Source organism: Argopecten irradians, chromosome 9 (genome assembly GCF_041381155.1).
Source record: "Argopecten irradians isolate NY chromosome 9, Ai_NY, whole genome shotgun sequence".
Classification (NCBI taxonomy): Eukaryota; Metazoa; Mollusca; class Bivalvia; order Pectinida; family Pectinidae; genus Argopecten; species Argopecten irradians.
The window spans coordinates 20,594,747-20,732,351 of NC_091142.1; the positions used below are offsets into that span (position 1 = coordinate 20,594,747).

Consider the following 137,605-nt stretch of genomic DNA (forward strand, 5'->3'; position numbering starts at 1 on the left):
TACAATGTACATGTATGTTTACTTCTAAGACTTTGGTTTATACTAGTCCTAAGACAATATTAATGTCACAGCCAGCTGAAAGCAATAAAATCTTCAAACCAAGGGCTTGAACACTTATAAACTAACCTGAAAAATAATTAACCATTTCTGGAAGAAATGGTTGGAAAATGTCACTGATTAGAAAAAGATCATAGGTTATGTCTGAAAGTGTACCTAAAAGAATCATTTTCTCATAAGTTTCTAATGTATTTTCCATCTGTATTCCAAATCAAATAACAAACAATTATGTCTTCAAATTCTCATACAATCATCATTATTTATGATGTTCGTTACATAATACACATAGTGTAATTTTTTTTGGCAGTTTTCCTATGTGTCGCTGTCATGGCCATATCCCTTACTAAAGAGACAATGCAGTGAGGCTAGATACACAAGATTTCTGTCAGCTTGAAAAAATAATTGCAAATATCAAGATTTGAAGACAGTTTTCTTTTGGTTTGGGCAGTTTGCTAGCATCAGTAATTTCACAAGAAATTTACAATAGAAAATCTCCTAAGATGCATATCAATCACTAAAGAAGTTTGATTAACCTGAACCTGAGTGTATTGTACATGTATTTATATCCAACAAATAAAAAATATATACAATACATGTAACATGTGTATATAAGCCAGGTTTTCTTTCCAGTTTTTTATATATAGGATCTCCGATTCTGTGTTTTCTGAAGTTTGAAGGTACCATTCTGGCTAAAATGTGATTAATGTATAGGTGGATTTCTAGCATAGTTACAATGTACCATGTTCTAAAAAGTAAAAAAAAAAACTTTATTATATGCATTTTTACATCAATAGCTGCAGTATCATGCATCATATCAAAGTGTATTTGTAACACAGTATGGTTTGATGTATATGCATTTATATTTTGTGTATAGTTATCATCAAATTATAAATAAATAATTATTTGCTTAATTGCTGACTATCTACTCTAATATATAACCACATAAAATGAAAGAGATAACGGTTTAACTTCTTCATGAAAGCGGTGGAATACTATTCACATAAGCAAACACACATAAGTACAAACATGTACATTCTTTCAGCTTCCTCTTCATTTAGATAGCAACACCTACCACTGATTACCTTTTGTTGTCATCAGCTTATCATCTTTTTAAGATTTACATGTAGGTCAATTCAAATTGGTTTTATTTGAAACTATGTGCACATAAGGATTCATACATGTATATCTAAATAAAGTGCTATGAAGTATGTGTAAAGAGTGCATGTGTATTTCATTTTGAATATAAATAATAATAATACATTTATCTACCTAAAGGGATCATGATATGGCATTAAATATTTCTGATTTGAATGAAAAGACTATCATTATTTACCAAGCTCTCAGAAGAAAGCAAACATTTCAAAGTACAAGTCAAATAATCCATTTAAGATTTGTTTTCACATAAACAATTGTTTCAAACTATTCCAAGTAGCAGAAACATTGACAAAACAGTGATGGTAAGTTTTAACAGTTTTATTTCCAGATCCTAGGGTGCAGAAAAGAAATCTATGTATACACAAGTGTCATCCTATTTAGACTTTTGGATTGAAGGGTGCTGTTTATAATGAGAAAAAAATCCTTAATCGACAGTATATTCTCTCTGTGTCCACTTCAAATACAGCAACTACACAGTATTCATTTGTTTGAATGATGACACTTACAAGATATGGACAAGTTGTATTAGGTTTTGAGTAAATATAATTCCAAGTGATATGAAAGAATCCTATATTATGATAGCCATTAATTGCCTATAATCAATGAAAGGTACATGTCCATTTCCACAGTGCGTTCTAATTATATAAGTTGTCAGTTACTAATTTGGATCGAATTATGGTAATCCCTTGCCCATTCAATTTCGTACCCAAACAAACTCGTACCCACATTTGGCGAACTCGCAACCAATCATGGCTAACCCGTAATCATGGAATTTGGCGAACTCGTACCCATCATAAAATATATAGTTCATGTATTTGTGATTGATATATATAAGACTTAATATATTCGTGTTCGATCAGATACTACAAATAAGTGATAACAGCTCGTATATGTACATGTTCAAAAATATATGTTTACTCCTTGGTTTATTTGACTTCCTCCTTTGATAAAAATGATGACCTATTTGCTTCATTGGATTTTTTGTTTATAAGAGTGTCAAACAAAATGGAAATCAGCTTTTATAATTATTGCATGTGGAGCATTTGTCGTGTTAAGTTACAACCGGCTCGGAATATATGTTTTAGAATTATATTTAACTTTTACAAAATTATTACAGATGTTAAACCTTGTAAAATATACCAACTTTAAGTCCATGTGTATGTAAATGTAACAAGCTGATTAATTGTTTTGTAGTGTATTTGTGATCATGCACTTATGAATTACTTTTAAATGTAACCATCAACTTGCACTACATGTATAACAAAAACCAGTGACCATTGCACTGATCAATAGGCCAAAACAGTTTGCAGAGGGACATCATAATTTTCAAGTTGCTAGTGAAACCACAGAGTTTTTTTTTTTTTTTTTAACGTTGATTTTTACAGTGATCAGTGGATATTATCACATGCTAATTTCACCATGCTTTAATACAGTCTCGAGAAAGATGGAAGACGTAGGATAGGACTCATGAAGTTGAATAGACCCTCCACTAAAACTTTTAATATCGGCCACGCCCACTTAAAAAATGAACGAAAAAGTGGGGAAACTATCCAATATTTACGAGAAAAAACACATACATATAAGAAAATATGCAGTCCAAACAGTATTACCAACAACACGTGTCACAAATCGGGGAAAATCGTTACAAAGTTACTCAAAATTGCAGGTAGTTGTAAGCTGTTTCTATATTGCGCAATGACGTTAATTAATCAAACATAACAAATAACACAACCAAACTTGGGACTCATGCCTTCGTGAATATATATTATATATATGGAGGGGGGGGGGGAAAAAAAGGTTGGGGGTAAAGGGAGTACAAACTCCCATGTTCAAAAAGGTTATCTGGAAGCACTTGTCTGTGACTTCGATCAGCAGGGTGCTGGTCACTCGTTCCGCCTTTCTTGCCAGTGGTTGAGTTTCCTGCAAGTTGTTGGGTTACACAACAGGTATAAGGTTTGATTATTATATTCGAAGTTGTTTGAGGTAGTTTTTGTGCTTTGGTCAACTTATTCCAATAATGCATATTGGTAGTATTCCATATTTAGATATTTTTTTGTTTTGTAAATGGCAGACGGAACAAAAGTTGTGTGGATAAGATTCCTCACCTAAACTATGGTTCCCCTAGACTGTGTGCCATAAATTGTCGGACGTGGAGTGGATAAATAGATGGCTCCTGGGTTTGGTGCGTTTTCTATTGAATAATATGGTGTTAAATAAGACCCCAATATATTTACAGCCAAATGGGCCCTTAGATGTAACTATTCGGTCGCGTTGATATTTCTTGCTTATAAATTTTATAGTTTTAGCTGTTTTAACAGAAAAAAAATTCTAATGTCCTTGTGAACACTTTAGTGTACACAGTGTTGTATTACTTCCCGTCGCATTCTTCTTCGATGTGATTGTTGAAAGGTAGGATGCGGCCATTGAAAACAAAACAGTTTTGCTTCTAAAGACACCCAATTATCAAAAAAAACCTTGGACGATATAATGTCAACATTACGCAATGCATTGTATTTCAAAACGTGCCTAAAGGGGGTATTTTTTCCTTAATTTGTGTTTGTTTTGCATTTATGCGTCAGTGTTATTGCCACTAAAACAAAGAGCAACAGTTACTATACAAGAAGGACACAACCACGAACATACCAGTTCTCACCAAAACATGCAACCTCGGCACTTCTCACTACGCTACACATTTGGAGTCCGGTCCTTACATGACCATGGCTGTTAAATAGGACATTAAATTAATCAAACAAAGACAAAACAATAGTGTATTCAAGACCATGGCCTTTTAACTTGAATACTAACTACTGTCAAAGTATCAATTATAGGGGTTGCACATATGAGCACGGTAATCACGTTGTGTGTTGCCGTGTATGTAGTGTAGTGGGCGGCAGACCACCACAACAACGCTATTTAAATGACCCTTCTCCTTGTTGAATGCCCGGCGCATCAAGGCGTATTGTGGGTCCTATCGACCCACATAGATTTCCCGGCAGTTTTTGGTGATTGTGGATTGCGTACCCCTTCTTCCGGATCCCCATGCTCCACACGTTGCCAGTGTAGCCATCCTTCATCAATCGAAAGGAAAGGTTGCCTCTGCAATCAACGTTGCAGGGTCTAGGTCTGCGACGACAGAATGGGAGGTGTTATGGTTCCGTTTTGTGCTTTGCCATAATCTAGGTCCGGTTGCATTTCACGTTGTTTGTTGTACAGTGGCTGGGGTTCGAAGAGGGGGTTCCTGCGGGGTGACGGCTGGGTGTTTGACATGTGGGGTTTGTGTTGTATTGGATGTGTTGTGGGGAGGGTGGGGGGTGTGTGTGGTAGTTCGAGTGTAGTTTTTGCTGGTCTGGTTATCGATTTTTGACAGGTAGTAATAGATATGTGTTATTGTATTGCTAAATTATGTAGGGAAGTGCATTTAGTATCATATCTGATTATTGTAATAAATATTTTAAAATTGCTCAAGTGGTCAACAGTAGGTTACATGTGTATAAATATCATTTTAATTTTTTGAAGTGTAAGTTTCAGTTAAGTGAGAATGTCTGTTTCGGACGGCGAGCTGATGCTCAGACGAATCGCACGTTCTTTCCTGTCATGACTTCTGTAAGTATGTTGTTTTTTAAAATCAACCATTGGAATAAGGTTTTACTGTGATGATTAAATATTATATTGGAAACTTTATGCTAAATTATTATGGTACCAAATGAAATAAATATTGACTGACAAAGCAAGTGTCCCAGAACTAGGAAAGAGGGGAATTCACTCCTGGGAGACTCCGTGTGAGTATCCTTGCCGTTCCAGTTTGCTAACACCCAACCTTCATCAGTTGGGTCCCCTGCAGAACACGAGGTATTAATGATTCGCACTGCATGAATAGGTACCCGGCATTGAAAAGTTGGTTGTGGGACAATGGAAGGCTGTCGCGGTAGGGAATTGTGTTGTTGGAACATGGTCAATTTTGGGAAGGTGTCTGCGGGTTTTGAATGGGAGTGGTACTGTTTGACTGTTTTTATATTTAAATTTGTGGTGTATATAACTTAAGTGACCCCCATTGTTACGTATATAGTAGTGTTATACCGTTGGTCCATAATGTTTGGTATTAGAGTTTGGTGGTTCTTCGGCGGCATGCTTTCATTGCTATAGCACGTGTTGTAGGGGCAACAGTTTTCCACTATACAAGTAGAAAACAACTCGACTATACCGCAGTCTCCCAGTTACACTTCAACCTTGCGCACTTCATACACACAACTCACCGCATACATGGGAGGCCGTCCTTACTTGACCATAAGATGATAATAGGCACGTAAATATAAATCAAACGAAACAAAAGTAATTAGAGTTAATGTTTTGTTAGATTTGTTTGATTAATTAATCGTCCTATTAAACAGCTCTTGGTCATGTCCCCAAAGTACGGCCCTCCCATCGCATGCGGCCTAACAGTGTTGCTGCGTTGTATGTTGTGCGGCGGTGTGTGTCTAGGGGAGACTGCGGTATATTCTTGTTGTTTCTTCTATGTTTTTAGTGGAACTTTTGCCCTCTTTTTTAGTGCTATATCTTCTGAATCATGCCGCCCCGAGGGACACCAAGCAACACACCCCATCCCGGTCACATTAATACTGAAACAGGCAGAAACCATTCGTCCCACTCCCTGTAATGATGGAGCCGCTAAGCAGGAAGCAGAAACTTCCACTTAAATAGAAACTTTGGTGGTGTCTCGGCCCAGGGGACAGAACCCAAGAGCCTAGAAAGAGAATAAGATAAGATCCTAAAATTTAGTCGCCTTTTACGATCAAGCAATGGGGGCAGCAGGTACAATTCTAACGCCCTTCCTGCAGGTGGCCAATTAGAGTCATGTCCCTTGCCCCTTCCTCCTCTTGTACGAGGACCCCGGAATAATGGAGATCGGACGCTCCTAAGGTGGCTTAGAAACCCATCTCATCCCTTTTGAAGAAATCGTTTAAATAAAACACTTTAGCAGATCAATGGTTTCATTTGTAACATTACAAAAATAATAAAAAAAAATATTCTAAACTTGTTTAAATATGATGCATTTTTGAAAAAAAAAAAATAAAAATCTTTGATCACAAGTTCTTGTTATGTTTTTCTTGGTACATTTGTACAACTTTAAAAGTTAATTGTTACAATGTCTTTTTCAGATTCCCATGAAGCCTGAGAGGGTAGTAAGGATAGTCCTGGCGTGTGTCGTTCTACATAGTGTTAGACTTGTGCCCGCTGCCCCTATTGCATGATCGTAAAAGGCGACTAAATTTAGGATCTTATCTTTTCTTATAACTTTATCTTTCCTAATGCCGCACTTGGCACCGCCTCACTTTCGGCCTTGAGTTGAGCGTTCGCCCCTGTGAGGAAAGCTCTGGGTTCTGTCCCCTGGCCGAGACACACCAAAGTCTATAAAAGTGGTAGTTTCTGCTCCTGCTTAGCGCTCAGCAAACAGGGAGTGGGGCGACTGGTTCGCCCGTTGTCAGTATAATGTGACCGGGTGGGGTGTGTTGCTTGGTGTCTTCGGCGGCATGCTTCAGTGATATTAGCACTATAAAAAGGACAACAGTTCCACTATACAAGAAGACACAACTTGAATATACCTCAGTTTCCCAAAACATGCACCACGCACAACATACACGCAACACACCGCATACATGGGAGACCGTCCTTATATGACCATAGACAAACTATTGCATGATCGTTAAAGGCGACTAAATTTAGGATCTTATATTTTTCTCTTCTCTCTAGCTGATTTTATAAATTTTTCTTTGGCACCACCTCACTTTTGGCCCTTAGTTTCGCCTCTGTGATGAAGGCTCTTTGGTTCTGTCTCCTGGCCGAAACACCAAAGTCTTTAAAAGTGGTAGTTAATGTTCAAACTCAACGCTCAGCATACAGAGTCGAACGACTGGTTTGCCTGTTGTCAGTATAATGAGACCAGGTTAGAAGTGGTAGTTTCTGCTCCAGTTTAATGTTCAGCGTACATGGAGTGGAACGACTGGTTGGCCCGTTGTCGGTGTAATGATACCGGTTGGGGTGTGTTGCTTTGTGTCTTCGGCTGCATGCTTCCGTGATATACTACAGTAAAAAGGACAAGGGTTGCACTATACCAGAGTACACAACATGAACATATATATCTACAGCAATCTCCTAAAACACTGACATCGTACTACACCGCATACATGGGAGGCCGTCCTTACGTGTCTGGCGGTTAATAGTGTTGATTAATAAAACACACAAACCCTATCGTAAAAGGCGTCTATTTAGTATTTAAGATTTTATCTTTTCTTTCTTCCTAACATCTCCCTTGATACCACTTCACTTTTGGCCTTCTGTTGAGCACTTGCCTCTGTGAGGAAGGCTTTACTCGCTGAAGATACCAAGGAACACACCCCACCCGGTCGCTCTGCAGAAAGGATGTTTGTGCCTGCTGCATGCCCCTATTAGATGAGCGCTAAGTAGAAGCAGAAAACTACTACTTTTTAGTTTTATAGACTTTGGTGTTTCGGCCAGGGTACACAACTCAGAGCCTACTTTTCAAAGGCGAGCGCTCAGCAGAAGGTCAAAAGTGAGGCAGTGTCAAGCGAGACGTTTAAGTTTTTTAAGATTAGTCTGCACTGCAGGTAGGGCGTTAGAATTGTAAGATTGCATAATCTGAAAAAGCGATTAAATTTAGGATATTATCTTATTTCTCCCAAACTTACTTTCTTTTCCTTTCCGTTTGATTGATTATTGTCGTAGCTAGCCAGGATCATGCAAAGTCAGCCTACCATGTATGCAGTGACGACGCGCATATGTTCGGTCACTTTTATGTTACATCATTGAATGTAAAAGACGTCATTATTTTAAAACATGACGAGCGCAATTGACGTCATTTCCGACATTCGGCAAACCTGCAAGACAAAAAAAAACGCAATTTTTCGAATATTTTTTAATTTTCAATTCAGATTTAGCACACGTATAATTGAGCAAAAACGTATTTTTTTTTATTTTGAATAGAAAACAATTCCTAATATAAAGTCATTTTTGAACGTCGTTGAACTTGCGTGACAGTCAATCTAAAAATTTCATTTTGTGTCATTTCTGCAAGACAAAGGTTTTGTTCGATAAAAAAGTAGAATGACGTCGCAGTCTATATTTTCTGACATATTATTACAATAAAAGAAAAATGTCATGAATTAGTACCGCTTTTTACTATGTGTGTTTGTGGTTTTTCACTTTTTTATCTTTTCTCTTCGGATCTGTTGATTGGCAAGTCTACAAACAAAGTCCATCATTTTGAAGTATGACGTCATGATAGTGCGTTTTCGGGGAATATCTGTGTCAAATTTTATCGCCATGTGGTGTTCAGTATGACCACAGTGACACTTTAACTGGAACCTCATACATAGACGTGTTAAATATGTCGCGCCAATAAACGTCATTTTCTCAACAAAAACGCATCAATAGAAAAAAAATATTGCAGACATTTTGATTAAAGTCCTCCCGTAATTGAATAAATATATCCTTTCTACTTTTCAATTTAAAAAAAAAATAGTATTGCGCTTATATTATTTTACTGTTCAACGCTTTTTCCAATGAAATCCGGCGTGACGTAAAAGTGACCGAACATTGTGCGTTACGTATGCGTGTAATGCATGTTTTGGGAGATTACGGAATATTCGTGCTGTCTTCTTGTATAGTAGAACTCTTGTCCTTTTTATGGTGCTACACCAAGAATGGTACCTGCTGCCACTATATCGCATGTGAATGTAAAAGGCGACTAATTATAGGATCTTATGTTTTCTTTCTTCATAGATTTACTTTCTTCCTACCGTCTCCATTGACACTAACGTTTTAACGGGTGTTACATTTCCCCAGAAATATATTCGGAAGAATTATTCCTATTTGCATTCTAGCTTACTACTGCTCATGTCAGTACATTGTACGAGCGTATAATGTAATTTCAGAAAATGAGTATAAAATGTACGAATGCTGCTAATTTCTGTAGTGGTTACTTCCCTTTAATTGTAATTTAGCTTAATGTGAACAGTCGGGCAAGGATGGCTAAAGTCGGTAAAAATGGTGTGAATGTATCCAGTATAAAAATAAAATCTTTCGTCAAAATCTGTCTCCGTACGAAGAAATTAATTTAAAGTATGGGAATTATAAAACGTCCTCCCGGCTCACTATGTCCGTGGTTACATTTTCACACAGCCTCGCTTTCAATGCTTTCACCTTTTCTTTACTATAATGGTCAGAACTGGGAAACTAAGCAGAACTTGACCGTCGTATTAATATGTGAGAACTTTTGGAAGGCAAATGAACGCATTTAGACTGGTTTTCTTTGCCCGACTATTCACTTTAATAATATAATATTTGCCCTGCAGGTAGGGCGTTAGAATTGTGCCTGCTGCCCCTATTGCATGATCGTAAAAGGCGACTAAATTTAGGATCTTATCTTTTCTCTTCTTCCTAATTGACTTTATCTTTCCCAATGCCTACCTTGGCACCGCCTCACTTTTGGCCTTGAGTTGAGCGTTCGCCCCTGTGAGGAAGGCTCTGGGTTCTGTCCCCTGGCCGAGACACACCAAAGTCTATAAAAGTGGTAGTTTCTGCTCCTGCTTAGCGCTCACCATTACAGGGAGTGGGACGACTGGTTCGCCCGTTGTCAGTATAATGTGACCGGGTGGGGTGTGTTGCTTGGTGTCTTCGGCAGCATGCTTCAGTGATATAGCACTATAAAAAGGGCAACAGTTCCACTATACAAGAAGACACAACACGAACATACCGCAGTCTCCCATTACACTCACCTCGCACAACATACACACAACATACCGCATACATGGGAGGCCGTCCTTACATGACCATAGCTGTTAATAGGACGTTAATAAATCAAACAAACAAACACACTTTAATAATATATGAAAATTAGGTGTGTAACGTGAAAAATCATATTGCTTCCTTTAATTGTAATTGTTTGAATAAGTAACTTGTATGAATAAAATATTTACATACAGGTGATAATGGTAATTATTCACTCTGAAATGTAATAATTTTAAAGAACTGCCTGTAGTTAAATTTTATTTCCTTCTCTTGCATTCATGATGCAGGTAGGGCGCTAGAATTGTACCTGCTGCCCCTATTGCATGATCGTAAAAGGCGACTAAATTTAGGATCTTATCTTTTCTCATCTTCCTAACTGACTTTATCTTTCCTAATGCCTCCCTTGGCACCGCCTCACTTTTGGCCTTGAGTTGAGCGTTCGCCCCTGTGAGGAAGGCTCTGGGTTCTGTCCCCTGGCCGAGACACACCAAAGTCTATAAAAGTGGTAGTTTCTGCTCCTGCTTAGCGCTCAGCATACAGGGAGTGGGACGACTGGTTCGCCCGTTGTCAGTATAATGTGACCGGGTGGGGTGTGTTGCTTGGTGTCTTCGGCGGCATGCTTCAGTGATATAGCACTATAAAAAGGGCAACAGTTCCACTATACAAGAAGACACAACATGAATATACCGCAGTCTCCCAAAACACTCACCTCGCACAACATACACGCAACACACAGCATACATGGGAGGCCGTCCTTACATGACCCTGGCTGTTAATAGGACGTTAAATAGTCAAACAAACAAACAAACAAAAAGATGATTAGTTGTACTATACATAATGATATGACAAGCAATGATTAATATATATATTTACAAATGAATGGTTTCAAATTCTATGATCTGATAATACTTTAATTTTTAGCTCACCTGGCCCGAAGGGCCGGAGAGCTTATGTCATGGCGCGTCGTCCGTTCGTCCGTCAACATTTCCTTTAAATCGCTACTAGTCATAGAGTTCTACATGGATAGTAATCAAATTTGCCCACAAACATCCTTGGGGGAAGGGGAACAGAACTTGTATAAATTTTGGCTCTGGCCCCCCGATGGCAGGAGGGGCGGGGCCCATTAGGGGAAATAGATGTAAATCCTATAAATCACTACTAGTCATAGAGTTCTACATGGAATGTAACCAAATTTGACCACAAACATCCTTGCGGGAAATGGAACAGAACTTGTGTAAATTTTGGCTCTGACCCCCCGGGGGCAAGAGGGGTGGGGCCCAATAGGGGAAATAGAGGTAAATCCTATAAATCGCTACTTGTCCTAGAGTTCTGCATGGATTGTAACCAAATTAGGCCACAAACATCCTTGGGGGAAGGGGGACAGAATTTGTATAAATTTTGGCTCTGATCCCCCGGGGGCAGGAGGTGCGGGGCCCAATAGGGGAAATAGAGGTAAATCCTATAAATTGCTACTAGTCATAGAGTTCTACACGGATTGTAACCAAATTTGGCCACAAACATCCTTTTGGGAAGGGGAACAGATTTTGTATAAATTTTGGCTCTGGCCCCTCAGGGGCTGAAGGGGTGGGGCCCAATAGGGGAAATAGAGGTAAATCCTTTAAAACGCTACTAGTCATAGAGTTCTGCATGGAATGCAACCAAATTTGGCCAGAAATATCCTTGGGAGAATAAGAACTGAGTTTGTTTAAATTTTGGCTCTGGTCTACGGGGCAGGAGGGGCGGGGCCCAATAGGGGAATTATAGGTAAATCCTATAAATCGCTACTTGTCCTAGAGTTCTGCATGGATTGTAACCAAATTTGGCCAAACATCCTTGGGGGAAAGGGAACAGAACTTGTATAAATTTTGGCTCTGGCCCCTTGGGGGCAGGAGGGGCGGGGCCCAATAGGGGAAATAAAGGTAAATCCTATAAATCGCAGCTTGTCCTAGAGTTCTGCATGTAATTGTAACGAAATTTGGCCACAGCGTCCTTGGGAGAAAGGGAATAGAACTTGTATAAATTTTGGCTCTGACCCCCGGGGGCAGGAGGGGCAGGGCCCAATAGGGGAAATAGAGGGAAATCCTTTAAATCGCTACTTGTCAAAGAGTTCTGCATGGATTGTAACCAAATTTGGCCACAAACATCCTTGGGAAAAGGGGAACAGAACTTGTATAAATTTTGGCGCTGACCCCCCCGGGGGCAGGAGGGGCGGGGCCCAATAGGGAAAATAAAGGTAAATCCTACAAAACGCTACTTGTCCTAGAGTTATGCATGGTTTGTAACCAAATTTTGCCACAAACATCCTTGGGGGAAGGGGAACAGAACTTGTTATATAAATTTTGGCTCTGGTCCCCTGGAGGCAGGAGGGGCGGGGCCCAATAAGGGAAATAGAGGTAAATCCTATAAATCGCTGCTTGTCCTAGAGTTCTCCATGTATTGTAACCAAATTTGGCCACAAACATCCTTCGGAAAAGGGGAACAGAACTTGTGTAAATTTTGGCTCTGACCCCCCCGGGGGCAGGAGGGTGGGGCCCAATAGGGGAATTAGAGGTATATATTCAAATTCCTTCAGAAAAGAAACAATTAACCAGTATACAACAGTACTTGGCATTACAAACCAGGTGAGCGATACAGGCCCTCTGGGCCTCTTGTTTAACAATTTTTATGTACAGTTTGTTTGATTCAATTAACGTCCTGTTAACAGCTAGGGTCATGTAAGGATGGCCTCCCATGTATGCATTGTGTAGCGTGTGTGAAGTGCGAGGTGCGTGTTTTTGGGAAACTGCGGTATATTCATGTTGTGCCTTCTTGTAAAGTGAAACTGTTGCCCTTTTTATAGTGCTATATCGAGAAACACACCACACCCCGGTCACATACTGACAACGGGCAAACCAATCGTCCCACTCCTTGTATGCTGAGCGCTAAGCAGGAGCAGAAACTACCACTTTTAATTTTTACTTAGAATTTGGTGTGTCTCGGCTAAAAAAATTGGAGACCCATTGCGCTTTTAAATGTTGATTTTAGAATGTCTTCTGTAATATCAAATAGATTAAACAGGGTGCTTATTAGTGAAACTCAAAATGGTTTCATTAAAGGACGGTATATTCAAGAATGCACCAGACTAATCGGTGATTTATTAGAATACACTGGGAAAGAATCATTCCTGGTTTGCTTCTTTTAATAGATTTTAAGAAAGCGTTCGATTCTTGAGAATAGAACTTTGTTTGTATAACTTGGGCCCATCCATCATTAGATAGATAGAAACTTTATAACAATGCCTGTTGTACGGCTAATAATGTTCATTGTTCTGAATTTTTGAAAGACAACGAGGTGTCAGACAAGGTGGCTCTATAAGTCCTTATATTTTCATTTTGTGTGCTGAGTTATTGAGTGCCATGTCCATAGATCTTTTGTTGGTATCCAAACAAACAAATATACCCAGAAAACAATAACACCCTAAGTGGGGGCTATGGTGCAGAATATTAACAAATTAGCCTCACTTTGGCCTTGAGTTTGAACGTTCGTCCCTGTGAGGTTTCCGAGTTTCTGTCCTCTGGCCGAGACACACCATAGTAAACAAGAGGCCCAAGAGGCCTTGACGGTCACCTGTGTGCTGCTACAGAAAAGCATTGCAAAGTTGATTCAAATCTGTAAAAAGTATTTACGAATTAGAATAAATTTTACAGTTGAACCTTTTAGAATTTTTATTTTTTGTTTTTCATTTTGATAGTGTATTATGTTACCAAACCTTATGCTTAAATTTCAACAAAACAAAACAAGAAGTCAGTCAAGCAGTTTCAGTGATTTTATAAATTTCACTTTTTAATCTAAGAAGATTATTTGGTTCCATCAAATCTGTGAATTCAGAATAAGATTTTTGAAGTTATAGCCTATTTGACCCCTTTTGGCCCCGCCCCTCTGGCCCATGGGGTCGGCCAGGCCAGGACAAATATGGATATGGTGTTAAAATGCTATTTCAGGCTAATAATTCTAACCCAGTTTGACTCATTTCCTATTAAAACTAAGCAAATAATGTTCATAAATGTGTTTTTTTCTATATAAACTCTAGTAAATTTGACGCCCTACCCAGGGGAAAATCTGAGATCCCAGGGCGATGAAATTCACAATTTTTGTAAAGGGCCTTAAGACCTTCCAATCTATGAAGAGTATCAGGTTTTATCAAATCTGTGAATTCAGAAGAAGATTTTTGAAGTTTTAGCCTATTTGACCCTTTTTTGGCCCCGCCCCTAAGGCCCCTGGGGGTCGGCCAGGACCAATATGGATATGACGATAAAATTCTATCCCAGGCTAAACATTCTAACCCAGTTTGACTAATTTCCTACGAAAAATAAGCAAAAAACATTCATATATGTGTTTTTCCCTATAGAAACTATAGTTAACTTGACCCCCTCCCCAGGGGGAAACATGAGACCCCAGGGTCATATAATTCACAATTTTTGTAAAGGACCTAAAGACCTTTCCATATCCGATTAAAAGTCAAGTATTGTCCAAATAATAAATATATTGCTTATGCTGTTAAAATAAGTACATGTAATACTTATGAAAAATAACATTTAATCTATCTTAATCAAATAGTTCAGAAGGTGATGATAAGTGTAATATTGCATTATGCTAATAAAATATGCGCCTCTACAAAATGATCAATATCTCGTTTTACATTCCCATCGGGTTTTGAAAGTTAGTGAGCATTGGCATGAACTGAATAACTTAATAATTTCATAATACGGAAAGGTACAAAATGTACGTGTATACCCACACATTATGAGACATAATGATATTGGTAGATGGCATGGGTTAGATGATGATGATATGTAACGTTTATTGAATGCATTCTCCATATAATGTATACTGTTTTCAATACTTCATCTTTGATTCTGAAATAAAAATAAAACATATCGAAAAAGAGTACATGGAATTCTTATTTAGTTTGTGGCCTTTGGGTTTTTTTTCGCAGCTATTTTTTTCAAAATATTACACGACATGCTATTTATAAAGGTATCAAGCTAATTAAGATGCTTCAGTTATTATGATATGATATGTAATTAAATGCAATTGACAATAGTCCCAACAGTACTTTCAATGTTGAAAAAAATGTCGCAGCCTTTAAATGATATGTGCGTCGTCTGTAGTCCTGGATAACAAGGCCAAGAATAATATTGTATTTCAATAATCTGCTTTGGTCAGGTTGGGTGTAAACAATTGTTGTTTCTTTTCAATGTATTTATTAGTTTATCCTGTTAATATAATGCATGCATTGAGATCACAAACGCATTAGGTCACTTGTACATATTTTTAAAAGACGTAAACAATAAGTATTCTTAATCATTTGACACCAAATAAAGAATCATGTAGACGCTTTTATTCTGATGTATACATTATGGATTCCATATCATTAGTATTGATGTATCGTGCTTTTAATATGAAAATTATTTTTTACGGATTTGTTACCTGAACTAGGTAAAATGGATTGTACTATTTTGATGGATATCGACAAATTTTTGTTATTCTGAATTTTGCTTCATTTTTACATTATCTCAAATCATACCCTACGCATGTTGTAAGCAGTCAAAATTACGCATCAGCATTTTTTTTAAAATTAATTTAAGTTGGTTAGAATTACAATTTGATAACTAAAAACTCATATCTTCTCGCTATTTTTTTTTTTTTTTTTTTTTTTTATTGTTTTTTTTTATTTATTCATTTTTTTGCTTTTTGTGTTTATTTCATACTTTGACGTCAATGTTTCCCTTGGCCTATCCCTTCTAACTGTAGTACATATATATCCTATTAGTGCAGTTTTTAACCCTCACGCGGAATTCTACCTGTTTGTGGCTTTTTGCAATAAAATCTGCATATGCATGATTTTTATCGTAAAGCAAACAAATGGAACGAGTGTGAAAAGGAAAAACACATGTTACCTTTGAATGGGCAACGGACATTATGTAGGTGAACATGTCATTTATATATGTCACATGTCAATCATACATGCAGTGAACCTTGACCGGATGCTGTCGGAGATCAGATACTGCCGGAAGGGATACCGACACGATAGTTCCGGAAATATAGCGCATAAACCATTTATTTTAGTTTGTGGGTCTGTTGATATGTAAATTGTATCAACCTTTTCGTACAGTTTGTTGAGGGGAAAATCTATGTTGTATGAAAGCGGATATACACTGTATGTTGGTATGTGTTCTAAATGTTTCTGTATTTATGTCTTATTATGTAATGTGTTGTAGATATCAATAAGTATTTCCAAGACATTTGGACAACACCTTATATTATTTACTATCATTACGTGACAGAATACTTGATTCTGATTGGCTACACACATGGGTACTATTTGCAATAGGGCCCGGGCAAACGTCATTATATCGGTGTGCTTTTCTACAGAAGACAATTCGCACATGTTCTAATATTTATATACTTTTAATCTTCATGAAGCTGAATCCCGTTTTATAGAAACACAGTTTTCTATGACAATTCATATGTTGTACTTTTAACATGTAACAACATGGTATGGAAATGTAGATAGATTCTAGCCGAGGTTTTGATAATATTTAAACTGCACACTATGTTTATATTCCTTTCTTTAGGTATACTGCATAAGCCTTCGGCGATCGCTTTTAATCATAGCGATTGACCGAAGGGATCATCTACACAACACATCGCCATTGTCGCTGGATAGTTTATCTTTATGCTCTATATGTGTTCATTGTTTACGTTTTTGTGAACATTCGTTACCTTCTTAACATTTCTTAACATGTAATTCTATTTATTCATTTTATGTCTTAACAAAGGGACAGATCGCCTCGAAAAAGCGACAATATTTTGGTTACATTGCTAGATTTACTTCATTACACTAGAGTTTTAATATTATAATATAAATAAGAAGAGATGTAACGCAAAAATAAAGAGTCGAATCGAAGTTTGAAGAGTAGTAATATTATAATATAAAATAAAGAGTCGTAATGAAGTATGAATCGAATATAAATATGAAGAGTTGGAATGGAAGTATGATGAGTTGTAATATTATAATATAAATATGAATACTTTCAATGGAAATGTAAAGCGTGTAAAGCGTTTAAATGGAAGTATGAATACTCGTAATATTATAATATACATGTAATTATGAAGAAATGGAGTGGAAATATGAAGAGTTGGAATGGAAGTATGATGAGTTGTAATATTATAATATAAGTAAGAAGAGTAAATCAAAATTTAATATATAAATATAAAGAGTTGCAATATCATTATAATGATTTAAATATGAAGAGTTGTTACGTTATGATATAAATATAAAGAGTTGAAATGGAAATATGAAGATTTCTAATCAAAATATAATGAATAAGTGATATTATAGTAATATAATTCTAACCAAATAGGTTTGTATATAGGCTAGCTAGGTTAAGTAAAAAATATTCATTCATTTTCTCTTACTGAATGTTACTGTTTTGAGACCTACAACTTTGAACGATAGTTTAAAGATATAATATCGTCAGTTATTGCTATGTACATTCTGTTACGTGTTTGCAAAATTAAAAGTAACAAAATCGGGCAAATTCGTAAATAAAAACTACTTTTACTGTTATCCCCTTACTATATTTATAATTTGCATAGAACAATGTATTTTGGCCCTCCAAATATTCGACAAAGTGCTTTTATTAATGAAGTGTATTTACTGTTTGCTTACAACCACAGGCGAGGTCCTGTGACCAAGAAACAAAAAAAGAACTGAAAAATAACGATTTGACAGTACGCTCAAGACACATCATGTAACATGTCTTTATCATGCGTGGTAGGCAATGTCATAAGACCAATAAATAAAGAAATAACTTGAAAATAAAGACAATGTTGGTTGATTCATCTTATTTAAATTGTCTTGACGATTTAATATCTGTTTTCGTTTCATAAAATCTCATATAAAAAGAAAACTCATTTAAGATCCAATATGTGTCGGTTTATCATCTTTGTTTCTGAGGCCCTAACCATGACAAGTAAGGCGAATGACATAGCTTACCTAGAAGTTATATTCTGAAAGATTTGGTTGTATTGGTTAAACGTCCTATGAAAAGTCAGGGTCATGTAGGACGTGCTAGGTTTGTTGGTGGAGGAATGCCGGAGTACCCGGAGAAAAACCACCGGCCAGCGGTAGAACCTGGCAACTGCCCCACATGGGATTCTAACTCGCAACCCAGAGGTGAAGGGTTTTTGGTAAAATGTAATGTCGATATATTTTAACCACTCGGCCACCGCGGCCCCATTCGGAAAGACGAACAATATTATTAGATACTAGTAGTTTTCCAAGCCTGTGTTGAGACAGGAGGAGGGCTATTGTCTCATATAGATCTTGACACAAAAATCTTTTTATAAATTTTCTGATAGTTTGACCCCCATCATTGTTGTCTGACATACATTTCACAGCACTCCGCAAAGCTGTTTATCTACTTTAAGGGCAGTAAGGGTAAATTGCTGCGGCTGAGAAAACTTTAATGACCTAGCCGGTCACGTGGTACCAACGCGTCATCCGTTTCACCATGCTCTGATATCTGCTGTAGATATAATACTGTATATTTATAAAGAAAAACTACAGAGTCTTCTACAGTGAAAAACAATGACAGTGATATCCCTACTTTTGGTTTTGTTCCTGACATTATCCCATACCAGTTTGAACCTTTGATGAACACTGATAATTCTCTTTCTACGGATAAGGGGGATAACATCGCCAGATGTTTCAGATGCTGATCAAGAAAACCAAGAAGGTAATCAAGAGGATCGGTTGATAAACACAGCATGGTTTGTAATACACCTATTATTATTTTAATTTATTGGCATTAAATATAGATGTGGATACCTCCATGGGTATTCATCAGATAATTTCTTTTTAAAAGGTGAATTTAATCTGTAATATATCTTACATATTTTTTTTTTTTTTTTTTTACATTAAAATCATCCATGGAGAACAAACAATTTCTCCATTTATTACATTTTAAATGCATTAACCTTAATGCATTTGTATGATTGATATCAGTGACTTACGGCTTATATAATTACTACACTAATTTTACATACCTACATATTACAAATATACATGTATCTCAATAAAATCTCTTTTTTTTAATAAACATCAATGACAACAATGTGTAATACACTTTATTACTATGTCAATAAACAATTGAAGAATTCAATGAATGCGGATTATATTCTTAACAACAGAGGAATGTATAATAATGACATTGGTTACTATACTATGAGACAAAGCTAATTACATGGTTCAATTACCAAAAGTCATTTTTCCACTTTATGTTGTGAATATTTAGTAATATTTTTTTTATTTTCAACAGGTGTCCATGTGGTTTCTGTGATCTAATGGTTGCGTAATAGGAATCTACGGTCTGCTGTCATGAGATAAATGATATCAATTCCATAGTTTTCAATAAAAAATATCTCTGTAAATTGCTTATATTCTTATCAATTATACCTATTGCTATATTTATTATTAACGGTGTGTTGTTTGGTGTCTTCGGCGTCATGCTTCAGTGATATAGCACTATAAAAAGGGCAACAGTTCCATTATACAAGAAGACACAACCTCAATATACCGTAGTCTCCCATAAAACGCACCTCGCACAACATACAACGCATACATGAGAGGCCGTCCTTACATGACTATAGCTATTAATAGGACGTTAATTAATCAAACTAACAAACAATTATTATTAACAAAATGTTACTTTTGTTGCAATATTTATATACATTACATCAATCATCTTCTCGATATAATGTATTTATATGACGATATAGCCGCCACTATTACTGATATTATGCAATTATTTATTTAATAATGAGTACTGTAGCAATCGTATGAGTAATTAAGTAGCTGGCAATGGTGATGATGAATTGTCTTTAAGTTGTTTCCAGCAAACACACATTTGAAACAAGCACATTCCATGTATAGTAATGCTATTTATATACTATGAAAATTAGAAAAATACATTCAATCCCGGAGTGAACACCGTATAGTCGCCAGCTTTCACGGAATCATATTTTTGAGGTTTCGAGGTACATTGGGATAATCGCGAGAATTTCATCCGCGAAATTATGATGATTATGTGTAATATATTCAAAAAAAAAATTCTAGTCACATGGCCAAAATGGGATTCGCGCAAATTTAACTTTAAATCAAAATCTCGAAATGTATGAACATCGACAATAACCTTTCTTATATAAATACATATTATTGTAAGACTCAATTTTACTCATCACTTGATCTAAATAGGTGGGCATCTGCAAGTCACAAACATAAAGTATCATTGCAAATAGGTTACTATTTACAGTATGAAATGCCAAAACAACAAGTAACGGCCATAACAACCAAATTGATCTCATCGTATCAGCATATTTATGGATTGTTTCTGCACAAATCAGATGTCTGAGTTAATTGAAACAAGGAAATATTGACTTATTTCAGGTTGTCAATATTCAAAAACAATTAAGATGTATCCCAAATATAGTACATGTATTGTTTCATATAATTAATTTTAATTTGATATATATTTAGCAGACAAATATTTATACTGTGTAAGTAAGGATTCTGCCATTCCTGTAACGCTTTTGTAACCACTTACTGCTGTTTATTTCTTTTGATGAGTGACAGTAAATTATTACTAAATGTAAAACGTATCTAATGTAAATTAAAACAATAATATCAATAATTTTATTAATTACGGATATAGTGGGTTATCATAGCCAACAAGTGTTTTTAATGAGAATCAAATGTCTAAAATACAAGGTGTATTTAGATATAGCTTGCAACGTGATCATGATGAAAAGTACCATATTTAAAATGTATCATTCCACTTATGTTCGTCAAAACATTTTCACTATAAGTACTCAAATTTCCTAAGCTAATACGATTACTCCTCTGGTTTACTGTCTGTGTCCGAAGCATCAACAACGATATGCATGTAAGATGCGTCTTCCAAAGAGGTCGCTAATTTTCTTACACCATGAACCTCGTTTGCATGCCGGCCACAACCTAAATACCACAGTATTGAGGACATGTGTGCACATTTCGGGCTCTTTCCAGAGGATGATATTGGTAAAGTTATATTCTTCGGACTGCATACATTTAATAAAACCTTCTGCTTTTTTCTGAAAAGGTACGAAGTCTTGGTCAGCAAATTCTGAAGGGTTTTCATACTGTTTACATCTACCGGTATGATGTAAAAAAAAAGTGTCATCTGATCGATTTGAACTTTAAATAACATTTATGGTAGGTTACATCTTCTGGTTTGATATTTATAAAATAAATTTTCCGAAGAAACACCTTATATCCATAACATCTTTCACTTGCCAGGGAACGTCTCCCTTTGGTTTTGTCCGTTTTCCACACAATACTCAAGGAAAATTTGTCGGGCCAGAGCCCGGCATCCTGAAAAAAATGTTTATGTAGTTCAGTTTATCACAAAAATAAACATTGTACAAACCAATACAAAAAGCAACTATGAATTTTAAAATGTCGCTTTGAAATGGTCAAGGAAAATAAAAAAGAAATAATAAAAAAAATGTTCGAGAACCACTCGCCCAACACGTCCTATTTGGAAGATTTTAAAAGTGAATGAAGACAACATATTTCATCAGACGATCAGACGACACCTTTTGATTTCCAGGAAAAATGATTTTCATTAAATACTCTGTATATTTAAGTTAATTGGATCATTTTTAATTCAATACTCTATTATCATATGATTTTCTTCGGAAAAACAATCAGAACACATGCATTGACACAATAGTAGGAATGTATTGCTGTTGCGTCAAGCTAACAATATACGCGATTGACTTTATAATTCATTCAAATCATATGGAACTCCACCTTTAAATATCATTTATTAGTTTTTTTCTGACTACTGTTAATAAAAAAAACCCGTAGGGCGGATAATAGTCCTTACCGGATTTAGTCCTTTGCAGAAATTAAAAAGTAGCATTTATTTTCAAAACGTCAAGTATAATTATCAACATGCACCGTTACGCTTGCTCTGTACTACGTAACGGCTAGTAACATTTTAAAGCTACAAAAACCCATTAAACTCTAGCCTTCGCATCTGAACGAGTTTTACAATATTGTGCAGAGTCGGTAGGCGGATGAATACAGGCGTACTTAACTTATTCTCCCACTCTCTCTACGTCCTTGACTTAACCAAGAAGCATGTGTGAATGGGTCGAGGAGACAGACTCGGAAGGAAACGCCCTAAAAACAAAGAAATATGAAGGCAAATATTATGTCAGCCTTTTCCCTGGGAATATCAAGGATCATTTTGAGAAGTTAGAAGAGTTCGAGGTTCGCGATGACGACACTTTTATACTCTCCTATCCAAAATCAGGTACAGTTCTAGTTGTCGTGCATTGTTAACTTATCCATTGTGTATATACATATATAGATATATAATTATATACCTCTGTAATATGCAGTTAATAAAGAAACATGCCACAGAAACAATAACTTTAATATAGTATCGGTGTGAGTTGTCACAGTAGAACGGGTCTATTTGGGATCATATGGAATGCATGGAGAGCCAGTGATGTTAAGTTGCTATATTGTATACGGGATTCTTACTTACAACACTCGTATTTTTAATGGTCTTATTACTAGTGGATTATGAATCATAGCCCTAATATTGCTGACAGAGTAGCTGAAAGACATGAAATAGTGTTCATGTCCACGTCGATAGTTGATCAGATTTTTAAGTGAATGCGTCTCGTACGGTGCATGATGTTATATGGGACACACCGATTTGGAAAAGCAAGAGAGAGGCGATTTAAGGGGGAAATACGTTTGTGGTTTAAATTTTGACATGTAGAGATCTATTCCATTTACTGTACAGATCAACTGTAGCGTCTTTCCCTTACTCATAACTTAAATGTAATGTACAGTTCATTATATATTTATAAGTTTTCTTTTCATTGGTCACCTAGCTCATATCTATTATGTTATCAATTAATCGACTATCGAATATCCTTTCAGAAATTAAACAAAAATATCAAAGAAACAATGAATCGTCGAATGCAATGATAGATATGCGCCAGTGTACATTACCTACAATACATAATGTTAAAGCTTTCGACATTTAATGCTACTTTAATATCTAGCCGTTACGCCTGAACAAGTTTTTGTGTGAAGTGCCAGTAGAAAAATGCAAATTGTAACTGAATCTAGGATAATATGAATGAGTGTGGAAGGCAATGTCAGTTGTCACAGCAGCAAGGTTTTTTTATTCATGATTAGTTGTTGCAAAGTTACTGACAAATAAATTGATGAATTAGTATACATGTCGATGTGTTGACATAAGTGGCAATGTCTTAAGTACATGCGACATCGATGGTTGATATAAATCAAAAGATTAAACATTTCACACGATGTAGGGCACATAAAGTGAAAAACGGTGAAAAAAAACTCATAAAAGGCCACTTACGGGGAAACTCTATTTTATGAATTAAATGAAGACGTGTACAATGGACCGATATATGAAGTTATATAAGAATATCATTGCTTTTCCGGGTTTTTTTCTGTTTGTTATTCAATGGCTTCAATTAGAATTAAGGAATAATCAGTAATCAGTATAAAGATAATTAACATTTAAGCAGTATTCTTAGTCTCTTTTGAGTTGATAAGTCCATAGAAAAAACACAGTATTCACGTCAATGGAAAATAATGTCTTTTCATTTGTCTATGATATTGTGATATTATGTTCATAACTATTATGTTCTGAGTTAGGAGACTTCGAAATAGGATATAGCCAAGATTTGTGTTGTGCTTTCTTATCAGTTATTTTGTTTCGATTTGTAATAGGAAAAACAAGCAATGACATTAAAGCATTGATTTTATTGCAAACCAAAAATCGTTTAAAATAAAGTTTGATATTGAAATGTGTGATTGGTTATGCTTGTTTAAAAATGATTATAAAAAATCATAAAAATACAATTGTCCTTGTCCTATCTATACTGTAAGCTCTAGACAGAAACTAGTTGAAGGGTGAAATGGCATGCTTTTGATGAAGTGATCTGTACTTCGAACGCATTGAGGTCATAATATGACCTGTTACAGTTGATGTTGTTAAGGTAGCTCCATACTTTTGGAAAAACCCATGTCATTTTTTTCTAACAGGTCTTATTTTCTTGCATTTTTCATGTAGATTTCAAATCTGTAAAGATAAATGGGTGTTCTCGAACTACTTTTTGAGATATTTCAGCTTGAAATATACCATCCATGCAAATTTGCTGACCGAAAATAGAAAAATTCATAAAATTATGTTTTCTGTAATATTAGGGTGAATGTAGTCTCGATCCTGTTGATTTTTTGTCCTAAATTTCTGACGATAGAACAATATACAAAACTATTTTATTTTTACAAATGCCAACTAATTTTTGTTATTTCCCAGGACCGTTTCTATATACGTAATTACCATGTTTTGCCATATTTTCGCCCGTAAAAAATCAATGAATAGGCCAAAAAGGAAATGAAAACCCATGTCAATTTCACAATATTTGTATATGATATGCCCAAGGTAATATGTTTTTCAAATATCATATAAAAACACGGGGTCCTCGATCAAAATTTCACAATTTTGTAAGCTTGATGTTTGTAACTCGCAACCCTACCCCCATTTCATCCAGTGCTAGGATGGGTTATATTTGACTATTTTTTGAAAATCATGCCGCAAAAAAAACATTCCACATCAGTTCATATGTTTTTGTGATATAATATCTGGTTTATGTCTGTTTGTTTTTATGATTTTCTCCAAACTGTGTGTTTAAAGGAAATCCGTATGCGATTTTTTTTAGAATTCCGGAATTTCGGTCCGGCCGGGTCCCGTCTTATGATTTATAGCGACGAACGGCACTTCCGGTGTTTAAAAATCCATTCCCATTTACTACAGGGACCGCAAAAACCTCAGAGATAGCATATAATTTTCACTTCACTGCTTTTATTTGATTTATTTAATGATTTTAAACATTCAATATCATATGTAGACAATTTTCACCTATTGAAAAAATAGCCAAGTGTGATGTCGTGGTGTATCGGAAACCATTCTGGAATTCAAAACAACCTCCGCAACTTCCGGTATAGCGTCATATGAGTTGGCGCGATTTTCAAAAGTATGGACCTACCTTAACATGTCGGGTTATTTAAAGTTCAGCTGGGATATTGAATATCAGCTACCGGCGTGAAGAGAATTGTTAAACATGTGTTTGTCAAATTTCCGTTGGCGTTATATAATTAGGTCTCGTTATGATAGTCACTAAAACTTTCACTAGGTTTGAAAATTATTTTGACTTGAACACAACCTGAATGCTAAATGTAATGTAAATGATAATGTTGTGCAGTACAATACATGTAGCTGCGCGAAGATTTTATGTAAATTTACATAATTAATCACGACCAGAGATTTAGTCCGCTTGATTACTAGTAGGGAGTTCAACCGATCGAAAATCCTCCATACCCAATGCATTCACTTTAATAAGATCCATTCATCAACTATTACTTATCAAAACTGAAGGCACGGCATGCGACAACAAATAAATATGTAATTTCATCCTTTGATGTACATCAAAAGAATCATTTAACAGTTACGGTATATTGTATGGCTTTGAAGTTGAGCATCGCTCTCTGTTAATCGTCAAAGAAGTCTCTGCAGACCTGTGATTGGTCAGATTGTTTTTTCTCTCAAACTGCCTTCAGTTTTACTATGACAGGGGTGGGTATAACGACAGTGATAGAAACCCTGGAAAATCTAGGATGGCTTAACTATATATCCTTTTGACGTCTTATGAAGGGTGTTATGGTATTGTTAATGGTTGTTATGTTGATTTTACGCAAACATGATACATGATACATGGTGAATACTAGCCGCAATATACCGCTCGGCTAGAGAGAACTTCTCTTTAGCTCGATCGGTTGAGCTTCAGACTAGTATCCCAAAGTCCCGAGTTCGAATCCTGGCAGAGGCAGTGATTATGTTTGTATCAAATCATGTGCTCTGTTACATTATATTCATGCATCTACAAAACACATTGAAAATTTTGTTCTGGCACACACAAGGATATCCGTTCTAGGGGAGACATAACACCTCAACGCAACTGCAAATGAATAAGTGACACATATGCTATGTTGAAGATAAAAATATGTGTGTATGGGATCTTTGAAAATAGGATGTAGTCAAGCAAATTTTGAAAGAATTTCCATTATTTACGTGTTTAATTGAATTAATGCATCAAAAGAACAAAGAAAATATCATTAAAAACCACATTGCAATCTAAAATGCCATAATAATATAGAAATCTGAAATGCAAGGCTGCTTTTTGTTTGCTAGTTTTGGTTTTCAAGTAAAACATTTACATGCATTCGGGCTTAGTTATATGTTAGCTTAGACGAGACAGACGGTATAATGGGATCTACTTATGTTGAATTTACATTGTAATGGATTTTGGGTCAGTGTATGGCATGTTACAGTTCATGTTATAAACATACCGGGGTGTTTTATGTTCAACTAGGATTTCACAAACCTTAGCTGCTGGCGTGTTGAGAAACGTCAAACGTTAAGTCAATAAGTCTCGTTATGATAAATACAAGTACATGTATGTAGTAAGTTTTAACGGCCCTTGACTATGTTTGCAACCCAATTAGTCCTCAGTAAACACGACTATAATCATTAACATGATTAAAAGGAGAGGATATTTGGTTGAGTATCCTTAATGTCCTATTTACGGCAGATACCATTAAAGAACAACATCACACACTGTCCACTGTCACATGCGGGAGGGGCGATGGTCGAGTGGTGAAGATTTTTCGACATATTACCACAAGTCCTCCACCTCTGGGCCGCGAGTTCGAATCCCATGTGGGGCAGTTGCCAGGTACTGACCCTTGTTCGGTGGCTTTTCTCCGGGTACTCTGGTTTTTCCCCATCAACAAATCTGTCACGTCCTTACATGACCCTGGATGTAAATATGAAGTTGAATTGATTAAACCAAACCAAACTGTCACATGTATGTGTAGAATGTCTATTTTTTAGTTGTCTGCAGTATGTAATTATGTACTATAAATAACATTATTTTCGGGTGTAAATACATTTGACGGGGAAAGGATATCGCGAAAATAGATTTCTTGCTGTATTGATAAGAGTACCAATACCAGTACTGATACGAATCTTCTGTATCTCAAATGGAACGCGCCGTACCAGTACAACTGAACCGGTTTTCAGAGGCATACCATCTGGATCCAAGATAGTTTTTCCTTTGTCATCGAAATGTTTTCTTTGTTGAAAACAAGACAGAGATTATATATATGCAATGAAATTACATGAATTATTTGTTTCAATGTATTCACTTGTATTACATTTATATTCATTTTGTTATAAACAAAGAAAATAATTTGCTTTTATATAAGAAACATATTTGCATATGGGTTCCGCCATCATGGAAAATATTCAAATGCGTTCCATTAGTGAGTGCCATATCAATTATGTACAGCTCTTACGAATCTTCAAATGGAACGCACTATATGATAATACTTATCTATTATGGCCTTGTTGAGAGAACACTATTGCCTCATAGTATTGTCGAGATATGGAATAGTGCCCGAGAATACTATCAATAGTGCCCTCTCAACCAGGCCGTAATGGGTTTAGTATATCACCTTCACATCGGACTCGTTCTAATGTCATCGTATCAGAAGCACGTCAAGCGACACTTCGCATCGCTATCTCCATTTCCACGCCACATATGTTACATTAAAAGTACAACTTATGAATTAACGCAGAAGTCCGTTATCAGCTTCATGAAGATTAAAAGTAGATCAATGAGTGAACTGTCTTCTGTAGAAAACCAACACTTTTTTGTTTTCATCCCCGCACACAACAGCCTGTCCGCCCTCTTGACGTCTTGGTCGAAGTGCAACGTTATAATTCACGTTCAATTTCGCACAACTTCGATAGTGCACGCTTGACCGGGCACTATTGCAAGTAGTAGTCATGTGTGTATCCAATCAGAATCAAGTATTCTGTCAAGTGATGTACTAATAATATTTAAGAATAGATCGTGAAATGAGTTCGCCAAGAAAAAATAATCTGATGCATGCAAACGTAAACTTATTTGCCGTGATAAATTGGCTGTGTTTAGTTCTTATAGTACATGTAATAGTATAAACTTTTACCCTTTTTATAGCCCTATCACACTGAAGCGAACAACTTGAAATATTCAGATCATATTATACTGACAATGGAAATAACAGTCATACGTTCTTTATACTGAATTTACATTAACATAACATATCTTATGTATATATATTTCTGAAACATTATGAATTTTGTAAATTACTGAATGCTTCGAATAGGGGACTGAAAGAGTAAAACAAACCAAATAAAAAATGATTATGCTAGGGAAATAATTATTATCATGAGCTAATATTTAACAACCTTTCCAAATTTGTATTGCCTAAACAATTCCATGTAGGCAAAAGTAAGTACTAAATTTTAAAGAATAGATAAATAATGTTTACTGCATTATTGAAATGATGGACATTGTTGTTGGAAATTGTTTTTTCTTAATTTTGCTTTCCTTTTTAACAAATTTGATAAAAAAATATCAAAACAATAAAAATAATAACACAAAAACATGCACTGATAGACAAATTTATATTTTGTTTCAGGGACACACTGGGCCTTTGCGATCGCCAGCATGCTACGTAATGGATCGACTTCTTACATCGGGTCACCGAATTTCTTGGACTACAACGAGGTTGACGTTCTGGACAAGTTACCGTCACCCAGGCTTTTGGCGTCTCACATGACCTTTGACCGACTTCCTCGACAAGTCAGAGAAGGGAAGGGAAAAGTACTTGTTATTTCTAGAAATCCGAAAGATGTTGCCGTATCCCTGTATGCATTTCTCTTGAAATTAACTTATTCAGATTTCACGGGATCCTGGGAAGGATTTCTCAAGTTCTACCGGGAAGGAACCAGTAAGATAATATTATCATTGTTTGACCTGATTATCAAAATATCGGTTAAATTACAATCATTTAAAAGGCGAGTTTTACCAATAATACTGGTATATAATCAATACCCCACTCTCTGTATAAATGTAAATAAAATATTTCGTTTTTTTGCTTTATTTAACACTGATTTAATATGTTTTGGACTATTCGGGTAACAAAACAGCCTCTAAAAACAGTTCCAATGGTTGGTCCCAAAACCTGTGGAAAAGAGTTAGGACCGATGATAAGGCATGAAACAACTTGTGTAGTACACTCAATCGATCTCCAAACAATAGGGCCGTTCCTGGCTACCATTTCCTGTTATTAAGTATCCGTATCCTACCCTAGCCTGTTTCCCATTGATTAGATATATTATATTCATTGTTTATAGCTATAGATTCATCATGTTTATTTATAGCTTTTTGCCGTTTTGCCGTGAAACTGTATAACGTTTTGTTTGCTTGTAATTTCATTTTTTACGAAATGATTTTTTGGTGCAGACTGCGCAACACCATTTTATCTATCCTGTCAGAAGCTCTATATTTTGCGTTTACTATTAAGGTAAAAGGTTGTGACAACATTTTACAACCCTTCGAGTATCATCATCATCGTCATCATTTATCATCATTCATCATCATCATCATCATTATCTTTCTTTATGCTCCAAACTGAGAGAGCATAGAACAGAAATTAAAAAAAATATACAACATAGATTAAAAATGTCTCATTTCTTAAGCAACGCATCAAAGTACTTTGCTTAGGATGTATCAACCATTATTATATACATCTTTACGTTGGATTACTGTGAAGAACAGGCTTATGACATTTTACGACCCGTCGAGTATGGTCACGCCCTTTTAAAAACCAAGGTCATATAGGAATCTTTTTTTGTGTTTGAAGTATTAGTCACGTTCAAGTCTCGTAACAGTTTTTGTGATTTCCAAAACAGATTTGTCTCCTTTGTAGCCAGTTGGCCTATGCCAAATGTGGCAATGATAGACTTCTGTTGTCTGAAAAAGTTTGTATACATAGGATTTTGGGAATGATTAATTTGGCAGCCATTTTGAAAAAACAATTTGCTTCTTGTATGCTTTGTAGAGAGTCACGCTATTTAATTATTAGTGTCTCCTTGTGATGTTGGAACCCTTACCCATTTTACAGTGCTATCACATTGAAACATGCCGTCAGAGACACAAAGCAGGACACCTCGCCCGGTCACATTGTAATGATAACAGGTACACCAGTCGTCTCACTCCCTTTCTGATAATCAGGACCAAACACAACCATCGTTATAGGCTGTTGTGTCTCGACCAGGAGACAGGACCTTGAGCATAACACATAGGGGCAAACACTCAACGCAAGGCCAAATGTGGCCAAGGCGGTGTCAAGGGAGACATCCGGAAAACGAAAAAGCTCTCCCTTTCGCTGAACGCTAAACAGGATCAGAGACGACCAGTTTTATTATTGATTATTGACTGTGGTGTTTCTCGACCACTCTTGGTGTCTGAACTCAGATACAATGGAGACAACAGGTAAACTCTAACACCTTAACTACAGGACAGCTGTTCGGGTATGGCGAGGGAGGTATTCATGAAAGAATAAATGCCTTAAACATTGAATTTATTATAAGTATATTATATTTTGACACTTACACGATACACTATCTTACTCAATGGCTTTGTAATTGATAAAGCATAAATAAAGACCCTTCAGTGTTACATGTATATTTTTATTTCTCATTGATTTAATGGTATGAATAATTGGTTTTGAGTTTTGCTGACAAAGAATGATGATGCGTTGTTGCTCGACTATGTTAAAATTTTATTCGGTAATCTATTGAAAATTACAAAGTTTGATGAATTCAGGTCTGAAGGTCATTGAAATTGACAAACATGCATGCATGATGCCTTGTAAACATTACAGATAGTTACAACACTGAATTAGTGTACTGTACAAATCTTACTTTTTTCCCTTTAGCCTATATATATTTAGATGGAAATATGCCTGCAGAAATCACTTTATACATACTTAATGACACTGCAAAATTGTGAAATGATATTGTAGACCACATCTCGGTTTCATTGTCTGACTATGTACTTATTTTACTGCACTGTGAATGCAAATCTAGTTATGTTTATTAGCATTGATAACTATGATTAATAAGGGTGTTACTTTTTACAAATCAGCAGTAATATAAAACTATACTACAGATTTCCATAATCTTAAATAACAAATGTATACGTTCATTTTTGAGTGGTTAGTATAATGTGTGTATTGTGTTATCTCAAGAAGATACTTATGGGTGAACTTAAATACCTTCTTTCAAATTAAAAAAAAATGTATTTAATATAACATTTTTGTATTTACATGTATCTCCCATGACCTTCTGTTCATGTTGTGTTATTGACATTAACTAAAAATGAATAACAAAAAAATAATAATAAAAAACATATATATTTACTACCTGTTCCTGCCGTCTATTGCAGTGATGTATGGTTCCTGGTTTGACACCCTATTTGACTGGGAGAAGATCGAGGCCACGTATAAAGGGGACAACATCATGTATTTGATATACGAGGACATGAAACAGGCTAGTATTTGTTATAGAATAATATACAGTTGTTTCATGCCTTTTCAGTCAATGCTTAAAACTTTTTACCGAGGTGTTGGGACCAACCCGATGAACTGTTTCCAAAGGCCAAATGCCGAGTAAAACAGTTTATAGGGTTGGTCCAAACACCGAGGGGAAATAGTCTTGACTGATGACTGGAAAGGCATGCAACAACTGTTTTGTTACCTGAACCTCAATCTTAAACTTATCACAGCTTCTGGCGAGAAAGACTTTCGCCGAAAGAATACCGGTATTTGGGTCCGGCGCGTCGATGTTTATGACGTCAACAATAAAGCGCATGCAAACATTTCGCGTGGTCAATTGTCAAACCATTGACCGGTCAATTGTCAAAATTACTTCATTTCCATTTATATAGAGAGTCAGGTAACAATTCATAATATATCTTGATTTGCACGCCATGCTTTTATATTTCCAATTACTAGCCGCTTAAGCTGGCGCCGCCTCACTTTTGGCCTTGAGATGAGCGTTCGCCTCTGTGAGGAAGGCTCTGGGTTCTATCCCCTGGCCGAGACACACCAAAGTCTATAAAAGTGGTAGTTTCTGCTCCTGCTTAGCGCTCAGCATACAGGACGACTGGTTCGCCGTTTGTCAGTATAATGTGACCGGGTGGGGTGTGTTGCTTGGTGTCTTCGGCGGCATGCTTCAGTGATATAGCACTATAAAAAGGACAACAGTTCCACTACACAAGAAGACACAACATGAATATTCCGTAGTCTCCCACAACATCATCTCGCACAACATACACGCAACACACCGCATACATGGGAGGCCGTCCTTACATGACCATAGCTGTTAATAGGACGTTAAAACAAGCAAACAAACAAAGTTAAGGAACCTTCCGTTAAATCTACATGTATAATGCTTTCCTATGGATATTTTTAAGTCAATTAATTCCTTAAATTTAAGGAATGTTCGTGAAAAACTGGGTCCCAGATATCGTAATTTAGCAATTAGTTCTTATTTCTAAATAATTAGAACACTGTATCCACATGTCTGATATGCTAGGATTTATAGCTTTAAGATACTTTCAACAACTGGGTTGATTTAAGGAGCTAGAGCGAAAAATACTTATTTTATCAAGACCGATTTACTGCAGCTTTTAAAAAGAAAATTTCACAAAAAAACCTGAATCAAATGTTAAACAGGTTTCGCATCATGTTATTTTTATAACAGTTGAATGCAGATGGATAAATGGTATCCCACAGCTACATCTTTGTTTTTAGTCGTATATGGACATTATCTTTCCTTCCGAGTTGTTGACATATTAATTGATATTCATGCAGTGTCCGTTTGTCCGGGAACAAACAATGTATGCACATTCACGATGCATCAACACAATTACGGTCCTTAATTACAAAACAAACCAAATGTTTGCGGAAGTGCGTGTACGGCATGGTATCGTGAAGTAGATGACATTCGAATAATGATAAACTCAACACATTCAGACACGTTAACCTACTGACCGACGAAATAAACCAGACATACTTAAGTAAAAGTTGTTGTTCGATATGTACCTTGTCTATTTTATCCATCGTAGAATTACTACATACACAATGCACCGGAACTATAGACATGAGACTAATATTTCACCTGACCCGCTTTGTCCATATTCTGGAACACCCTCTATGACATGGAAATACCTTGTTAACATGTTTGTGTTTTTCGTGTATGTCGAGTTAATGACCATGAATATGGTATTAGTATCAATTAATCGTCCGATCCGAAATCTGGAAAGGTATAAATATAGACGAAAATCCAGATAAGGCCGTACTCTTGAGCTGTCGTAGCTGGCAGAACTATCTAAAACATTGAAATTCTAGAGAGTTTGGATAGCAGAAAAAAGGTAAGGGAAAGAAATACATTTATACAGATATGGAATGATAGCAAAATTAATCCGACATATATTATTGTTCATATTACTGTGATATTTACAAAGCAGTTGCATTGCTTTCTTCGCACCGATTTTGTTTTTCCCATAGGTGTTTAGCACGCTGGTAAGTCAAATACCCACTATAGACTTATCTTTATATATTAGTCTATAGTGGGTCTTTGACTTACCAGCGTGCTAAACACCTATGGTATTTCCATGATGTATCTTTATTATGTTTTAAGCTAAATCAGAAATTAATTATAAGCTAATAAGACACTTTAATGTATTTTACTCTTGTTAGTGTATTGTTGATATGATTTTACACTGATAAGAATCCACATTTTTATCGTGTTCCTCAATATCCTACAAAATATTGTGATTTTATTAATTTGAAAATCCATGATATTATTACAGAGTATCACCTTCCAGAACAGATATGAAGACCTTGATAATAGTCACGGCGTTGCTGGCGGTGTCATTAGGAAATGATAACGGTTTCGGTAAGAAAATCATTATTATTCGAAATATGCTGCATTTCTACTTAGAATCAAGTTATATTAACATAAATATTACAAAAAATATACTTCTGTGAAAAAACAAATACCTTACATCACCAATTTAGTGTGTAGCATATCTGTAACTATTCATTATTACCATACATAAATTGGTTATCTTTCAGATTCGATTATTAACTGATAAATGGATATGTGTTTTTCTATAACATGGAAATGTTTTTTTTTCAGACGATAACAACGGTTTCATTGGCGGCCCATTCATTGGAGGTGGTATCAGTGATGGTATTGATCACTTTGGCTCTAACAGCCTTGATGACGGCGGCTTCATAGGAATAGGCGGTATTGGTGGTGGAATAGGTCATGGCGGCATCGGTGGCGGAATAGGACATGGTGGCATCGGCGGTGGAATAGGACATGGTGGTATCGGTGGTGGAATAGGACATGGTGGCATCGGCGGTGGAATAGGTCATGGTGGCATCGGTGCTGGCAGGGTACTAGGAAGCGGTGTGGCTGGAGTAGGCCGATTTAGGGACATCGGAGGCTTTGATGATTTTAACGGTATTGGCGGAATCGAAGGCGGATTTGATGATAATGGATTCATTGGAGGAAGAATAGGCGGAGGGATAGGCGGTGGAATAGGCGGAGGAATAGGCGGTGGGATAGGCGGAGGGATAGGTGGTGGAATAGGCGGAGGGATAGGCGGTGGTCATGGCATTGGTATGATTGGAGGTGGAATCGGAGGAGGACATGGAGCTGGTATAATTGGTGGAGGTATCGGAGGAGGCCAAATTGGGCCGTACTATGACAGTTATGGCAGTCGCGATGGCTTCATCGGGGGTCGTAAGTATCATGGTTAATATATAACTTTACGATCTAAGGCAACACGTACAGCTCTTTATCGTTAGTTATATTTGCTTGCTTTTGTTTAAATATATCATCAAGGTTTAAATTAAATATTGAAATATACCAAAATAAAAGTAATTTCATTATAAGTAATCAGATAAATACCCGTTTATCTTTTATATTAACTATTAAATGATTCAACATGAAAATACTACGAGCAGTGCTTTAAAGTTTACATTTTTCTCACTAGTTGGATCAGGTGGAGCTTTGACTGGAGGTGTACGTGGATTCGGTGTTGGGGGTATCAACAGAGGATTTGATGATATAGGTAGGGGATACAGCAAGGGATATAGCAAGGGTTACAGCAAGGGTTACAGCAAGGGTTACCGACCTGTAATTAGGCAACGAGTCCTCCCCAGAGTTCAGCCAAGGATCCAATACCAGCCAAGAATCCGTATGCCATCGTTCAACAGAGGTAAGATTTTCATGTAATAAGTGTGTAAAGATATATTTTATACACCTTCTCAACTGTTGATTAGCCCTTCCCCATAACCATCGTCCAAGTCAATGTATTTGCCGCTATTTAATATTGAACTATTGTGTTATTGAAATCAGTGTGGAAGGATATAGCGTTCATGAAACATGTTTATTATTACAATATACTTAATCTGGCGTTTATAACTGTTTTATGATACATCTCATACATCTATAAAGGTATAAAGTTATCCAAAGGAAACCCTATATCTCTAAGGGACTATTTCTTTAAAGATATGTAGGATTGGCATACAAGACTTTATCGATTTTAGCAACTTTAATATTTAAAACCAAGAAAAACATTTAAATAGTATACTTTTAACGTATATATAAAGTATTTATTAAACCAAAGTCGTTCAATAACAGGATCCGCAGGGTTCGCCAGGATGCCCTACACCAAAGGATACCCTTACATGTCCCGATCCCTCGGGGTCAGCGGTCTGCGTCGCCCAATGAAGGGAGGAATTGGAATGGGAAGTTTGGGAATCCCTAGGTTCCCTCAAAGGACTATCAGACCAAGCTACAAAGGCTACACAAAGGGTCACTACTCCAAGGGGTACTCTAAGGGTGAGTTCGATACCGTTGTTAAATATATTGATAAACATTTCGATAAAATATTTACTCAATTTAAGAAAAAATGTATATATGTTTTATATGTAAATGAGCATTTAGTAGACTATAATATATATATATATATATCAATACACGTTTTGCTCGATCAAAGGTTAAATCCACATATTAAAATGCCTTCAACACATAACTAAGAAATTTTAAAATATTAGCTTAATACGAAGTATTCCATATTAAGTTTTGTATCATTGTCTCTTTTGTTTTCAGCTAAATTTGATATGTTTGCAGTCGTGCATTAAATACCATATAAGCTTAGAATAATGTTGTATTACATACTAGTATGGTATAAACTATACAGTGCAACCTGTTTCTTTCTTTTAAAAATCGCTCATGTGGTATTTACGATCTTTACGTTATTACCAAATAAAATTATATGTGGAATGAACAGTAACAGTTTCAATAATGTTTTTTTACTAAAATGTTCATGTAACGCATCGTCATCTCAAGATTAGTTCATATAACCCAGTAAAACATTGTGTATTTTCGCATGAAGAACGATGACATTGCAATTAATGTGGCTACATCACAATTCTATGTGTATACACTAATGGAATATGTGTATACGTAGTTTACTTATGATTACTGCAGATTAATCTTCTTGGTTTTTCTCCACTACAGGTAGAAGCTATTAAGCATGATTTTCGGTGTCCAGCCCTAGGCATAGCAGACGACACGATCAGACGACATTCGAGGTCACCGCGACAATAGTGGACCACCATATACTCACTTAAACTGGTTACATCCAGGGTTCAAAGGACAACACATCGGTGTTTGAACAATGCCTCATTGATTTATGGATTATCGACACAAACGGATCTCTATCACTTTTGCGAAAGGTGTGCTGGAAACTACGGCTATCCAAGAATACTGCTGTATTTTTTTAAGATTTAGAGTTTAGAGATATGCATTGAAAAAAAATACTGTTTGTTGACAGTACAAAAAAGACATTTATCATTATTCAAAATATATTTATTGTATTACAATCCATATACTTTAAAGTATTCACCTTTTCTACGTATTTATTCATTTTCAACATTAAATATGTTCATAATCAAATTAAGTATTCCCAATAAAGCTTTGTTTCTAAAATGCTGTTTTGTTACTCCTTGAACAAACAAAGGCATTTCCAAACATCTTACGCCGCACGGAAACCTGCGAAGATTATCAGTGTTTGTAGTTTACCACGCATGTGGTATAAGTTTCGTTAGGTTGGGGACTCATTGTTATTATTTGATTTGCCTGAATACGAACAAAACTGATGAATGCATTTGAGTTTGTTTACTGCGCACTAGAATAATATTTTATTTCCAATTTAGATAACGTTGTAGGATCCAGATTATTTGTACCTAATAATAACAGATATGTATACGGGAGACTGAACTGCAAAAAAAAATTATATATTTTTTTTAAAATTTACATCATATGGTATATTGTGAATTCGCCAAATACTTTTATTGCAAATGACGCTAATATACATGTCCATATTTATGAAAACAAATGTATGTGTTTTATCGGATTAAGCATTCTCGCCTGGATCGAAATGAGAAGTCAACTAGAATTGACGATACTATATATTCGGTCCGTATTTTCTCAAGAGTTAATCGTAAGATTATATAGGTTTGTATATTCGTGATGTGACTTATTATATTCTGTCGTGCTTCGTTCTTTTATGCCCACCAGCATAATTAATTTAGATGTGAAATTGGGGGGTTTGTACTGTAGATGATCAAGGGATCATTTTTATTAATTCCCTGCTTTCCGTATCGTAAAGATCATAATGCATAAAAATGAGAATGATGTATTTTGTCAAATGAAAATACTTATTATTGCCTTAACATGGTGGGCCGGATTTACTTGAAATATCATTCATATATGTATTAAGATAAAATTATTTGAAGAATCCACAAGAGTTAGAATAGACAGACAGATGCTATTTGTAACTTTTATGGGACGTTACTCTCTGTTATTTTGCAGTTTTAAGTGTGTCCAGTATTTTGCTTATCACTTCCAACGGTGATCGATCGAAGTTGTAATAAAATTCTTCCCCAAAGAAAATGCATTGATATGTTATAATAAACCACGAATATATATTTATAAATTTGCATAACTGTTTACATTAACTCGATTTCTCCAGACATTTAAAAAAAAAAAATTCGTATTTAGATTTAAAGACACGTATTTCGAAAATGAGGAGAAACTCATTTATAAACTCATCAAATACTGGGAAACTTAATCCATTTGCACAAAAACTACTATGTGTAATTGTTTATTTGTATGATAGTCATACATGCAAGGTTTTGTTGAGTTCTTCATGTGACTATATGAGAGATAGCAGTAAAGTTAATATCAGCTGCAATGTAACCTCATGCAGAACTGTATAGTATGTTTCTCGGAGGGATATTCATTCATTAACCTAAATATACTTCTTAACTACACAAACTAGAACAGCTTAGTATTTATATCCATAAATTAGTTACAGTATTTCTGTGATGATCCGGTATTTATGTTCGTTAGTTAATTAATTAATTTTGAAAAAAGCAGTGCAGCGTAAATAGTGCAGTCATGCATGAACATCATGCCACTCTCCACTGTAAAATGGTAATATGACAGGTAGCGATTAACATCCTTTCTTTGTAATTTCGTAAGGTTTTCTTTTGAAATCAAAACGAATTATTTACCATTTTAAGTGGAGAGATCGGTCTTAAAATTGGAGCTTTAGAAACGTCTTTATTATAGTTATTACCGTAAATAGTTTGTCACGTTGTCTTTCAAATCGCCGACAATAAGTTATGCCAGAAATGTAAAGTAACAAATAATATTTCAAGTACAAAAGTGCATTTTTAATATTGGAATATGATCAATTAAACATTACAAATATTTAGCAAACATCTTGAACAAAAGTCAATGGAAAAATAAACCTGTTTTTATCAAATGATTTTTTTTTTGTTTTCGAATCACTTACAAATATAATCTAGTGATCAAAATGTGCATACCATGCATGTGGACACCTTTGTCGATTTTAACCAAGTAGTAACACATATACATAGAATGTAAATAGTCCGAATTTCCATACGAGCACCTGTTAAAAGAATATCTGTCCACAGTATACCTGGTTTGTGTAAGGGAGTGTGTGAATATTACCTCATCGCTTCTGTTCCACGCCTCACTTCTCGCAGTCCTGTCACACACCTGTCATTACTACAACACTAACACCTCTGTGATGTAACACGTCAAGCGTGTACATGACTTAATAGCTCATCAAACTCGTAACAAGGGTGAAGTGCTAATCGTCATGAACCTCCAGCGTTCAGATAGAATTTACGAAAAATTAATTTTACTACCAGATCTGTTCTCCTTGTAAACTCTTTTAAAATCAAATTTTTCCCAGTGATTAGTTTTTGTTTTTAAAAGAAATTCAACATCTGTCCAGGAGGATGGGTTTAAAATAAAGACACATATCTATACCATTTGTAATAAGCATTGGTTTGTCTAAATCGTTCAAAACGATTGTTATTTTTGACAGAATATACATACAAAAGGTATTATTATATTACCATCATATACAAAAGCTGTATTAAAAACAATGTACAAAATGTTAACAAAAACGTTTTAAAACAGTGAAATTTATAGTATTCTTAAACTGTTTCTTGTTGGGTTTTTTTAAAGTAATCTTATACATATATTGTTTTGTAATAACAAATATTTCTTTCGTATTTCAATTTCCTTTGAAGATAATATAACAATTATGTTATTTTTATTTCTATTTAACGCCTATATTGAGTGGCATTACTACTTTTTATCTGATATAATACGGTTTCGGTTTGGATATTTTTGAACCGGAAAAATATATTCGATCATTTTCATTCTTTCGCCGAAGACTCTTTATTTAAGCATATATACACTTATATACTTAAATATGTACTTAAATCAACTCAATCGTCTTTGAAATATCATATTTGACTTTTTTAGTCTTTGTACCTACATATGTCGTTATTTTAATAGATATTTAGATAATTGTAGAATAGCTATTTTTATTCGGACATTATATTTTTTGGTATTTTGGTGATTCTGTAAAATATATGTACAACTACGAACATTTGATACATAAATAATGAAAATGGTTATATTCAGTAAAATAAAATGAAAATAAAACCAAAGAAAGTGACCGGCTATACTGAAATATAAAGTCGGTAATTGAAAACAGTTAATTATGCCCTTACTGGTCTGTCGTCACAGAATATATCAGGGATATATATTTATATTTATGGCGCGGATGTTTACTGAATTTCTTAGGATTACTTGTATGAATTGTATGGGTTAAAATTCTTTGTTAACATTCTTGATTATTCGCTTAAAAATTATATTTTTATGTTTCCTACTTATTTGTTTTGGTTACACTAGAATTAGTATTTTTGAAACAAATTTGTAGACATTTTAGTATATTTAAATGTAATGCAATAACTGTTTTAAAAATCATCATATATTGTAACACTATCGCCATTATGACTCTTGCCTAAAACAATGATGCATTTACTTGTTAATACGCTGACGAATGGATATCTGAGGAGATCAGTGTAAGATATATCATATTACACGCCATTGTATTATGTAAACATGTCAGGAGATTGTCTCGGTCCTGTCCGGAGGGGTTAACGCTGACGGATCCGTCAATTTTGTCGCCTATATAAGACGCTCGTCTCTAGTGTAAAATCATCATTCCCTGTTTGGACGCCCTAGAGGAGGTAAGTGCTCTCTAGTAACACTTTGCTATATTTGCGGTTAACTTCATGTTCTTTTATTGTGCAGAAAATTCTACATCAGCATACATTGTGCTAGATTAAGTATCAACTTTCAAAATTAGCGTTTTTTCCTTTAGGCGCATAACTTATTGTTCATTACATTATTTGCATAGAGAGAAAAAATATTTTTATCTTACATGTTTTGTACAATTGATGGATTTTCTTTTATTTTTTTGTATCAAATATTTTTGTTCAATATTCAAATGTTCTCAGAGGGACCATATATTAAAATATGGTTATAGCATAGTTTTAATTTTATTTATCAAATTATCCATTTCTCCCTCCCTTTAAAAAAACAAGATTAACATGCATAATATACATATGTCTTAACCAGAGTAGATATGATCAATTTTCTAAGATTTTTGTTATTGTTTTCGTTTCCTGCTAAATTGGGTAATGTCCTGTATATTACGCTATATTCTATATTTTTCTTTTAAGTGAGGAAACATAGTTTTTAATTTGTTCTAGATTCCAATCTGTTGTTTTGACGTTGTGATTACTTAGATATAATTAATGATACATACGATAGTTAACATGTAAACTAAATGTGTAATGATGATACATATTTGTTCCCACAGATAGATCAGCATGTTTGCCTTTGCTATCCTTGCCTCCGTGTTGAGCTTGTCTCTCGCCCAACGAATTGGTAAGCCACCTTCTACATTAAAGCATTTCAATTGATGACGATCGCCATGTTTTATGGATTATAATGGAACATAACTATGATTAGTGAAGTTAGATTTGGTACATTTCTTGCTTTAGTAATTTGATACCGTGTATCTGATTTGTATTGCCATTATAATTGTTATTGGTCTGTATAAGTAACGGATTAATGCATTTGGGACTACTTGTTAGATGGTATATGCTTCTTATTTTTTTTAAACTCAGCTTGTAGTTTATAGTACCGTTTTAGAACGTATTACTGTTCGATAAAACAGCAACGACTGTTACAAAGTTTGGCAAGTGCAACATAACGATCAACCAGCATAAACTTACTTCTGATTGTATTTCAGGTTTCTATCAGATGGGTGGCCCCAAAATACCTTTTGGACACCGAAATGGTGGCTTCGTGATTGGAGGCGGCTACCCGATGGGTGGATACCGTAAGGTCATCCACCGCCCAATCATTGGTGGTTATCACAAGAAAGCCCATGTCTTACCCATTTACAAGGGAGCATTCATGGGCGGAAAAGGTGGCATGTATGGTGGATATCCCAAGGGAGGGTTCATTGGGGCATCACATGGAATGGTAGGAGGACACGGTGGTGTTATCAACACAGGATTTGTTGGGCAGCAGCAGAGCATTGGGCCAATCGGAGGTTCTTCATTCCGGTCTTTTGGAAACGGATTCGATGATGATTTCGGAGGCTCTTTCTCTTCCAACAACGGCGGAATCTTTGGTAATGATGATGGTATTGGATTTTCTGGGGGTCCATTCAACGCTGTTGCTGGAGACGACTTAACAGCTATCCGTGGAACAAGTGGAGGAGCCCTTATTGGTGAGGAATCTGTTGCCACTTTTGGAGGTAATGGTGGAGCTATCCTTGCTGACGACACTGCCTTTTCTTTCGGAAACAACGGTGGATCTGTCATCGGTGAAGATAATATTGGAGCTTCATTCAGTGGTAACGGAGCTGCCATCGCCACCGACGACTTTGCGACAAGCTTTGGCAATGGAATCGGACATGGAATCGGACACGGAATTGGACATGGAAACGGACACGGATTCGGCCAAGGATTCGGCCAAGGATTCATCGGGGGTCATGGTGCTGGATTCGTACAGCCAAGCGGCATTATCGGAGGACACGGAGGAATCAGTGAGTGTAATATTCTAACTTAATAATTATAACACCTGAATGAACAGACATTTCTTAGCGGTTACTTAATATTGCGATTAAGCCACATATGGTTTTTATTTTTGCTTGACATCATTTTGTGTACCTTGATTTTCAAGGTTCTTTCTACGTCGCGAAATAGGTTGCAGTCGTAAGTAAATTCTACGTCTGGGTTAACCACCCACTAATGTAAACTTACAATCTATTTTACAGTGCATAAAGGGTTCGGTATGAAGAAGGGTGGATTCATTGGAAGTAAGTATTAAGTGGGTTGTTTATTCCTACCAAAATCTGAAATAATTATTCAAATCTGAAATCAATATATATAAAGACATAAATGTAATGTTTAAATTATAATTTATGTTAGATATGTAATTGTCTCGTTGATATCAGTAACGTTACAATATATTTTATCAGAATATTCTATGTGAAAGCTATTTAAAATCAGTTCTTTATGTTGTGAAATATACTCTTTATAGTTGTTTTATTAGTATTTTAATGTAATTTTTATGTAAATATCAGACCTTCAGGGCCCAGTTGTTTAAAAGATGATTAGGCTAATCACACTTAAGGACAATTTTAAAATCAAGATAAATGATTTCTGGTACTACAAATTTTACAAAATTTTATAAAATTTGTAGGAACTTTATTCTGTACCTACTTGTTGATTTTGGTGAAGATATAATCACAAAGTTTGCAGCAAATGAGAAATAAAACTTTCACTTATCATATGATTAAGGTAATCATCTTTTGAACAACCGGGAGCTAGTGATTATCACTCAACTTGCAATATAAATATATCATAAAACTTTGGTGTTCACATAACTTGTGTAACATATCTAACTATGTTTCAATCGTTTTACAGTGAAAAAAGGATTCGGAGGTTTTAAGAAAGGTGGTCTCATCGGAGGTAATTACTTGACAATTACATATCTAAACTGATTATAATGAAAAACGGTGATGTCTATGTCAAATATTTTAATATTGATAATTATATTTTTTAACACCAAATATATTAGATTTTAGTTGATATTTAATTGCTTATATTCCAGTGCAATTGATTATTTTTACAAAATAATTCCTATTTAAAACGCATAACTTACATTAAACGAATACTCCAAATAGAGCATTTGGGAATATGCAGTTGGTATATTATAGAATAAAATATTGATATCGATATTACTTCAGCAATTTCAAATATGATTTTGTTTTTTAACAAAAGACATAAAAATCAATTTCCAAATATTTTATTGACAAAAATATATTAAAATGTCAATAATATCATGCATAGCCTATCTTTGTCTGAAAAGACGTAAATACCTGCCTTACTCATTGCAATACTAATCCCTCCTCCTTTGGTGTTCCAGGTGGTTATTAAGCAAGGTGGATATAATTAAAGGAGTCTTGTTTAGCGACTGTTTGGGATAGTCCAGACATTATTGATCACGTGACTGAAGCGGATCTCATCACGAATTTAGTGAATCGCCGACGCCCTTTTGGATAGGCATCCGCTGACCTGTTCATTTCAAGCTTTGTGACCGTGCCTTTATTTAAGGAAAACAATAATTTTCCATAGTATAAACAGAAACTTTGCATGAAAATCCTGATTATTTCCTAAAATAATTGCACGTTTATGGAGCTTTGTTATAAGATAGTTAACTTATTTGAATAAAATGTTGTTGATAAATAATAGTATATGTTTCTTATTTCAATGTTCTTATGAGACTCATCTACAAATGCATGTATATGATTGGGTTCAGGGCGACTCGTTGCCTCTATGGGATGGAAAGGAATATCAATGTACAAATATGAAGTACTTGTCAATTCAACTGTATGCCATTTTGCTCAGGTCTGAAAGCTTAAAAAAACACACAATAATTATGATACGACTTATCAAGTTGAGAAAATTACCATTTTACGTCATTTGAAGAATCTTGTGAATATGTTACTCACTATAAGTACAGTTACTTTAAAATTTGAAAATTTGAAATAAAACAACATGGCATCGATATTTTCTTACAAAATATACATGTAATATTAAAGATGCTCCACCGCCGACGAATGGTATTTTGCGATGGTATGAAAAAAGGAGAAACAAATTAGTATTTTTCTTCAGTTTTAAAAGTCACTTATTACTTTGCACCATTACCATCATTGAAAATGGGCATCTAATTTTGTATTCAAGAGAAAAATATTTTTAAAAAATCCATGTCACTAATCCCTATATGGAATTAAGTACTGATTGCGCATGCACCACAAGGAAAAGGAATTACATATTTTAATAAGATTTTTGTATCATTTAGACATATATAAACACGATTTTATCAGTTGTTTAAATATTGGGTATCGTTTATGCTCTGCCGGCGGTAAAACATTTTAAATAAAGGAAAGCAATTTTCAAATTACTTTCAAATTTGGATTTTATACCAATAGTCTTTTAAAATAAAACAAAATCTAAATTCTCCACTTCTTTTTTATTGTAGCCTAGCTATTGCAACCGAGAAACGAAAACTATATTTTGAAAATTAAATCTATGTAACAATCATTCATGTATAAAAATAGTGTATATATGTATATATATAGAATGTATAAAAAATAACATACAACTTGAATCGCAAATCTGTGCATAGATTTTCTGTTTCAACACATATATATTTCGGTTAAGTGGACTACCGGGTTGTACCAGAAAAAAAATCGATATGTTTAACTTTTCTTACACACTTATCTTTAGAAAATTTTCGCTTATTTGATCATATCAGACCTAGCACAAATAAAATGTATTTAAAATATAAAAGATGGACGGTATTTAAGTTACATACGCTGATACCAAACTCTGTTAGACGAATGGAACAAACGATTAATATTCACAGCAAATTTGTTAATCTGAAGGTTACAATGTAATGTACACACTATCAAATAAGGTGGGATGTTAACAACATCATATAATAAAATATTATAGTGCTGCTTAAATTACCATGCTTTGTCTCCATGCTTTACAACTATTCGGTACTGAAATGACACACTCAAAATTGTTTTAAAAGAATAATTAAGAATCAAAAAGGAAAAAAAGCTAGATAAATAAAACTAATATAATAACCATTACAACGATTATATTGTCATATCGATACTTCAATGCAAGTCGTCTGAACTATTGTTTTTGTTAGTATCGTTCTTTACAATAAGGTAGGCCCAACTATTATTTTAGAATTTTTTCTTGAATGAGTATATATTGTTTTCTTCATCAAATGTCATGATGTTACCATTTTGTAGGCATAACAACTCGAGCGGGGAGTCGTGGGTACAAAATAAACTGCTTCAAAGTAAAATTGAAGCCGGACAACACGTATATTCCTGGATTAGTCCCTAAAATGATGTCACCATTGTGATCAAAACATCCGCTTGAAATATTGATATGGCCCAGTTGGGGTAGTAATTGTCTTTCGTTCTGTCGATGAATCAATCAATATTGCACTTTTACATTTGCCGTCATTTCTAGTGGCCAAATACCTTCCATATACTGCATCCTTCGTCAATGAGCTTGGGACAAAATCATCAAATTGAGAAAGCATATGGGTATGTCCATCGGATCTTTTCTCCATTCTCGTCAAGTATTTCAAGTCTGTCATTTTGGACTAGGTAAAGGATTTCTTTTCCATTTGATGATTCTATCAAAAGCAGTTTTGGAGGCAAATTTGTTGAAAACATTTCTTATCAGTTTCGCCATGTAATAGTTTTGATACAGAGTTATCCAGTCGTGTGTACCAAATTGTACCACTATCTGGCGAAATAGCCATACTTGTGTAACGAGATTGGGAGTGTCACTCCACTCGTAAAATGAATGAGCTTTACATATTTTGTTCTCATACCCTTTGTAAAGTTTGGCATAAACCCAACCAAGATGTATATTTCTTCTTTGAACGTTTGAATATCTATGATATTAGACTGAACTTCAATGAAGTCCTTGTTTAACTCAGGACGTGAAAAGAGGCAGCGTATGTGTGGACATATCGTAGTTCTTCACTCTCAGACTGGGATATTCTATCGAAAAAAAGAAACCAAAATTTTGTCATTCTGTAGACGATCCGTTACTTGTGCATGATTAAATAAGAAATTGTTCAATTATATCGAAACATCTTCCGAAAACAATAACGAATTTATGCATTATATACTTATTTCCTTCAAGTATAGGGTTTTCGTATTTCTACACTGAAAATCAGTTGTATTTGTCAAGAATTTATAGCATTATATGGACCTGACTTTATTAATTTGTAGAAAAAACAACAACACTTGTCTGTCTTGTTTCTATCCGTCAAAATGGTACATATGCAATTCTTTCTTAACTTATTTCAAAATACAATACATTAATCGCATATAGGCGGTTATATTCGAGGGGCTGGTATGTTTCACAATTTCTTTCGGCATTGTTAAACAGTACATTTAACAGTATAATAACGAATATGTGATGCAAAAATATATTGAGAAACTGTTAAATCATTTATACTCACTCTGAAAGCCAAAAGGCAAGAAAAAAAAAACCCGGTAAATTTCAAATTAAGTGCTTCAATATACAAATAATATACGGAATATATATACACCGTTTACCTGTTTTGTAGGATATCCACAATGGAGTGATTATTTTCATTCACCCTATCGCTTTGAAAAGGTCTGAAAAGTATAATTTACAAATTACTCATACATGATAATAATATGTGATTAAATCCATTTCAGACATAATAATTTAGCGCCTGAATTGATAGAAACACATATAGTCAAAAAGTAAAAACCAAAAGGTATATAATTTCATGAACGTGTTTGTAACTTGTAGTTTGGAGCTACAATGGTTGATAAGCTTGTCAAGAGATTGATATCTATAAGATTAATTAGTCGAATCCAGATTTCGGTGTATCCCGGCGTACTTGTAATGTAACTATGAAACCTCACTTTCATAAATAATCAAATATTGAAATCAAAATGTCATTTACACATTGACATAGTTTTGACATAGTTTAAAATCAAAGTTTTTAATTGTTTACAACCCACCCATAATGATGTAAATACCCTGTACCCTTCTACCCAGGTCCCTTGATGTTCGAGTTAAAGAAGTTTATACGGTTACTCCTGGTTCTCCCTAGCTATTCATATACAAATTACAATTCGTATATGTAACATCTGCCAGAACCTAAACGTAAATGAACTTGTTTTGTTACTTTATGTAAATTTCTAGCTATATTATAGATCTAGAGAAAGAGATAATCGTATATGAATGGACTAAGACGAGTTCTACACATCAGACCAGACAGAATAACCACCCGCATTATTTAGTGTAACGAGACTAATTCAAGTGAGTTTACCCGGAATAGCATATTTAGACAGATAGTCAGGTTTCCGATTTATACAGGTTTGTATTACTGTAAATCAAGATGAATAATACTACGATGTTTGCGCCCACATGGAACAGGTACAGGTGCATTTGCGAGTACGAGGCGTGGCTATATTACACCTGCCAATCGGTCCATATTTCCGTCGGCCTTTGAGTAGAAAACTTCATATCACGCTGCCAACAGGAACATAAACTCTTTTATTATACCGAAACGCGATTAGTAAAAATGGTTGTTTTACACTTAGTCCATCAGTGTTGAACAAACGGAAGGGGAGATGAATACGTGTGAGAGATGGGCGGTCACCACGGGACATCCGTTCCAGGGAAATACTGAATCCATTTCCCGCATGAATATACGCATACGATGTTTATTTCCCTGTCATGTGATGTATTGCAGTATTTCAACTAATCGCAGACATTATTATAAATGTAAACTAAGTGTCATGTCTCCCTACTGTCAGGACAATAATTGTTTATTATTCCGAAAAAAAGTTTTTCTCGCGCCAGACTACAAGTCTAATATAGTGGCTAGAATTAAGTTGTTTGCTTAAAAACTGTTGGGCTTATAGTTATTGTTAAATCATAAGTTAGACCTACCGTATCTTTCAGCCCAAATCAACTCCCTATAGCATGTTACATCATATAAACATTACATCGAGTGTAATTGTGTTATATGTTTTTTTATCATTATGATAAGAATATTATTAATTTCGTCGTTCAACGGTCAAACGCTCGACCAATCAGCGACTGTGATTCATCGGTGAGGTATAATATCTGGATTAGATAGTTAGATAAGGGCCGTTCGTGACAAGTTTACATTATTAAAAACTGATCAGCAATGAGATCGGTCGGAATTTTAGTCTGTATGGACAAGCGTTCCTGGAGTTATTATGTTCGGAAGGAGTATCTAAGTATATTTGTATCAGTGAATTCGCATTAATATACCTTTACTGTATTGAAAATGTATAAAAATCAATTAATTTACTAGCTCCTTATATTTTGCATTTGTGCAAAAAAAAAAAAAAAAAAAAAAAAAAAAACATTCTTGTGCTAGTCATTTCGAGCTAGTCATTCAGCATGCACAAACTTAGAAGCTTTCACGCACCTGCAATTGGGTATTTACATGCCGGAAAGTTTTTTTCTCGCACCAGAAAACAAGTCTAACATAATGGCAAGAATTCAGTTGTTTGCTCAAACACTGTTGAAATACAACGACCATTGTTTTAGTCAAATGAAAGCCTTTGCACGTATCGGTCAACTTCGCCACGAGGAATAAAATGTTTTTGAAAACGAAAAAAAAACTACATCCCTCAATTCCATACTTTAACGTTATATTTTTTATATTTTAATGTACTAAGCCATTACCTGTTGTTTCGAGACCGATTTAAGGTTGACTCCATGAATGGCAGAAGTTGATTGCATTACCCCTTCCAGTCAGTAGCATTTGTCTATCCGTGCTTGAACCTATCATCTATTAGAGTTGTAAATTTGTTTTGCAGGAGCGATGTAAGCACTGCATTGTCTGCGCTGGTAAAAGAAATCTCACTTGAAACCGTAAGAGGGGATACCGATCTCGGAGTAGAAATAATCTGGCTGTCATATCCTATTTGGATATTAACTGGATCTAAATGTTTTTGTATGTCGCCATTACAATCCGGTCATTTTAGAAGAAGATCTGGACTGATCAGAGCACACTTCGCCAACAACGTCCGGTGACATTGGCGTAAAATCTAAAAAGAATAAATAGTTCATGATATACACTACTGTATATGAATTCAAGAGAAATCATGTTTTCTAACGCGGTTATATTTCCAAGCTATAACCAGTAATATCATATTTCTGCTAAAGCTAGATTAATGATCCATGAAATAAGCACACAACGAAACGTACAGATAGCTATTACTTCTTCACCGATAATTATCAATGCTGTGTAGGAATTATAAGCATCCGACCCTTGATACCAATAAAACAAATATGGATGACAGGTCACAAAGACAAATATTGCAAGAAATATATAAAATAGCACACTTTTTAATATGGAATTGTTGCATTATGCCATGAAACCATAATCATGACTAACAACATCATTAACAACACTTGCATTTACTGCAGTTTACTTTGATTTGGAGAAAAAAAACAACAACCAAAAAAAACAAAAACAAAATCCATATCAGCGTAAAAATTATATAGTTATCCTACTTATTTTTGCATGCCATGAACGAACTCGTGATAATGGTTTAGTACATGTAAATAGAACCTATACTTTAGCTAACTCTGTATCGTGAATTTAGTTCCGTGATTAGACGTTTAATGTATGTCAGTAGATTTACAGAACAATGATATCACAGGACACATGTACAACAGACCACCGTACTGTTTATCAGTGTAGATTAATGTAAATTAATGGATTTGTTTTCGCGACGACTTCATTTCGCGATTTAGTTATCGGATTCTGTTTAGGAAGATTTGCGGATCATCCGACCAATTTTGCGGCGATTGCTTTTCGCATTATATAATTGCACGCAGAATACGCGAAAAAAGTTAATATACAGATACCATTTGTCGATATTGTATTTTTCTAAAGTTCTAAAGATGTTATACATACAATTGTGAATTTTGTTCAATGTGTTACATTTTATATGGTGACTATTAAAAATGATTGTTTGCAACGAAACTGCGTATTCAACTATTGTTGCAACTATTGATGTCACAAGACGGAATTATGTGTATCGTTTTTATTTGAAGTGCATTTCCTTAATTTGCATTCATTAGTGCAATTTCCAAATTGAGCCGTATTACCTTCATTCCCTAAATGAACTCCATCCACCGTATCTGCTGGTTTGTATCTACCTGGGGAATCAGTCGCTGGAACCACTTTTACCAGAAGCTCGTATTGTGAAACTGAAATATCTGTTTGTGTTTCCTTAGAGGGTTTTACGGTTTGCTTAGCTCTACGTTTCCTGAAACAAAACCAAAAACTACTGAAGTAAAAATCTTCCAGTCTAGTTTTTGTTTCAAATCTTCAATCTTGTGTTACATGCATTGGAAAATTGACGATAAATGTCATAGATTATATCAATGGAGATAATTCCACATGGTACCCGATGGCATTTGTATATCTCCAGTGGTGATGGAACGTAGCCCTTTGTAATATTTCCGCTGAAATAACGTTAGCGGGTGGCCGGCCGCGCGATAACGTCATTTCAGCGTAAATATTACAAAGGGCTACGCGGGATATCATGTTTTAACGTCAATCTATCACCAATAGAATAATAGTCCCGCACAAGCGTTATCGGGTATCACGTGCTACGTGAATTATTCCCATTATAAAAGAACGAATTCATATATTCTGACAATGCGGTATTTCAAATAAAGCCACACAGGGATACTGATCTACGTTTCAATCCGCTGTGATTTAGCAAGAAAGTCCGTCATTTGGCACGATGACCTCGATCATATCGCACAGGTGAACAAGGTTATACATTTTTTGTATGCATGTGTAGCAGACACGAGTTTGATATGTGCGCAGAATACCAAAACAATTTAAACATTACTTCAGTAAGTATGTCTTGGCTCCGTGAACCCGGTCTTGTTACACTAATGGTCGCTACAGATTATCAATATGACACACTAACGGCGAGACTATGCATAATGGCGGACTTTCCAACTAAAATTAAGCTGATTAATAATGGAGTAGATAAGTTCTTCCTTTTCTCGTTGCTGATTTGAAATTATGTTTCCATCGGCATCAATTAAGGGAAACATCGTCTACCATACAAGAAATATATTTTAAACTATAACTTTCGCTTTCGAGGGCAATATAACTTTTATTCGAAGCACGTAAATCATTGCCGACATTCCGCCATAGTATCTTACATCTTTACCTTGTTCTTTCTCGTTCCTTCTCTTTGAAGCCCTCCGGATCCAGTTCCTTCTGTCTATGACGCCAACTCCGACTTCGTTCACTTGACTTCGGTATATTCCGGTCGGATTTCCTTTTCTTTGGTACTACTCTAAAAGTATGTAGTCATGTGTGAGTACTACACGCTTAATGGTATCTTTATGAGAAAGTTATATTTGTAATTTTCCTATATTCATGGATTCAAAATACTAGTAAAACAATTGCTACATTACCGTACCATCGTCTGGGTATTGTTTGCGATGAACCCTATCGATAGTGGCACCGCTCCGACCGATTTTTATATTCAAAGTTAATTGCAATGATAACATTCGTAAAATTGACGCCATTGGTTTAGAGGAATCAGTGTAACACGAAATCCAAAACCCGCAAATAGGTTAATAACATGATCGTATATGAAATACAAATATCAGATTAACGCCAGACAACATCTGATCTGTCGTTTGATATTCGTCGTCATTAATTTCCCCATATTACTTTATACATGTTATGGGGTCTTTGTCCACTGCAAGTGCGCTTTTAGGTCGTATAACAATAATTTGATTTGCGGAGATAATGTCTTATCAACAAGACATGGCAATGCTACTTAACCTGTCAACAGCTAACTCGGTATGGCAATGCTAGTTACCTTGTTCAATATATAATTCGAAATGTCAAAGCTAGTTAACCTGGTCAATAGCTAACTCGACATATCAATTCTAGTTAACCTGGTCAGTAGATAACGCGGTTTAGCAGTGCCTATTTAATTTGGTCAGTAGCTAAATCGTCATTCAAATGCTAGTTAACCTGGTTATGCGCTAACTGGATATTCCCAATGCTAACTACATTTTACCAAACACTTAAATAAAACACCATGACACGATATACTCCATCCTCGATATTCCAGGGGTTAGTATCATTGTGTTATATCTAGCCCTGGATTATCGCATACTATATGTAAATATTTAGTGAGAATATCTAACCAACCACAAGCCTGCAAAAATATATTTGAAGGCAATAGAGATTGACGCCCGACTTCCAAGCCACACGGTCTACCACAATGTAGCATTATACGACTCTTTGACGTACATTAAAGGACTAAATTAACTGTTATGCTCTAGGATGGATATGCCTAGGCCTCCAATCTATATTATATCAGAACGTACCCGTTTGTGCCAGATGCAATTTCCTCATGTAGAATCGAAGGATCTGGAAGCGTCGCCGAGAATACATCATCACCGGAAGGTTCCCCAATAGGACTCAAACCTTTTTGACTTGTCAGTTCATTTGGGGGTCCCATGTCAGTTCTCAGACCATTTTCAGGTCCTTCACTCTTTTGTTCACTATCGAAGCCTTCCATTTCAAAGGACACCGTCCACTCCCATATAAGTCCAAGTTGATGACACCTCTAAACGTCTAGCATCATTTCTGCAGGAAAGTGCGTTATGATACAAACGTATTATAACAGAAACACAAAAAGGCTATGGTATTCCCTCTTATACAGATAAGTACAATAAGGAAATCAATCATTTATGTTATACTGCAATGAATGTAAAGAGAGAATACCGGTCATATATATGTATGTATATAATCTGGACACATGTCAATGTGGATTAATCAACTATAAAATCAAAAGAAGCATGTGATGAAAGTTTTCCGCAGCAAAAAATGCTGAACTGCGCATGCTCTGGTGTTGTCTAATACATTGGATCCGCATAACGCTTAAACATAAGTGAATTACTACCATCCGCGCTATTCTGTAATTGCATATAACAGAGTTATCTGCACTTGCGGGTAGGTATTGATTGTGACGTCATGTATTTGCGAGCGTAACGTCATACTTTTCAGAGAAAACGAGGTGAATTGGGCTCACAAAATCATGACGTAACAATCGATACCTACCCGGAACTCACGATCTTCGGCAACCAATCGCCTAGCCAAACATGTCTGAGTCTTCTACCACTGCGCCACATTAACGTCCCCATAAAAAGGACGTTTCTATGACGAAGTGATAGTCGGTTCGACATGATCACTGTGGAAATTGTCAATTTAAATCTTTTGATCAACAACACATAGTGTATATTATACATTGAGTTTAGTAATTATTAAATATCAAAGAACGTGGATGTGGACGTGGATGTGGCGCAGTGATAGAAGGCGCAGGTATGTATGTTTGTCTAGGCGACTGGGTGCCGTAGATCGAGAGTTCGAGGCCCGGATATGGCACAAGTCAATAAATTGTCATGCTTTGTTAAATTGTGTTTCTTTGATATTTAAATAAATATTTAGGAACAGTTATGCCATAAATCTTCCAAATCCTTAGAAACCCAAAGCAAAACTGATATATAACTCATATGTTATCCGGGAAAACTAAAGTCTAAGCTATAATCTCTACTTTAGGTATGTGTGTGGTGTATGTATATGTGTATCAGTGCTGAATATAGTGCGTACAAAGACGTAGGTACACTGTAACACAAATGATAGACAAAACCCCACAATATAAACAGTGTAAAATGTACATATAAAACATATATTACATGTATCAAATTCTTTTTTTTGGTCAAAATACGCACAAGTCAAAATGTTTATATATGAAGAAAATACTACTCTAAGATTAAATTGAAAATTAAGAAATACGTGAATTTAATAATAGAATGTGCATGCCTTTTAGATTTTCAGAATTTACGAATAATCTATTTAAAGTCGTACGGTAAGAATTAAGGTACATATACAAATTATTTTTTTATGAAAACAAAATGTCTGTTCTTCACTAGTGAGCGGGTTGAAATGACCTTGAATGCTATAGACATACCACAAGTAATCATGCCGCTGTCACAACAAAGCTCTAAAAATAGCAGTGTTGTAAGATCTATAAATAGTTTGAATCGGGTTTTTCCTTCCAATGCAACAAGAAGACCAAATAAGGAAATGAATATCAAACAGTATTAATAGTTGTTACAATGTATGCACACACTTGCCTGACAATACTCGATGTTTTGATTAATCTGATCTGCATGTTATATATGCAATGAAATATAGATGTATTTTGCTGAAAACATCCATTCGTGTGAAGCGCTTTATATACAGTTGACCTTATAACTCTAAAACAATTTAAGATCATAAATACATTTACTTACAATGTGGTATTTACGTTTATTATGCATGATATCACGACTAGAACTCATAAATTGAACCGTGACCAAAAATAAGAGTAAAACAAGATCGATACACATACACACTGTTGACACTGACACCAGTTTCCAGTGCTAATATCATTACACAAATATATATAATCATGATTGTCGCTAAAAACAAACGCAGTATGCTTCTTAGTACACAACGAATAAAATTCACATGAAAATGATCAAATACATACCAAAAGGAATCGGTCGGCCGTGAAAAAATATCGTCAGCATCAGTCGACGTTCTTGAAGTTACAGGAATAAAGGATGAATTGTCCAATTCGCTGGCCTTGTTATCATCGATATTTTCAATAGAGAGTCATTGCGAAATAGATGCTTAACAAATGTGACATTTCTTCTTTGCTGCAAAAATGGAATTTCAAACACACATCAGCATACATTGTATGGTCACACAGCTCAGTTTGAGTCAGCCCCCAGATGAACGGTATATATATACTGTGTGCTCGGTCACGTTCGAACAGTAGGCGTCTAAAGTGAATGGAAATCCTCAAACGCATTCGGGCGTTTTTGTCCGAACACAATCCGGATACATATAGGCCAATATAGTGATTGCTAAAAATAACCCCTCGGTAATATCGTTAAGTATTCGGTCCAAACAGCGTTAGTGGTCTGGTGATTGTGTGTTTGTTCGGTATTCGTTAACTCAAAATTAAAATGATTTATTATGGGGTATTATACTTTGGTAATAAGTTTGTTGCTCCTTCTTATACAAACCATGTGATTCACTCTTGAATTATTTCGTTTTTTTCCCTTATACGCATTACGTATGTATAGATTTTTAGACTGGAAGCAATGGGAAGTTAGCTAAACTTTAACGTTTTACTATCCTGAGCTATTCACAATATAATATAATTCATACACGTTTTGCCGATTGAATTTCTTTTTGCTTCTGATTGTGTCACTGGAATCTGCCTTCTCTGTCTACCCCTTCCCTTTCTCTTCATTTTTCTCTTTTTGTTTTTTTCATGATTTTTCTATTGTGGTCTCTCTGTGTATGTATGATCTAAAAAGTATATGTAGATTGAAAATGTTTCTGTTTGTCCTGTCTAATAAATTACAAAATTGAAAAAAAATCTTTTCCTGCTTCATGTCCGACACTAAAACGATACAATTTAATTTGTGTTAAAACATTCAAAATAAACTTACTCATCCGGAGCTAGTTACATAACATGGACGGAAGACAAAATAATATTATATGAATTGTCTATTGTTTAGAAATTTCGCATATTTCGTAATGATATTGATTTACTTACTTCATATCTTGTAAAATCAGAATATTGAATTAAATTGAGCACAGTGATGAGTCATTCCCTTAATTACAACTCCAATCAGACCTAATACATTACCATGTGTAGATATACCACAGGTAGCTGTAGTAAGTTATATCAGTTTGTTTGGTTTAGTAATATAGTACATGCTTCTTTCTTCTAAACGTATATTACCATTTTTACTTGTAAAAGGAAAATAAAAGGAGTATATGTGTGCATAGAATACTAATTGTGTCCTCAAGATATCTATTGTTGAATACATGTACAATTTGTCATCTGTTATTTTCAAATGGTAACGTTCCACACCAGTGCACCCATGTTATGTCACCTTTGGGACTGTAAAGCAAACATTTTCTATACCTCTGTGATATCAATTGCAAAACAACAAGCCCTACCAAATAGAAGTTTCGTTGCATTATAGATAATCAAATACCTTACGTTTCCACAACTCAAACGCATTGACTTCGAGTTGTTATACTTAATATTCAGCTGATATTAGGCAAGTATGAATAAATACTCAAACTCACCTATGTATATGCATCAGTATATGTATCGTTACGTGTGCATATCTCCCCGTACGCATTCGGGCGTTTCGTGTCCGATCACATAGCAGGTAGTAATACTTATTGCTAAAAATAAACAGTCGGTAATGTGTTTTAACAAAGGGTGGGTATTCGGTCAAAAAGTGAACCGGTGCTGAAATTAATACAAATATATAGTATAACAATTGTTTATTTCGCCTTCATTATCTTGATAAAGGAAACTAATTTTCTGTGCACATAATACGAGTACTGTCTGAATCTACATAGTTATGTAAGATAAATATTTTTATATATGGCCATTCGGAAAGAATATTTTTTATTTCTTTATCTCGAACCTCAGACTGTTTGCCTGATTTCAGAACAATTTCGATCGTTTGCATTTCATTCTTAAACATTTATCCCGGTTGTCTTAATATATCTAGATATATTACCACATGGCCTTCACCTTATTGTCAGCAGTTCAAATCCTGAGTTGGAAGCTGTCAGATACCGACCAAGGTCGACGATTTTCGTCGAGTACTCCGGTATTCCTCCACTACCTTAAAGACACTGGCTGTTTATAGGAGATGAAACCAATTAACGAAACAGACATAGATTTGCATTTGTTTTCATTATATGTAATATGGTACTAATTTATATAATATCGTGTCAAGATGTATTACTTTAATCGTGTAACTTTGGTGTTATGTTATGCATCGTGATTGGAAATGCATTGATGACTATCAATGAGGTTATTTGAATCCCTGTTATTGAAAGTTAAACTTAGCATACTAAGACATTTTCTTTTCCATCATAATTTGTCGATGAATTAGCATACACAATAGATTATTTAACATAATCATATGGACGTTTGCTATTTTACATGTATTCATTATTTTTATGAGTGTATATCTCCCCGGACTCATTCGGACGTTTCGTGTCCGAACACATATATAGTATGTATTAATACTTATTGCTTAAAATAAACACTCGATAATTTATCTAACAAAGGGTCGGTCAAAAACTAAATAGGTGCTGAAATTAATAGAAGTAGTATTAAGTTGGCAACATTTTTTTTATTTCGTCTTAATTTTGTAGAAATCTTTAAAATAAATAATACATTGGATATGTAGTACCATTGCAATATAGCCTAACCTAGATTGTACAATAATTCACTTTTAACCTCATCGTAGTTATATCATACATACATGTATCTATGGTAACGTATACCTCAGGTAGCTGCAGAAGACTATACATCTTGTATTATTATTTGGTACATAAGCTAAGCTTGATATACATACACAACACGCGTGATTATAAAAAATAGTGTCATGTTACATGTGCTCTAATGAGTACACATAGTGGTTAGTTTTGTTATCTTTAATTATGATTGAGTAATTTTGTTATAGTAAACAATGCAGTGGACATACAGTACTGCAGTAGTATAGTCTTACGGACAATCATTATGTATTAAACTCATATCGTACTTATACCATATCATACTTAATCATGGTTAAACATTCCCCAGATAGCTGCAGGCGATTATACAACATGATCTGTTTTATCATTACGCACATACACTCACTGTAGTGCAACTAGTACGGCAACGATGTTTTTGATCCGTTTCCGGTATCGCTTCGATATACGAGTACCGAGCAGGTAGGTTCCAACTTGAAGAGTTTAAATACATTGCGCATGGTGTTGCAGATCGATATTTAGCTAAAGTGTTCATTAGATATCCTACCTTGTATTAAGATCGTGATTTCACGCAAAGTACTCATATTTATCATACAATTGTGACACTTACATACAGCTTGATGCGAGTTCCTAACAAAAACTTCAAGTTTTCATCTGAATCTTGCTTATTATCCAAGATATTCACAAGATTTGACTGAGAAACAAATTATTAGGTTCATATGTATCAATCTGATATGCGCTTTGCTATATTTGATGAAGAATAAAGAGTGATTGACCCATTGTTTTACATCGTTGTGTCAGTCTTTGCGCAACGGTTTCGATCGATGATATTGCGAAAAAGTGTACGGTTTGGAGTTTGAGATTGCAACGGTTTGGTATTTATATGATGGCATCTCCATGCGTAATAGAATCCAACCGTAACGTATTAAGCACAGGGATCTGAGAATTAGTTACAGTTTCATATAATTATGGCCCCACCAGAATGCCCTTAGACTATTTTTAGATGTTTTAGGGACGTAGATAAAAAAAAAATCAGTAAAAATCCTATTCTACATTAAACACACAGAGTACAATGTAGAATAGGATATTTACCGATTTTTTTTATCTAGACCCCTAAAACGTCTAAAATGGTCTTTGGGTACTCTTGTGGGTTCACGATTACATCATAATTAATGTGCATAGTCTATAAACTGTAAATAATTATCAGATCCCTAGCTGTGCCATTAATTACATTTGTCCAGTTCACCTTTAAAACAATAGTTTTACCGCTGTCCACTCGGTCACACTGACCAATGCATATATACTATTATACTACAGTATAATACTGTAATCAGGTACATTTTTATTATCATCCTCGATATTCCTGGGGTTCCGATCACTTACGATCTCTACACCCCTGGACTATCTCATAGTAAAACTGGAGGCAACAGAATAGAACAGGTAACTTAGTCATTTGATGTACATCAAAAGAGCCGTATAACGGTACACTGTGGTTGACTCTGTGGCTTTGATGTTAGGCGTCGCTCTCTCTGTAGTCTTCAAATGAAATATTTGCTAGCCCGTGATTGGTCAAATGTTTTCCGCTGAGCTGCCTTCAATTTCACTGTGAGATAGTCCAGGGGTGTAGAGATCGTAAGTGATCGGAACCCCTGGAATATCGAGGATGACCCATTTCTAGTCTACTACAAATTTAAGAAAACATTACTTACTTTACTTGAAGCTTTCCTAAGTCGTCTAACCGCGTACATGTTAAATATTATGTCTGATGAATTTAATTCTAATAATAGTACACAAATTGGTCTATTTTCATGTCATTATCTGAAAGAAAGAAATACAAACCGTACATTTACTTTTGTTTTTAACTTGTGTCTCAACCGTACACTATTGAAATTCAAAACCGTTGCGACACTAGTCTGATATCGAACACAAATTGTTGAATTTCATAAGTATTTTCAACATTATTGTAAACAAATTATATACCAATGGAAACGGGAAAGTCTAAAGATTTCCAATATTGAATCACAGTAAAACTATACCTCAATATAAGTCGGCAAATCGAAGCTGAACGAAAAATTTAGCTGTGTTTTCTGTCATGTGTGATATTCAAATGCATTTTTTGAAATATAAGAAAACAGATAATAATACATTTTTTCGTTTGGTTGAAACTTATCATACTCTTCAGCAATCACTACATACCATGAATCATGGTATCATCCGTAACGCCAGCAAATTAGTGATACAAAGCACGGTGCCGTGGTCTTCATGTCGCCGAAGCGATACCGGAAACGGATCAAAACTGGGGATCGTTGTCTCGTACGGAATGTAGTTGCACGTGGTACAGGGGACACTAGCCTGACTGGGGGTAATATTTGTATATTGTAAACCTTATTACATGAGGTTCAAAAATATTATCACAGGGCCCGTCCATGCTTTCATGGAACACTTAATTAATAAGTGTTTTGTGCACAAAATGGGTGTAGTATCTGTCTGTGGTCCTAACATAATCTACTCCAGAGTACATATTCTTTTTATCTAAATTGGACATCTTGTGAAAGAAAAATTGTGTTTTAACATCAAGAATCCAGACAAGCGGATGCATGATTTTTCAGAGAACTAATTTTATTTATTGGTAATTTAGTTGTTAAACGCTTTTACCACAATATATATTGTGCTTCGATGTGGGATCGAGTTTAAGATATGTGTCAGCTTGATAATCCTCAATGGCCTTCACGTCATTGTCAGATAATCAAATCTCGTATGGGACAGCTGCCAGATACCAACAAATGAGTTTTGCCGGGTACTCGTCCACTACCTGTCACGTTCTTAATGAGACTGGCTGTTTACAGGACATTAAATCAATCAATCCAACAAATATAGATTTGTCTTTGTTTTCTTATATGTAATATGGTGCCAAGTTGTACTACTTTAATCTACGGTGTTTTGTTTTGTAATGCAATTATAAGTGCATGAATGAACATCAGTGAGGTCATCTGATTCATTCTTGTAATTGAAAATTTGAAAATCTACTTACTTTCCATAGCAGCTGCTTTTATTGTTTTCCTCAATGGCAATGGTAAGTTATATTGATAAGTTTGTAGAGTCACATAGGTTGTTGTCTTGCCGTTAATAGTGCATTTATCATCATATAATGAAAAAATCAAATCAAATATGAGCGAGAAAAAAATACGGTTAGAACGTGTTCCATTAACCAAGGCTATTGTTCCCATTTAGATGTCTATCAGATGAGTAATTGTAATACGATAGTATATATACGTATCAGCGTTACGTGTTGGTATCTCTCCGGAAGCATTCGGGCGTTCCATGTTCCATGTAATTTCAATACTAGTCGTATTGCTAAAAATAAAGATTCGGTAATGTCTCCAGCACAGGGCAGGTGTTCGGTCAAAAAGTTAACAGGTGCTGAAATTAATAAGAGTAGTATGTATTTTTCAACATTTGTTATTTCCTTTTCGTTACCTTCATACTTTATTTTGTAGACATCTTTAAAATAAAAATACAGTGGATATACACTACCGTTGTAATATAGTCTTATCTACCTTGTATATTAATTCACCTGTAAACTCATATCATAGCTTATATTATACGAAGTTCAAATCTCGTGTGTGGCAGTTGCCATATACTGACCAATTGTCGGTATTTTTTGTCCGGGTTCTCCGACATTCCTTTACTACCTGCCAGGTCCACAGATTATATGACATTAAAACAATCAAGGAAACAAAGGTTTCGTGTTTGTTTTCGTAAATGTTACATATACAATGTATATAGAGATAAGTACTAAAATAACACGCATTAAGTTATATTACTGTAATCATGTAACTATGTTATATATATAAAAAAGGGCCTCGGAAAACGTACTGTTGAAATGAGAGAAAAGCACTACGATATGTTTAACGTTAAATGTAGGTTGTTTATTTAGCAAAGCTATTATGCTCGCATAGAGAACAACAGCAATTGTGTTTTATAATGATAATCTAGGTATATAACACTAGATAGAAAACAAGTTTGGGTCCTTCAGCCATATCTCCAACAAGGATAGCCATTTCGAAATCAGGCGCATCATGTAACAGAAATAAGATACAGACAAGGCAAACCCATTGACAATACTATTAAATGAATTGTCTATTGTTTAGACATTTACCATAATTCGTAATGATCTTGATTTGCTTTCTTTTTATATTTGTACAATCAGAATATTGAAATAAATTGAGCACAGTGATGAGTCATTCCCTTAATTAGAACTCCTATCAGACCTAATACATTACCATGTGTAGATATACCACAGGTAGCTGTAGTAAGTTATATCAGTTTGTTTGGTTGAATAATATATTACATACTTCTAATTTAAGGAAGGTAATACATGTTTTAATAACACGGCTATAATCGGCTTACTTTCAAAATACTAAACAGTAGACAGACGGAATGTTGTAAACATATTTATCATTTTTACTTGTAAAACTGAAATAAAAGTAATATACATGTGTGTGTACACATCATACCAATTATGCACAATTTCTCATTAGCTATCTTCGGTAACATTCCACACCAAGGTACCCAATTTATGTCACCTTTGGGACTGTAAAGCAAACATTTTCTATACTCCCATGATATTCATTGCACAAAAAACAAGGTCTACCAAATATTCATCGCATTTAAGTAATCAAATATCTATACCCAATATCAGTAGGCATTCTACATTTCCTCACATCAAAAACATTGACTTAAGACTGAATATTCAGCTCATATTAGGAAAGTGTTTATATATAGTCAAATTCACCTAAATAGACCAACCTATTGATAGAAAAGAAACCTTATTTTAAATGTACCAGCGTTATGTGTGAAAATTTCTCAGGACGCATTCGGGAGTTTTGTGTCCGAGCACATAGCAGATATTAATTCTTATTGCTAAAAATAAAGTCTCGGTAATGTCTCCAGCATAGGACGGGTGTTCGGTCAAAAACTGAACCGGTGCTGAAATTAATACAAGTAGTATCAGAAACATATATACATAGAGATTGGAAACTCCTTCTTTGTCTTTATCGGTTTATAGGCGTTTTGCCTTGGCTAACTACTTTTAAGTGTATTCTTTAAACCTGATATTTTTGCATCATTACAAAAATTAAACATTATATCATGGTTTGATGTGACCAGTTTTTTCCAATTGATGTTATTTAATATGATTTTTGAAAGCATGAAAATCGGCAATTTTACCTGTTTTTCGACAATCAGACATTCAAAACCGGAAGTGTATTTTGTTTTATTAATATACAAGTTAAACTATTATTTTTTCTTTCCAAAATCGTACTCAAACCATCTGAAAATAACTGAACTTTTAAAACATTTTAAAGTTATTCTGCTGTATTTAACTATTTAAAAGTCTATCTAAAAACCCCTAAGCCCATACAGAGGTACATCTGCCGATCGTAAATATTGCGGGGTTGCCAATCTCTATGTATATATGTTTCTGGTAGTATGTAGTCGGCAGCATTTGTTTATTTCGTCTTTGTCTTGATTTTTAATAATACAGTTGAAACACAGTACCGTTGTAATACTGTGTGTACTTATATAATCCCTATCTATGGTTACTTATAATCCAAGAGAATGCAAAAAACTATAAACTTGTTGTTTTATTATTTTGTACATACACTAAGGCAGACATATAAACATATAACATGAGCTTAAAATATAATTCATTAAATTATGATAACGGAAACTAATTTTCTGTGCACATAATACGAGTAATGTCTGTATCCACATATGTAAGATAAATATTATTATTTATGGCCATTCTGAAAGAATATTTTGTGTTTCAACATCACGAGCCCCAGACTGTTTGCCTGATTTCAGAACAATTTTGATCTGTTGCATTTCTTTGTTAAATATTTATCACGGTTGACTTAAGATATCTAGACATATTACCACATGGCCTTCACCGTATTGTCAGCAGTTCAAATCCTGAGTGGGAAGCTGTGAGATAACGACCGAGGTCGACGATTTTCGTCGGGTACTCCGGCATTCCTCCACTACCTTAAAAGACACTGGCTGTTTACAGGACATGAAACCAATCAACCAAACAGACATAGATTTGTGTTTGTTTTCGTTATATATATAATATGGTACTAATTTATAAAATCGTGTCAAGTTGTATTACTTTAATCGTGTAACTTTGTAGCCCGAGATACTCTGGCCCTGACACCAGACTTGGACATTTATGACAGATAGATGTCTGGTTTAGGGCCAGAGCGCAGTAGTACACGAAAACCTGGAATAAGCCGACACCGTTTGGTATCGGGCCAGGTACTCTCCGATTCAGACTACTTACAAAATATTACCACCGAGAATCGCCCACTTACCTTGGTCTTTTCAACAAATGAATAATTTATCTACTCATAGCCATCCATTTCATCACGCATGCACGTTCTATTGTGTCAACACAGTAGTTTCTTTTCCGCAACTTTAAATTTCCCTCGTCGTCATCGCCATTTTCTCGTAGTATGCAAATCATCTTTAATCTCGACGGATTGCTATATTTGGGTAGATATGATATTCATTTGTTGTATAGACTAAGGTTAGTGGTGCTTCTCGGTGGTCAATCTGAATCGGAGAGTACCTCGCCCGATACCAAACGGTGTCGGCTTATTCCATGTTTTCGAGTACTACTGCGCTCTGGCCCTAAACCAGACATCTATCTGTCATATTGTCTAAGTCTGGTGTCAGGGCCAGAGTATCTCGGGCTAGTAACTTTGGTGTTATGTTATGTATTGTGATTGCAAATGCATTGGTGACTATCAATGAGGTTATTTGAATCCCTGTTCTTGAAAGTTAGACTTAGCATAATAAAACATTTTCTTTTCCATCATAATTTGTCGATGCATTAGCATATACAATAGTTTATTTAACACAATCATATGGACGTTTGCTATTTTACATGTATTCATTATTTTTATGAGCCTTGACGAGCAAAATTTTCATAAGGTGCTTATATGGAATGAACAAATATTTAAGATATCAGAAATCTATGCATAAATATTGAACTACAAGATTTTCTGTTAGGCTTTATACAATTTAGGATCCAAAGACAGTGGTCCTATTATGCAGGTGGTCGTTATACATATGTATGCTAATGAAGTTGTCCTTTTATACAAGTGGTCGTTATAAACATGTATGCTAATAAAGTGGTCTTATTATACGGGTGGTCGTTATACATATGTATCCTAAAACACGTTCTAGTGTAACATAAGAATAACGCAATATGTCCCTGAATCAGAGAAATAGATAGCTATCGGCGTTACGTGTGTATATCTCCCCGACGACGCATTCGGACGTTTCGTGTCCGAACACATATATAGTATGCATTAATACTTATTGCTTAAAATAAACACTCGATAATTTATCTAACAAAAGGTCGGCCAAAAACTAAATAGGTGCTGAAATTAATAGAAGTAGTATTAAGTTGGCAACATTTTTTTTTATTTCGTCTTAATTTTGTATAAATCTTTAAAATAAATAATACAGTGGATATATAGTACCATTGCAATATAGCCTAACCTATATTGTACAATAATTCACTTTTAACCTCATCGTAGTTATATCATACATACATGTATCTATGGTAACGTATACCTCAGGTAGCTGCAGAAGACTATACATCTTGTATTATTATTTGGTACATAAGCTAAGCTTGGTATACAAACACAACACACGTGATTATAAAAAATAGTGTAATGTACATGTGCTCTAATGAGTACACATAGTGGTTAGTTTTGTTATCTTGAATTATGATTGCGTAATTTTTTTATAGTAAACAATGCAGTGGACAAACAGTACTGCTGTAGTATAGTATTACGGACAATCATTATGTATCAATTTAAAACTCATATCGTATTTATACCATATCATACTTAACCATGGTTAAGCATTCCCCAGATAGCTGCAGGCGACTATACAACTTTGTGTGATTTATAATTTCGTACATACACTAAGCCATATATGTAAACCTATAACATGAGGTTCAAAATATATCACAGTCATTTTGAATATTAATAGATAAGTTTCTGTGCACATAATTCAAGTATTGCCTGTGTCTACAGATCTAAGATAAATATTTTTATGTATGGACATTGTGAAAGAATATTTGTATTTTTACGAAACCCAGACAGCATGAATTATTTCAGGTCTTATTCTATTTTTTGTATTTCGTTGTTAAACATTTATCATATATATGCGCCACGATGGTCGAGTTAATATATCAAGCTGTATTACCACATGACCTTCACGTCATTGTCGGAAGATCAAATCCCGTGTGGGACAGCTGCCAGATACCAACAAATGAGTTTTGTCGGGTATTCGTCCACTACCTGTCACGTTCTTAATGACACTGGCTGTTTACATGACATTAAAATAATCAATCTAACAAAAATAGATTTGTCTTTGTTTTCTTATATGTAATATGGTACCAATTTCTTAAACCGTGTCAAGTTGTACTACTTTAATCTACGGTGTTTTGTTTTGTAATGCAATAATAAGTGCATGGATGAACATCAGTAAGGTCATCTGATTCTTGTAATTGAAAATTTGAAAATCCACTTACTTTCCATAGCAGCTGCTTTATTTCTGACCAATCAAATTAAATAGGAGAGAGAAAAAAAATACGGTTAAATACTGGTTCCATTAACCAAAACTATTGTTCCCATTTAGAGGTTTATCAGATGAGTAACTGTAATACAATAGCACATATACGTATCAGCGTTACGTGTTGGTATCTCTCCGGAAGCATTCGGGCGTTTTATGTCTGAGCACATATCAGGTATTAATACTAGTCGTATTGCTAAAAATAAAGATTCGGTAATGTCTCCAGCACAGGGCAGGTGTTCGGTCAAAAAGTTAATAGGTGTTGAAATGAATAAGAAGAGTATGTAGTTTTCAACATTTGTTCATTTCCTTTTCGTTATCTGTATATTTTATTTTGTAGACATCTTTAAAATAAAAAATACAGTAGATTTACACTACAAATACAATTATATTGTATAATTAGAATATTGAAATATAATGAGCACATTAATGAGTCATTCCCTTAATTACAACTCATATCAGACCTATTACATGTGTAGATATACCACAGACAGCTGTAGTAAGTTGTATCAGTTTGTTTGGTTTAATAATGTGTAACCTTTGGGACTGATTAAAGGAAGTTAATGCATGTTTTAATAACACGACAATAATCACAAAATATGGAAAACATATTTATTATTTTTACTTGTAAAACGAAAATAAAAATAATAGATATGTATGTGTACATATTATACCAATTTTGTTTCCATTATAACTATGTAGAGTACATTTACAATTTGTCATCAGTTATCTTCAAATGGTAACGTTCTACATCGATGCATCCATGTTATGTAACCTTTGGAATTTTAAAGCAAACATTTTATATTCGTCTGTGATATCAATTGCACAAATACAAGGTCTACCAAATATTCATTGCATTTTAGATAATAAAATATCTAAACCAAATATCAGTAGGCATTCTACGTTTCCACACCTCACATACATTGACTTATGCATTGATATTTAGCTTATATTAGGAAAGTGTGAATATATACTCAAATTCACCTATATAGACAACTCGATTGATAGAAAAGAACTATTTTTATATGTATCAGTGTTATGTGTGTATATCACACCGGACGCATTCGGGCAATTCGTGTCCGATCACATAGCAGATATAAGACGTATTGCTAAAAATAACCAGTCGGTAATGTGTTTAACAAGGCACTGGTGCTCGGTTAAAAAGTGAAACCATACTGAAATTAATACAAGTAGTGTACAATTTCTTTATTTCGTCTTCGTTATCTTGATTAATAGCTTTGCAGAAATTTTTGAAATAGATAATACGGTGGAAATACAGTACCGTTGTAATACAGTCTTAATTACAATCATTTACGGTTAAACTGACATATTACTTATATTATATTTATCTTTGGTTACGAATTACCCAGGAAGATGCAGAAGACAATACATTTGTTGTTTTATTATTTTGTACATTAATTAAGTCACACATATAAACCTATAACATGATATTCAAAATCTATAATTGTCATTTTGAACATTAAATCATGATAAAGGAAACTAATTTTCTGAGCATATAATACGAGTAAAGTCTGTATCTACATATGTAAGATAAATATTTTTATATATGACCTTTCTGAAAGAATATTAATGTTTGTGTTTCTACATTACGAACCCCAGACTGTTTGCCTGGTTTCAGAACAATTTTGATGTTTTGCAATTCTTTGTTACTTTTAATATCCATGCTGGTCTATATTTATTTGTAAATTAAATAACTAAAAAAATAGTAGCTATGTTCAAAATTTCATTACTGTTTTGTCCATACTGATATATATTTATTAAAAATGAAATTTGTTTAACTCATGTATTTAAAAGTAGTAGCAGCTATGTTCAAAATGTAACTACTATTATTAGTGTATCCATGCTGATATATTCATTAACAATGAACTTATTTGAAAGTACTAGCTATGTTCAAAATCTACTACTGGATGTATGAATTATGATATACAATGTGTATTTTTTGATATACATGTAATACTGAAATATCCAGCGTTTTTTCTCTCAACATAAAGTACAAACCCGTAAAAGTTGGAAGTTTTATGAAAAAGTCTATAACCTTACCTGTAAATATCTGCTATTGTTCTATCTTTCACACCTAGTCTCATCTGGCCAACAAAATAACTTACCTGTATACCTCAAAATTCAGTATGTTAGCTAAGTGAGAAGACACCAATATATTGACGTCTTAACCACCCCACTACCTCGGCCCCTAAAATACAATCGGTATATCTCCATACAAAAATGATACATGTTTAACAAAGATATAATGTGTAGTTGATTACTTTTTAAATGCTTAATCAGATTTTTATTTCGAAACAAGTTGAGGAAGATTATCATTCGCTGATTGATTATCAAATGCACATTCCTATCGATATAAATAATGTTGATTAACGTAAGCGAAAGAAAGTTGGTTGAAAGTTATTATTTATTCATCAATATTGAGCATATATATATACGCACAAAATGTATAGGTATATGTATACTGATTTCATCGTGATATAAAAACATCGTATTGAAGTATTGAAGTATTGAATGCATTGATTGGACCACTGTGTATACATATCATTGTTCCACGCTTGTGTCGTTCAGGTCAGGTCTGTCTTATCTTAATCATAATGACGTCATTTATGTGAATGCAATAAAACAATATAAATGTATTCAATGTGCCGGTGTATATACCTTAACTTTGCATTGTGTGGGTATTGACTATACCTATATTTGATCAAACAGTTATTCTTTTGTATACCATGGATGACTCCAACAGGTAAGTTGTTCTTGATCAAATGTAAAATTAGCAACTTTACCCTGTTTATAACAGTAATGATATTCTCGTATTCTTGTCATAAAATACAATAAGACTGGTGTAACTTTTTATTGATACAATGTGAAGTACCCGTTGTGGAGCGAATTGTGCTGTTTTCATTGCTATTATTTTAAGACACCTAGGTGCCTCATTTGGTCATTTCGCGTCGCCAAAAAGGTGTATTGGTTTGAGGAAGATTCTTTGTAAAAATACTAAAGTTCAGGGAACAACGGGCTAAATACAGTAGCCGAATTAATTATGCCTGGAACCAATATTAACAAACAGGTTTCCATATAGGTTTGATTTTGGTAAGTTGTATTAGGGTGACTGAAAATATTAGGCATATAGAATGCTGGAATAATGGACAACCAAGTTTTAACGATCTTTAAACGATATCTTGTGCATAACTAAGATGCCTATACACCTGATATACGGCTTGTAGTATGCTGGCGGAATGGCTACCAAGTTAATGTGAAGTTACAATGATCAAATATGCTAACACCTTTAAACGATTTATTGTGAATAACTAAGAGGCATTGGGATCTGATATGGGACTGTAGCATGAAGAACTACCAAGTTTGTTTAAGTGGCCTTGACATTCATGGTCACATGAGTCAAATAGACTTAAATCTTTAAACGACTTCTTGTGAATAATTAAGAGGACTAGAGACATTATATTGTTTATATAGCATGTTGCCAAGCATGTATGTGTGTCAGAACGAATGACCTTGACCTTCATTCAAGGTCAAATTCATTAAAAATACCAGAGACTTATTTCTTCTTATTTCTGGTTTAACTAAAAGGTTCCTTGTACTACCTTAATTGTTTGCTACTACTGTATTCTTTTACAGTTTTGTATTGTGCCAATAGTCAGATGACCGTTAAGACCCACGGGCATCTTGTTAAATCATAACTCCCAATAGGTCAGGATGACCTATAGTGATCTTGCCTTCGTGCGCTGTCCATCGTGCAAAAATCATTCAAACGACTTCTTCTCAATAACTGAAAAGCATCGAAACATGATGCTATACCTGACTTATTCTTGAATAAAGGACTACTGTTTGTCAAGTGAATGACCTTGATGTTAATTCAAGGTCACATGGTTCAAATTGTCAAACATTAACAACTTCTTGACAACAACTGAGACGCCTGGCAGTATGCTGGAATGAAGGGCTTCAGAAGGATCGAATATATGAAAATTTTCAAACCGTTTTTCAATATATGAAAGGCTGAAAGAACTAAGGTAGTGGGTTTGTAATATTTCGCATGATTTATATACTTAACCTACTTTCATGGTAACATATTTAGGTCACCTGACCATAGGTCATGGTAACCTATTGCGATAGCCTTTTTCCGTCGTCGTGCGTCGTCCTTCGTCTGTCGTGCGTCGTTCGACATCCGTTAACATTGTGAACGCGCTAACATTATCAAATATCCAGAGATTAATGAAACTTTATATGTAGACTTACATTGGAAAGATATCGGACGAGTTCGAAAATAGGTTTGATTCGATTGTACATTACTGAGTTATTGCCTTTTGCACTAGTTAAATATAATTGGTCTTATGAACGTTATACTTAAGTAAATATACACAAAGCTTAATGAAACGTTGTGTGTAGAGTAACATTGGAAAGATATTGGACGAGTTTGAAAATCAGTTTGGTTCGACTATGATTTACGAAGGTATTGTTCTTTGCACTAATAATTATTATTGGACCCTTTGAATACAATAACTTGAATAAACATACACTTTGCTTCACGAAACTTTATAATTACACTAAAATTGGAAGGATCTCAGACAAGTTCAAAAGCGACCTAATTCGATCGTAACTTACGACGTTATTACCCTTTGCAATTATAATTATTGAATTTTGTGAACACTATAACTTGGATAAATATGCACTTAGCTTCATGAAACTTTGTAGTTAGTCTAAAACTGGAATGATCTCTGACAAATTCGAAAATCGACCTGATTAAATCGTAACTTACGAAGTTATCGCCCTTTGCAATTATAGTTATTGAATTTTGTGAACACGGTAATGTGAGTAAATATGCACCAAGCTTAATGAAATTTTGTATGTAGACCTTTTAGATGTATGTTCCTATTTCGTGAAAAAAGGTATCAGTTAGCTAGTAAATTACATAGCTAATTTGTATTAAATATCAGGTGACCTTTAAGGCCCATGGGCCTCTTGTTTAAATATATAAGACACCAAGAACGTCTATTGAAGAGTTCTTAGCGTGCATGTATATCTTATTTGTTGGCCCAAAAAAGTAAGCAATTTCAGTCCACTGGATACTTGTTTCACTGCTATATAGTTTAACCATTTTTATTCTGTGAATGATAGTCAGACATTTTAATATAATATAATATTTTATTTAGATTTTGGTCAAAGGTCAATATGTAGGTCAGTTTGACCGAACTTTGGTACACCAACCTACATGTGATACTTTTTACTCAAGTGTGACGTCGGTAAAGCGGCTTTTCATACATGATAGAGCCGAGAGAAGGATATGTTTTGCTTAAAGGGACAATTCACTCAGACTAAATATTTTAAATAACCAAGAAGCAAGATATGGCATAAATGTATTGTTCTATATTTTTATAACACAAAATATTGACAAATTCCACGTCATTGTTAAGTATCATAATTGATACCGTTGTAATTACAAATCGTTGATCAATACGATTAAGGATGTACTCCTCTGAGAAGTCAAAATTTTTCTTGTACTAATCTTTTTTGCTCATATAGATTTTTGGAAATAGGAGTTCATACCATTAAAGAAAATGGAAGAAAAAAAAAACATATGTCCATGTGCTCGTTTTTGAGCTATTGTCACTCAAAGATACCTAGTTGACAAAATATTGGATTTTATGGGACTTTTGTTGTTTTGAATACAACCTTAAGTAGGTACAATATGTACGTTGTACCCATATCCGATCCAAAGTCACGCACGTTAAACAAATGAACTACATAACCACTGTGGAGGTGATAAAATGATTTTTTAGGCAAGACAATTCACATAATACGGTAAACACACTACTGTCAGAGCGATTTGAGCAGTTTTAGACAAAAGTAGCTTTACTCTACGAGCAGCAAGGGACAGGGTTCGGCATACAAGATGTTTGACCACAATGTGTAATGGCGGAGATCGTGTTTGAACATTTCACACGCATTTCACAACAATGGGCTTTTCTGGCATATCACAGTAAAACCGACTAATCTAATTTCCATTAGAAATTGATTTTTTTCTGATATATGTACAAATTTTAATATTCTTTTAGACTGAATTGCCCCTTTAACATTTTTAACTCTCAGTACTTTGATATTAGTAAGAGACAAAGTAGGTAGAAGTAAAAGTGTGCTAAAAAGTCGGCATATCCTGGGATTCATCGACACAATATTTTCATGAGTCAATAAATGATATATGAAGATATCTTTGATGGCTTAAATTTTAGGGTACTCGGGATTTGTCATTGTTAACTAAGGAATTAATTAAAAACTAATTAAATGAAATTGCTCTATTTTCATGAAAAATTAAGAGCAAAACTGTAAATTCCTAGAAACCCCAACCTATATAATGAATTCTTATATATCGTTCAAAAGATTATACGAAATGCTATATCATTACACCAAAATAATTCATCTTTGGCATTTGTATACCTTAATATGATACATGAAGGACGCACAAGTAGGAATCAGACGTAAAACTTATAAAAGGTGGCACTGAAGTCGCAAGATTAATCTATTCATGGAATAAGTACCGTTCCGATACGCATTATGAGACGATTGATGCATTTGCACCAAAAAATCAAAAATCGGTCGTGGGCGGCCATGCAACACCTCCTTTCCAAAGATTACAACCATTGAACCATGCCATCCTCGAATGTCAACATCACGCCGTAGTCTTAGAACATCACGTTATTCATCACGACATGTCCACTTGTTTCTAGTCCTGCATAGCCAAGGCATTACTACATTGTTTTGGGAGGGTATATACGATAAAAATTACTCTTTCAGGGAGATGTATCCCTCAAAAAGGGCCATAATTGTTTCATAACACACCTGATATCTAGTGATTTACCCCATGTAATATTATGGCATACGCACTAAGGTTATATAGCTTCGAACCGTTTTTATTGACTGTGGTTAAGATGTACCGACATATTACCACATGCCCTCCACCTTGGGTCGCGAGTTCGAATCCCATGTTTGCCAGGTACTGACCGCTGGTCGGTGGTTTTTCTCCGGGTACTCCGGCTTTCCTCCACCAACATACTGGCACGTCCTTAAATGACCCTGGCGTTAATGACGTTAAACTAATCAAAACAAAAAAAAACATTGACTGGAGATTCTTTGTGATGTCATTACTTGATATCTGTAAACATGACATGATGTCAGGGCTCGAGAACGTCATGACAACGTGTCGGCTTCCGCTGGAGTGTTGCAACACATTGTGATGATGCGATTCTTCGAAATGTAGGTTATTGTAGTATTTGTTCATTTTCTATTAGATTTTGTTTTATAGAACTCGACGAGTAAAGTTTTGCTTGACAAAATTCGCGAAAAGGAAAGAAACAAAATAAAATAACACCCAGAAAAAAACCCCAGAAAAAATCTTCTTACACTCGTTTTACAAAATGCAATACACTCACCTTATATACAACATATTAACATATCAATATTAACAACCTATAAAACAAGACAGATAACTCTGGGTGAGGGGAAGGGGGTATTAACCAGCCATGTACTTACAATTCCTGTCTTGGTTAGGCAAATACTTTCGGATACATGAAATACCATTCACAATTATTTGTTTTCAAAATTACAGTGCATGCATTTTTTCTGTGATTCCGGAATATCCGGAAATCTAGAGCTCAGCAATGTGATTGCATTACATATTTTTCTGAAATTAATATAGGCGTATTTATTTTCAGAGAAAATATACTTGATTCCTCAAGCACCAGCGATATCGACTACATTAACGATTTATCGGACAAGAACACAGGTAAGTTTGTGAAGTATTGCTTCTACTTTACCATTTCTTTATAGTATATTATAAATATGCATGAATTGGAAATAGATTGAAATGTATTCCAAAAGACATCAAACGAATATATAGTTCCGACTAAACCCCGGAATAGTTACCCACGCATGCGCATCGCGACCTAGGGGTGGCAATACTTACATCGGCTACGTTGCCAACAACATCGTGGAAAGTTGCAGTGCGTTCGGTTATACAAACCGAGCGAACAAGGTAGCGAAAGAAAACATCAACAAAAAAAGCGTTTTGTGAATTCCCTACAAACAAACACAAATCTTCTCAGAGCAGATCAGTCCATTATTCTAGTCCATTATACGAAAGAATTGGTAGCCAACCGTAAATTTGTACGACTGTTCCGAGCACATTTTGACAGGGTGGAACTCAGACAAACAGGACGACGTTGATTATTCGTCGTCGGTATTCCCCATCAAAACGAAGAAAGTAAACAAAAGAAGACGCAAAACTTATCACTCACCGGGATATGTCAAAGGTAAATACTCTAATAATACAGAAAGTCGACTGGTGATAAAAGTGTTTTCCATCTATGGTTGTTCGGCATTTGTTACTGCATGTAGTCATCATGAGTGAGGAGGATTTTGTCACTGTTTCCTTACACTACTAAACACCACGTGCACAAATACAAAAGAGCCCGCGACGTATTTGTCAAAATCCCGAGTAACAAATCATTCTCACTTATAAATCTTTGATGACGTGTACTTAATTAAGCATGCAATTATTATCAGATTCTGTTGTATCCACTTATAATAGACAACCAGTTAGAAATAAAATAATTTTATTTGGATCGGTAGCCGATATTAAGTAAACGCATAAAGACAATTAGACTGACGTCACACAAGTCAGAATAAAAATGGTAGGCTAAAGTGTAATTTGTCTAGGAGACAGATTTAAATAGATATTTTCAAATTTTTTATCTGAAACCTTTTATTATTATGAATAACATATATATGACATGTTTATATTGACTAAAATATTGTTTAAAGTTGTATGGTCTATAACTTAATAATTTTGTCATAGTAAAAACTGTTTAAGTGTTATTCATATTTTACTCCGTCCTCTGAGATTTAAACTTTTTAATTTCACCCCTTTTAGTAAAGTGGAAGGACTTGAAGTATTTTTAACTACATAAATTCAGTATCTATCTAAAACTAGAAATGAATGTGTCGAGTTTTATTTATATTTTTTCAACAAATGCTAATCGTTTCATGAAGTTTTGTCTAATTGAAACTTAAAGGAGAGGTATCACTATGTGCCGTTTACAACCACTAATTGATAAGCATGATATTTTACAGGAAGATACCTTAGGGTCAACTGCATATTATAGTATTGACTTTGTAAAGTTCAGTTAAAACAAATTGATGAAAAAATTAAAAACTTTAATAATTTACATTCAAAAACTGCAAAAAATATTAAATTTTCACCTTTTGACCTCTGAAATTACCGAGAACTAAGAAAAATGGGTATTCTGAATACCATATGCAGTTAACCCTAAGGTATTTTCATGCAAAATATTTTGCTTATCACTGAGTGGGCGAAAAACAGCTATAGAGATATATTACCCACTAGCAACATGTAACCATGCAGTTAAATCCCCATAGTCATTTTCCGTTTTAAAATTTAAATATTTAATACATTGTAATAATAGTGATGATGTAAATTATCGTCATCACCCGCGCTTGTTGAATCGACCTTACATTATTTCTAAAGTAGAGAATTCCTAAGTCCGTTGAAGAGATGTCCAAATTCACTGACCAGTATTCTGAGGTAAGAGTTGATGCATCCAGCTTAGCAAGGCCAAAGTATGCAGGACATAAGTCGGCTTCTGGCCATGCCAATCAGCAGGTACAGTCTGTAAAGACATCTGGTAATACAATACAAAAAAAAAAAAAAAAAAAAAAACAGTTTCGGGTTCGATGAAGCATTGCTACATATGTCATTCAATTGTCCACAGAAGAGTGGCAAGAAGTGAAACACAACCAATTGTGTAGCTTCAAAGGATAAGAGATAGGAGCAGAAGTCATATGCTCTTCAGAAAAAAGACGAAACCGAAAAAACCTGATTTCGACAGAAAGGAAAAATTATCTTCTTCCTGTATTGAGACCACCAGTTGTGCAGTGGTTTCTTGGCGATCATCCGGTATCAGGTTTGAGGGACTCTGGCTATGAGCGCTGTATTGTTCATACGTGTCTTGTGAGAGATGAAGACCACACTGATGAGACAGAGACGTGTATATTAGCTAATGGATAAAAACTTAATGTTCCTGTTACTAATCCATTTGTTGACACACCATACTTTAAAGGTAAAGTACGTACTTGGTGTATGGATACTCCAGTTTATGATTTATTACTTGGTAATATCAAGGGAGCAAGGAAACCATATGATACAGATAAGGATTGGAAACGAGATGAAGGATTAGATGCGCTTGCTGTACAGACAAGGGTACATAAGCGGAAAGAGGAGGTTCCTAGTATCAAGGTTCCTAGACCGAAAGACTCAGGGTCGCCAGTAGATATCATGGATGCTCAGGAGGATGACAGCCTGAAAACTATTTGGGAGATTGCGAAGAATGGAACTACCAAAGGGCGGTCAGATGTGTAGTGTAAATGTACTGATCCAAGGGAGGTAACTCCCACTTTGGTTTTGTTATTAAATTCGTTAATCAAATATGGCGTTATCACGTTTGTGAAGCTGGGGATTCATAGTGTTAAATCCGGTACATCCCATTAACACGGATGTGGGTGGCATTACAAAATTTGATGCGTATGGAGACGTAAACACAGTCGGAACAAGGTGGAAACGTTGGCGGCGTGGTTTTGAACTGTTTTCTGACGGAAAGGGTGTAACTAATCCGAACCAGAAAAGAGCCCTACTCTTACATTCAGCAGGAATAGATGTACAAGACATTTATTATATGCTAGATGTTAGTGATCCAGGAGAAGGTGAGAATGTTTATGGTGTGGCGTTATAGGCTTTAAATCAGTATTGATCACCCCCCAGGTAAATGTGGCTTACGAGCGCTCACAATTTCGCGCCATGGCTCAGTTATCAACAGAAACTGTGAATCAGTTTATAACTAGACTTCGTCAAAAAACAGTTCATTATGGATTTCATAACGTTAATGAGAGCATTAGGGAACAGGTCATTGAAAAATGTGCATCGCAGCGGTTGAGAAGGAAAATTTTGGAGCGAAACAATGTCAATCTACAACAATTAATTGACCTAGCACAGTCACTGAAAATATCGGAAACCAGAGCTATGTCTATTGAACAAAATCCGAGAGAAAATGTCAACAAAATCGGAGAACAAAAATATGAAAAATGTAACGACAAACGTAAAGGCAACAATGGCTATTCCAAAAATAACACAGGGTCACGTGACAAACAGCACGCGGTGAAGGGTTCATGCTACGCATGTGGCAGGGAAGGACATTTCCGAACAGATTCACATTGCCCAGCCAAAGGGGAAAAGTGTAACAGATGTCATAAGATTGGACATTTTGAAAAAGTGTGTAAAACCAAAATTTCATCTGAAAAAAAATTTCACGAAAATCATCAGTGAAAGCAGTTTATGAACATGACGATACTGAGGAGTCAGCGTATTTGTTTACAGTGGCAGATAAACATCAACAAGGGGATATTAATGTAAACATTGGAGGAGTCGACGTACCAGTTGTCATAGATTCGAGCGCATCAGTGAATGTGATTGACCGAGAGCTATGGGAAAGTATGAAACAGAAGAATATTAAGTGTGATACACGGTTAACAAACATGAAACTATTTGCTTCAGCAACGAGAAACCTTTAACAGTAGCAGGTTGTTTCACAGCTGACATTTGTATTCCTAGTAGAAGAGAACGAGCTGAATTCTATTTTGTGGAGGAAAACGGACAAGCTTTATTAGGTAAGGAAACTGCGCAAAAGTTAGGAATTCTGAACATTACAGTGCCACAGATCAACGTGGTGATGAATGACCAAGAAAAAAGTAAACAGATTTTGGAAAAAATATCCTTAATTGTGTAAAGGTGTATGGAAACGCAAAGATTTCCAATTGAACATTCCTATAAACAAAGATGTAAAACCTGTTGTTCAACCTATCAGAAGAATTCCTTACCACTTAAGGGATAAATTAGAAAACAAGCTGGATGAGCTGGAAAAGCTAGACATCATGGAGAACGTGGAAGGCCCAAGTGAATGGATTTCACCAGTTGTCGTCCTGCCGAAACCTAACGGTAATATCAGATTGTGTGTAGACATGCGTCGTGCAAATTCTGCTGTAATACGGGAACGTTATCCTATACCATTTATCGACGAGATTATACAGGACCTTAACCAGAGCCAGGTGTTCACCAAGCTAGATATCAAATGGGCCTATCTTCAACTGGAATTAACACCAGAGTCACGCGAGATCACGACATTCATTACACACAAGGGTACCTATCGTTATAAACGTTTAAATTTTTGTGTATGTTGTGCACCTGAGATGTACAACAAAGTCATACAACAAGTGTTTGAAGGACTGCCAGGTGTCAAAAGTATCTTTGATGATGTTGTGGTATAAGGAACATCCCAGGAGGACCACGATAGCAATCTTGAAGGTATTTTGACATCAATGCCAAAGCAGGGGTAATTACAGATGCAAGTCCAGTGGGTCTCTGAGCAGTTTTGGTACAGGAACAGGAAGGAGTCCAGAAAAATCTGTTTTATCTGTTATGCGAGTCGTACGTGCGAAAGGTTCCATGTATACCTATTCAGTCAAGATTTCGAATTACTTACCGACCATAAGTTTATGTTTTCACCAAAATCCAAGCCATGTGCTCGTGTAGAAAGATTGGTGTTACGCAAGCAGTCGTACCGTTACAAAGTGAGATACATTTCAGGATCTAAAAAACATTGCCGATTCGTTATCAAGGTTACTGCCATCGTCATCGGGTAACTTGACAAGGAATCAAACCGAGACCGAGGAGTACGTGCGTCTGATTGCGGAAGAGGCAACACCTGTAGCATTGAATATGGCAGATATTGACCGTGTTTCAAGGGACGACCCAGAATGTGAAAATATCAGAAAATGTTTGCTGTCCGGCAGATGGCATGAATCAGAGTATAAACAGTTCTTACCAGTTAAGTCAGAGTTATATATATGTGCGCTGGGAAATTTGATTTTACGCGGAACGCGAATTGTGATCCCACAGAAATTGAGGAGTCATATTGTAACAATGGGACACGAGGGACACCCAGGGATTGTTGCAATGAAGCAGAGACTCAGGAGTAAGGTATGGTGGCCTCAAATGGACAGAGATATAGAATCATACTGTAAATCATGTTACGGTTGTCAATTAGTGTCTAAACCGGAGTCCCCTGAACCCATGTCACGAACAGCATTTCCATCCAGACCATGGAAACATCTAGCAGTAGACTTTTTGGGACCGCTCCCATCAGGAGATGTGTTATTTGCACTGGTAGATTATATATAATTACTACTCTCGTTGGTTAGAGGTCATCCCTATGAAATCTACGACGACCGAACGCATAATTGACGTGTTGTCCAACATTTTTGGAACGCATGGACTTCCATTGTCTATTACAAGTGATAATGGACCAACATTTGTGAGCTCACAGTTTAAGGCGTACTGCAAGGAAAATGGCATTGTGCACCGACGGATTACCCCTATTTGGCCCCAAGCGAATGGAGAAATCCAAAGGCAAAATAGGTCACTGTTGAAACGGCTAAAAATAGCACAAGCAGAAGGGAAAAGTTGGAAGGAGGAGCTACAGAAGTACCTATTCATGTATCGGTCTTCTCCGCATGCAACGGCAGGGAAAAGTCCAGATGAATTACTTTTCGGGAGGAAATTACGAACCAAACTGCCTGAACTACTGGAATATGAAGACAGAGATCTGGAAACGCGCGATCGGGATCAGGAAAGGAAGGAAAAGGGAAAAGACTATTCTGACATAAAAATAGGCGCGAAACCAAGTAATATAAAAAAGGCGACAAAATTCTAATCAAGAAGGATCGTGAAAATAAATTATCAACAAATTTTCATCCAAAACCGTTTGTCGTGCTTGATTAATTTGGAAATAGTGTTGTAGTGCAGTCAGAAAGTGGAGTGCAGTTCAAAAGAAATATCACTCATGTTAAAAAAAATCCAGGAAAGGAAGAATGCGTTGTGTGGAAATCAAAAAATCAGTCAGATATAGGTGTAGGTCAGAATGGTGCCTGTGCATATGGTGAAAAAGAAATGAAATGTGTTACATGGCAGTGAAAAATGTGAAATCCAAAATAGTCAGAGCAATGTGTCGACTAAAGGTTATTTAGGTTACAAAGGTGAAATGGTGTCATTGGAAATTCATGATTCCGATAATGAACTGGAATTGGATATTGAAATGCCTGAACCTGGATCGAACAACGGATCACAGCAAATAACACCGTCCCCAAAGACACCGAGTTCCAGGCCTGTCCGACAACGTAGAGTTCCACAGATTTTGTGATGTTCTAAAGTTACTAAAAATGATAAGACTGTAAATAATGTATTGTTACAATTAATTATCATATAAATAATTCTAGAGATTTGACTTGTGCATATGAGGACTTAACTTTGAGGTATTTGCAGCTTAACTGCATAAAAAATGAATATTTACTAGTTGTTACAAATTGAATTATTGAATAATTAATAATAAAAATATTTCACTAAAGTCAAGTATACTGATAGTTGTGTGATATTTGCAATTTCTTATTTCTTGGCAGAAAAAAACACCAGTTCACTTTTCATATAATACAATTAAAATGGACAAGGTTGAATCATATACATTAATGATGTTTTAAAATTGTATTAATTACAATTATCTTGATGTCCAATTGAAAAAACAATTGAAGGGAGAGATTGTAGTGTACATGTACAAGGGAGGTAACTCCCACTTTGGTTTTGTTATTAAATTCGTTAATCCAATATGGCGTTATCACGTTTGTCAAGCTGGGGATTCATAGTGTTAAATCCGGTACATCCCAGGACGGGGAAACCAAAAGATGGTGGACAATCGCGTTTTTTTGTATCAAGGGGACTGTTGTTTAGGGAACTTAAAACACCTACATGTGCTAATGAACCGTTGTTTAAGCAAATTGTTGTTCCTAAAGTGATAGCAGAAGATATGGGAGCGAAGAGGACATTGGCGAGAATTACCTCAGAGTTCTTTTGGCCAGGAATCACTTCTGACGTAACAAGATACTGTAGGTCATCTGATGTTTGTCAGAGGACTAACTCAACAGGAAAAGTTGGAAAAGTGCCAATTGAATCTATGCCATTGATAGACATTACTTTTCAACGAGTAGCTATAGATAAAGTTGACCATTGGATCTAGTGACGGAGAGGGGTAATCGGCATATACTTAAAATAGTTGACTATGCGACGAGATAACCTGAAGCAGTGCCGTTGAAGGGGATGGAAACAGAACGCATTGCAGAGGCATTGGTTGAAGTCTATAGTAGGGTTGGGATACCGCAGGAGGTTTTGACAGATCAGGATGCACAGTTCCACAATACCATCAAATGCACTACCGATATATCATCAGATACCAATATATTTCAGGACACTAGATCCACCTTTGTTGAAGGGGCCATTAGTACTGACTTGTATTCCAAACCTACTGATTCTCATCTATCTATTCCGTTCCAGCAGTTGTCATCCCTCGGATACCACCAGAAGCATTCCTTATTCACAAGCTTTACGAATCCGTCGAATAGTGTCCGACAATACCACCTTCGAACGCCGGTGCGAAGAGATGAAATGCCAACTTTTCTCTCGAGGATACAAATCGCATCTGATCGACCAAGAAATCGACAAGGTCCGCGCCCTAGATAGAGCCAATCTCCTCATATACCAAACCAGAACTGCCACTCAACGTGTTCCCTGTGTGGTAACATTCCATCCTAACCTACCACATCTCCCTTCTATCCTTCGGAACCACTGGAAAATCACTGAGTCATCAACCAAACTTAGGCGTATTTTCCCAGAGCCACTGCTACTAGCCTACCGCAGACCAAAAGAAATTAAAAAGACCTTGTAGGGACAGCAAACTTCCTCCTCTTGCTCCTGCTGCACAAACCAGTTCATTTCAGACATGGAACAATAAACGGTGCATGATGTGTCCATACACAGCATCCATAGACACATTTGAATGTGAAATCAACAACAGAGCATACAACATCCGACAGAACCTGACGTGCAAATCCAGCAATGTCATCTACCTCCTCTCGTGTAGGAAATGCACAATGCAATACGTTGGGAAAACCGGCGGTCCACTCAACGTCAGAATCAACAATCACCGCTGGTCTATCAAACAGAACAAACCAAGCGTCGATCGAGAGAGAGATTCTGGATTACCTATCTGCAGACCCGCTATCCCAATGGCATTAACGAACGTTAAATATAATAATTGACACCAATTGATCACTCGCTTTTCAATTAATTATCCCTACGTACAGCATTTTCCCGATCTGTTCTACGCGTTTTTTTATCCTATAGATATGCTGCCCGGCAACAGGCGATTAATATTAGGACATTGCTTCTTTGCACACACACCGAGGAGATAGTTGACTAAATTTGCATCCTATACCAATGAGCACTATTTATAAATTTCGCCACACATCTTACGTCACACGTGGCACGCTTGCCAGCAATCGCTCATATTTTAGCGTTCGGCCGAATAGCATGGATTTGTTTTGCTAGATGGCCTTCTTATACCTAAAATTAGAAAGTTTTCAAAACTACTACATTTATTTGAAATATTAGCAATGTTTATCAACATTAAAATATCGCCAAACACAACAATAAACTGTATCTGTCGGCATTGGCTGTTTATAACGGAAAGAACCGAGTGCATCTTTGAGTTCGAAATCGGGGTCGCTGAAAATCTCATCCGGCTAATGGATATAGTGTACACCACTAAGAGGCGTCGCTTTACTTAGTTTTTTTCCTCCATTTTTTCCTTATTATAAACTCTATATAAGAGGCAAAAAAAAAAAGCCTAATAATGTTGGCAGGTTTAGCGGACTAATACCTAACATCATGACAAATGAAAATAAAATATTGGTAGAAGCAAGTATGAAACCATATGAATAATGAAAACTCTTCTTTATGGCTGCAAACACCTTTATAGTATAGGATTATTTACACTTAGAAATTCTTCACAAAACTTCTGTATACGTTTCAACGTTTATTAGATTAAACACAGTAATCAGGAACCTGTAGTCGATTAATTTTTGTTTTCAGTCGATAGCAGATATGTCCATTAGACAGATGAGTTTTCCTTCGATCGGATGTTTTGAATGTTCACGCATCGCGCATGCACATAGGGATTGTTTACACTCGCCGAAAGATAATAATATGAAATAGTGACCAGGTCGTTTCTATTTATTTTCAGTTTTTCTCCATTTTCAACAAAATAATTTAACCAACTTTTAAATTTTGTTATTAAAACAAAGTACACAACTTTTACAAATATTTTTAGTTCTATAATTCTTTTTATCTTGTATTACATATTTTTTTAACGATTTAGTCCCTTTAAGTTTAAGATGAGATTAATGCAATTTACTCACACATTGTTAATTTGAATTGAAATTACAAAAAATAATTAGATGACCAGGTGCAGAAGTACGGCGGCATATAAGGGCCACTATATAATTGTATTTATCTTGTACCTACAAGTTAGTATCTTGTACGTACAACTTATTATATTGTACGTACAAGTTGGTACGTACAAGCTAGTATCTTGTACGTACAACTTTGTATCTTGTATGTACAAGATAGTATCGTGTACGCACAAGCTAGTATCTTGTACGTACACGTTAGTATCTTGTACTTAAATCTATAACTTAGCATCTTGTACCTACAAGTTAGTATCTTGTACGTACAACTTAGTGTCTTGTACGTACAAGATACTAGCTTGTACGTACAAGTTAGTATCTTGTACTTATATCTATAACTTAGCATTTTGTACCTACAAGTTAGTATCTTCTACGTACAAGTTTGTATATTGTACCTACAACTTAGTATCTTGTACGCACAAGTTGGTATATTGTACGTAAAAGATAGTATCATGTACGTACAACTTAGTGTCTTGTATGTACAAGATAGTATCTTGTTCGTACAAGATAGTATATTGTACGTACAAGATATTATATTCTATGTACAAGATAGTATCTTGTTCGTACAACTTAGTATATTGTACGAACAAGATAGTATCGTGTACGTACACGCTAATATCTTGTACGTACAATCTAGTATCTTGTACGTACAAGTTAGTACCTTGTACGTACAAGTTAATATCTTGTACTTTATATGTATAACTTAGTATCTTGTACGTACAAGTGAGTATCTTGTACGTACAAAATAATATCTTGTACTTATATTTGTAACTTAGCATCTTGTACCTACAGGTTAGTATCTTGTACTTACAACTTAGTGTTTGTACGTACAAGATAGTATATTGTACGTACAAGATAGTATCTTGTACTTACAACTTAATATCTTGTACGAACAAGATAGTATCGTGTACGTACAAGCTAGTACTGTGTACGTACAAGCTAGTATCTTTACTTTATATATATAACTTAGTATATTGTACGTACCAGTTAGTATCTTGTACGTACAAGATAGTATCTTGTACTTATATCTATAACTTAGCATCTCGTATCTACAAGTTAGTATCTTGTACGAACAACTTAGTGTCTTGTAGGTACAAGATAGTATATATTGAACGTACAAGATAGTATATTGTATGTACAAGATAGTATCTTGTTCATACAACTTAGTATCTTGTACGAACAAGATAGTATCGTGTACGTACAAGCTAGTTTCTTGTACGTACACGTTAGTATCTTATACTTATATCTATAACTTAGCATCTTGTACCTACAAGTTAGTATCTTCTACGTACAACTTAGTGTCTTGTACGTACAAGTTCTTATCAAGTTGAGTTGATCTGCTGTTCATAATGGAAAAATTAATGTGTCATAATCGTTATTTGAGTTTGCCGGATTATCAATTAAAACTGGTCATGCATAATTACTTGCATGGTTTTGAAACTGTCGTTGTATAGTTGCTCCATTAATATGGGACATTGTAGAACCGTATATAGTTTACTTAACTCCCCTTTATGTCAGGGTTATGTGTAATTATGTTTAGTATCTTGTACTTATATCTATAACTTAGCATTTTGTACCTACAAGTTAGTATCTTCTACGTACAAGTTTGTATATTGTACCTACAACTTAGTATCTTGTACGCACAAGTTGGTATCTTGTACGTAAAAGATAGTATCATGTACGTACAACTTAGTATCTTGTATGTACAAGATAGTATCTTGTTCGTACAAGATAGTATATTGTACGTACAAGATATTATATTCTATGTACAAGATAGTATCTTGTTCGTACAACTTAGTATATTGTACGAACAAGATAGTATCGTGTACGTACACGCTAATATCTTGTACGTACAAGCTAGTATCTTGTACGTACAAGTTAGTACCTTGTACGTACAAGTTAATATCTTGTACTTTATATGTATAACTTAGTATCTTGTACGTACCAGTTAGTATCTTGTACGTACAAGATAGTATCTTGTACTTATATCTATAACTTAGCATCTCGTACCTACAAGTTAGTATCTTGTACGAACAACTTAGTGTCTTGTAGGTACAAGATAGTATATTGAACGTACAAGATAGTATATTGTATGTACAAGATAGTATCTTGTTCATACAACTTAGTATCTTGTACGAACAAGATAGTATCGTGTACGTACAAGCTAGTTTCTTGTACGTACACGTTAGTATCTTATACTTATATCTATAACTTAGCATCTTGTACCTACAAGTTAGTATCTTCTACGTACAACTTAGTGTCTTGTACGTACAAGTTCTTATCAAGTTGAGTTGATCTGCTGTTCATAATGGAAAAATTAATGTGTCATAATCGTTATTTGAGTTTGCCGGATTATCAATTAAAACTGGTCATGCATAATTACTTGCACGGTTTTAAAACTGTCGTTGTATAGTTGCTCCATTAATATGGGACATTGTAGAACCGTATATAGTTTACTTAACTCCCCTTTATGTCAGGGTTATGTGTACCACATTTTATCAAATTCTGTGAAGTAGTAGTATAAGATGAGTTCACCGGACAAAGTTGTCTCTACAGTCAGACAATCAGACGGACAGACGGGCAAGACGATTCCAGTATACCCCCTTAACATCTTTGCGGGAAATAAAAACAGGAGCAAACGAATTCATATTTTTCTTCGGTGACAAAAGCTAGATAATTTACATCTAATTTATCATTGAAAAGTTTGAACTTTTATTTTACTTCAGAATACAAGTATTAGAAATACTTAATTGCATTCCGAAAAAAATCCAAGGTATTATGCCCTATGTGGAATGGGTTACTGATTGCACAGACAACTAAAGCAAAACAAATTATTTTATATTCGTTTTTGTGTTTATTAGACATACATACACATGATTAATCATCAGTTATTGTCCAAATGATGATACTAGATAATTAAATATACATATATATATTCGCAAACTTATCAAACATATCAATACCACAAAATATCGCAAGAAATTCTTTATTTCCCTTGGGCTAAAACCACGGGAAAATATACGTATTGCCTCCTGCGATGCCATTTTGACAGTAAACCAGTCACATTACCTTTAATACCGAGATTTCCAACATCATACTAACTTGTACGTACAAGATAATAACGTGTACGTACAAGATACTAAGTTGTACGTAGTACAATATAATAACTTGTACGTAAAAGATAAAGGGAATTTTATAGTGACCCTTATACGCCGCCATACAGAAGATATCTAGTATATATTGCCTATATTCTATATTTTTTATTAACAATGATGAAATTTATATTTCAGTGAAAAATATTCTAGTTATTTACTGCAAACATTGCAGTCAGATAAAATTGTACGAAGATCAAAGTGGTTATAAGTAAAATAAGATAATAAGTTTGTAGAATTATGCGTTATTGATCATACTTACTACAATTAAAATTAAGCAATGTCAATAGTTTCATATTCACTAACACATTCACAACTTTTGTTTATCACAGAAGCCAAGGAAAAATGAAGGTCACCCAGGAAACTTCGTCTGCTTTAACAGAAAACACGTGCTCAGATCTCAAAGGTATAAACGAAACAAATCACATTTCCTCTGTAAGACAAAATGGCTGTTTAACGTTTTCTAGACGGTTGCACATTTCCATATCATATATTTAAGTGCGCTCTTAATTTCGATTTAATATCTGACAAATTATCTCAGTATATTACCACAGTCCGAAATTGTTTGGATAACATAAAATCAGACGATATTTTTATAGGCTTTGATATACAACAAAATGCAAATCAAATGAAATGATATGTATACCGAACCTTTCAAAAAATGACAATTGTCTATCGGATATAATTCAATGACAAATCTGTGTATAGTGGACCCTAGATAATCCGGACTTTGATAGTTCGGAAACCTCACACTCTGGATGGAAATGTCGGGAAACAGAGTTAACTATTAACTAAGTAAACAAATTCCGTCCGTCCGGAAAACTCGCATCACTTTGGGCTGGAGACGAAAATGTCCGTATTATCGAGGGTTCACAGTATGAATAGTAAAGAAAATGCTCCTTTATCTTGTGAATGAGAAACACACTCTTATATTGTAGCTATATCTATGCTTCTTCACATTAGTGCAAGAAGCAAAAATTTGCTGAAGATGATATCTTCAATATTCAACTTTCATTTTGGGACTCTATTGTCTATGAAATCGTTACGCCGTTATCTCAGTCAATCCTAAGCGACGTTACAAACGGCGACGACATTTTCTCCTTTATCGGCTGATAAAGTAGATTTTAACCCAATGGAAATGTTTACTACTACAAAAGCAAAATTAAAAAGCATATTGAAAACAAATCCAAAAGGCAATCGAATAAAACATACATTGTACAACCTGAAAAAAAATAGAAAAATAGAAAATCTAATAAGGCGTGTTAAAATTAACTCTTTCATATGTATCTTCAAAATCCAATATAGCTGACTGATGAGAGGCGCTTCAGCAATCATCAAAATAATTGACCAAATATCGGACGAGTTGTTAAAAAGGAACGCCGTATTCTCAAAGAGGAATAACTCGAACAAACCAATACTGGCAAATTAAGGCACATCACTCTTAAAACCATATACAACTATCAATTCAAATTCAAAAATCATTTACAGCCAGTTATGTAAGAGATACACAATGGTTTAATATAAGACGGTATGAACGGTGAAACAAATGTACTCCTATATTGTTAACTCATACATCAATCATCAAAAATAAAAGATTAGCAATTACAGGAGATAATAAGCAATGGTTAAAAGTAAAATTACATACTTTGTTTCAGAGAGTTATGCGTGGTTCATCATACTTACTACAAATGAAATAAAACAAGGTCAATAGTTTCATATTCACTATCCCATTCACATGATTGATTTGAATAATATTTGCCTTTTGCAGATTCCAAAGAAAATGGAGGTCACCAGGAAAGTTCGTCTGCATTACCAGAAACCATAGATCATAAAGGTATATACAGTTTGAAAGGGATAACGTCTATAAAACGTCTTTTCATTATATCATTTTTCTTATTTCAGGCGTTGTTATTTACTGCGCTACAGCTACTGTATTGGGGAAATAACTCTATGTAGTCTGTGAAAAAGGATAATCCAAAGATACTGGTTTATTACAGTCGGGTGCGGAGCGGAGAAATATCCAAATCTACAAATCCAAACCTATGCCGTAATGCGAATAATACAAGTATCACAAAATAATAATATACAAAATATACAGGAACAAACATGTAAACAGCACAAAAATAAAAGCATAACAAACTATTGCAATGCTGTATAGTTGTTGAATTTCGCCGGTGTAAAATTTCGCGAATTAATTGATATTTGTTTTTTTCGCAATTCACCATTGTAGTCTTTTAAAAAGCGTCATTTTTTCATAGCTGACCCGTTTATCACATAACTGACCCGTTCAGCCTTAAAATATAGCTATGTCATAACTAACTTAAGACAAACGTGTAATAACACTATTATAACAGGTAATACTGATGCCATGATCAAATTATGACGTCGTACGGATTGTCTCGGCAGATTTCGTCACTAATTATATAGAAACGAATTTGAAAGTTTTGTCTGAATAAACATATTAAATACTTATCATGTGATAATATAATCTTGCAATCGTGGATACGTAATATGAAATTTTAAAGTCGTTCAATAATTTGATATGCCACTGGCCGAAAGGTTCGTGAGACATCACATTATCGAACTCATTTAATAATTTTCAAATTACAAAGTCACTCATGTAAGATCCTCTATTTACGTGTTAATTTCTGGTAAGAAAATCGAATTTGGCGTGTTAAAAATAGCTTTTATCTTCAAAATACAATATGGCTGACTAATGAGAGGGGCTTCAGCACCCCACAAAATAATTAACCAAAAATCGGCCGAGTTATCTGAAAGGGACGCCCGATTGTCTAAGGGGAATAACTCTAACAGACCAATATTGGCAAATCAAGACACATCACTAGTACGAAAATCTAATACTTTTGCTATGTGTCTAAGATGCATAAACTAAGCTAATTTAAAAGAGTTATTTGCCTTTTTCGACAATATTTATCTCAACCTGATTCTGATGAGATGACAATTCAAATTAAAAAAAAAAAAACATTTACAGCCAGTTATGTAAGAGATACAAAATGGTTTAATATAAGACGGTATGAACGGTGAAACAAATGTACTCCTATATTGTTAACTCATACTTCAATCATCAAAAATAAAAGAATAGCAATTACAGGAGATAATAAGCAATGGTTAAATGTAAAATTAAATACTTTGTTTCAGAGAGTTATGCGTGGTTCATCATACTTACTACAAATGAAATAAAACAAGGTCAATAGTTTCATATTCACTATCCCATTCACATGATTGATTTGAATAATATTTGTCTTTTTCAGATTCCAAAGACAATGGAAGTCACCAGGAAAGTTTGTCTGCTTTACCAGAAACCATAGATGATAAAGGTATATACAGTTTGAAAGGGATAAACGTCTATAAAACGTCTTTTCATTATATCATTTTTCTTATTTCAGGCGTTGTTATTTTACTGCGCTACAGCTACTGTATTGGGGAAATAACTCTAATGTAGTCTGTGAAAAAGGATAATCCAAAGATACTGGTTTATTACAGTCGGGTGCGGAGCGGAGAAATATCCAAATCTACAAATCCAAACCTATGCCGTAATGCGAATATACAAGTATCACAAAATAATAATATACAAAATATACAGGAACAAAGATGTAAACAGCACAAAAATAAAAGCATAACAAACTATTGCAATGCTGTATAGTTGTTGAATTTCGCCGGTGTAAAATTTCGCGAATTAATTTATATATGTTTTTTTCGCAATTCACCATTGTAGTCTTTTAAAAAGCGTCATTTTTTCATAGCTGACCCGTTTATCACATAACTGACCCGTTCAGCCTTAAAATATAGCTATGTCATAACTAACTTAAGACAAACGTGTAATAACACTATTATAACAGGTAATACTGATGCCATGATCAAATTATGACGTCGTACGGATTGTCTCGGCAGATTTCGTCACTAATTATACAAAAACGTCTTTGAAAGTTTTGTCTGAATAAACATATTAGATACTTATTATGTGATAAATATAATCTTGGAATCGTGGATACGTTAAATGAAATTTTACAGTCGTTCAATAATTTGATAAGCCACTGGCCGAAAGGTTCATGAGACATCACATTATCGAACTCATTTAATAATTTTCAAATTACAAAGTCACTCATGTAAGATCCTCTATTTACGTGTTAATTTCTGATGATATTGATGAGAGGGGCTTCAGCACCCCACAAAATAATTAACCAAAAAATCGGCCGAGTTATCCGGAAAGGGACGCCCGATTGTCTAAGGGAAATAACTCTAACAAACCAATATTGATAAATCAAGGCACATCACTAGTACGAAAATCTAGTACTTTTGCTATGTGTCTACGATGCATAAACCAAGCTAATTTAAAAGAGTTATTTGCCTTTTTTCGACAATATTTCTCTCGACCTGATTCTGAAAAGATGGTAATTCAAATTCAAAAATCATTTACAGCCAATTATGTTAGAGATACAAAATAGGTTTAATATGAGACGGTATGAACGGTGAAACAAATGTACTCCTATATTGTTAACTAATACTTCAATCATCAAAAATAAAAGATTAGCAATTACAGGAGATAATAAGCAATGGTTAAAAGTAAAATTAAATACTTTGTTTCAGAGAGTTATGCGTGGTTCATCATACTTACTACAAATGAAATAAAACAAGGTGAATAGTTTCATATCCACTATCACATTCACATGATTGATTTCAATATATTTGGCTTTTCCAGATTCCAAGGAAAATGGAGGTCACCAGGGAAGTTCGTCTGCTTTACCAGAAACTATAGGTCATAAAAGGTATATATAATTTGATTTCTATAAAACGTCTTTTCATTATATATTTCTTATTTCAGGCGTTGGTAATTTAGTCTGTGAAAAAGGATAATCAAAAGATATAATTTTCTTTATATTGGTTTTATTACAGTCGGATGCGGAGAGGGAGAAATATCCCAACTCTACAATTCCAAAATGCCTTAATGCGATTTATACAAGTATCACAAAATGATAATATATACAAAACATACAGGAACAATTATGTAAATAGCATAAAAATTAAAAACATAATAAACTGTTGCAAATTGCTGTATAATTAATTTTTCTTTGTTTTCATTACCAAAAATCTGGCTTTCTGATTGGCCAATATTTTTTTTGCTACCACTATGAAAAAAAATCCGAGAATGGCGCGAAACCCCGACGTTATCGTGACGTCACAATAGAGACATTGACGTTGCGTATTGATTAGGAAAAAAGAGTCCCTTGAAAAAAACCACTGTAATAGTACATTTAAACATACTTCATTTTATTCAAATTGAGGTATATAATTATATTATAAGTATTGATGGTCACTATTTTTTTATTTTATCGGGGTATGAAAGAAAAATTGTTTGCAAACTTTTGTGAGAATCCGCTACGCGGATTCACACAGTTTGCAAACAATTTTTTTTTTTACATACCCCGATTATAAATTAATAAAATTAGTGACATCAGATGCTTAAATTAGTTGTTTGAATTTCGTTCAGTGTAAAATTTCGCGAAATTAATTAATGTTTGTTATTTTTTCTTAACTCACCATTGTAGTCTTTTAAAAAGAGTCATTTTTTCATAACTGACCCGTATATCACATAACTGACCCGTTCAGTCATAAAATATGGCTATGTCATAACTATCGTAAGATACATGTGTAATAACACTATTATCACAGGTAATACTGATGTCATGATCAAAATATGACGTCGCACGGATTGTCTCGGTTGATTTCACCACTAATTATATAGAAACGAATTTGAAAGTTTTGTCTGAATAAACATATTAAATACTTATCATGTGATAAATATAATCTTGCAATCGTGGATACGTAATATGAAATTTTAAAGTCGTTCAATAATTTGATATGCCACTGGCCGAAAGGTTCGTGAGACATCACATTATCGAACTCATTTAATAATTTTCAAATTACAAAGTCACTCATGTAAGATCCTCTATTTACGTGTTAATTTCTGATGAGACGATGAGAAGGGGCTTCAGCAGCTACACAAATAATTAACACAAAAATCGGCCGAGTTACAGAAAGGAACGCCCCCGATTGTCTAAGGGTAATAACTCTAACAAGCCAATATTGGCAAATCAAGGCACATCACTAGCACGAAAAATCTAGTACTTTTGCTATATGTCTAAGATGCATATATCAAGCTAATTTAAAAGGACTTATCGCCTTTTTTCGACAATATTTGTCTCAACCTGATTCTGATGAGATGACAATTAAAATTAAGAAAAAAAAATTACAGCCAGTTATGTAAGAGATACACAATGGTTTAATATGAGACGGTATGAACGGTGAAACAAATGTACTCCTATATTGTTAACTCATACATCAATCATCAAAAATAAAAGATTAGCAATTACAGGATATAATAAGCAATGGTTAAAAGTAAAATTACATACTTTGTTTCAGAGAGTTATGCGTGGTTCATCATACTTACTACAAATGAAATAAAACAAGGTCAATAGTTTCATATTCACTATCCCATTCACATGATTGATTTGAATAATATTTGCCTTTTGCAGATTCCAAGGAAAATGGAGGTCACCAGGAAAGTTCGTCTGCATTACCAGAAACCATAGATCACAAAGGTATAAACAGTTTGATACTATCGTAGGTATTTTACTGCGCTAATTTCACCGCGCTAAAGCTAGTGTATTGGGGAAATAACTCTAATATAGTCTGTGAAAAAGGATACTCCAAATATATAATTTTCTATATACTGGTTTATTACATTCGGGTGCGGAGCGGAGAAATATCCAATTCTACAAATCCAAACCTATGCCTTAATGCGAATATACAAGTATCACAAAATGATAATTTACAAAACATACAGGAACAAAGATGTAAACAGCACAACTAAATAAAAACATAACAAAACTATTGCAATGCTGTATCAGTTGTTGAATTTCGCGAATTCGCGAATTAATGTTTGTTATATTTTTTTTTCGCAATTCACCATTTAGTTGTTCTTTTAAAAAGCGTCCATTTTTTTCATAACTGACCCGTTTATCACGTAACTGACCCGTTCAGCCATATAATATGGCTATTACCATCAAACATCATATGGGACAGATGTGTAATAACCACTATTTTTATAGGGTAATACTTGATCACCATCTTCCAATAATTATGACGTTCGCACGAGATTGTGTTGCTCGGCAAGATTTCGCATCTATTACTAGAACGGAATGCTGTATTGTTGTTGAATTTCGCGAATTTAATTAATGTTTGTCATTTTTCGCATTTTCACCATTTGTTGTTTTCTTTTAAAAAGCGTAATTTTTCAAAACTTGACCCTGTTACTCATATAATGACCCGTTCAGCCATATGATTATGGCTATACATCAAACTCATGATACATGTGTAATAACACTATATATACAGGTAATACTGATACCATGATCAAAATTATGACGTTCGCACGGATTGTCTCGGCAGATTTCACGTCACTAATTATATAGAAACGAATTTGAAAGTTTTTGTCTGAATAAACATATTAATATACTTATCATGTGATAAATATAATCTTGCAATCGTGGATTCGTTATATGAAATTTTACAGTCCCGTTCAATAATTTGATATGCCACTGGCCGAAAGGTTCGTGAGACATCACATTATCGAACTCATCAAATAATTTTCAAATTACAAAGTCACATCTAAGATCTCTATTTACATTATCGAACTCATCGGTTTATAATTTCAAATTACAACTAGCACGCGTCCACTCATGTCTAAGATCCTAAGCTAATTTAAAGAGTTATTTGCCTTTTTTCGACAAATTATTTTCTCAAATGATTCTGAGTGATGAGATGACAATTCAAATTAAAAAAAAAACATTTACAGCCAGTTATGTAAGAGATACACAATGGTTTAATATAAGACGGTATGAACGGTGAAACAAATGTACTCCTATATTGTTAACTCATACATCAATCATCAAAAATAAAAGATTAGCAATTACAGGATATAATAAGCAATGGTTAAAAGTAAAATTACATACTTTGTTTCAGAGAGTTATGCGTGGTTCATCATACTTACTACAAATGAAATAAAACAAGGTCAATAGTTTCATATTCACTATCCCATTCACATAATTGATTTGAATAATATTTGCCTTTTGCAGATTCCAAGGAAAATGAAGGTCACCAGGAAAGTTCGTCTGCATTACCAGAAACCATAGATCACAAAGGTATAAACAGTTTGATATCGTAGGTATTTTACTGCGCTAAAGCTAGTGTATTGGGGAAATAACTCTAATATAGTCAGTGAAAAAGGATACTCCAAACATATAATTTCCTATATACTGGTTTATTACATTCGGGTGCGGAGCGGAGAAATATCCAATTCTACAAATCCAAACCTATGCCTTAATGCGAATATACAAGTATCACAAAATGATAATTTACAAAACATACAGGAACAAAGATGTAAACAGCACAAAAATAAAAGCATAACATACTATTGCAATGCTGTATAGTTGTTGAATTTCGCCGGTGTAAAATTTCGCGAATTAATTAACATATTTTTTTTCGCAATTCACCATTTTAGTCTTTTAAAAAGTGTCATTTTTTCATAACTGACCCGTATATCACATAACTGACCCGTTCAGTCATAAAATATGGTTATGTCATAACTATCGTAAGATACATGTGTAATAAAACTATTATCACAGGTAATACTGAAGTCATGATCAAAATATGACGTCGCACGGATTGTCTCGGTTGATTTCACCACTAATTATATAGAAACGAATTTGAAAGTTTTGTCTGAATAAACATATTAAATACTTATCATGTGATAATATAATCTTGCAATCGTGGATACGTAATATGAAATTTTAAAGTCGTTCAATAATTTGATATGCCACTGGCCGAAAGGTTCGTGAGACATCACATTATCGAACTCATCAAATAATTTTCAAATTACAAAGTCACTCATGTAAGATCCTCTATTTACGTGTTAATTTAAATTCGTTTAATATGAGACGGTATGAACGGTGAAACAAATGTAACAGACCAATATTGGCAAATCAAGACACATCACTAGTACGAAAATCTAATACTTTTGCTATGTGTCTAAGATGCATAAACTAAGCTAATTTAAAAGAGTTATTTGCCTTTTTCGACAATATTTATCTCAACCTGATTCTGATGAGATGATAATTCAAATTCAAAAATAAAACATTTACAGCCAGTTATGTTAGAGAGATACAACAAATGTTTATATATGAGTATGGTAATGAACGGTGATTGAAACAAATGTACTCTTATATTGTTAAACTCATACTTCAATCATTCCTTAAAAAGATTAGCAAATTACAGGAGATAATAAGCAATGGTTAAATGTAAAAATTAAATACTTTGTTTCAGAAAGTTATGCGTGGTTCATCATACTTACTACAAATGAAATAAAACAAGGTCAATAGTTTCATATTCACTATCCCATTCACATAATTGATTTGAATAATATTTGCCTTTTGCAGATTCCAAGGAAAATGAAGGTCACCAGGAAAGTTCGTCTGCATTACCAGAAACCATAGATCACAAAGGTATAAACAGTTTGATATCGTAGGTATTTTACTGCGCTAAAGCTAGTGTATTGGGGAAATAACTCTAATATAGTCAGTGAAAAAGGATACTCCAAACATATAATTTCCTATATACTGGTTTATTACATTCGGGTGCGGAGCGGAGAAATATCCAATTCTACAAATCCAAACCTATGCCTTAATGCGAATATACAAGTATCACAAAATGATAATTTACAAAACATACAGGAACAAAGATGTAAACAGCACAAAAATAAAAGCATAACATACTATTGCAATGCTGTATAGTTGTTGAATTTCGCCGGTGTAAAATTTCGCGAATTAATTAACATATTTTTTTTTCGCAATTCACCATTTTAGTCTTTTAAAAAGTGTCATTTTTTCATTAACTGACCCGTATATCACATAACTGACCCGTTCAGTCATAAAATATGATTATGTCATAACTATCGTAAGATACAGGTGTAATAAAACTATTATCACAGGTAATACTGAAGTCATGATCAAAATATGACGTCGCACGGATTGTCCTCGGTTGATTTCACCACTAATTATATAGATAAACACAATTTGAAAGTTTTGTCTGAATAAACATATTAAATACTTATCATGTGATAATATAATCTTGCAATCGTGGATACGTAATATGAAATTTTAAAGTCGTTCAATAATTTGATATGCCACTGGCCGAAAGGTTCGTGAGACATCACATTATCGAACTCATTTAATAATTTTCAAATTACAAAGTCACTCATGTAAGATCCTCTATTTACGTGTTAATTTAAATTCGTTTAATATGAGACGGTATGAACGGTGAAACACATATACTCCTATATTGTTAACTCATACATCAATCATCAAAAATAAAAGATTAAGCAATTACAGGATATAATAAGCAATGGTTAAAAGTAAAATTACATACTTTGTTTCAGAGAGTTATGCGTGGTTCATCATACTTACTACAAATGAAATAAAACAAGGTCAATAGTTTCATATTCACTATCCCATTCACATAATTGATTTGAATAATATTTGCCTTTTGCAGATTCCAAGGAAAATGAAGGTCACCAGGAAAGTTCGTCTGCATTACCAGAAACCATAGATCACAAAGGTATAAACAGTTTGATATCGTAGGTATTTTACTGCGCTAAAGCTAGTGTATTGGGGAAATAACTCTAATATAGTCAGTGAAAAAGGATACTCCAAACATATAATTTCCTATATACTGGTTTATTACATTCGGGTGCGGAGCGGAGAAATATCCAATTCTACAAATCCAAACCTATGCCTTAATGCGAATATACAAGTATCACAAAATGATAATTTACAAAACATACAGGAACAAAGATGTAAAACAGCACAAAAATAAAAGCATAACATACTATTGCAATGCTGTATAGTTGTTGAATTTCGCCGGTGTAAAATTTCGCGAATTAATTAACATATTTTTTTTTCGCATTTCTCCATTTTAGTCTTTTAAAAAGTGTCATTTTTTCATAACTGACCCGTATATCACATAACTGACCCGTTCAGTCATAAAATATGATTATGTCATAACTATCGTAAGATACAGGTGTAATAAAACTATTATCACAGGTAATACTGAAGTCATGATCAAAATATGACGTCGCACGGATTGTCTCGGTTGATTTCACCACTAATTATATAGAAACAAATTTGAAAGTTTTGTCTTAATAAATATATTAAATACTTATCATGTGATAATATAATAATTTGCAATTGGATACAAGTCGTTCAATAATTTGATAATGCCACTGGCCGAAAGGTTCGTGAGACATCACATTATGAAATTTTCAAATTACGTTCAATGAATTTACGTGATATGAGCTGTTGAAGAGGGCTTCAGCACACTACCACACAAAATATCTTAACCAAAAATCGGCACGAGTGTATCCGACATGGGAGCCGATTTGTCTCACAGGGTAAATATACTATAACAAAACCAATATTCATTGCAAAATTCAAGGAACTCATATTACGAAAATCTTAGTACTTTTGCGATGGGTCTAAGATTAAACCAAGCTAATTTAGAAAGAATTTGCCGTTTGTTCGACATTATTTCTCTCGAACCTGATTCTGAAGTGATGATAAGTTACTAGTTCTCAAACTACATTTTCAGCCATATATGGTTAGAGATACAAAATCGTTTAATATGAGACGGTATGAAACGGTGAAACAATGTACTCCTATATTGTTTAACTCATACATCAATCATCAAAAATAAAAGATTAGCAATTACAGGAGATAATAAGCAATGGTTAAAAGTAAAATTACATACTTTGTTTCAGAGAGTTATGCGTGGTTCATCATACTTACTACAAATGAAATAAAACAAGGTCAATAGTTTCATATTCACTATCCCATTCACATGATTGATTTTCAATAATATTTGCCTTTTTTCACAGATTCCATGGACAATGGAGGTCACCAGGAAAGTTCGTAATTGCTTTACAAGAAATCCATAGATCCAAAGGTATTAATAAGCAGTTTTTGTAAAGGGATAACGTATAAAACTTCTTTTACATTATACATTTTTTGCAATTCTGTATGGTTAGTTTCACTGCAGCTACAGCTAGTGTATTGGGGGGAAATGACTCTCTATAGTCAGCCGGTGACAAATGATAGTCGGTGAAACTATAGAATGTAGTCCAAAGACACTGGTTTTTATTACAGTCGGGTGCGGTGCGGAGAAATTATCCAAACTCTACAAATTAAGCCTCGCGAATTATACAAGTTCATTAAATGTTAATTACAGGAACCAAAGGTAAACAGCACAAAAAGAACCAAAAGCATAACAAACTATTGCAATGCTGTATAGTTGTTGAAAAAAAAAATTTCGCTGTATAGTGTAAAATTTCGCGAATTAATTATGTGTGTTTATCTTTCGCAATTCACCATTGTAGTCTTTTAAAAAGCGTCATTTTTTCATTACTGACCCGTATATCACATAACTGACCCGAATCACCCGATCAGTCATATAAATATGATTATGTCATAACTATCGTAAGATACATGTGTATAAACACTATTATCACAGGTAATACTGAAAGTCATGATCAAATTATGACGTCGCACGGATTGTCTCGGTTGATTTCACCACTAATTATATAGAAACGAATTTGAAAGTTTTGTCTGAATAAATATATTAAATATTCATCATGTGATAAATATAATCTTGCAATCGTGGATACGTAATATGAAATTTTAAAGTCGTTCAATAATTTGATATGCCACTGGCCAAAAGGTTCGTGAGACATCACATTATCGGAACTCATTTAATAATTTTCAAATTACAAAGTCACTCATGTAAGATCCTCTATTTACGTGTTAATTTTCTGTTGAGACTGATGTGTGAGGGAGCTTTTCTCCGCACTACACATTAAATAATTAATGAGAGGGGCTTTAGCATCGGCCTGATATGAGTTATCCGGAAAGGGACGCCCGTTTGTCTAAGGGTAATAATTCATAACAATAACAATATTGGCAAAATCAAGGCACCGTCACTAGTACGACCAATCTAATACTGTGTGCTCATGTGTCTTAAAGATGCTTAAGACTAAGCTCGAAATTTAAAAGGAGTTACTTTCGCTTTTTCGAGCAGTTATATTGTGCTCAACCCAGATTCTGATGAGATGATGATTATTTAAATAAGAAAAAAAAATTACGCCGCCAGTGTATGTAAGAGTAGTTAAAAATGGTTTAATATGAGACGGTATGAACGGTGAAAGTCAAATGTACTCCTTATATTGTTAACTCATACATCAATCATCAAAAAAAAAGATTAGCAATTACAGGATATAATAAGCAATGGTTAAATGTAAAATTAAATACTTTGCTTTCAGAAGAGTTTTATGAGTGGTTCATCATACTAATACAAATGAAATTAAACAAGATCATTAATTTATCATATACACTATCCAATTTCTCATGATTGATGTTCAATAATATTTGCCTTTTGCATTATTCCATGGATAATGGAGGTCTCAAGGAAAGTTCGCGTTGCTTTACAGAATACCATAGATCATAAAGTATATACAGTTTGAAAGGGAGAACGTCTATAAAACTTCAGTTCATTGTATCATTTTTTTCATTTTAGGCAATGGTATTTTACTGCGCATAAAGCTAGTGTATTGGGGAAATGACTCTAATGTAGTCTGTGTGAAAAAGGATAATTCAAAGATATAATTTTCTATATACTCGGTTCATTACAGGTCGGATGCATGCGGCGCGGAGAAAATATCCCAACTCTACAATTCCAAACCTTACTGCCTTAATGCGAATATACAAGTATCACAAAATGATATATTGCACAAAACATCACAGAAACAATATTATGTAAACAGACACAACATTAGAAAAAACATAATAATACTATTGGCAATGCTGTATAGTTGTTGAATTTCGTCCGCGTGTAAAATTTCGCGAATTAATTAACAAATATATTTTTTTTCGCATTTCTCCATTTTAGTCTTTTAAAAAGAGTCATTTTTTCATAACCTGAGCCGTATATCACTTAAATGACGCCGTTCTGCTCCATAAAATATGCTTATGTCATAAATATCGTAAAGATACAGGTGTAATAAAACTATTATCACAGGTATAATACTGAAGTCATGATCAATTATGACGTCGCTCGATTGTCCTCGTTGTGGATTTCACCACTAATTTATAAGAAAACAAATTTGAAATGTTTTGTCTTAATAAATAAATTAAATACTGTATCTATTTGATTACTAAAATACTAGCAATCGTGACGACTGGATTTGGAGGGGCTTCAGCACCCCACTTAAATAATTAAACCAAAAATCGTCGGAGTGGCTATCCAGAAACTACAGTCTTTGATGCATCGTCGTCTGTTTTGCCGCTGGTATCAAATAAGGAGGGGTATTAACAACATTCGTACCACAATAGGTGGTGTTATTTAACTCTCAGGACATTGAATAAACACTGCAGCTGTTGATTAACAATATTGTTTATACCACACGTGGTATAAACTCTGTACGCATTCTGATTGGCTGGTGAACTTTGACCGAACTAATTATTTCTCAGTGTCACGTCATCATTGTCAACGTCATCAATAATCAAATGACGTCATTCTATGTTGTGATCGCCGCTAGAACAAATATACGTACCCGGCCTACTATACCTTTCGGACGACACAATTTTCTGTCTAAAGTCTTTTGAGCTACAATATTGCAGCTAGATCGCCGCTTGACGTCCAAAACTGCTGTTGGAAAGTGTTTGCGTCGTGGTCGTTGTGTCAAAATACGTGACGTTTTCATACATGTTAAATTGACATTTAGTATTAATAATACATCTTGACGGACAAGAATTCTACTGATGAGTTTCGTAGATTTAACGTGTTTGAAACGAACTTAGTGTTGATGGTAATATGGCTTGATGATTATCTGGCGGGAAATAGGCGATGCCGTGTCGTGCGAATGCTTTTACGTGTATACATGTAGTCCGACACTATGAAGATTTTAAAAAGATATTAAATGAGTATCATTTAACCCTAAAGATGTTCCCAATTAGAGGAATTTGATATCGATGGATTCTTCATCAAACTATGACTTTTGAATACGGATTAGTGTCTTTTTGCTGATAAAAATATTACTACACCTTTTTGCATATTTCACTAAAGCTCGTGTCTTTTGTAACTTTTAAAAAATAACTCACTAGTGTGGAATAAATTCAATATCCAACAACCAATCATTGTGTAACCTCTATTTATATAATAAAATAGTATAGTGCTGCTTAAATTACCTTGTTTTGCCTCCATGCTTCACAACTATTCGGCACTGAAATGACACACTCAACCTCATACGAATATTGTTTTAATAGAATAACTTAGGATAAAGAAAGAAAACTCTAGATAAATAAAACTAATCATAACTATTAGTATAACCATTATACAACGATTATATTGTCATATTGATACTTCAATGCAAGTCGTCTGAACTATCGTCATCGTTATCACTGTTTGTTACAAAACTATCTTCTTAGATCCTGATGTTAGAATCAGCAAATACTCATAATCCGTCTTTCTTGAATGAGTATATATTGTTATCTGTATCAAATGCCATGATGTTACCATTTTGTAGGCATAACACTCGAGTTGGACCTATTGGGTAAGAAATACATTGCTTAAAAGCAAAATTAGAGCCAGACAACACGAATATTCCTGCAGAAGTCCCTAAAATGATGTCGCCATTGTAATCAAAACATCCACTTGCAATTTCGACTTGTGCAGTTGGAATGGTAATCGTCTTTCGTTCTGTCGATGAATCAATCAATATTGCACTTCTGCTTCTACTTATGTCTCTTCTAGTGGCCAAATACCTTCCATACACTGCATCCTTTGTCAATGAGCCTGGGATAAAATCATCAAAATGAGAAAGCATATGGGTATGCAGACCGGACCTTTTTCCATTCTCGTCAAGTATTTTAAGTCTGTTATTTTGGACTAAGTAAAGGGTTTCTTTTCCATTTGATGATTCTATCAAAAGCAGTTTTGGAGGCAAATTTGTTAAAAACATTTCTTTATCGTCGCTATGTAATAGTTTTGATACAGAGTTATCTTTTCGTGTGTACCAAATTGCACCACTATCTGGTGAAATAGACATACTTGTTACGAGATTGGGAGAGTTACTCCACTCCCTAATTTTCTCGGCTTTACATATTTTGTGTTCACACCCTTTGTAAAGCTTTGGCCTAAATCCAACCACAATGTAAATGTCGTTTTGGAACGTTTGAATGTCTAGGATATTACACTGAACTTCCATGAAGTCTTCGTTTAACTCAGGACGTGAAAAGAGACAGCGTATGTGTGGAGCATATCGTAGTTCATCACTCTCAGACTGGGATATTCTATCGAAAAAAGAAACCAAAATTTTATCAGTTATTCTTAAGATGATCCGTTGCTTGTGCATGATTAAATAAGAAATTGTTCAATCATATCGAAACATCTTCCGAAAAAAATAACGAATTTATGCATTATGTACTTATTTCGTTTAAATATAGGATTTTCGTATTTCTACACTGAAAATCAGTTGTATTTGTCAAGAATTTATAACATTATATGGACCTGACTTTACTTATTTGTAGAAAAAAAAACAACAACATTTGTCTATCTTGTTTCTATCCGTCAAAATGGTACATATTCAATTCTTTCTTAACTTTAACTTATTTCAAAATACAATACATTAATCGCATATAGGCGGTTATATTCGAGGGGCTGGTATGTTCACAATTTCTTTCGGCATTGTTAAACAGTACATTTAACAGTATAATAACGAATATGTGATGCAAAAATATATTGAGAAACTGTTAAATCATTTATACTCCATTTATGAAAGCCATAAAGGCAAGAAAACAACCCCGGTATTTCAAATTAAGTTCTTCAATATACAAATGATATACGGAATATATATACACCGTTTACCTGTTTTGTAGGATATCCATATTGGAGGGATTATTTTTATTCACCCTATCGGCTTTTACATAGTTCTGAAAAGTATAATTTACAAATTACTCATACATGATAATAATATGTGATTAAATCCAATTCAGACATAATAATTTAGCGCCTGAATTGATAGAAACACATATAGTCAAAAAGTAAAAACCAAAAGGTATATAATTTCATGAACGTGTTTGTAACTTGTAGTTTGGAGCTACAATGGTTGATATGCTTGTCAAGAGATTATTATCTATAAGATTAATTAGTCGAATCCAGATTTCGGTGTATCCCGGCGTACTTGTATTGTAACTATGAAAACTCACTTTCATAAATAATCAAATGTTGAATCAAAATGTCATTTACACATTTACATAGTTTTGACATAGTTTAAAATCAAAGTTTTTAATTGTTTACAACCCACCCATAATGATGTAAATACCCTGTACCCTTCTACCCAGGTCCCTTGACGTTCGAGTTAAAGAAGTTATACGGTTACTCCTGGTTCTCCCTAGCTATTCATATACAAATTACAATTCATATATGTAACATCTGCCAGAACCTAAACGTAAATGAACTTGTTTTGTTACTTTATGTAAATTTCTAGCTATATTATAGATCTAGAGAAAGAGATCATCGTATATGAATGGATTAAGACGAGTTCTACACATCAGACCAGACAGAATAACCACCCGCATTATTTAGTGTAACGAGACTAATTCAAGTGAGTTTACCCGGAATAGCATATTTAGACAGATAGTCAGGTTTCCGATTTATACAGGTTTGTATTACTGTAAATCAAGATGAATAATACTACGATGTTTGCGCCCACATGGAACAGGTACAGGTGCATTTGCGAGTACGAGGCGTGGCTATATTACACCTGCCAATCGGTCCATATTTCCGTCGGCCTTTGAGTAGAAAACTTCATATCACGCTGCCAACAGGAACATAAACTCTTTATTATACCGAAACGCGATTAGTAAAAATGGTTGTTTTACACTTAGTCCATCAGTGTTGAACAAACGGAAGGGGAGATGAATACGTGTGAGAGATGGGCGGTCACCACGGGACATCCGTTCCAGGGAAATACTGAATCCATTTCCCGCATGAATATACGCATACGATGTTTATTTCCCTGTCATGTGATGTATTGCAGTATTTCAACTAATCGCAGACATTATTATAAATGTAAACTAAGTGTCATGTCTCCCTACTGTCAGGACAATAATTGTTTATTATTCCGAAAAAAAGTTTTTCTCGCGCCAGACTACAAGTCTAATATAGTGGCTAGAATTAAGTTGTTTGCTTAAAAACTGTTGGGCTTATAGTTATTGTTAAATCATAAGTTAGACCTACCGTATCTTTCAGCCCAAATCAACTCCCTATAGCATGTTACATCATATAAACATTACATCGAGTGTAATTGTGTTATATGTGTTTTTTATCATTATGATAAGAATATTACTAATTTCGTCGTTCAACGGTCTAACGCTCGACCAATCAGCGACTGTGATTCATCGGTGAGGTATAATATCTGGATTAGATAGTTAGATAAGGGCCGTTCGTGACAAGTTTACATTATTAAAAACTGATCAGCAATGAGATCGGTCGGAATTTTAGTCTGTATGGACAAGCGTTCCTGGAGTTATTATGTTCGGAAGGAGTATCTAAGTATATTTGTATCAGTGAATTCGCATTAATATACCTTTACTGTATTGAAAATGTATAAAAATCAATTAATTTACTAGCTCCTTATATTTTGCATTTGTGCAAAAAAACATTCTTGTGCTAGTCATTTCGAGCATGCACAAACTTAGAAGCTTTCACGCACCTGCAATTGGGTATTTACATGCCGGAAAGTTTTTTTCTCGCACCAGAAAACAAGTCGAACATAATGGCAAGAATTCAGTTGTTTGCTCAGACACTGTTGAAATACAACGACCATTGTTTTAGTCAAATGAAAGCCTTTGAACGTATCGGTCAACTTCGCAACGAGGAATAAAATGTTTCTGAAAACGAAAAAAATACTACATCCCTCAAATCCATACTTTAACTTTATATATATACATTAATGTATTAAGCCATTACCTGGTGTTTCGGGACCGATTTAAGGTTGACTCCTCGAACGGCAGAAGTTGATGACATTACCCCTTCCAGGTCAGTAGCATTTGTCTTGCCCGTGCTCGAACCATCATCTAGTAGAGTTGTAAATTTGTTTTCCAGGAACGATGTAAGCACTGCATTGTCTGCGCTGGTAAAAGAAATCTCACTTGAAACCGTAAGAGGGGATACCGATCTCGGACTAGAAATAATCTGGCTGTCATATCCTACTTGGATATTAACTGGATCTAAATGTTTTTGTATGTCGCCATTACAATCCGTCATTTTAGAAGAAGATCTGGACTGATCAGAGCACATTTCGCCAACAACGTCCGGCGTGAAATCTAAAAAGAATAAATAGTTCATGATATACACTACTGTATATGAATTCAAGAGAAATCATGTTTTCTAACGCGGTTATATTTCCAAGCTATAACCAGTAATATCATATTTCTGCTAAAGCTAGATTAATGATCCATGAAATAAGCACACAACGAAACGTACAGATAGCTATTACTTCTTCACCGATAATTATCAATGCTGTGTAGGAATTATAAGCATCCGACCCTTGATACCAATAAAACAAATATGAATGACAGGTCACAAAGACAAATATTGCAAGAAATATATAAAATAGCACACTTTTTAATATGAAATTGTCGCATTACGCCATGAAACCATAATCATGACTAACAACATCATTTACAAACACCTTGCAGTTTACTTTGATTTGGAGAAAAAAACAATAACCAAAAAAAACAAAAACAAAATCCATATCAGCGTAAAAATTATATAGTAATCCTACTTATTTTTGCATGCCAATTAACGAAATCGTGATAATGGTTAAGTACATGTAAAGTAGAACCTATACTTTAGCTAACTCTGTATCGCGAATTTAGTTCCGTGATTAGACGTTCGATGTATGTCAGTAGATTTACAGAACAATGATATCACAGGACACATGTACAACAGACCACCGTACTGTTTATCAGTGTAGATTAATGTAAATTAATGGATTTTTTTTCGCGACGACTTCATTTCGCGAATTAGTTATCGGATTCTGTTTAGGAAGATTTGCGGATCATCCGACCGATTTTGCGGCGATTGATTTTCGCATTATATATTTGCACGCAGAATACGCGAAAAAAGTTGGTATACAGATACCATTTGTCGATATTGTATTTTTCTAAAGTTCTAAAGATGTTATACATACAATTGTGAATTTTGTTCAATGTGTTACATTTTATATGGTGACTATTAAAAATGATTGTTTGCAACGAAACTGCGTATTCAACTATTGTTGCAACTATTGATGTCACAAGACGGAATTATGTGTATCGTTTTTATTTGAAGTGCATTTCCTTAATTTGCATTCATTAGTGCAATTTCCAAAATGAGCCGTATTACCTTCATTCCCTAAATGAACTCCATCCACCGTATCTGCTGGTTTGTATCTACCTGGGGAATCAGTCGCTGGAACCACTTTTACCAGAAGCTCGTATTGTGAAACTGAAATATCTGTTTGTGTTTCCTTAGAGGGTTTTACGGTTTGCTTAGCTCTACGTTTCCTGAAACAAAACCAAAAACTACTGAAGTAAAAATCTTCCAGTCTAGTGTTTTGTTTCAAATCTTCAATCTTGTGTTACATGCATTGGAAAATTGACGATAAATGTCATAGATTATATCAATGGAGATAATTCCACATGGTACCCGATGGCATTTGTATATCTCCAGTGGTGATGGAACGTAGCCCTTTGTAATATTTCCGCTGAAATAACGTTAGCGGGTGGCCGGCCGCGCGATAACGTCATTTCAGCGTAAATATTACAAAGGGCTACGCGGGATATCATGTTTTAACGTCAATCTATCACCAATAGAATAATAGTCCCGCACAAGCGTTATCGGGTATCACGTGCTACGTGAATTATTCCCATTATAAAAGAACGAAATCATATATTCTGACAATGCGGTATTTCAAATAAAGCCACACAGGGATACTGATCTACGTTTCAATCCGCTGTGATTTAGCAAGAAAGTCCGTCATTTGGCACGATGACCTCGATCATATCGCACAGGTGAACAAGGTTATACATTTTTTGTATGCATGTGTAGCAGACTCGAGTTTGATATGTACGCAGAATACCAAAACAATTTAAACATTACTTCAGTAAGTTTGTCTTGGCTCCGTGAACCCGGTCTTGTTACACTAATGGTCGCTACAGATTATCAATATGACACACTTACCGGCGAGACTATGCATAATGGCGGACTTTCCAACTAAAATTAAGCTGATTAATAATGGAGTAGATAAGTTCTTCCTTTTCTCGTTGCTGATTTGAAATTATGTTTCCATCGGCATCAATTAAGGGAAACATCGTCTACCATACAAGAAATATATTTTAAACTATAACTTTCGCTTTCGAGGGCAATATAACTAAATTTATTCGAAGCACGTAAATCATTGCCGACATTCCGCCATAGTATCTTACATCTTTACCTTGTTCTTTCTCGTTCCTTCTCTTTGAAGCCCTCCGGATCCAGTTCCTTCTGTCTTTGACGCCAAGTCCGACTTCGTACACTTGACTTCGGTATATTCCGGTCGGATTTCCTTTTCTTTGGTACTACTCTAAAAGTATGTAGTCATGTGTGAGTACTACACGCTTAATGGTATCTTTAGGAGAAAGTTATATTTGTAATTTTCCTATATTCATGGATTCAAAATACTAGTTAAACAATTGCTACATTATCGTACCATCGTCTGGGTATTGTTTGCGATGAACCCTATCGAAAGTGGCACCGCTCTCACCGATTTTTATATTCAAAGTTAATTGCAATGATAACATTTGTAAAACTTACGCCATTTGATTTAGAGGAATCAGAGTAACACGAAATCCAAACCCCGCAAATAGGTTAATAACATGATCGTATATGAAATACAAACCCCAGATCAACGCCAGAAAACATATGATATGTCGTTTGATAGTCTTCGTCATTAATTTCTCCATAGTGCTTTATACATGTTATGGGGTCTTTGTTCACTGCAAATGTGCTTTTAGGTCGTATAACAATAATTTGATTTGCGGAGATAATGTCTTATCAACAAGACATGGCAATGCTACTTAACCTGTCAACAGCTAACTCGGTATGGCAATGCTAGTTACCTTGTTCAATATATAATTCGAAATGTCAAAGCTAGTTAACCTGGTCAATAGCTAACTCGACATATCAATTCTAGTTAACCTGGTCAGTAGATAACGCGGTTTAGCAGTGCCTATTTAATTTGGTCAGTAGCTAAATCGTCATTCCAATGCTAGTTAACCTGGTTATGCGCTAACTGGATATCCCAATGCTAACTACATTTTACCAAACACTTAAATAAAACACTATGACACGATATACTCCATCCTCGATATCCCAGCGGTTAGTATCATTGTGTTATATCTAGCCCTGGATTATCGCATACTAAAATATTCAGTGAGAATATCTAACCAACCACAAGCCTGCAAAAGCTATATTTGAAGACAATAGAGAGAGACGCCCGACTTCAAAGCCACACGGTCTACCACAATGTAGCATTATACGACTCTTTGACGTACATTAAAGGACTAAATTAACTGTTATGCTCTAGGATGGATATGCCTAGGCCTCCAATCTATATTATATCAGAACGTACCCGTTTGTGCCAGATGCAATTTCCTCATGTAGAATCGAAGGATCTGGAAGCGTCGCCGAGAATACATCATCACCGGAAGGTTCCCCAATAGGACTCAAACCTTTTTGACTTGTCAGTTCATTTGGGGGTCCCATGTCAGTTCTCAGACCATTTTCAGGTCCTTCACTCTTTTGTTCACTATCGAAGCCTTCCATTTCAAAGGACACCGTCCACTCCCATATAAGTCCAAGTTGATGACACCTCTAAACGTCTAGCATCATTTCTGCAGGAAAGTGCGTTATGATACAAACGTATTATAACAGAAACACAAAAAGGCTAGGGTATTCCCTCTTATACAGATAAGTACAATAAGGAAATCAATCATTTATTTTATACTGCAATGAATGTAAAGAGAGAATACCGGTCATATATATGTATGTATATAATCTGGACACATGTCAATGTGGATTAATCAACTATAAAATCAAAAGAAGCATGTGATGAAAGTTTTCCGCAGCAAAAAATGCTGAACTGCGCATGCTCTGGTGTTGTCTAATACATTGGATCCGCATAACGCTTAAACATAAGTGAATTACTACCATCCGCGCTATTCTGTAATTGCATATAACAGAGTTATCTGCACTTGCGGGTAGGTATTGATTGTGACGTCATGTATTTGCGAGCGTAACGTCATACTTTTCAGAGAAAACGAGGTGAATTGGGCTCACAAAATCATGACGTAACAATCGATACATAGTGTATATTATACATTGAGTTTAGTAATTATTAAATATCAAAGAACGTGGATGTGGACGTGGATGTGGCGCAGTGATAGAAGGCGCAGGTATGTATGTTTGTCTAGGCGACTGGGTGCCGTAGATCGAGAGTTCGAGGCCCGGATATGGCACAAGTCAATAAATTGTCATGCTTTGTTAAATTGTGTTTCTTTGATATTTAAATAAATTTCGCACATACACTATAGGCCATACATATATTTGTATATGTAAACCTATTACATGAGGTTCAAAATATATCACAGCCATTTTGAACATTAATTAATATGTTTCTGTGCACATAATACGAGTACTGTCTGTGTCTACATATCTAAGATAAATATTTCTATATATGTACATTGTGAAAGAATATTTGTGTTTTACATCACGAAACCCAGACAACATAAATGATTTCAGAACTAATTTTATTTTTTTGTGTTTCGTTGTTAAACTTTTACCATATATATGTGCTTCGGTGATCGAGTTAAGATATCAAGCTTTATCATCATATGGCCTTCACGTCATTGTCAGATGATCTAATCTCGTATGGGGCAGCTGCCAGATACCAACAAATGAGTTTTGTCGGGTACTCGTCCACTATCTGTCACGTTCTTAATGACACTGGCTGTTTACAGGACATTAAATCAATCAATCCAACAAATATAGATTTGTCTTTGTTTTCTTATATGTAATATGGTGCCAAGTTGTACTACTTTAATCTACGGTGTTTTGTTTTGTAATGCAATTATAAGTGCATGAATGAACATCAGTAAGGTCATCTGATTCTTGTAATTGAAAATTTGAAAATCCACTTACTTTCCATAGCAGCTGCTTTTATTGTTTTCCTAAATGGCAATGGTAAGTTATATTGATAAGTTTGTAGAATCACATAGGTTGTTGTCTTGTCGTTAATAGTACATTTATCATCACATAATGAAAAAAGCAAATCAAATATGAGCAAGAAAAAAATACGGTTAAAACGTGTTCCATTAACCAAGGCTATTGTTCCCATTTAGATGTCTATCAGATGAGTAATTGTAATACGATAGTATATATACGTATCAGCGTTACGTGTTGGTATCTCTCCGGAAGCATTCGGGCGTTCCATGTTCCATGTAATTTCAATACTAGTCGTATTGCTAAAAATAAAGATTCGGTAATGTCTCCAGCACAGGGCAGGTGTTCGGTCAAAAAGTTAACAGGTGCTGAAATTAATAAGAGTAGTATGTATTTTTCAACATTTGTTATTTCCTTTTCGTTACCTTCATACTTTATTTTGTAGACATCTTTAAAATAAAAATACAGTGGATATACACTACCGTTGTAATATAGTCTTATCTACCTTGTATATTAATTCACCTGTAAACTCATATCATAGCTATATTATACGAAGTTCAAATCTCGTGTGTGGCAGTTGCCATATACTGACCAATTGTCGGTATTTTTTGTCCGGGTTCTCCGACATTCCTTTACTACCTGCCAGGTCCACAGATTATATGACATTAAAACAATCAAGGAAACAAAGGTTTCGTGTTTGTTTTCGTAAATGTTACACGTACAAAGTATATAGAGATAACTACTAAAATAAGACGCATTAAGCTATATTACTGTAATCATGTAACTATGTTTTATATATATATAAAGGGCCTCGGAAAACGTACGGTTGAAATGAGAGAAAAGCACTACGATATGTTTAACGTTAAATGTATGTTGTTTATTTAGCTATTATGCTCGCATAGAGAACAACCAGCAATTGTGTTTTATAATGATAATCTAGGTATATAACACTAGATAGAAAACAAGTTTGGGTCATTCAGCCAATCTCCAACCAGGATAGCCATTTCGAAATCAGGCGCCTCATGTAACAGAAATAAGATACAGACAAGGCAAACCCATTGACAATACTATTAAATGAATTGTCTATTGTTTAGACATTTACAATATTTCGTAATGATATGGATTAACTTTCTTTATATATTGTATAATTAGAATATTGAAATAAATTGAGCACATTGATTAGTCATTCCCTTAATTACAACTCCTATCAGACCTATTACACGTGTAGATATACCACAGATAGCTGTAGAAAGTTATATCAGTTTGTTTGGTTGAATAATATATAACATACTTCTGATTTAAGGAAGGTAATACATGATTTAATAACACGACTATAATGGGCTTACTTTCAAAATACTAAACAGTAGGCAGACGGAATGTTGTAAACATATTTATCATTTTACTTGTAAAACTGAAATAAAAGTAATATACATGTGTGTGTACACATCATACCAATTATGTACAATTTCTCATCAGCTATCTTCGGTAGCGTTCCACACCAAGGTACCCATTTTATGTCACCTTTGGGACTGTAGAGCAAATATTTTCTATACTCCCGTGGTATTCATTCCACAAAAACAAGGTCTACCAAATATTCATTGCATTTTAGATAATCAAATATCTATACCAAATATCAGTAGGAATTCTACATTTCATCACATCAAATACATTGACTTAAGACTGAATATTCAGATCATATTAGGAAAGTGTTTATATATAGTCAAAATCACCTATATAGACCACCCTATTGATAGAAAAGAGATCTTAGTTTTGATGTACCAGCGTTACGTGTGAAAATTTCCCAGGACGCATTCGGGCGTTTCGTGTCCGAGCACATAGCAGATATTAATACTTATTGCTAAAAATAAAGTCTCGGTAATGTCTCCAGCAAAGGACGGGTGTTCGGTCAAAACCTGAACCGGTGCTGAAATTAATACGAGTAGTATGTAGTCGGCAGCATTTGTTTATTTAGTTTTTGTCTTGATTTCTAATTTTGTAGAAATTTTTAAAATAAATAATACAGATGAAATACAGTACCGTTGTAATACTGTCTGAAGTACAATAATGTACGGTTAAACTGACATCGTACTTATATAATACTCATCTATGGTTACTTATATTTCAGGAGAATGCAAAACACTTTAAACTTGTTGTTTTATTATTTTGTACATACACTAAGTCACACATATAAACATATAATTTGAGCTTCAAAATATATAATTGCTGTTTTGAACATTACATTATGATAACAGAATCTAATTTTCTGTGCACATAATACGAGTAATGTCTGTATCCACATATGTAAGATAAATATTGTTATTTATATATATATATGGACATTCAGAAAGAATATTTTGTGTTTCTACTTCACGAACCCTAAACTGTTTGACTGATTTCCGAACAATTTTGATCTTTTGTATTTCGTCGGGTATTCCGGCATTCCTACCTTAAAGATATCAAGATATATTACCACATGGCCTTCACCTTATTGTCAGAAGTTCGAATCCTGAGTGGGAAAGCTGTCAGATACCGACCAAGGTCGATGATTTTCGTCGGGTACTCCGGCATTCCTCCACTACTTTAATGACACTGGCTGTTTACAGGGCATTAAACCAATCAACCAAACAGACTTAGATTTGTGTTTGTTTTCGCTATATGTAATATGGTACTAATTTATAAAATCGTGTCAAGTTGTATTACTTTAATTGTGTAACTTTAGTGCTATGTTATGTATTGTAATTACAAATGCATTGATGACTATCAATAAGGTCATCTGAATTCTTGATATTGAATGCTAAACATAGCATACTAAAACAATTTCATTGCCATCATAATTTGTCGATGAATTAGTACATTACATGGCCTATATATCACAAACACATGAACGTTTGCATTCATATATCTATTTTTTATAAGCCTTGACCAGCAAAATTTTCATAAAGTGCTGATATGGAATGAATAAAGATTTAAGACATCTACTATATATATAATTTGAACTAGACGATTTTCTGTAAGCCTATATAGGGCCGTAACAAAGTGGTCCTATTATATATGCAGGTGGTCACATGTATATCTCCCGGGACGCATTCGTGCGTTTCGTGTCCGAACACATATATATGTATTAATACTTATTGCTAAAAATAAATAGTCGGTAATGTGTTTAACAAAGGGCGGGTATTTGGTCAAAAAGTGAACCGGTGCTAGTATGTAGTTTGGAACATTTGTTTATTTCGCCTTCTTTACTTTGATTTCTTATTTTGTAGAAATCTCAAAAATGAACAATTCCGTGGATAACGTCATGTTAAAATGATTCACTTTTAAACTCATATCGAACTTATAATATACGTCTTTTGTACATAAACTAAACTTGATCTACAAACACAACATATGTGGTTCAAAAATATTATTGTCAAAATGATGATATAAGAAACTATGTTTTGCACATAATACGAACAGTGTCTGTCTACATTTGTAAGATAAATATTTTATATATAGTCATTCTGAAAGAAAAATTTTGTGTTACTACAAGACTAACACCACATACTACAGGTATGTCCGATTTCTAAATAAATTAATGAATTTGAATGTAATATAATCAACTACACATTATATCTTTGCTAAATATGTATCATATCTGCATGGAGATATACCGATTGTATTTTAGGGGCCAAGGTCGAGTCGGGTAGGTTAAGACATCAATATGTTTTTACTATGATTCCCTTCACTTCACGGATCGAAAGTTCGAATCCCCTGTAAGGCAGAAGTTGCTAGATACTGACCAATGGTCGGTGTTTTTTTGTCTGAGTGCTCCGTCTCCCTTCATTTCTTTTACTACTTGTCAGGTACTTACATTACGCAATGGACGTTTTTTAGGACATTAAACAAACTAACATGTATAGATTTTTGTTGTGTTTGTTTTCGTAAATGCTACATATATATAGAGATAATTACAAAAACATTAGGGCCCAATTGTATCAAAATTAGATTTTTTAACGTGTTACCATTAACTGTAAATAGAAAAATACGGTTTAATAGATATGGTTAGACGGATGCAATAAAGATATAATGTTTATTGAAACAATCACCTTTTCATGTGCAGGTCTATTATTTTCGTTAAATCAATTGTTCAATCATTAGAAGTTACTAATAGCTTTATGCACCTGAACTACTGTTGTAAATCTTCTTGAACGGATTCTGGTGTTTGATGTCCGAATGTGATTTTGAATATGATTATAAAGGAAACTGAACATAATACAATTACTGTCTGTGTATACATACGTAAGATAGATATTTTATGTATAGCCGTTCTAAAAAAATCTACAGTACGAACCCCAGACACTATGCCTAATTTCAGAATAAATTTGATTTTTTGTATTTCTTTGTTAAACTTTTATCCTGCATATGCGGCCGTTGCGGTCAAATTAGATGTACATATAATGTAAGATATCACAATATATTACCACATGGCCTTCACACTCATTGTAAGAAGTTAGAATCATTTGTGGGACAGCTGCTAGATACCAACCAAGTTCGATGATTTCGTCGGGTACTCCGGCATTCATCCACTGTAAATGCCACTGGCTGTTTACAGGGCATTACACCAATCAATCAAACAGTAACAGTTTGTGATTGTTTTCGTATAGGTGATATGGTACTATTTCCTAAAATCGTGTCAAGTTGTGTATCACTTTAGTCATGTAACTTAGATGTTATGTGGTTCAAACTTTTACCTCCTGGTAAGACATGAGTTTCTTTCAGTGTGATTTATTGATAATACTGTAATGCTCGTACTTTTTATTTCGATACGTTGATATCCATATCAGTGATTGAATACAGAAAACGAACTGCAATGTTCAAATCGGCCAGTTACTTTATTCACGTTTGTGTGTATCTGTACCACGTATACAGATAGATGTATATTGCTACGATATACCTGACACGCTATCATATCATGTTACCTTTCCAAGGACACGTTCATAATACAGAATACCTTAAAGTCATATATTGATTACTCAGTAGTGTGAGTTAGTTTATATAAGCCTTCTAAAAATATAAAAAATACAAAAATAAAGTAAGACCAAGTACGCTTCCAGGTGAATGAAGAAAATGTTTTACCTAGTTAACATCTTGGTTTATTCCAAAGTTCCGTACTTTTTCAGCACGTTTATGACGTGGGACTGCAAGCCTTCATAAAATAAATAACATCTCTTTAACGTAGTCTAATATATTTACCACTCATCTAGGACCATCAGAAGCTGGATGTAATGTTGATTTTTTTACTGTAAATTTTCAGATTGTTTTATGCCGTTATTTATGCTTACATACTGGTGGTGTCCCTGATATAATTCGGTCCATGTAGGATGATTGATGCATTGCCTTTTGACGAAATTTATACAGTTTTGTTTAACCACACAACCAATTTATTTATATCTCAAAACCTCGGGATTCATTTGGTCAACACTCTGCTGTATATCGCCATTCACATAATGTCAGTAAACGTATATTTCAGCATAGTTGTTGTATCCTCTGGAGATTCCTCTATAAAAAACGTTGTGGTTCCGTCTTTGCATATAACAGGGTTAGCGCCATTTGCTGTTTGGTATCCATTGTAAATGCCATTGATTTTGGGGTTTCGAGGATCATTTGTTTTACCATATCTTCATTTGTTATCTTCATTCCATCCAAATGTTTGTGCAGTTACACTTGTTGTGTGAATGGATGTTCCCGGACCATTCGATGAAGGCCACGCTTTCTAGATCATGTTCATACTACGATGGAGTTTCGCAACAAAATATTCTGTTACCAGTATGTCGTTAAACATTGATAACGTGTAAAAATCTTATACTGTTCTTCTGAATCAAATGCCTCCCACCAAGAGGAAATCTTTAGTTCACATTATCTTTGAATATTTTCCCCATGCACCTCTGGAGTTCCTCTCTAACATACATTGTGACACCGATTTCAAGTGAATCAGCATTATCGTTTACAGTGTACAAATGAATCAAATCCTTCTATTGAAACACCCACTACCTTTCCGAAACAAACATTCAATTTTTTAACATTGATAACACCCGAAAATATACATCGATGGACTAAGATGAAGGTACAACAAGAAGGATATTCCTTGCGTAATCTATGTTAACAATGAAGATTCATGTCGCTGTTTTGCCGTCTAGCACTAATAGTCAACAAACGCGCGGTCATTAGGGCGGCGGCGGGAAACATCAGACAACTCGTGTTACAGATATTGATATTTGATTTATTTTAATGAAATTGTTCAGAAGGTGATGATGAGTGTAGTACATATTAACAATAAGCTAATAGCTTTTGCAACTTTACATAATCATCAATTTCGTTTGAAATCCCCATATTTTGCCGCTTTGGAAAGGTTGTGACCCTTTAATGTTAACTTTTACTTTGTAGAAACTTACAATATACATTGTATGGGATATATATATTCTACTATGTATGATTTGCGTAATTTTCAAAAGTACTCTTTCGATAAATAGATCATGTACCCTAGTTGGTAAATTGTCTGCAGTGAAAAAATGATTTCAGTTATACAGCTGTGTTTCGAATTTTCTTGGCAGGTTATCGGATGACATTCCATCTCAAACGAGGCCTAGATAATTCAGTGGACATATTTCCAAGACTCATTACAATTTCTTTTTTTTAATTCCTCAAAACACAGATTTTTCATTTTCATTTTTCAGATCGTGTTTATTTCACATTTGAAAACTCCGTTTGTTGTTAGGCATAATGCAGGTATATGTTGTAGGCCGTTTTCTGGTGCAGTTCCTTTCATATTTCTATTATAATTCTGATTACATGATATTCCTGTAATGAAATTTTGAAAATTTATGAAAGTTATAATAAAAAGTATATGTACTTGTTTATTTGTAGAAACAATCAACACGCATACTGGGTTTTGCTAGATAAAACCGTCACCGATCTCCAAAATCTAATGCAGTGACCTTCACCTATTTTTGTATTATCTGACCTTTTTAGTAATTGATTTTTTGATCCCATATACATTCACATGTAATCCACATACAATTGTATAAAATCTCCCAGAACCCATCAGTCTATGGTCAAGGTATTGTCTGTAAACCTATGAAGAACAAGAGTTTCACTAATACAAGGAGACACAACACGAAAATGCAACAGCCTCCCAAAACAAACAAATACCAACACATCCCAACACATTGTACATATAGGTGGCTGTCCCTAAACTACCACGGAACCAATGAAACCAGAATCTGTAAACTATTTACCTATACATAAAAATATCTATACTATCTATTTTAACAGCAGTGGCGTATAAGATACTGTAAGACTCTTTCGATATGAAGATTAGGGATTTTCTACCCGAGGATCACAAAATGTAATACAACCCGAGGTTTGCCGAGGATTTTGTAACATTTTTACAGTAATATCGTTGACGCGTTGACGTTATGAGTTTGTAATACATGGTTAGCCCCAACCTCGACCGACATAAGTACATCCGTAGGTGCAATATATATGAAGGAAAATGGGGTCTAAACCTTCGTGTTATAAGGGTAACCAGTAGCACAACAGCATGTTGAACACCGCATCACGTATATCTATCACATAAGTGCAACATCCTAAACAACACAACACAATAAAAGGTTATATTCAATTTTGCCAAGCGACTTCGCATTTCAATATGTTACAATAACTTACTTAATACTATAATTACAATCATGGACGAAAGACAAAATTATCCTAAGGATATTGGATCCGTATTTACACATTCCTATTGACATAAATTATGTTGATTAACTTAAGTGAAAGAAAGTTGGTTGACAGTTATTATTTATTCATTGATTATGAACATATATATACACACAAAATGTATAGGTATATGTATATTGATTCTATCGTGAAATAAAGAAATCTTTACAGTCATAACGATGAATACATGTTACCTATTGGTATGTTATGTTTGTTTTGCCACACACATATTCGCACACATAAACGTCGTCATAAGTATTGAATGCCTTGACTAGAGCTTTGTGAATATATCAGTTTTCAACGCTTGTGTCGTTCTAGTCAGCTCTGTCTTATTTTAATCATAAAGGAACCATTCCATTGAATGCAATTACGCAATGTAAATGTATTCAATGTGCAGTGTATATACCTAAACTTTGCACTGTATAGATATAGACATACCTGTATTTGACCAGGAAGGTATACCTGTATACCATGGATGACACCAACAGGTAGGTTCTTCTTAAAAAATGTTAAAATAACATTTTTCCCAGTTTATTAGTAAGAGTAATTTTATATGTATTGTCAAATAGGCAAACATGTGTAAAGTGCTCGAGTCTACTTAAATAGTATAGCCCTCTGGTAGGCGAGGTGCTCTATAACCTTTGGTAACAAGGTTCAAACCCCTGGTAGCGAGGTACAACTTACACCTTTGGTAACAAGGTTTCCACAGGTACAACCTCTGGTAGCGAGGTATCACTATTACGCCTTTGGTAGCAAGGCTATAGATATTTAAGTTCAACCACTCAGTGACAGAATTGACAAACTCAGTAAATCAATTTTCAGTATTTGTATTATTATTTACATGGCCATATAAACAACCAGGAGATTACAGATAACACACAGTACAATATCTAACAATTATAATATACTATAGCTACAGTAGAATAGATCTCAATAGTATAATTCCACATTAATTCACTTATTACAGATAAATACTATTTTCTTTATAGTAGTATCCCACAACAAATTAATACTATTTCTATTCCCACTACTCTATTGTAATACGACACTATCTGGAACTACCGCAAGTCTTGACAGACCTTGACAGCGTCGCTAATGTAAATAAACCGAATAGACAAGCTGTAAAACCCCTGTTCTATTAATAGCCTAACTATGACATCACACTTAATACACCAAAGCCATTTACATGGGAAGATAGGGGCTGAGTTTACGTAGACCCTAGGTTATCGGTTCCGAGATCGAGAACACGACTTACCTCATCGACTACAGGGGCGCAACTGACCCGGGGGCATAAGATGCCCCTCGATGCCCCGAATTCGCGTGCGAGCACTCCGTCACGCTGATTGGCTGGCCAAAATAACCAAACCGGAAATGTGATTCCCAACCGCGGACATGCGCAACACAATAGTCGAAGCGGAAAAGGCTGTCTGAAGTTTGCAAGATTCACGATGCCTAAGACGGCAAATAACATCACTTAACGACCGTAATATAGGTAAACTCGACATCGCGTAGATAAGATACAACTCGCTAAAACCTAGAATAATAGTAACACGTATTGTTACCGCGGGTAAATACGACAATCTAACAAACTTCATCCAGTCACATGGCCGGCTAGTACAACTGTAAACGTAAATATGTCATCGTATATTAAACATTACAAACTTATCTTTACTTAATACATGGAATGATGACAATAATGACAATCTATAGATATATGTACAATAGACGTAATTCTAGTCACGCTACATTACTCCCACCTCACTAAAATGTCCGCCCCGGACATACCTAAATACAACCATAAGGTGTAGTTTACAATCTTTCACATGTAGTTGTACTTATGCTATTGTGGGCTAAACTATCACAAATAATGAATTAGTTAAAGATATACACATAAACATGATATTCTGTTTTTCTGTACAATTCTTATTCTTCGGTTGCATTCGTCTTAAATTACGTCGTTTATATTTACACTAGCAAGGATATAACAATTAAATCAATAAACATTGACTAAAAATTATTTATCGATAAATGTGCTTAATGATTACACACAACTTTCAAACTCTCTAAATATTCTCTATTCTCTTGTATCATACTTCTGAGTTTACTGCTAACTCTTCTAGTATAAAATATTGGATGTACAAACATGTACACTTTCTCACCAGTCTTCACATAAACCTCTATGTGCCACTCACAGAAATATTTACCTTGTATAACACTATACAATTATAATAATTCTTACACTATATGACAATAGCATGGTACTAAATACACACTGTACCTATATAATATACACCGTCACTCCTCAACATTCCTACTAGTGTTTGGTTATACTAACACAACACACTATTGTGGCACTATGTGAAAAGTTTAAAATTACTCGCTAGTAATTACTATAATGATACAAATCATTTACATAGGCCTATTAATATCAAAATATTAGAAATATCCACCCCCATCCCATCCTACTACCTACTAAAATTGGTCTACGTCTGCGTCGCCTTGTCCGAAGTCTTCTTACATTCAGGGTCCTTGGTCCAAAAGTCGGTCAATTGATACGTCGTCCCGTCTGGAAGTGTCGCCCTCTCTACACGTCGCACACTGAGAAATCCCTCGGGCACAAAATATCGCTTAAATTGATGTCCCTGGCTCCTCGCTCTGTTCTTGTTCTTCTTCAAGAGTTGTGCAGTATTCCCCTCCAGGATAGAACTAGGGGCACCCAAGAAAAAGATACGCGGATCCTCTGCCAAGTACTCGAAGTTCAAAGCAGTCTGGTTACCGTCCAACATACTATGGTCATGGCTAGCCTGGGGTACCTGGGCTGCTCAGTAGGCGTTGGCTCCTCAGCCGTCACAGCCGCCCCGGGTATGAGGATATCCTCCGGCACAACTACATCCTCCACCATCTCGGCGCCACCCTGTGCCGATTGTTGAGCCACAATAGTCACACTGGTCGCTGTCTGCACCACTGGTGTGGATGCTAGTACTTGTCTGGTATCCAGTTGGGTGGTTCCTATCACTGGTCCAGCCTCCTCCCCTACCCTGGCTTCCTTGGTCACTTCAGGGAGCTCCATGTCGCCCAGGCCCAAAAGGTCCACCTCCTCTCCCAGAACCACAAGCGGCGAAGTCCCCCACTCTGACAACAGAGGGGATGGAGGACACCTATCCAACATACTAGTCTGAGGGGGTGTGATGTCCGTCCTCCTAGGTGGGTCAAATGTCACCTGATCACTCGCCACCTCCCTCGGCCGTCTCCCTCTTGGGTTCCCTCTAGGACGGGGTCTCTCCTGATGGTCCCTCATGTGTTCCCTCAATCGGTAGGCCCTCGCTCCAGGAGTAGAAAAGTTACACATATGGCAATACAAACGTGGCCCATGTACCGACTTGACATGCCGATTCAGCTGTCCTCTGCTGTAAAATCTCCTGCCGCAATCGTCACACTGATGAAGGGGGGTTGGTTGCGCTGCCTGCAGGTAACGTTCTCCTTTGTAGGTAAGATAATGTTGGTGAGACATGGTGATAGGTTTCTCTGAAACATATGAATACAACCAATCTTTTAATATTTGGTGTACTATCAAACATCCATATAGGTTTTCTCCTGATTGTCTCTATGGCCTGAGTATCCTATCTGACGGGGGTACAAACCACTTCTTTACCCTGCCCAGGTATGGCTTTAACTTCTGCATGTTTACTATTTTTACTTTAGAACGAGGTGCCCTCTTTACTTTGTACACTAGGTCTGACAACTGTTGAATTATAATGTATGGACCTTCCTAGGGTCTGGTTAACTTTCTACTACCATCCTGTAACCTTGTGTTGTATACCCATACAACATCTCCCGGTTTATATACTGTCGTCGAAGCATTTAGGTCATAGTGTCTCTTTTGTCTGTCACTCGCTCCGAGACATCTGTTTATGTGCAAGGTCATGTACAGCCCACATTTTGGTCCAAAGGTTCTCTAAGTAATCCACTGAGGTTCTCTCAAGATGAGTCTCATCTGTCGGGGGTTTGCCATATAAAAGGTCCACAGGAAGTTCCACTTCACGTCCAAGCATCATCATAGCTGGGGTCTCATTAGTACTTTCATGTACAGACGACCTATACGCGTACATCACTAGTGGTAATTTCTCTTCCCAATCTTTTTGGTCTTTTGACACCATCTTGCTTAGCACATCTTCTATCGTGCGATTCAACCTCTCTACAAGACCGTCTCCTTGTGAATGATAAGGAGTAGTGCGGGTTTTCTCAATTCCAAGTCGCTTACATAATTCTTTGAAAAGGTTCGACTCGAATTGCCTCCCTTGATCCGAATGGATTTGTTTTGGTATTCCAAAGCGAGTAATGAAATTGTTCAACAAGATATCAGCTACAGTACTAGCCTCCTGATTTGGCATCAGAAAAGCTTCTGCTCACCGTGTTTCAGGTAAAATATCTCCATTTTCCTGTTGCTGACGAGCCTCCTTCACTTTCTGACAGAATTTACATTTGTCACATCCTCTCCTTGACAAACCATCTGCGTTACCATGTATACGCCCTGGTCTATGCTGAATGGTATAATCAAAAGTGTCCAATAATTCCAACCATCTGGCTAGTTGTCCTTCAGTATTCTTGAAACGCTTAATCCAATTTAAGGCTCCATGGTCAGTTCTTATGAGAAACTTTGCCCCATATAAGTAGTGATGAAAGTGTTACACTGTTTCAACAATTGCCAACAACTCTCTCCGAGTTACACAGTACTGTCTTTCTGCCTTTGTCAATGTTCTACTAAAGTAACAGATCGGGTGCTCGCCATCTTCATATTGCTGTGATAGGACACCTCCCACTCCGAAGTAACTAGCATCTGTGTCTATAACAAACGGTTTCTTTACATCTGGATACTTGAGTACAGGGGAGGTAATCAGAGCCGTTTTCAAAGTCGTAAATGCTGTCTGACATTCCTCGGTCCAATGGAATTTCTCTTCTTTCTCTGTGAGCTTGTGCAAAGGCTTGGCTATATTTGTAAAGCCTTTAATAAATTTCCTATAGTATGACACTGTTCCTAGGAAGCTACGTATCTCTCTCACACACTTAGGTTGCGGCCAATTTGAAACTGCATCCGACTTGGATGGGTCTGGTGCTATGCCTTGCTCATTTACTATATGGCCCAGGAATTTTACCTCTCTTTGTAGAAGCCTGCATTTTTTCGGTGATATTTTAAGACCTGCTCCCCCTATCTTTCCCAGTATAACATCTAACCTTTCCAAGTGTTGTTCAAATGTATCGGCAAAAATAATCACATCATCAATGTAAATCAGAGCTGAATTGCCCCTCTCATCAGCTAAGATACACTCCATGAGTCTCTCAAAGGTTGCAGCAGCATTACAGAGTCCAAAAGGCATGGAGTTGAATTCGAATAATCCACTGGTGGTTGAGAAAGCTGTTTTCTCTCTGTCTTTTGGATCCATTTCTACTTGCCAGTAGCCGCTTTGAAGGTCGATGACTGAAAACCATTTGGATCCCCTTAAGATATCCAGTGAGTCATCTATTCTGGGTAATGGATACGAGTCTTTTACGGTTACTTCATTGAGCTTACGGTAATCTACACAAAAACGCCAAGAGTTGTCTCTCTTTCTCACTAGCACAATGCCACTAGCCCATGGTGATTTGAGGGTTTGATCACTCCAGTCTTCAACATCCTTTTGATTTCTGCTTCTGCATCTTCCTTTTTAGCCAATGGTATTCTTCTAGGTGGTTGTTTGATTGGATGTGCATGTCCAGTATCGATCTTGTGTTGGGCAATTCCTGTTTTCCCCAAATCGTCCTTGTTTTTAGCGAAGACCTTACTATGTTTCTGTAGTATTGCCCTTACTTGCTCTCTCTGTTCATCTTTGATATGATCTCCACATGATTCCAATACTTGTTCCATGTGAGGGGGGTAGAGTTCCTTCTGCAATATCCATATGCCTAAGTTTTGTATCTCTGTCAGACACGCTGTTGTCTGGAATGGATGTCACTTGATCAGGTCTTATGGTTTCACACTCGGCCGTAACTGTTCGTTTAAATAATGTCTGGGGTTTATCGGACAGGTTAACTACTCTTACTGGTATTAACTCCTCTCGCGTATCAAATATACACCTTCCGACCAAGATCCCTTTATCATTTAATGACTTACTTCCCCTTTCCACGATAGCATTTGGCTCTTCAGGACTATCACCAATGACCTCTGCCGGTACAATGACCTCAGCAGCTGGGGGTATAACGGTATCTTGAACCATTCTTATACGAAAAAACCGTTTTAGACCTCTGGCTCTCTAAATGACATGGTATCTGTTTACCATTCAAACTAATTGTTCCTTTGCCTATGTTTATTTCACCGTTATAGGTCTTTAGGAAGTCATATCCTAGTACTATAGGTACTTCTATATCCGCCACAATCATTTCCATGTGTAAAGATTTCCTGTAATTCAAAGAGGAAATGTAGCTATTCCTTTGGGTGTGACTAATTCTCCATCTGAGCCATTCTAAGCTTTCCACATCCAGTTCTAATAGTAAAATTCTCATGAATAACGCTAGTAGGGGTGCATAACCCACTAGCTTGACCTCCAGGGCTATAGTGAATTTCAGGTCAGGTCTTGTGGCTTTCTGACCATTGTTACTAGCCCATGGATCAGTGACCTTCAATTAAGGTTACTGCTAATTAAAGCGTCAATCAAATACTGGTAGGCTAAAATCTTTAAAAAAAAAACTTCACATATCAAAACAGTAATTATTGTTTAAGAGGCACAGAGACCTGCTGCTAATTGGGCCTGTAGTTTGCATGCATGAAGAGACCGTAAAGTTTGTTTAAATGGATGACTTTGACCATCAAACAAGCGTTTATAAGTCATATGGAAGCAACATTTTTTGTCATTTTGTGCGTATTAGTGGACAATTAAAATGTAAATATAAATGGTCAATCAATGGAAAATGTATGCATGTACTTATGTAGATATGGTACCAGTATTAAATTATTAAATACATTTAATTGAACATTTATTTTGCAGCAAAAGGGACATCAGTGCTGCTAATTTCATGATGCATGAAATGCATTGTCGACGGCACATTTCACTGTGCGAACACTGTAAGGAACCTATTCCTAAGGCAGAGATGGAAGTCCACTTTGAAGAAAGCCATGCCAAAATCAACTGTACTAAGTGTAACCAACCAGTCCAGAAAATGGACCTGGAAAAACACGAAGTAAGTTATGGATTAGGCTCTATTGTTGTAATCACACATTAGACTTATATGTGGGTTTTGTCTTCCATTTTGATATGCCATCATCACAAACCCACGTCATCCTTCTAACATCACAAAAGATGGAGCGGTGACTTGTGAGATTCCGATGATGGGGATATGCATTTGTGACATGATTCTTTAACTTATTTTTCTTTAATCTATTTAAATTGGAACCACAATTAAAAGATAATTAGGTAATGAACCAGTAGAAACGTTGCCCTTGGATATGTTGCATTTATGCCTGACCAGTTGAAAATCTGTACTATAAGTGTATTTGAGAAATTCTACTTTACACACCTTGCTTTTAATTTCACAATCATTTGAAATTGCATAATTACAACTTAATGTTGTTTACAATATAGTCGAGCAATGTTCAGGTCATCAAGGTTTGACCATGATTTACAATATGAAATATGTCAGAGTTGTATAACTTCATTACATGGATGTGTTTTTGTTTTCATACATAGGAACAAGAGTGTCCCAAACGTCCAATGAAATGTGCATATTGTGAAATGGACGTAGCGCAGCAGGAACTAGAAGCACATTTAGGCTACTGTGGTACACGGACAGAGCCATGCCCTCGTTGTGGGCAGTACATCATGATCAAAGACCAAGTCAAACACGAGGACAGTAACTGTACATACCCTCAGCCGAAACCCACGAATGGTAGGGATGACAGCAGACGGGTGTCAAACGGCACGGCTAGTAATGGTGATGGAGTCGGTGCAGCATTCTCTGATGACATGTTGTTTGGTTCTGGGAACATGAATTCATTCGAGTTTAAGGAGATACAGAGGATTCTGACAAAACCAGAAATGAGGGAGCTGCAAGAAGGAGTTAGTTCGCGTGGGAGTCGGACAGGAGGGAGGGAAACAGAAAAATACTAAAAAGGGACAGACAGGAAAAGAAATCCAAACGACAAAAATAAAGAAAATCCGATCTCAACGATTAAGAGGTACCACAAATTATAACAAACTCTTTCATATTTATATTATTTGTTTTAGTAATGCATATTGTGAATTTTGTGGCCGATCTGTCAGCAAGTTAGTGACAGGAAGCCATCTTGTATTGACTTTTGAGTCCCCATATTATCAAAAGTTTAATAATTGAAAGTAAAGAATATGGGTTCATCTTTCATTTAACTGATAAAGATCTATCAGTGGTGAGCATGAAACACCTCTTGCTACTTTATTACTTTTACAATTTATTTGTGGTTTACTTTGCAGAACATTTTTGTGAAATGTTACATACCTGGGTATCTATATTCATATGGTTCCATATCTCCAAAATTTCTCATTGTGAAGCACCTTGCAATTGAATTTTATTAATTGGTCAAATACTGTTTCCATTTGTTAGTACTTTTATTCCAGACATTTCTATGATTTAGTGGTGTGATGTGTTTTTTTTTTTTTTTTGGTACTTACAGAGCAGGCCTAAAGTATCCAGTCAGGGACCCGGGTCAGTCTACAAGGTACAGAGGACCAGGACCTGAATTACCTGGCATGGCTTTATCAGATGACCTTCAGACAGACACAGACATTGACCAGTAATATACGGGCGATTGACAAACCTAGAGTTATCACTCACCTCCCGATAGTCCACCCATGTTTAGCGATGACTATAATAGCTGGCCTAAGCTATGCGGAATCGCATCTAAACATACCCTAACAAGTTTCTGGGAGGTAGTGCTATTTAATTCAATATCTGCATTTATAAAAAACAGTCAGGTAATGAAGAAATGGGCGAACAACTGAAAATCATTTGAAAAGGTAAAATACAATTGATAAGAGGCAAATTGGTATCTGATCAGATGTACTTTTATTTGGAACTTCGGTTAAATTAAACAGCACCAGTGTTTACTTTGCTATTTTGCTCCTTTGGTATTAAATTACTTATTATTGATGGAACATGTAAATAACAGAACATCATGATCTAATTTGATCTGTAGTACTGATTTTCAAGATCTGGCTAGTTTTATTATATTTATTTTTCAGACTTTTCTTTCTGGTTTTACCGTGTGAGCTTGTGTTTGCTCGTATGAGTTTGTGGTTCAAGCCATTCCAGTGGATGACCTTGTGATACAACAGGTAATATAAACAGTTCAGTGTTGTGGATTCTAGCTACAGTATATCAGACTTCTTAAAAATGGGACACTACAGCTGCATTGTGCAAGGGACAATAGTGTTTATAATGTTCACCTGTTTAATTCTTTAATATACTTTTCATTTTCATTGTCTGTTGACCTATATAAGTAGAGAGACTTATCCTCAGGAACTGGGAAGGAAGATTGTAGTTTTGTGATATTGTTTCATTATCTTTGCGACTATGGTCACAAGTGGACCTATCTTATGCCTTTGAACCTCAGCCGAATAAAAAAAATTGTTCAGAATTTTTATTTTGTATCATTAAAAGGAACTTTGCAATTCAAAACTGGGTGTTATCACTACTTTTCCAATTTTAGCTAATATCCAACCCAATGTTATTTTCAGCAGTAACTGTATTGAGGACCCTCTAAGTTCATTGATGTGCCCCATGCAGTCTTCCTCAGCGAAGACTCCAATATCCAGAACAGCCAGATGATGACAACCGGTTTCGTGGAGCAGCCCCAGAGACGAGAACAACCACCACCAATTAATTAATAACCTTGGTCCAGCAGAAATCCTCCTTCAGCCCCTAAAAACAGGCAGATGGTATGCTAGATTTTTATCCTATCACTGCAGCAGTACAATAACTGGTGGAAATATACATAGAATGAACTTAAAAAAAGTACAATTTCATTGCATTTTACAATTAGAAAACTTATTTACCATTTTGACAAATCCTTCAAGGTGGTTTTGGCTATAGAGGTAATTCGCTTCATCTCATGTTCCACATACTATCATAAAAAGGGATGTGAAGGACAACACCTCAAATCCTTGGTTTTCCCCTATATATTTTCTACTAGAAACATAGAAACTTCTTTCCCTAGGTTATTGAAGAAAATAAAAACTCAACCATGAAATTGACAGAGTGCATATTTCCAGGTTCTGAACAGATGATCTTCCCCTGTAAGAGGACAGACTTTACACAGATGATATTCTAGCGGGGGGGACCCTTCTCTGCTGCCAGTGTGAATTCTTTTTTCGTTTAGAGGTGTTGAAGGATGTTAGGGGAGTTAGTTGTAGTTGTTCCACCACTTGAGATCTTAGTACAACACCTAAGAGTGAGTAACAGTGACCAACTTAAATTACACATTATTAGCTTAATTCTAACGTCCATATTAATTTCTTTTTCTAACGACAGGTTTTCAGGTTTAGGACAGTTTTAGATGAGTTAACACAACTAAAGCCTCCCCCCACCTTTGTGGTGTGTGAATTTGAAAGTAACATTGGGTTTGGAGTTATTGGTGTCACTGGCTTTAGAGGGGACAATGTTGTAGGTTTTTCTTTGGGTAATATTTATTAAGGAATTTAGAAATCATACAAGTTTCGAGTTTCGTTAAGTTGCCTTATATTCTATAACAATGTTAGTTATCAATTTTTTACAGAGATGAATGGGTCAAAAATGATAAACCCCAAAGCCCTCCATCTTTGTGTTTTTGGAGATTGAATCCCATGTATGGCATGGCAGTTGCCCCAGGTAAAAGATTGTAGGTTGGTGGTTTTTTTCTTGAGATAAGCCAGCTCTTCCTCCAGCTCCTTAATAAATCTTAACACATGTATCCTTTAATTGCCCTTCCTACTAGAAGGAGGCAAAAAAACATACTAAACATGTCTGTATAAAACTTAGATATGGTAAAAAATATCTATTTATGATCTATAATAATAAAAATTAAGATATTTTTATTTAAACTTTTAGGCTGTTTGTGTTACACTCAAATGAAAACTGTAAACACCAAGAGTAATTTGCCCTCTGCCAAACAAGGCGAAAACAGATCCTTAGTCTAATAGATTACGAAATCAAAAATGTAGAGGAATCAACTCGGAGTCAGAAAACGTCAGCCTGCTCCCAGATATAGCCAGCATATTAAGTGAAAAGTCCAGACCAATCTCCCGTAGACATGCTGGTGCCTCATCATACGTTCAAGTGCAAACAATTTAACAGCACAGTTCGCAACATCTGAAATCCACGATGGAGAAATATGGAGTTAGCTGCAGATGACCCATACAGAGCAGAGGGCTGAGCGTCGAGCGCTCAGACATCCAAATCTCCCATGCAGGATGTTGAAGAAGAGACCCACCACGCCCCAGGACAGGACGATCCGGGACGAAACGAGGGGCCTTGCTGCTAAGGAGGTACACTTGAATATGTCTTCTTCAGGTTGATCCTCCAAATTCCTGCCAAGATCATCACATGATTTATTGGGTCATGTGACGACATCATCGTCTACAAGAAAAACTAGCAAAGACAATTTGAATTCCTCTCGACAGACGACGTCAGATTGCTGTGTCTTCTGTTAGGTCCAATCCCGGTACTAGATCGTCTCGCAAAGTATGATGTAAATTCCTCCAGTTTACTGTAGGTGATTCCAGTATGACAACAAGAGGTAATGAGTATTGTTAATAGTTTTATTATTACAATTTATGTTACAAAGTGTATTCTGCTTTCGAGGGATAAAATATTCATCAAACTGTGTCAGTTTGATTGGTCTGTAAACAACATATTGTTTAGTTGCCGCACAATTAATTTCCTAGTTGGGGTGTGTAGTGATGCTTGTGTACAATTCTCTATGGTGTAGATTTCCAACATGCGCCACCACGAAAACCTTCCCCCAGAGATGGATACAATACCAGAAGTCTAGTGTCTTGTAGTGTTTAAAAGAAATTTGCCGTGATGTAGTACGCTTCACTAATGCTATTAATCACCTAAACCCTGTGTCCGACAGCAGTCCATTTACAGCAGATCTAATTAAATCTTTCTAAATAATCACCTGCCTTGGGTAAGAGAAACAAAACATAAAGAAAAAACATACATAAAAAATATCCTGTGTGGTTTGATGCTCTAGATGTTATGTACCCCAGGAAAGGCGTTCAAGTATGGCACAGGTGTAAGTCACTATGTGCACTTAGACTTGGACAGTGTTTCTTGCGGACGACTTATTTTTGAAAATGATAAAAACAAGTCTATCTTTTTCAATATGCAATTTAAAACTTAAGAACACACTAAACAATGTTCTAGAAGTAAAAGGAAAGTATTTTATTACAAGTACACCATGGACGTATACTATCTTCATTGCATTAGTCTCAAGCATTATGAGCGAAAGTCTTGGCTACACCTTGTTGCAGAGATTTATTTATACTGGAAATTGAAGGTGTAGGAAGTAGTTAGCGAGCACTTAATGTCTAACAGACCATACATGTAATTTCCTAGTGTTTATTTTTTAAACATAATCACAAAGACATGAGTGTATACAATACCCTACCCACCATGCAGCAAGATAGCAATAGCAATGCATATTAATATGATAATTATTTTGAAGAGGTATGGAATGGAATTGATTTGTAATAAGCGATTCTATGTCCCAGCAGGTGTAAATCCCAGACATTTATTGTCCCAAAGGTAACATACACATCCTTTGCTTGTCCAAACAATGTATCATGATTAAGATTGGTTCAGCCAGATATTGAGTCTGAGGTAGAAATATTGTCCAATCAATAAGTCTGTTGGAATATACACCAGAGTTCAGTGATCAAACTGGGACTATAAAGTTCAAATATTGTCAACTAGATCAGATTTTACGTCCTGTTGGAATATACACCAGTCAGTGATCAAACTGGACTATAAAAGTCAAATTTCTATCAATATGAATTGATATATTCATTATTTAGATTGATAATTTACACTAACCTGTTCACTTCTCTAATATAGAACACTAACATAAGGCAAAGCTCCGATCTGGCATCTATTAGACCATCAGATGCCATAGGAGATCGTTAAATGCTTCAATCAATCATATATACGTTTAATTACCTGGAGATTAGTGAAACTCGTTTGATGGCATTAGGCAGTGATCCAGCTGCAGCCTCCAGGAGGTCCAGGGGAGGAGTGACCGCTCGTTGATGTCCAGACATGAACCTGAGACCAACTTCCAGAGAGTCCGTTCAACAAAGGGGATTAAGTGTATGACTGGGGGCCAGGTATGGACTAACTAGGTAAAATATGTCTTGTTAATATCTGTAATATGATACACCAATTGTCAATAATTGGATAGATATAAAAAAGAAATACCATCTAACCTGTAATGTTTGAGTTGGGATTATATTTTTCTTAGATTTTGCAGGATATTATTTTTGTTCGTCTGAAATATTTTGTTTGTGGAAAATCATTATATTAATACACTTACCGGATGGCCGAAGTTTTGCTTGGCAGTGTGTTAGAGTCAAAATCACAAATATGTTTTACCCCCGAAAAAGAACCTGCTATTTTATTATGTTGATCTAGTTTTAGAAGTGTCAATTGTAAGGTGAAATATTAAGATTTTATGTAGGTCCTGTTGTCATGAAATTGCATATAATCCTCGTGATAAAAGAGTTTGTTTCCCTTAGTACCATATAAACTTTTTAGTCAATGTAAAACATGTTTACCTTTTATATTTTAATTTGAACGGCCTTTTGCATTAAATATGGACTCACATAACCTCAGAGGGATGCGCACAGTTACATGTATCTGGTCTCCGCACCACGTCCACAACACCAGGATCAGCAGCCCGGACGTTTACAGAGGACATTGGGACTCTTATCACACCACGGACAGGCAACCAGCATCAAGCCTCAACAAATATCCCGAACTGTGGTGTATCAATTCAAATATACACGGTTACTGATGTGTACTACTTGTAAAATTCCTTCTTTTATGGGTTATTGGAGGAGCTGTTCAAATTTCTTTTTCAGTAGATAACTGCTCCTGGATTGTATAACAGCAGTGTAGATTATATCATATCTACATGTAAACAAAATTTGATGTGGTTCCATTTGCAACATCATGATACATAATTATAAATGTCTATCATTTAATCTGGTTATTCAGTGTAACATGAATTGTAACAATTTGTGTTTTACATTGCACTACAGTAATAACTATATTTGATGTTTAACGCAATATAGTGAAAACTGAAACAGTACAATGGCTGGACCAGACTTAACCATGTGTATATGCACATATGAGAGGTCATGGCAGTTTAAAATAAGATTTACATTTTAATGAATATTTTGTTATTTTGTATTTAAAGAGAACACAACCACATCTCAACAACACACAGAGGGCGGAGGATTACTAACCACTGATACTGGGATCTTTTCTATGCATATTCTACTGTTCTTCAAACAGCTTTTTACCCGTATTAATCTTCACACGCGATTGGGACATTTTGTAATCATGGTCTCCATGTACCTTTGGGCAGCTAAATGTTGATCATTAGACATGTGTAATCTTGTCTACCTTTGGCCGTCTTTAACCAGGTTCTAACCATTGGTCATCCAGTAACCTGGTCAACCATTTGTCACTTGTAACTTCTTGGGATTCAATTTGACAAGCTGTAACTTTGGTTTAATCATTGACCATCTGTAACCGTTGTCTACCATTTGACTATATAGGCTGGGTTTAACCAATGGTATATCTCCCATAACCTGGTGCAACTATTGGCACAGTCCTGTAACCTGGCTCTACCATTGGCGCCAGCTTTAACCTGGTCTACCATTGGCCATTTGTTAACCTGGTATTACCATTGGCCATTCTCATAAACCTGGTCTACCATTGGCCCATCTCTAACCTGGTTCTACCATTGGCCGTCAGTAAACCCTGGTTCCACTACCATTGGCCATGTGTAACTTGATCAAACATTGACCATCTGTAACATGATCTAACATTGCCAATCTGTAACCATCGGTCTTTCATTGGCACCTCTGTAATCTGCCTTTATCATTGGCCATATTGTCTAGCACGATGTTACCTGTTCACAAGGTCCTATCATTGGCTATCTGTAACCTTGGTTTGCTTTTAACTTTTTCTATGTGATCTAGCTAGTTGGCAATCATGCTAGTCAGTCTACCTCTAATTGAATACAGCTGAAACTGGTATACATTTTGTACTTGACCATCTCTAGCTCTTCCATTTGATTATCATTTAGTGATGGGTTTCAGACAGTAAATCCCAAGTTATCATGATTGCTGACCATAAAATTGATTGTCTTTTCATGGTATTGTAACATTTCTTATGGAGGACTTAAACTCACAGCTCTTCATTGTCACCAACTATCAATTGTAAAGTTATTATGTTTTTAGTTAAAACAGTTAATCTTCATACTTCATCATAATTTAGATAAAATGTATATTATTCAAAGACTTAGAATGGGTCTTGTGAATAGAGATTAACATGTATTTATGCATAAATTTCACTACAAACCCTCGCCAAAATTTTATACATATCAAAAATGTCTTGGTCAAATGTATCAGTACCGTTTATAAGTCTTGAAATTATTTTTATAGTACATACTAATATTGTCATTTTCCACCCCGATTTATTAGACTTTGATCACATTATGACACAATTTTTTTGAAGGGGTTTAGACCAGGATATTTCTATATTGGACCAGCGATAATCTGCATGAAACATGAATCCTTAAGACAAACCGTCCAGATTATGAATTTTCCTGGCTGTCGAATACTGTAAGTCCACTGTCTATAAAGGATATGAATAGCCTGAAAAAACATAACATTCACTGTAATTGTTATATAAATCATTTACCAGACCGAGACTTTCTCATTTGACAGTATGATTAAAGTCAATATAGACCAGCTGCAAACTTTATATTGTTCTCAATAGCGTATCATTTAATACTGTTTGTCAGGTAGTTATCAAGCTTACATATGTACCTTTCTAATTGTTCTGAAAGTAGTTCTCCAAAATTTCTGAGATGAAGCAGTGTTAGATACTGTAAACATACTAATTTAAGCCAAAACGCGAAAAAAGTGTAAATTCTGATTTATAATCGCGGATATGAATTACTGGGTAGAGTAAGTCATTAGTTGTTCAATACAAGAAATGCCCTCTTACAAAATTTAGCATTGTACATGAAAAGTGCTTCGAAGACAGTGTGAAAAGCGCTAAAATAAAGCTATTTTTAAAATAAGTACATTAACAGTATGAAATCGGCATGTCATGGATTTTTGTTTATTGTAAATTAAAATTATGTGTGTGATATCTTTAAACTATCAATTCTCAAATAAAGCACTCAGTAGGTTCATATGGTTGATGTATTTTACTACTGTACCCAATATAATAACCAATCATTATTTATCATCTTTTGTCTGTTTGCTGTGTGTTTTGTTGACAGTGCTAAGTATGTTTTGTTAAGTTTCAGCAATACTGGTTGTTGTATTTAAAGTAGCCAGTTTTATGAGTGAAATTAAAAATTCAAATCTTCATTTAAAAGAGGGACAATTCATAGAAATTGATTTTTAGGCAAGGTCATGCATTTTAAAACTGTAAATACGCTAACTGTAATAGTGTTTTGTACGGGTAGTGATAAACTTACAGTTAAATCTGCCTTAGTGGCTACTTTGGTATCAAGAAAACCTGCTCTATTAGACCATCTTTTCAGGGTCCAAAATTGTCAAATTTGACACAAATGGCAGTCAATTCACAATGACACATTGTACTCACTAATTCCAACTTCCATTTGAACTGGTTTATTACTGATATCAATGCAACTTCCTATGCACACTCAGACTAAATTGTCTCTATAATAGGTTGTTGACAGGTAAGTGCAACTTCGGGTCTGTAAGGTAACCTCTGATTAATTTGAAGTGTTTTGTATATCATTATCGTGTACAAACTTCAATACTTACAAGTTTTTGTAGATTAACCGTGACACTTCTGCCTGTGACTTGAAGAGGTTTTAAAGGGACAATTCAGTGAGGCTAATACGTTACATAACCACGAAGCAAAATATGACATAAATGTATTGTTCCACATTCCTTATGAAACATAATACATGAAATAGTGACAAATTTCACTACATTATTAATTATTTTGATTAATACTATTGAAATTTTAAATCGTTGATCAATATGATTAAGCAGGTACAACATGTACGCAGTACCCTTACCCGAGTCAAACAAATAAACGTTAAACAAATGCAATACATAAACACTGAGGAGTTGATGAAAATATTTTTAGACAAGAACATGCATTTAATAATGTTAACAAAACTGTAACAGCGTTTTGAGTAGTTCTAGACAAAAAAATCTTTACTACACAGGCAAGGGTAAGGGTTCGGCATACAAGGCTATGTGTAATGGAGATTGAATATTTCACATACATTTGACTACAATGGGCTTTTCTGACATATCACAGTTAAATCAACTAATCTAATTTCCATTAGAACTTGTTTGTTTCCGAAATATGTGCAAGTTTTAATGTGTTCTTAGACTGAATTGTCCCTTTAACTGTTACATGAAATACCATTTTTGGAAGTTTTGTTGCATCGTTACAATTTTTATGAATTTGTTTTGTTTTGCTGTAGGGAAATCCACTTTCCTCTTAAAGATAGATAGCTCTATTTTTTCATGATCAACAATTTGTTTTTTTCCAAAATTCAGAAATGGTCTCTTTCATATTCTAAAGTATATACCCAGTGTCATTGACAATGACGATAATATTTTACAGTTGTTTGAATCAGATTGCCAGTAGAAT

At 35.0% G+C, this 137,605-nt stretch overlaps 6 protein-coding genes and 2 long non-coding RNA genes across 9 annotated transcripts; 5 read left to right on the top strand and 3 right to left on the bottom strand.

Annotated features, from left to right (window-relative positions):
- The first annotated feature begins 22,153 nt into the window (after nt 1–22,153).
- Nucleotides 22,154–31,784, top strand: LOC138330614 (amine sulfotransferase-like). Its single transcript, XM_069278172.1, has 3 exons — nt 22,154–22,421; nt 28,745–29,056; nt 31,558–31,784. Exons 1-3 carry the CDS (start codon nt 22,247–22,249, stop codon nt 31,782–31,784), a joined length of 714 nt encoding a protein of 237 aa, XP_069134273.1. The 5' UTR covers nt 22,154–22,246.
- Nucleotides 31,785–33,475: 1,691 nt separating this feature from the next.
- LOC138330866 (uncharacterized PE-PGRS family protein PE_PGRS46-like) lies at nt 33,476–36,960 on the top strand. Its single transcript, XM_069278368.1, has 6 exons — nt 33,476–33,546; nt 33,988–34,073; nt 34,317–34,928; nt 35,182–35,406; nt 35,832–36,032; nt 36,714–36,960. The coding sequence occupies exons 2-6, from the start codon at nt 34,010–34,012 to the stop codon at nt 36,725–36,727; spliced, it is 1,116 nt and encodes a 371-aa protein (XP_069134469.1). The 5' UTR covers nt 33,476–33,546; nt 33,988–34,009; the 3' UTR covers nt 36,728–36,960.
- Nucleotides 36,961–41,411: 4,451 nt separating this feature from the next.
- LOC138331746 (uncharacterized) lies at nt 41,412–44,209 on the top strand. The gene is made up of 5 exons (XM_069279509.1): nt 41,412–41,540; nt 41,908–42,711; nt 42,943–42,984; nt 43,595–43,639; nt 44,097–44,209. The coding sequence occupies exons 1-5, from the start codon at nt 41,483–41,485 to the stop codon at nt 44,105–44,107; spliced, it is 960 nt and encodes a 319-aa protein (XP_069135610.1). The 5' UTR covers nt 41,412–41,482; the 3' UTR covers nt 44,108–44,209.
- Nucleotides 43,960–48,298, bottom strand: LOC138331747 (uncharacterized). Its single transcript, XR_011209719.1, has 2 exons — nt 47,332–48,298; nt 43,960–46,767 (listed from the first exon to the last, which is right to left on the bottom strand). It is a non-coding gene; the product is annotated as an uncharacterized lncRNA (long non-coding RNA).
- A 930-nt stretch (nt 48,299–49,228) lies between these two features.
- On the bottom strand, nt 49,229–55,687 carry LOC138331748 (uncharacterized). The gene is made up of 5 exons (XM_069279510.1): nt 55,384–55,687; nt 53,174–53,435; nt 51,994–52,122; nt 50,909–51,069; nt 49,229–49,839 (listed from the first exon to the last, which is right to left on the bottom strand). The coding sequence occupies exons 2-5, from the start codon at nt 53,365–53,367 to the stop codon at nt 49,757–49,759; spliced, it is 567 nt and encodes a 188-aa protein (XP_069135611.1). The 5' UTR covers nt 53,368–53,435; nt 55,384–55,687; the 3' UTR covers nt 49,229–49,756.
- Nucleotides 55,688–74,584: 18,897 nt separating this feature from the next.
- Nucleotides 74,585–98,164, top strand: LOC138330867 (uncharacterized). Its single transcript, XR_011209606.1, has 4 exons — nt 74,585–74,658; nt 90,775–90,840; nt 95,659–95,724; nt 98,129–98,164. It is a non-coding gene; the product is annotated as an uncharacterized lncRNA (long non-coding RNA).
- A 4,652-nt stretch (nt 98,165–102,816) lies between these two features.
- LOC138331749 (uncharacterized) lies at nt 102,817–110,635 on the bottom strand. Of its 2 annotated transcripts, XM_069279513.1 has the most exons (7): nt 110,340–110,635; nt 109,164–109,292; nt 108,074–108,234; nt 106,655–107,010; nt 104,549–104,613; nt 103,801–103,974; nt 103,293–103,477 (listed from the first exon to the last, which is right to left on the bottom strand). In XM_069279513.1, the coding sequence occupies exons 1-7, from the start codon at nt 110,531–110,533 to the stop codon at nt 103,432–103,434; spliced, it is 1,125 nt and encodes a 374-aa protein (XP_069135614.1). In that variant the 5' UTR covers nt 110,534–110,635; the 3' UTR covers nt 103,293–103,431. The 2 variants fall into 2 exon arrangements, with proteins under 2 accessions (XP_069135613.1, XP_069135614.1); XM_069279512.1 differs by having other exon boundaries at nt 102,817–103,974; nt 110,340–110,632.
- A 15,339-nt stretch (nt 110,636–125,974) lies between these two features.
- Nucleotides 125,975–127,821, top strand: LOC138330615 (XIAP-associated factor 1-like). Its single transcript, XM_069278173.1, has 3 exons — nt 125,975–125,982; nt 126,703–126,895; nt 127,402–127,821. The coding sequence occupies exons 1-3, from the start codon at nt 125,975–125,977 to the stop codon at nt 127,819–127,821; spliced, it is 621 nt and encodes a 206-aa protein (XP_069134274.1).
- Nucleotides 127,822–137,605: the final 9,784 nt, after the last annotated feature.

Excerpts from the sequence above, each read along its gene's own strand:
- LOC138331746 (XM_069279509.1), top strand. The coding sequence starts at position 41,483 with ATGTTTGCCTTTGCTATCCTTGCCTCCGTGTTGAGCTTGTCTCTCGCC. Across the intron at positions 41,541-41,907 it reads GTCTCTCGCCCAACGAATTG|GTTTCTATCAGATGGGTGGC; the intron begins GTAAGCCACCTT and ends ATTGTATTTCAG. Across the intron at positions 42,985-43,594 it reads GAAGGGTGGATTCATTGGAA|TGAAAAAAGGATTCGGAGGT; the intron begins GTAAGTATTAAG and ends ATCGTTTTACAG.
- LOC138330615 (XM_069278173.1), top strand. Across the intron at positions 126,896-127,401 it reads TGGACCTGGAAAAACACGAA|GAACAAGAGTGTCCCAAACG; the intron begins GTAAGTTATGGA and ends TTTCATACATAG.
- LOC138330866 (XM_069278368.1), top strand. The coding sequence starts at position 34,010 with ATGAAGACCTTGATAATAGTCACGGCGTTGCTGGCGGTGTCATTAGGA. Across the intron at positions 34,074-34,316 it reads AGGAAATGATAACGGTTTCG|ACGATAACAACGGTTTCATT; the intron begins GTAAGAAAATCA and ends TTTTTTTTTCAG. Across the intron at positions 35,407-35,831 it reads TATGCCATCGTTCAACAGAG|GATCCGCAGGGTTCGCCAGG; the intron begins GTAAGATTTTCA and ends GTTCAATAACAG.
- LOC138330614 (XM_069278172.1), top strand. The coding sequence starts at position 22,247 with ATGTGTGAATGGGTCGAGGAGACAGACTCGGAAGGAAACGCCCTAAAA. Across the intron at positions 22,422-28,744 it reads ACTCTCCTATCCAAAATCAG|GGACACACTGGGCCTTTGCG; the intron begins GTACAGTTCTAG and ends ATTTTGTTTCAG. Across the intron at positions 29,057-31,557 it reads GTTCTACCGGGAAGGAACCA|TGATGTATGGTTCCTGGTTT; the intron begins GTAAGATAATAT and ends CGTCTATTGCAG.
- LOC138331749 (XM_069279512.1), bottom strand. The coding sequence starts at position 110,533 with ATGGAAGGCTTCGATAGTGAACAAAAGAGTGAAGGACCTGAAAATGGT. Across the intron at positions 107,011-108,073 it reads AGTTCATTTAGGGAATGAAG|ATTTCACGCCGGACGTTGTT; the intron begins GTAATACGGCTC and ends TATTCTTTTTAG. Across the intron at positions 104,614-106,654 it reads AATCGGTCCCGAAACACCAG|AACTATGTAAAAGCCGATAG; the intron begins GTAATGGCTTAA and ends TATACTTTTCAG.
- LOC138331748 (XM_069279510.1), bottom strand. The coding sequence starts at position 53,367 with ATGGAAGGCTTCGATAGTGAACAAAAGAGTGAAGGACCTGAAAATGGT. Across the intron at positions 51,070-51,993 it reads AAGGAACGAGAAAGAACAAG|GAAACGTAGAGCTAAGCAAA; the intron begins GTAAAGATGTAA and ends GTTTTGTTTCAG. Across the intron at positions 49,840-50,908 it reads AGTTCATTTAGGGAATGAAG|ATTTTACGCCAATGTCACCG; the intron begins GTAATACGGCTC and ends TATTCTTTTTAG.